At 51.2% G+C, this 144179-nt stretch overlaps 2 protein-coding genes across 2 annotated transcripts; both read left to right on the plus strand.

Annotated features, from left to right (window-relative positions):
* Window positions 1–2177: 2177 nt before the first annotated feature.
* Window positions 2178–55690, plus strand: LOC144944049 (prospero homeobox protein 1-like). Its single transcript, XM_078872080.1, is given in 6 exon segments — window positions 2178–2408; window positions 13658–14192; window positions 14194–16019; window positions 28697–28805; window positions 35832–36026; window positions 54653–55690. Coding segments are annotated over 5 exon segments (2766 nt in total). The 5' UTR covers window positions 2178–2408; window positions 13658–13742; the 3' UTR covers window positions 54839–55690.
* A 23663-nt stretch (window positions 55691–79353) lies between these two features.
* On the plus strand, window positions 79354–121453 carry LOC144944047 (ATP-dependent translocase ABCB1-like). Its single transcript, XM_078872079.1, has 22 exons — window positions 79354–79532; window positions 81837–82008; window positions 88966–89090; window positions 90116–90296; window positions 90974–91198; window positions 93928–94053; window positions 95404–95607; window positions 96966–97136; window positions 99958–100119; window positions 101637–101855; window positions 103212–103364; window positions 103763–103867; window positions 104005–104082; window positions 106686–106769; window positions 107624–107827; window positions 108555–108655; window positions 111624–111764; window positions 113339–113495; window positions 114075–114272; window positions 117969–118175; window positions 118909–119055; window positions 120468–121453. Exons 1-22 carry the CDS (start codon window positions 79357–79359, stop codon window positions 120660–120662), a joined length of 3531 nt encoding a protein of 1176 aa, XP_078728205.1. The 5' UTR covers window positions 79354–79356; the 3' UTR covers window positions 120663–121453.
* The last annotated feature ends 22726 nt before the right edge of the window (window positions 121454–144179 follow it).

The raw sequence follows: 144179 nt of genomic DNA on the forward strand, positions 1-144179 counted from the left end.
CGGGGAGGGAACTTTGCTCTTCGCGTCTCTCGCGAGGCGTTTTGTTTGCGACTTCTTGCGAACCCCATTCGTCGTCACAGGCAGCGGCAGGGCCAACCGTAACGATGATCGCGATCGTTTATCCTTTAACCGTCTGTGTTTTTCTGCCTCTCGATGTGAATCCAAGAGCGGCGAACGATATATAAAATGCGCGCTATCGATTCATTTATTTGCATTTGAACTTTGCACAGTCGCTCTCGGGTTATGGCCTCCTTTATGGGACGACGTCGCGCCGTTGATATTTTAATAATATTTCTACTTCAAAATAATTATATTACTGTGTTTTCCCCCCCCGCCCGCCCCCCAGCATCGAGTTACGCAGCCATCCAAAGCGCCGCGACGCACGGGGAGAGCGCGGCTCGGCACGCGGTTAGCTCTGCGAGACGGGAAGTTGAGGTGGGTGCACGGGTGGCACGGGGAGGTGGGAGCCAGGGTGGGGCTCGGGGGATGGTGGCACGACCTTGGAGCGCAGTGGGAGCCAGGCGAGTGCGAGATGCGTGAGTTAAGTGTTCGCAGAGCGTGCGAGGGAGGGTGGGGTCGCGGGTGGGAAGGATGAGGGACCAAGGTGGGATCAGGTGGGAGCGAGTGGGAGGTGAAGCAGAGTGGGAGTGATGTGGGAGCAGGGTGGGAGTAGAAGGGAGGTGGGAGTTAGTGGGAGGTGGGATCAGGTGAAAGTGAGAGGGAGGTGGGATCAGGTAGGCGTGAGTGGGAGGGAGGTGGAAGCAGGGTGGGTGTGGGAGATATGTGGAATCAGGTGGGAGTGAGTCGGATCCAGCTGAAAGCGAGTGAAGTGGAGTGGGTTAAAGTGTGGGTGTTCGGTGGGAGGGAGTTGGGTTCAACAAAGGTGCAGGTGGGATTGTCGGAAGGAGATGGGTGCAAGGGCGGGAGGCCGAGTGAGCTCCAGGTGGAAGCAACGCGGGTGCGAGTAAGGCGTGAGATGACAGCTGCTGCCCACGATGATGGTGCCGATGATGACCGTTGTCTTGACACTGCGCACATTCGCAACACCGCGTATCGACGCAGAACCGCACGAACACGTTTGCAGATGTCACGTTACAACCCCAAAGACAGTGGCGATGGGGACGACAGTGGTGGTGGTGGTGGAAACGCACGGATCTGTATTGTGACGCGTCGTACGGCGAAAACATTCGGACGACGGCGGCGGTGATGATGATGATAGAGACACGATTGTGGTTGACGCTATCCATAATCTCTGCGGCCACAACAAAGTTGCTGCAAAGACAGCGCGCACGCTGCGCGTAATGCGCGCCGCCTTTAGGATCGGAGAGCGCCGAGCGCATTCATCACGCACGCTGCATAATGTGGTTATCGGCTGCCCGATTTATTGAGTTGTAAAACAAGCTCCTCTCTCTCCCCCCTCTCTCTCTCCCCACTCTCTCGCTCCCCTCTCCCCTGCTCCCCCTCTCGCTGTCGCAACGCGCCACTGTACACGGGAGCTTTGTGGGCCCGACCTAATCCGACCCACAAACTTCTTGGTTTGAGTCTGGGTCCCCACTCCCTCCCCGCCAACTCCTGAACCCGTTCCGTCCCGTTCCGCTGCTCCATCTCCTCCCGGTACACGTCTGCTCGAGTTTCGGGTCTCCGTGCTGGTTCCCCCTCCCCTACATCTCCAACCCCCGCCCCACGCACTCCCCACCCCATCCATCCACCCCCATCCTCCACCCTCGCCGCCACCACCACCACCACCCTGACCTCCTCTCCTCTTCCTCCCGGTCGTCCCTGGCCCCTGGGGGCCACGGCGCTCGGGGTCCGCCTCGCCGCTCCCATTGGCTCGGGGAAGCGACGCCCCGTGACGCCTCCTCCCTCCTCCTCCATCCCTCCAGCGCACCCCCCCCCCTGCTCCCCCATGTCCCTTCATCCCGACGTCTGCGGGGAGGAGATCTCTGCTGCTCGCCTGTCTGGGTAGGGCGGAGCTGGGGCGGAGAGCAGAGAGGAGGAGGTTGGGTGGATGTGTGGGACGGGTGCGTGGTGGTGGCGGTGGCATCAGCAGTAGTAGTGGTGGGAGGAGCGCAAGGGGGGGGGGGGTGTTGGATAAGGGGGACTCGGGGTGGGAGTAGGGGGGTGGGAGTAGGGGGGAGGGAGGGAAGGTGGGGTTGGGTGGGAGGTAAGGGGGAGCTAAGAGGGAGGGAGGGAGGATCCTTTATTTTTTGTCTTGCTTGAAGAGCCGTGAGCTGGGTCGCGTCTCCCTGAGCGCTGCGGAGAGCGGACGGCACGGATAGTGAGAGCGCGAATCGCACTTCACAAGCGGCCGTTCGGAGACTCTTCTTCTTCCTCCTCCTCCTGCTCCTCCGCTTCATCCTTCTCCTCCTCCTCCACTCTCACTTCTTGTTTGGCGGCGGGCTGAGAAGGTAAGGGGGAGGAGTCACTCGCCGGGACTCGCCAACTCCATGGCGGGCCGCGCGCGATGTCTCACGCATGGTTCTGATGCTGTTGTTGTGTTTCCCTTTAAACAAAACAAGGGGGAACAAAAAACAAAACGAACGGCTGTTGTTGTTGTTGTGGTGTCGGTGACAGTGGTGTTGTTAAAGGTCGCCGCACCGGCGTAGGCGTTTGACGATGATATTTAAAGTCTTGGGGATGTGGACGATGGTGATGGACGGAATGAATGATGAGTGCAATTGAAAGATGGAAGAATTGAATGATGAAGTGGGGGGGGGGGCACATCGGAGCGAATGAATTATGGAGGTGATGGATGATAGAAGGAATGGTAGGATGGACGGATTGAGGATGAAGGGATATAAAAAAAAATAATGATGGAGGGAAGGAAGGAATGATTGTGCGGTGGGGGCGGTTGGGGGATGCTGCGGTCAATGAATAATGAATGACGAGGGAGGGATTGTTAAAGATGAACGATGGATGGAAATCAATGAAGAACGGCGGAGGGGAACGAACGAGGGCTGCTTGCACCTGCCATCGGCTTCCTCTCCCAGCATACCCCCCCTTACCCCCCCCCCCCTTCGCACGCGGTGGAGTTTCCACCAAGGGCGCCGCTTGTCTTTGAGTTTATGGCGCAATTTGTGCTCCGCGCGCACCAATTATTACCATAGTGCTCTCGGACATAAACTGGTGACTCATAAATGAGAGGCGGCTTTTTGTTGTTGTTGTTGTTGCGGTGAGCTTCGGATACGGCGACATCAACAGCTGTAAATTACACGCCGCGCCGTTAATGCGCTCCGCGTGTACCCCAGGTATACTTTGCGTGCAGCTTTCTACACGTGTCTGTGTGTGAGTGTCTCTGTGTGTGAGTGTGTCTGAGTGTGTGTGAGTGTCTCTGTGTGTGAGTGTGCGTGTGTCTCTGTGTGTGAGTGTGTCTGAGTGTGTGTGAGTGTCTCTGTGTGTGAGTGTGCGTGTGTCTCTGTGTGTGAGTGTGTGTCTGTGTGCGAGTGTCTCTGTGTGTGAGTGTCTCTGTGTGCGAGTGTCTCTGTGTGTGAGTGTGCGTGTGTCTCTGTGTGTGAGTGTCTGTCTGTGTGTGAGTGTCTCTGTGTGTGAGTGTCTCTGTGTGCGAGTGTCTCTGTGTGTGAGTGTCTCTGTGTGTGAGTGTCTCTGTGTGCGAGTGTCTCTGTGTGTGAGTGTGCGTGTGTCTCTGTGTGTGAGTGTCTGTCTGTGTGTGAGTGTCTCTGTGTGTGAGTGTGCGTGTGTCTCTGTGTGTGAGTGTCTCTGTGTGCGAGTGTCTCTGTGTGTGAGTGTCTCTGTGTGCGAGTGTCTGTGTGTGTGAGTGTCTCTGTGTGTGAGTGTGTGAGTGTCTCTGTGTGTGAGTGTCTGTCTGTGTGTGAGTGTCTCTGTGTGTGAGTGTGCGTGTGTCTCTGTGTGTGAGTGTGTGTCTGTGTGCGAGTGTCTCTGTGTGCGAGTGTCTCTGTGTGCGAGTGTCTCTGTGTGTGAGTGTCTCTGTGTGTGAGTGTGTGTCTGTGTGCGAGTGTCTCTGTGTGTGAGTGTCTCTGTGTGTGAGTGTCTCTGTGTGTGCGTGTGTCTCTGTGTGTGAGTGTGTCTGTGTTTGTGTCTCTGTGTGTCTCTGTGTGTGAATGTGTCTGTGTGTGAGTGTGTGTCTGTGCCTTCATAGGTGCTCGCTAACAGCACTTGCCCGACAGTCTGTTAAGGCTATACGGGGGATCTTTGTCTTTGTCTGTGTGTGAGTGTGTGTCTGTGTGTGAGTGTGTGTCCTGTGTCTCTGTGTGTGAGTGTGTCTGTGTGTATGTGTGTGTGAGAGTGTGTCTGTGTGTCTGTGTGTGTGAGTGTGTGTGTCTGTGTGTGAGTGTGTGTCTGTGTGTGAGTGTGTGTCTGTGTGTGAGTGTCTCTGTGTGTGAGTGTGTCTGTGTGTGTGAGTGTGTGTCTGTGTGAGTGTGTCTGTGTGTGTAAGAGTGTGAGTGTGTGTCTGTGTTTGAGTGTCTGTGTGTGTGAGAGTGTGAGTGTGTGTCTGTGTGTGTGAGAGTGTGTCTGTGTGTGTGAGTGTGTGTCTGTGTGTGTGAGTGTGTGTCTGTGTGTGAGAGTGTGTCTGTGTGTGTGAGAGTGTGTGTGTGTGAGTGTGTCTGTGTGTGTGAGTGTGTCTGTGTGTCTGTGTGTGTGAGTATGTGTGTGTGAGTGTGTCTGTGTGTGTGTGTCTGTGTGTGTGAGTGTGTGTCTGTGTGTGAGTGTCTCTGTGTGTATGTGGGGAGCGGTAGTGGAGCGGTTAGCGCCGCTGCGCTACGAACCCGGCGACGCGGGGTTCGATTCCCGCTCACGACCAACACCCGGTGACGATTATCTGAACCGGTCCTGGGCCTCCCCTAGGTCGACTCGGCGTCAAATGAGTACCTGGTGCGGTGCGTCAACTTCGCCACTGGGGAGACAAAAGCGGTCGGGCGTGGTGCAGGCCACCCGACCCCTCGTGCGCCGTTACCGCCGTCATAGGTGCTACTCGCTACGAGAACTTGCCCCAACAATAGTCCGTTAAAGGCTACACGGGGGATCGCTGCCTTGTGTTTGTGTGAGGAGCGGTGGTGCAGCGATTAGCGCGCTGACCGCTCCGAACCCCGGCGACCCGAGTTCGATTCCCGCTACTCGTCATGCGCCTCCCCTGGTCGACTCAAGCCTCAAATGAGTACCTGGTGCGGTGTGTGAAAAACACATCGCCACTGGGGAGACAAAGGCGGCCGGGTGTGGTGTTGGCCACCCATCCCCCACCCCGTGTGCCGTTCCGACCTTCATAGGTGCTCCTCGCTAACAGCACTTGCCCCAACAGTCTGTCAAAGCTACGCGGGGGATCTTTGTCTTGTGTGCATTGAGCATTTTGTGCGATGTGTAAACATCGATACTGGGGAGACAAAGGCGGCCGGGCGTGGCGTTGGCCACCCACTCGGTGTGTCCTTGCCGGCCTTCATATCGGTGCCGGCCTTCATATCGGTGCTGGCGAACAGCAACTTGCGACCAACCCTGTCTAGGCTACACGCGTGTGGGGGGGGGGGGTGTTTGTCGTTATGCACGTGTCTTTGTATGTCGTTATGCATGTGTCTTTGTATGTCACTGTGCGGTGTTTTGTGTGCGTTGTGTATTTGTGATCGCTCACAGAACTACCAGAACCTGCTTCGTGTCTAATATTTAGTGGAGCGGGTGTGTCGGAAGCCCATCGCGCTGCAAACCCGGCGACCCCGAGTTTAATTCCCGCTCGTGCCAATTCGTGTGGGGCGGATATTTGAACCGGTCGTGGGCCCTCGCCTAGGTCGACTCAGCCTTAAACGAGCAGTAGCTCACGTGACGTGCCGGCCTTTATCGGGTGCTGCAACTCGCGAACAGCACTTACCCCAACACTCTGTTCAAGACTATATGGGGGATCTTTGTCTTTTGCGCGCTAGCTTGCACGGACAGCCCGTGTCGGCTGTACGGGGGATCTTTGTCTTTGTTGTGTACGTGTCTTTGTGTTTGTGCGCCTGTGTGTGTATTATGTATGTGTGCCCGTGTGCATAATGGGGAGTGTATCTGTGCGGTTATATGCCAGTGTTTGTGTAAACGCGTGCATGAGCACGTGTTCATGCGAGTGTGCATGTGGGGGAGAGGTCGTGGAGCGGTAAGCGCGCAACGCAACGAACTTGGTGACACGAGTTCGATGCTCGCTTACGGCACAACAGCAGTGGCGATTATCTGAACCTGTCCTGGGCCTCCCATAGGTCGACTCGGCCTCAACATGAGTAGCTGGTGCGGTGGGGAGACAAAGGCGGTCGGGCGCGGGGCTCGCCACCCACCACCTCGTGTATCGTTCCAGCCTTCATAGGTGCTCGCTAACGGCACTTGCCCAAACAGTCTGTGCAGGCTATAGTGGGATATTTATCTTAGACTTGTGTCTGTGTATAATGTATCGTTGTATGTATCTGGAAATGCAATGGGTGGGGGGAGGTACAAAGATCCCCCCGATAGCCTTCATCGTGCTGTTGGGGCAAGTGTCTATGGTGGGGAGCGCTAGTGTCCATGCGAGTTGGAGTTGCGATCACGGGCAACATCGTTGGCGAGTGATCACCTGAACCCGTTCCTGCCAGCCCCACCCCCTGCCGAGGTCGACTCAACCTTTTAATGAGCACCCAGGCGCGGTGCGAACATCATCAGTACTGGGAAGACAAAGGTGACCGGGTTGTGGCTATTACCCACCACCACCAACCACCCTTTTTTGGTTGGTGCGCTTTTGTCCCCCAACAGTCTAGAAAGTCTTTGTGTGCACGGGGGGGGGGAGGGGGGGTAGCGTTGGGGTCTGCGCGCCGCGCTACGAACCGCGGGGACCTGATCTCGATCCCCGGTCACGGCTGACATCGATGGCGAGTGCTGGGGTGGGCCTACCCGCTTCCAAGTCGACTTCACCTTGTGATGAGAGTGTCTGGAACTGGGGAGACAGCGGTGGCCGGGCGTGGTGTTTGCCACAACACCCATTCGTAGTGGCTGTGTCAGCCTTGATAGGTGCTCGCTGGCGAGCACTCGTTCCCAAAATTCTGTTGAGGGATCGTTGTGGTTGTATATGTGGTGATGAGGAGGAGGGTGATCATTGTGTAAACAGACGACGCAGTGTGTAAAAGTACGAGGTTAAGATATTGTCGTAAACGAGGGACTTGCTTTATTGACTTAATATGTGCTCGCTAGCAACACTTGCAAGAACAGTTTAACACGTCGGCTTTCGCGACCAATGTCATCCATAAGAGGTTTTTGGGGGGGTTAAAACAACCCCTTATGGACTTGCAAGAACTGTCTATGTAGGCTAAGCAGCGGATGCGTGTGGTGTGTGTATGTGTGCGCGTGGCTATAGTGAACGCGTGCAATTGGGAACGTGTAAAATCGGCAGCGCGCAAAATGCGACGTAAGATATCGTCGTAAAAAAAAACAACGGGCTCCACTGGCTTTGATGAAATTATCGACAAGTCGGATCGATTCTCGCCTTTCAAAACCACGCCGCAGCTGCGTCACACGGGCAGGCCAATGTCAAACGAAGAAGTGTAACGCCACCGTGGAGGGAGAGTGGCCGTGTTTTTATTTTACATCCCCATTGTCGGAATGAGTGGCGGCAAAACCCCCCCCCCCCAAAAAAAAATCGCGCACGAAAATTCTTTCTAATCGGCGCTAAAAATGACCTCTTTAGGAGGCGGCGGTGGGGCTAAGTTGAAGGCGGTTCCTCTTATTATTATTATGTGTCAGAGGCATTTACGTTTTCAAAAAAAAGACAGGAATTGAAGGCTTAGACTAAATTATAAAACGCACGCACACACACACGCGCGCGCACGTACGTACACAGCACGACGCACCGGCTGCATGACACTGGGGCCACACAACACCGCATTCGTTTGCTAATGCGTTAATCCGGTAGCTGTCTGAAATATCCCCAAATGTTGTAGCTTCCACCCCACCTCGCCACCACCCCCCACTCACCACCACGCCCTGTCATGCAAGATGATGAGGGAATGGATCTGGTAATAACCGGGTGTGTTTTCTCTCTCTACCCCCACCCACCACCAACTCACGCGGTGGGTGATGGCTTTAACGAGGCCAGATGAGTGACGTGGGTGATTACGCGCAATTTTCCAGCATCAGCGCTCTGGATGCCCCGTGCGTAGGCCGAGCCCGCCGGGTGAAGCGACGCGTCGACTCACCACACACACACACAAAAAGCGGTCGCCTCCGTCCATTGATTTAATTACGGGGCTGCCGTGCGGGCGTGGAGGAGAGTTAAGTCTCGTAACGAGCCGCGTAACACCCGGGGCTCTATCGTTGTGTGGCTCTGAATCCCCCCCCATCTACCACCAACCCCTCTCACGCGCACCCCCCCCCCCGCCCCCCACCACCTAAACTAGCACCCTCTTTGTGTTTCCCCTTCCGTTTGCATGAAGCAGAAAGTGCGGCAGATTAGCAGACGGCTGCGCAGGCACAATCGCCTGTCAAAGCACCTTAACGCCATCGCCACCAACCACCACCACCACTGCGCTCCCCCCTCCTCCTCGACCCCCCCCCACCCCGTTCCGCCCCGCCCGTGTGAACGGCATCGTAGCGATGTGTGTGTGTCTGTCTGTGTGTCTGTGGGAGCGGTGGTGTAGCGGTTAGTGCGCTGCGCTATTAACCTGGCCACCCGAGTTCGATTCCCGCTCACGGCCAACACCAATGGCCGGTCCTGGGCATCCCCTAGGTCGACTCGGCCTCAAATGATTACCTGGTGCGATGTGTAAACATCGCCACTAGGGAGACAAAAGCGGCTGGGCGTGGTGTTGGCCACCCACCCCCTCGTGTGCCGTGCTGGCCTTTATAGGTGCTCGCTAACAACACTTGCCCCTACAGTCTGTTATGGCTATACAGGGGATCTTTGTCTTGTCGGTGTGATATACAGGGGATTGGTATCTTCTTGGTTCTGTCGGTAAAGTCGCGTAGAATGGAAATAATAAAATAATAAAAATAAAACATAATAAAATAATTATCACGACGTTTCGGCCACAACGCAAGCAGCCGTCCTCAGGTGAAGAACAGGTCTGTCGGGGAGACAGAGTCTGAATGAAACACTCCAGGCTTGGAGTGTCTATTTAATCTGGGTTGGATTGGTAGTTGTAGCGGATAGCAAGTTCGATTCCCGCTCATGGCCAACGCCGTTGACGATTATTTGAACCGGCTGTGGGCCATAGATCGACTCGGCACTTTAAAAATAAATCTACGCTAGTGCGATTGGTAAACGTCAGTAATGGAGAGATGAAGACGGTCGGGTGTGTTGCTGGCCATACCATCCCCATCGTGCTCGTGAATGGCACGAACAGCCTCTTGAAGTCTACACGGGGAATATATTCATGGGAGTCCTAGAGGGTTTAGGGGAACCCCTCGATAGATTCCCCAAACAGGTCGACAATAAGGTCGACTCAGCGGGTCGTGGGAGTCTTTTGACCACGCTTCACCACGCTGGTCAAATCACTATGATGGTGGTGGTGGTGGTTAACCGTTTTTCTTTACCGGGGAAAGCCTCGCAAAGTTTCGGATCTCTTTTTCAGGAGGGTCCTTGCTTCATTTGAGTCGATAGGATTCGCTCTGGATAGATTTAAGGGTCCATTGCTTGTACTGCCATGTGTCGGGCACTTTATAGCGCAAGCCTCTTACGACAGCACTTGGTACAACACCCGGCGTTCCCCAGTACTCGTCGCCAGCTCGGCTTCCCAGTGTCGCGCGGACTCGGGTGTGATCTAGACGCAGGCTGATAGGTTGACCCCATTCGTCCCAATGCAATCTCAACACCTTCGTCAACAGCATTGCTCTGAAAGGAAACATTATATTTTAGCAGGTGACTTTCCGGCCATTGCGAGGGGAGCAGAGATTGAGTGAATCATTTGTCCGTCAGAGTAAACCTGATTGTAAGTTCGTTATATTGGTTAGAATGGTCAGTGGGCGTTGTTCGGAGGCAGCAGAGAGCGTTCAATAGGGCTGAACGATTTGGGGAAAATATCTAATTGCGATTTTTCTGACATTGCGATTTGATTTGCGATAACATTTTTAAGTCAAGCTTCAGTTCAATATTCACTGTGTCATAGATTTAAAACATGTGATGGAGCTTAACTTAAAGCTTTCGTGACTGCAGGAATTCATATTATTCGGTCTTTCGGTAAAGTCACGTAGATAGGTTCAAAGAAAATAAAAAAAATATTTTTTTGTAATTTTTTTGTTATTTCCTTTGAACCTATCTACGTGAATCTTGATTTGAAGCTTTCGTGACTGCAGTAATCCATACTCTTTGGTTCTTTCGGTAAAGTCACGTAGATGGAAAATTGATAGATGATGACGTTTCGATCGCAACACAAACAACCGTCATCGGGTGAAACAAACACAGCAGGAGTCAGCTGATGTCAGCTGACGTCAGCAGTTTTCCTGCTGTGTTTGTGTCACCTGATGGCGGTTGCTTGTGTTGCGATCGAAACGTCGTGATCTATTCATTTTCTATCTTTCTACGTGACTTTACCGAAGGACCCAAAAATATGCGATGGAGCATTACCACATGATACCATCAAAATATAAACTGCTCTATATATTCTAATGTAAGGATGCGAACTTAAAAGGTATAAATTGCTTCCAACATGTATTTATTAAAATGTTTGAATTGAAATAGAACAATCAAACATAAAACAATTGTTAAGTTAAATAAATAAAGTTATAATAATAAAAATAAACAATTACAATAAGAAAGTAATATAACTTTTCAAATCGAAAAAAATCGCAGCCTTTGCGATTTCCTAATCGCATTGTTTTAAATTGCGATTTCGATTTGAAATCGATTAATCGTTAAACTCCCGGCCATCCCGAAGTAAGGAACTCTCCGATCCGGCTGTAGGATGAAGAGAGTCGCTGTCTCTGATGATCCAGTGACAAATAAATCCTCGCAACCAGTTCTCAAGCCACTGTTACAAATGCAAAATACAAAGTTCTCCCGTATAGCCTTGGATACTGTTGGGACAAGTGCTGTTAACGAGAACCAATTAAGGCCTGCGCGCGTTGGCGTGCGGGTGACTTGTGCCACGCCCGCCTGCTGCACGTGTCTCTCCAATGCTGGTGTTTGCACATCGCAACAGATATGCATTTAGGGCCGAGTCGACCCAGGCGAGGCCCGGGAATGGTTCAGATTATATATAATTGCCTCTGATGGTATAAGTGGCTGGCAGTCGATCTCATTTGTGAAGGGTTTGTGGCGAAGGGGGCTAACTGTTGCGCCACCGCTCCCTACTCTATAACGCTAATAGACCAAATTAAATCCGGTTTATAGTGAATCATACGCACAGTATAAACTGACGGCATAACACACGTCTTAAAGATGTGCGTAAAAGAGGAATGAATAAGTTTCAGACCATTACCAATTCACTGCTGAGTGCATGCTCCATCCATCTCGCTCCGTCGGCCATGGTGACTCGTTTGACCATACTTCACCGCGCAGGTCAGTGCGGCTCAGATACCACTCGTCACTGATGTCAGCCGTGACTGAGAATCGAACTCTCAGCTCGCCGGTTTCGTCGTGCAACGCGCTACCCGTTACGTCTCCGCTCGATCGCACAACAATAATCCCGCAGAGCAAATCAAATCGGGGGGGGGGGGGGTCTGTCGTTAATAGCATGGACACACATGGCACGAGTACAACAGCGTATAGGTGTAAATAGACTTCGGGATGACAGGAGGGGAGAGTGGGGGGCCAGGCTTCGGATGGTCTGTGTCTGACATCCGAATCGCCCCCCCCCCCCATAACCCAGCAATCCCCCCCCCCACTGGCTTCCTCCATCCATCACCTCCTTCCTGTCACCTCGTGTCCTCAGCGCTATGTCCGAGTGTGTGATGGTATCATCATCATCATCGCACACTGAAATGATTACCCACTCACGCACGCGTGTGTTATTTGGGCAATAGTGGTAGCGGTTCGTGCGTTGCGCTACCAACCACGGCTAACACCAGGTGACGATTATCTGAACCGGTCCTGGGCCTCCCCTAGGTCGACTCGGACTCAACATGACTACCTCGTGCGGTGCGTAAAAATCGCCACTAGGGTAACAAAGGCGGCCGGGCGTGGTGCTGGCCACCCACTCACTTCGTGTGCCATGCCGGCCTTCATAGGTGCTCGCTAACAGCACTTGCCCCAACAGTCTGTTAAGGCTACACGGGGGATCTTTGTCTCTGTGTGTTATTTGGGCCTGGTTTATGAATACATTGTTTTCATTTCCTAAGCGTAATGACAATTGACCCCCCCCACCCCATCCAGCTATTGTTGTTCAACTTTCTCATTGTTAGTACCGTAATGCAGGCGACTGCCGAGTATAAGTATTTAGCCCTTGGTCAATCCACTGCTGGATGAGTGATTTGATGCCCGTGTGGGGTACGGGGGGGGGGGTTGTATAACATGAGTGGCTGCAAGTTTAATGTAAAAAAATTTTTTATTATAAAACAAACAATAGTTTGTCATTTGCAACTTTAATGGCATAAACCACGAAGCGATCATGTCTTCAATTCGCACGTAGAGAGTGTGCCCGTTAATTCGAAAATGGATTTGAAAGTTCGGCTCTGGAGCATCGTTATGGGACTCCAGTGACGTCGTCCCAGTGTTCCTCGGCACGGGGTTTAAAAGCCGACTTTGTGAGCGCCACGGTGGCTAGGAGATGTTAACTACCTCGCCTGGTATACAGGAGGTCGTCGGTTCGATCCGGACCCTGACAATGCCTGCTGTATATTTCAAGTTTGCAGTGTCTCTCAACCCCGTGGTCGCGTGGATTTTTTTTTCCTTCCACATTCAGAATCAGAATGCGTTTAGAGTATTTGGCAGTTCTATATTTCCTCTTCACGTTGAGCCATCATTTGTGGCCAGGTCGCTTCTGAAAAAGAGCCAGCTATATAGCTCAGTGGGCTTTACCTGGTAAAATAAAAAAATAAAAAGTTGCGTTTATTTTATGTACCCCCACGGTCGTGCTCCTAACCACCATGATTTTAAAGCCTTTTATTGTTTTAATGAACGACGCTTTAAAACTCGTGGGTAAACACTGGCCTCTTAACCTATATAATCCGAGCTGTTTGTTTTTTATTGTCGCGTGTCCCTTTAAGTCCTCCACATGTACGTGTCCCTTTAAGAGGGGTGCACGTGTACACTCATTAATGTACAAGTTACATTCATCGGTGGCGGTGCCACCTTGTAGCCCGACAAAGGTATCGCGACAGAACAGAGTTACAATAATGGCAACAATGATGCTGTTATTGTTTTGATGAACAAGAGTAGTGGCGTGAATAATACGATAATGATAACGGCGGCGACGATGGTAATGATGATAATACGCTGCCTATGATTACGACGATTCTTCAGAACTTAATTTCACACGGGATACTTTTTGGGTCCCCAAATCCCCTGAACCCCCGAACCCCACCACCCCTCTTCACTCCCCCCCACCTCCCCTCCCAGGGGAGGGGCATGGAAATATTTTCTGGAGCTCAGCCCCTGATATCTTTTGCTGCAACGAAACCCTGATGATGCCAATGACACAGCTGGTAGCACCTTCGATATGCTCCCTGCCAACTCACATTATCTCTAACCATGTCCTCTCTCTCTCCCCACTCGTCTTTTCTTCCCCATTCGGATCCCCCCCCCCCGCCCTCACCCCTGCAGGTCGCTTCATCTCCGCGGTGCCGGGTAATGCTCGCTGGCTCCAGCGCCGCGCCGGAGCGGCTGAGCGCGGCTCGGCGCGCGTGAGATGCGCGGCCCGGCGCGCGCGCTCCCGCACGCCAGGAGGACCAAGCGGCGGCGCCTGCAGCTCGCGGCGGCCGCCACCGCCACCGCCATGATGATGATGAACGCGGCGGTCGGCGACACCGCCGGGGCCTCCGCGCCGGCGCCCCCTGCCGCGGTGCCGCTCCCGCCCGGGGCGGCCGAGAGGGACGTCGACGCGGAGAGCTCGGCCGTGCTGCGCACGCTTCTGCGCGGGGACGGCCGCGGAGGGCGGCACTTCCACGACGACTGCTCGGCGTACGGGGCCCACCTGGCGCACCTGAAGGCGGCGGCAGCCGCTCGCCGGGCCGTCGGGGTCGAGAACGGCGACGGCGGCAACGGCGACGGAGGAGGAGGAGGGGCGGCCGAGAGGAGGGCGGACGCGGCGTTCGCCGGGGCCGACGATTTTGCGCGACGGCCGGTCCCGTCGTCGTCCCCCCCCCCCACCTTGCACGTCGCCCTCGGACAGAGACCGCTCCCCACCGGCCCACGGGGCCCAGCCGCCGGGGGCCTTCGCGGAGCCGGGCTTCCGCACGTACGACGAGAGGCTGCACCAGGTGAAGAGGGCGCGCGTGGAGAACATCATCCGCGGCATCAGCGTGTCGCCCGGCGCCGCGCTCAGGGACAGGGACGTGGCGGGGGCCCCACGGCAGCCCCCCCAAGAGTGGGAGGTCGGGGCGGGCGACGCGGCCGGGGGTGGCGTCTCGTCGATGGAGCAGGATGAGGAGGAGGCCTCGGGGCAGCTGAGCCCGCACGATGGACAGCAGCGGGAGAATAAGCGCAAGCAGAGGCTGCCTCAGCAGCAGCAGGTTCAGCAGCAGCAGCTTGAGCAGGCCCAACAGCAGCAAAAGCTGGAAGAGCGCCGGCGGCTGAAACAACAGCTGGAGCAGCTTCAGAAGCAGCTGCGGCACCTGCAGGAGCGCTTCCTGCAGGTGTACAACCACAGCAGCGAGTCGGACAACGAGGGGGAGGAGGACAACGGCGACGTGGACACGTCCGACGAGGGCGTGTCGTCGGACGTGTGCGAGTCGGCGCGCCGCTTCTCGGTGGACACCACGTGCCACGCCGGCGGGCAGCTCAACCGCACTCGCACGCTGGTGCCCGTACAGGGCGTCGTGCGCGAGAGCGACCGCAAGGGGCCCGGCGAGGCCGGCAAGGCGCACGTGCCCGAGGGCGGCGGCGGCGGCGGCGGCGGCCGGGGCTGGCAGCTGGAGGACGGCAAGGAGTTCGCCGAGACGCTGAAGAAGAAGCTCACCAACTCGGTGTCGCAGGTCGTGGACACGGTGGTGCACATGTTCGCGCCCAAGCAGCCCGCCGCCGGCACCGGCGCCGGCGGCGGAGAGCTCGCCGGCCCGCAGAGCTGCGCGCCGCTCAAAACGCCGGTCGAGACCTCCGCCGGCCCCGGAGCCGTCGCCGCCAACGGCAACGAGCCCCCCGGCTTCCTCGAGCGCCGTGGCCTGCTGCAGCGGCTGAGCGACGCCAACACGGTGGCCGGCGCCCGCCCGGGGCTCCCGCCGCCCGCCCGCGCCGGCTCCCAGCGGCGAGCCGACGACGACGGGGACGACGACGACGACGGGGACGTGGACCAGACGGAGGCCCTATCGCTGGTGGTGCGCAAGCTGTCGCCGGAGCGTCCCTCGACCGTCGTCGCGTACCACCACCACCAGCACCACCAGCACCAGCAGCAGCAGCACCAGCAGCACCAGCAGCACCGCGGCGAGCGGCTGCCATCCCCGGCGATCCACCACGGCGGGCACGGCTACCCGGGAGCGTCGCCGCTGCACCACCTGCCGCCGGGCTTCCCCCTGCACCACCACCACCACCACCCGGGGCTGAGCCTGCCCATCCTGGCCTACACGCTGGCCGGCGGGCTGGACCGCGTCGGGCCGGGAGGCGCGCCGCCGCCTCCGCCGCAGCCTCCGCCGCCGTCGTTTGCGACGTCCAAGCTCGACTCGCCGCCCCTGGAGCTGGTGGAGGGGCTGGGGCGGGAGAGCCACCTGGGGGGCGGGCGGCTACGCGGCTACCATCATCATCACCAGCAGCACCATCATCATCATCAGCAGCAGCTGCAGCAGCATCATCAGCAGCAGCAGCATCATCATCATCATCACCAGCAGCAGCTGCTGATATCGCACGGGCAGAATAACGCGCCGTCGCCGGCGCTGACCACCGCGTCGGGAGACGCGCTGTCGCTCGCCATGGTCAAGTCGGAGTGCGGCGAGCAGTCGGACTCGGCAGACGTGTCGCCCTACTCGGCCACCACCATATCCTTGGATTTGGCGATGCTTGCTGACGATGCCTAGAGCGTCGAGGCTTACCGGTCTGTTTGTGTTGATGATGTGCACGTGTGTGTGTGTGTTGGTGGCGTGTGTGTGTGTGTTGCTGATGTGCACGTGTGTGTGTGTGTTGGTGGCGTGTGTGTGTGTGTGTTGCGGATGTGCACGTGTGTGTGTGTGTTGATGAAGATGAAGCACAGGTGTGTGTGTGTGTGATATTTTGTGATTGGCTGTGTATAGCCTCTTGGCGTGCAAAGTGCTGGACATTCTGTGTGTGTGTGTGCATGTATGTGTATGCGACTTGATTCTGTGTGTGTGTGTGCGTGTATGTGTATGCGACTTGATTCTGTGTGTGTGTGTGCATGTATGTCTATGCGACTTGATTCTGTGCTTCAGTTGCGTGTACATGTAATGGGTTTGTGTGTGCGGATATGGCATGCATATGTGTGTATCGTCGCAGGCTCTGTGTGTACATGACACGTATGTGTTTTCATGTTGACAGTGTCATGTGTGTGTACACAATGGGTTTGCGCGTCTGTATGTGACGTGTAAGTGGTTCTGTGGATGCTGTGGTTGTGGGGAGCGGGAGTGCAGCGGTTAGCGCTCCTGCACGAACCCGGCGACCCGAGTTCGATTCCCGCGCACGGCCAAAACCAGTGACGATTATCTGAACTGGTTCTGGGCCTCCCCTAGGTCGACTCGGCCTCAAATGTGGCCGGGCGTGTTGCTGGCCACCCACCGACTGCGTTTGTTATGCCGGCCTTTACAGGTGCTCGCTAACGGAACCTGCCCCAATAGTCTGTTACAAGCTATACGAGGGATCTTTGTCTTTGCCGCGATTGTCTAAAATATCGCGTCTTCAATTGTGAGTTGGTGAGTGCTTTATGAAGGAAGGCCGGCGTCGGTTTTCCTCGTAAGGTGGCAGTGTTGTTGACGAGCGCGTGTGTGTGGGGTTTTTAGTTAGTTGCATTTGTGCACCGCTGCCAATATAGCAGCAGCAGCATCATCACCAAATAATTTGTTTAATTCTAAAGCAAGGCTGTGTGAGTTATACGCAAAGTAGGGTGATGTCACGTGCAGGGCAAAGCCATGATGGTGAGGACTGATCCTCTGGTCAGAGTCGTGTTCATTAATCCCCCATCGTGTGTATTACAACTCTTACTTTCTGCTGTTCGTATACATGACACCCGTGTCGAGTCTTGGTGCATACAAGAATATGTTTTACCCTTTCCAGCAATAAAAAAGGTGTCAACATGTTAAAACACCAAACTGAAAACTTTTTTTAAGGAATCATGTCGGCATTAACCACATATACTTGTGGTGATCGTGCAAATAGAAAACATGTTCTGGTGGTATATGATGTATTGTCTTTGAAACTGATTTGTCCACACCAGATGTATATACTACCAGAGCATGGTTTTGTTTGCATGTTCACCACAAGTATATGTGGTTAATGCAGACATGGTTCCTTGCAAAAGGGTTCAGTTGTGTGTCCTAACATCTTAACACAAACTGTTTTATTGCCAGAAAGGGTAAGACTTATTATTATATGTTGATCCTGGCGAGGGAGGTCCCATGAGGTCTCCGTGCACATTGCACGTGTGTTGAGTTTTAACTCTCGTAGCTTTCTGTTGTTTAAACCAGGAGAGCACTCGAGAGGCCAGGATGAGTCTCCTTTGCAAGAGTGACCCATGGAATTAGTTTGCTGCTCTCTGTGTGTGCAATCCCAATAATAATTAGCATAATTATTTTTTTCCCGTTTCAATTTTATAATTTGCCAAATACGGAATCCAGTGCCGCCGGGAAGCGGACGAGACGCGTGGAAATTCTGGCTGTAGCCTGATGAGGCTTGTTGTAATTAACGGAAAAAACGTTGTACTCGAATGGTAATTGTTGTGGGTTTACTCTCCAACACACCGGTGTGCTGAACTAGTTACTGATTGGCACGTTCTGCTTACGTGACACATTCATATTTACGCGATATAACCCCAAAAAAACACCTGTTGTGGATAATATTGGTTGCCAAAGCTCTACTATGTATTAAAACTAATACCGCACCATCGCAGTATTAACCAGGGCGGCTGCGGGAATTGAACCGAGTCGATTCTGTGTTGGTAGCTGTGAAGCGAGCGGTTAGCGGCGCTGTGCCAGGAACGCCGATGCTCCGTGTTCACGATTCCCGCTCACGGCCAACACCAGTGTCGATTATCTGAACCGGTCCCGGGCCTCCCCGAGGTTGACTCGGCCTCAAATGAGTACCTGGTACGATGTGTAAACATCGCCACAGGGGAGACAAAGGCGGCCGAGCGTGGTGTTGGCCACCTACCCCCTCGTGTGCCGTGCTGGTCTTCATAGGTGCTACTCGCTAACAGCACTTGCCCCAAGAGTCTGTTGAGGCTATGTGGGGGGGAACTTTGTCTTCATAATCTATGTAGTATTTGAGCTGTGATTCTGTTTGTGCGGTTTCTTGTGCATACGACACTTTGTGTTTTTGTGCTTTTGTGTATACAGAGTGTGTACTTTATGTGTGTCTGTTTTCGTGATCTTTGTTCATGATTTTCAGTTATTGCTTTGTGTTGGATACGACGTTGTATCGCCATATGTGTAGCCTGGGTGTGTACATAACATGTGTTGTGTATCTGTTGTATGTGTGTGTGTGCATGATGTGTGAAATCTGCTACAAGCCGTGTATTTTATATAGCCTGCCTGTGTATGTTTGTGTTAATTACATGTGGTTTTTCGATGTGTATTATCTGTCTGTATGCATGATATGTTTTTGTTTGTATAAATGCCGTATATCAGTGTGTCTGTGTAGCTTGTGTGTGTGTTTACACGATATTCGGTATTCTTATTTCACTCTTAATGCTCATGACATAGAGAGTTTGTCAACATTTTTTTATTTTGACCATGATCTATTTACCACAATGCACTTCTTCAGGAAATGCCGATGAATTCTTTGCATCGTGCACAAACGCTGTGTGCTTTTTACGCATTTATGTGCCCCATTTAAACCCTATGTCTCTATTGTACGCATGCGTGTGTACACGTGTACGAAAGCAGTACGTATCATCTCTGTGTCTGTGTGTGTGTGTACGTATGCGCATCTGTAGCATACTGCGTTAGGATATCGGTGGCCTGTCTTTGAGCAATCAAATCGGGTGATTGTTATCTGCCGCCTGGGTGTGCCCTCGGGTGACTCAGCCTAAAATTAGTATCTGATATAATTTAAATTAATCAGCAATGGGGTGGGGGGGGGGGCTATGAAGAGGGCTGCGTATGCGAGGTACGGTGTTCCTCTTAAGCCGGCCTCAATAGGCGCTCGCTAACAACCCATGTGTGGTTACACTAGGATACAATCCAAACATCATCGCTGGTTGTCGCACTGCGCTTGGAACCTGCACGCTCTCGAGTTTGATTGCCGCTCGTGACCAATTACGCGCCTCCGATTACCACGGTTGTCAACATACGGTGCGACACTAGTTCAACATACGTGCGTATATACAACACCAGTGGGACATACTTGACCTGGTCCAGGCTGTCCCCGAGATCGACTCTGTCTCAAATGAGCCACCTGCTGTGGTGTTGTAAACATCATCGGCGCTGAGGAGACAAAGGCGGCCGGGCGTGGTGCTGACCCACACTTTGGTAGGCGCTCGCGAACGGCACTCGACCCACCAGTCTGTTCGAGGCTATGTGGGGGGGGTTCTTTGCTTTCCGTTCACATTCTATCTGCCCACATAGCTGCGGCGCAGTTTATTAATCATTCACGTTGTTGTGTAAATCCGACGGGGATGACAAAGAGTTGCGCGCAACGGCACAAGTGCGTCGGCCAACGGCGTGCGGCACGGTCTGGCATCGACCCCGCCGAGGGGGGGGGGGGTGCCGCTGGCACGAGGTACACGCGGCACGAGATCCACGCGCGGTCTTTTGCTCGCCGCCGCTTGGCGCGATCGGGAGTGGATCTCGCGAGCTTGATGGGTCGGGGGGTGCGACTTCAACTTCTGTCAAATTGTAGAAAAAAATAAGCCGGTTGCGGTGTTTTGCCAGTGTCATTAATCCCAAGATAATATCGCGGGGGGCGGGGTTGGGGGAGTTTCCCTTTTTCGTCTGGAGTTTAAATTGCGGGGGTGACTCACGAGAAAGTTTGCGATCAGAAATAAAAAAGACGCGTCTCCCCTTTGCGAGCATTACTAGCCGCCGGGAAGTCCTTTTGCGTGTGGTTTATGGGTGTAATATAAGATTAATTGTGCCGCGGGAATTAGGTCACCCACCGCTTTCGGGCAGCTAAAGGGCAAGTGATGGGAGCGGAGAGTGGCGGCATTGAGAGAGAGAGTTGCCCTGTCGAGATCCGGCAGGATTTAATTCGGTTAAAATCTCCGTCGTAAAATTCTCGCTCTGCCGAACCCACGCGCTTGTGTGCGAGAGAGAAAACAATGCCCGTTGGCCAACGGCCGGGCGATATCGCTCTGGTAACCTGTACATCTTAGTTGGATTCGCTTGAGCGACGTAAATACAGACGGCAGGCAAAGGCGCGGCCCCTGATATTGCCCGACCACGCCACTACCCCTGGGCGGAAGATCTCTTTGGGAGCCTTACGCTGGAGGGCGTTTGGCCTGCTGCTCTTCCCTGACGTATCAGAAGAGGTGGGAGTCCACCCACACTTTGCCCCACTGCCAGTCGACTCACTGCGGCGGTTACCCATTTATGCCGCTCGGCGGTGGACGGAAACTTTCACCGTCGTCTTGACTGCCGCGCTGCGCCCAGTGATCTCTCGAAATTCTTGCATTTTTCCAAAAACCTGGAGCGTTAATTTTCTCTGGCATCTCGGAAGCACGGTGATGTAATTGTCTTTGCCGCGCTCGCGTTCAGGAGACCGTATCTTGTGCACCTTGAGGATCCCGCGCGCTGCTATTGTTTTTCCCAAAGAAAGAGACATCTGAAAAAAAAAAGCAGATGGTTGGCATTTGCGGTTTCCTCCATATTCTTCTGGGGACCCCTTTGATGTTTTGATCTTTAAAGGAAATATATTGCCATGGGCATAGTCTGAAGCATCAGAATAGTGCGGGAGACAGATTTCTAAAAGTGTGGTGGGGGGGGGGGGGACGTGGGAGGGGGGGCTGGTGGAGAGAAAGAAATAATTTTCAATAGATCTTAGAGGGAAACCGTAGCTATTTGAAGGTCTGGTTTGTTCTGTTTTGTCAGTTTAAAAGAAACCGATTCCGGGGCGGCTATCAAATTGCCAGGAGCTCCGCGTCACTTTTGCGGCTTTGGAGGAGACGGAGGTGCGTGACACGGCGATGTGTATCACGGGGCCCAAGGTAGTTTTAATCGCTTGAGAAGGCGGGGGGGGGGTAAAGACAGGAAAGGGATTCTTGTCGCTTAGTCGGCCGAAGCGACCTGTCGACGGCAATGATTGGGCTTTGTCAATGTTGTGCGCGGCGGTTGAGCGGCGTGAAAAACACATTTTAATTCAGGTCAAGTGCGCGTGTTCGCCTCGGCGGATCCGCGTTTGCGCGTCTCGCCCCCCGGTGCCTTTGATCCCCGTAAAAAGGTTTGAAGAGAGTTTTTGAAAAAAAAAAACAACCGTTTGTGCGTGTTTTTTTTGCTAATGATGGCGCCGACTGTCGGGAAAGGTAGCGAGCACACCTTTCATCTATCAGTTATAAATCCACCGCCTCTGAGTAAGTCTGTTGGCTTGTTAGGATGAAAGAGCCGCATGCACACACACACACACATGCGCGCACCGTGCGTGCGTGCACGCACGCAGGAAAACGAGTGATTATAAACCCACCGCCGAAATGCTTCTGTTGATTTGCGCTTCGGTATGTTGGCGGAGTCGCAAATTAAATTTCATTTACATCATTAACTCCGCCATTTATTTATTAATATATTTCGCTGCCGCTACGGCGGCGCAGGTTCCATTACCCCGCGCGTCAATGCCATTACTTCGCGAACGATTAAAAGCAAATAATATAATATATTAGTTTCCGATTTGTGTATCTGTGAAAAAAAAACACGCAATAATTTCCGCGCCGCTGAACTAGCGTGCGGCGGCGGTGGCGCCGTCGCTTGTTCAGCTACCTGGGAAATGAATTGAGGATAAGGACCTCTTCATCTCCTTAGCGGTACCCCGCCGCCCGCTGCCGACGGCAGACGTGGAGATCCGCTTGGTTGGCGGCGAAGTCTTCTGGTGCCGTATTCTGTGCCGCTCTTTCAATTTCATTTATGCTTCTTAAGCGTTTGGGTATATTTCCACACCCCCTCCACCCCCTCCGCCAAAGTTGATCTTGATTGAGCCGTCGGTGTTCATGAGGCGGAGGACTCAATCAGAACTCTCGCGTAGCAGTGTCATTGCACCCACGGTAGAGAGAGACGTTAGAAATTGGTGCCAGAACGATGTGGCGCTACTTGAACACATTGGCACACGGTGGAGGAAAGGTGGAAACAAATGACGAAATCTGCAGTGGACACCTCATGGGCTATCTGCCCTTGGATCGTGATGATGATGATGAGAATGGCACCGTGTAAGTGGATATCCCAGAGCTACCTCTGAGATCACTTCACGCGACCTCGGGTTCACACAGTAAGGGGCCGGACCTTCCCATCTGCTCATTTATTCCGCTGGATGGAAAGAGGCGGCGGGGGGGGGGGGGTCACTTCAACTCGAGAAGCCGGTTTCGATCACTGCTGAAGCCTGGATTTGAACCCTGGCTTCTCAGCGGTGCCGGCTCGGGCGTCTTTTGCTCTCGGGAGCCGACGCGGCCATCTCTCTTACCGACCCTCGGTGCTTCTTGCGCCGGCGGCTTCGAAACGTGTGCAGTCCGCTCGCTGGGCGCAACCGTTGTCGTGCTCTCGTGGTCAATGTCGTGCTCTCGTGGTCGTTGTCACGGCCACTGTCGTGTTCTCGTGGTCGTTGTCGTGCTGCCACGGTCACTGTCGTGCTCTCACGGCCATTGTCATGGTCTCACGACCGTTGTCGTGCTCTCATGGTCACTGTCGTGTTCTCGTGGTCACTGTCGTGGTCTCACGACTGTCGTGCTCTCGTGGCCACTGTCGTGCTCTCGTGGTCACTGTCGTGCTGTCACGGTCATTGTCGTGCTGTCACGGCCACTGTCGTGCTCTCGTGGTCGCTGTCGTGCTGTCACGACGCTGGCGAGGACTGTGACTTGGGAGGCGGCGCTCTCATCGGCGGCGGCTTTGCTATTTTGCGACGCGTCTAAAAAAGGGAGGAGTGCGCGCAAGCAAGAAAGGGCACTTTCCCCCGTGAAGTTTTGGCTAGCCTTAGATTACCGTGCTTTCTCGAGCAAATGGCCACCATTCAGCTCTCTCCGGCTTTTGTGCGCCTGCGATGGGCCCTTTTCTCCCTTTGTCTGAACTGCACCTGCTTGGCCATCTCATGTTTCAGGGGGTTGGGGGGGGGGGTGCATTGTTTGCTTTATCAGTGCCTCGGAGAGTGCTGCGACCACTGCTTCCGCGCGCGCACCGGCTCCAGGGCAAAAACAAGCGGGGGAAAAGGTGAAGCCTTCACGGTCGGCGAAAATTGACATATTTCCTCCTTTATGTTCCCATTTTTCATCAGTGCAAATTCACTTCTCTTGGCCTTGAAAGCTCAACAGCGATAGTTTTTTTTTCCACCACCCCCACCCAACCTGCTGCCTGCCCCCCCCCCACACATGTCTGTCTCTCTCTCTCTCCGCGTTCGCTCTCTCCTCTCGTCGTGCCGTCTTTGCCGCTGCTCAACAATGACGCGATGGGCGAACGAGCGAGTGAACGAGCGAGCGAGCGCGGCCGTGAGTTCTTTTTGGCGAGCGTGAGAGTCGCCCATTTATTTCGCACCCGGACCCCCTACAACCCATGGTGGCGCGCGACGCGTTGCAATAATTCTTCCCACCTGGTTCGAAAGGCGATCTCAGTTACCGCCGCCAGATATTAAATTATGGCCGACCATTCTTACGGTTTCCAAAGGGCGGAGGGAAAAATTACTACAGTGATTAATACAATTTAATAACGTTTAAAATGTAAAAAAAACCGAATTCGTGTTGGTTGAACACAACGGCCACACTGACCCATCTCAGCAGTCAAGGACACATACAGTATATATTGCTGTCAAAACATATATTTATTTGAAATACAATTTTATTCCACGAATGGATAATAAGGAATTTAAATAACATTCATAAAAATGTGCCAGTTGTTACACGAGTGAGATGGATAGTTGCTACTTATGTGCAAAATAGTTTGTATGAAATATTTAATGCTTCATTATAGTCGACGCCAGTTCTCGCGCGCAGGTTCCATACGGATTGTAGCATCGCAGGATCTCTCACGGCTTGGGGAAACCTTCATCCAGCAGTGGATTGATCGTGCCTATTGACGATGACGATGTTACCTATAAAGACGCGAGCAGAGGTTTCCGCATCGCCGCGCATCGAACTGCCTAACGGCGCAGAATCAGAATCAGAATAGTTGAACTAGAAGTATCCGATGAGCTATGAAGCTCTTTCACAGATGTCCAGTTGGGGTGGGTTAGAAAGTTTCTACTGCTACAACAACAACAAATAATACCAAAACGGCAAAGTGTAGGAACGCTAAGCAAGTCACGAAATATAAGTATCTAATATATTAAAGTACAACATTCATAAGTACATCAACAATAAGTGGCAGAGAAGACAAATGTGTGATCACAAATCTCAAGAACACATTTCATATGCAAGTCCCACTGAGTGTGCAGTGCCTGAATCTTCAAGGCTGGCTGCAATTGATGTTTAAAATCAGTGTTTAAGCACAACATTTACCTACTGTGGCACACTCCCCTGTCAAACTTGATCACATTTGCGTTTTTCATTAATTTCCCGCCACCAGAGGCAGACGGACTTGCCCCTGCCATGGGATTACGGAATTTCCATCTCTGGCTCAGAGCTGCTATCGGGAAATACATCACCACCTCAAATTCCATGGAGCTGGGAACCCACTTCGGCTTGCGGATTCTTTCTGCATTTTGTGCCACTTTTGAATTCCCTCCCAACGTCTCTCTCTCTCCCCCCAAGTTTTTTGCAGCCCTTGCTCAAATCGATAAACGTCTTGACACCTTCAATAGTGCCGTTTGTTGCTGACCTCTTGGAATTTTGAACCGTTGGGCTAGTGGCTAAGAAGAGAGGGCAAAAAACACATTCGGTTTAATTGTGACATCAAAATTTGAGGTGCGTTTCGCAATGGCGTCAATTCGCCAGTCGGGCCATCTCGTGTCGTCACTCTGGCTCTGATCGTCCTTTCTCACGGACTGCTCAACTCCTCCGCACTACCGTTGGCATCGTCCTCTACCAGCCCTGTAAATGGGGGGAGGGGGGTGGTGTGGGGGGGGGACGATGACGATGCAACCAGCATTAAAAATACTTCAAACATATTTAACGCTAAACGGAATGAGTAATGCCAAGAACCGCTTTTGTCCCGTCGTGCACTCTGCTCTACAGCTCTCACGGCCTGTGTGTGTGTACGAGGAGGACAGGCTGATTAAACATGACCGACGGTGTTAAATTCTTAAGTAAGACGACTTTAAAAGGGGGGGTCGCACCTTCACCGGGTGGGGGGGGGGGGGGTGAGGGGGGCTGAATCCCTCTTCAGCCCCCTTTCAGCCCTGTCTTCGCTTCACGGGACTCTCCTCCACCCACGCCCACCATCGTCTTCTCTCCCACACTTCAGATGTCCTCCGTCCACGCCCAATCCTTCTGAAATCCCCGCGACAAGTCCGTGCACATCGGCAATTACTCTCCCCGGGGAGCACCGCGCCCGCCAATGTGGCTGTTTGGTGGCAGATAAAAGTCACCGTGGTGGCGTTTTCGCGGTGGCGCGGCGGTTTGCGCGGCATGCCGTGACCGCGGTGGGCCTGAGTTCGGTTCCCGGTCACGTCGAGCGTCTGTGACGTGTACAGCTTCCCTGGCTTGTGTGGATTTTTTTTAGTTTTAGGGTGGTTCTGTTTGTTGGCTCTGCACGATGTCTGACGTTTCCGCTGCACGTTCTGGGAGCTTCTTCAGGAACCCCTTCCGGAAGAGGCTCCCCAGCACAACGGAGCGAAAGCTATCGTCGGGCCGTGAGTGTCAAAAACAAAAAACCCCGCGCGGTGTGGCGAGCGCGAGATATCCGAACCGCTCCCACTAACCAGCACTGACCGGCGTGGTGAAGTACGGTCAACCGTGCCCCACATGACCACCTCGGCGTGGAGAGGAGTGAGCTTCGCCGCAAAAACGTTGTTTACTCGCACGGGCGAAGGTTGCAGTTGCAACGCGCGTTAAAATACATCGGTGGTGGACTATTTACAACCGAACAATAATAACGGCAATGGCCTTAAACTTTCAAACTGTTAATTTTTTTTCTCATCTTCGCGCTCTATTTTCGTTCGCGCCAGAGTTCGCAAGAATTACACTTTCAGAGGTGGCATTATAGAATGCTAAAAGCATTTGAAAGCAAATAACTGGGATTGCGAGTGCATTGTCCTTCAATGGCATTTTCCGAAATGTAACGTTGTCTCCGACCCAAGGCGATGCAAAGTCTGCATGAGAGCGCGTCCTTGAAAATTACCCATGTTGCCGTGCGCATCTTGTGTGTGTGTGTGCGCGCGCGTGCACGTGTGCACGTGTGTGCGCGCGTGTGCACGTGTGCACGCGCGCGCACACACGTTTTTACCTTAACAGATGCAGGCAGAGAAATGTAAATGGGTCACCAGCTGGGCAGGCCGAGAGCACGAGACATTTAATCATAGCCTGTTGGAGAGCCACCTGTCCGTCCACCGGCCGTCGTCTTGGCGTTGCGATTCCCCGTTCGAGCGCTGGGGGCCGGTTCGTTCCGCCGCGTCCCCCCCCCCCAGCCCACGTGCGCCGTGGTATAATGCAGTTAGGGGCCGGGGGTCTGCGCCTTAATCCCTGGGGCCTGCGCGTGGAGTGGAGTCGTTCGGTGAGGTCGGGAGTTTTGCAGGTGACTTGAACGGGGGTGGGGGGGTTTGTCTTCGAGCGTTGATCTCTGCGACCTCTGTGACCTCTGTGACCTCTGCGACCTCTGTGACCTCTGCGACCTCTGTGACCTCTGCGACCTCTGTGACCTCTGCGTGCTCGTGTCCCGTACTCCCTGCTGCCTCCAGCTCCTGCGCCTCGTCCTTATCAGCATTGTCCTCATCATTCATGAACGGTGGTGAGATGTTAACTACCTTGCCTGGTATGCAGGAGGTCGTGGGTTCAATCCTAGACCTGACGCCTGCTGTATGTTCTCCCCGTGGTCGCGTGGATTCTTCTCCAGGTCCTCCGGTTTTTCCCTCCACATTTAGAAACATGCGTTTAAAATATTTGGCTGCTACACAGCTTGCTTCTGAAAAAGAACAATATTACTCCGTGGGCTTTACCTGGTAAAATAAAAGTTTTTTTAAAGTTTCGGCTTTAATCATCGGCCATCGTCAAGCTGCTGCTGGATGAAGTGCCGCCACCATCGCGTCTCGCGACCCCGCGCTGTAATAATTCACCCTGCACACGTCACACTTCTGTTTTTATTGCATATCTGGTTGCGCAATCATTTTTTTTGTTATAGTCGTAGAGAGTCAGCTTTGTAGCCCTTCCGGAACATGTACATGAGTCACTCACGGATGGAGTGTGTCTTCATGTATATTTGTATGCTGTAAAATCGCCACTGTGCAATGAGTGTACGTCATCATAAATGCATGCATATGTAATGTACACATGCACATTCTGGATGCACGAAATGTATTGGCCACAACTGCCACAAGGCAACACTTGGCATTCACGATGTTGGTGCTGATCCCGTGAGCGTGAGTGTGTGTGCACTGGGGAGCGGTAGTGTAGCGGTTAGCGTGCTGCGCTACGAACCCAGAGACCCGAGTTCAATTCCCGCTCACAGCCAACACCAGTGATGATTATCTGAACCGAGTATGGGCCTCTCCTAGGTCGACTCAGCCTCAAATGAGTACCTGGTGTGGTGTGTAAAAATCGCCACCAGGGAGACAGTCGGCCGGGCGTGGTGTTGCCACCCACCCCCTTGTGTGCCGTGCCGGCCTTCATAGGTGCTCGCTAACAGCACTTGCTCCAACAGTCTGTTTAGGCTATACAGGGGATCTTTTTCTTTGTTTGCAGGTTATAGCTTAATAGGGTAGCAGTTAGCGCATTGTGCTTTCAACCCACAAACCCGAATTCAATTCCTGTTAATGGCCAACATCAATGAAGAATATCTGAACCGGTCTTGGACCTCTGCTAGGTCAACTCAGCCTAAAAGGGGATCCTGGTGTTTAAATGAGTACCGGCTCGGTGCGGTGACGGCAACCAACACCCACCCTCTCGTGCGTCGCGCGAGAACTTCGTAAGCGCTCGCTAACAGCACTTGCCCTGACATTCTGCGCAGCCTACAAGGGGGACGTTTGTCTGCGTGGGTGCGTGCGTGCGAGGCGAGCGAGCGCGAGTGAGGTGCAGTGAATCGACAGTGTTGACCTTCGCCGCCGACCTTGTAGCCACGCGCACGCACCGTGGGTTAATGTCGTCGTCGCCCCCCCCCGCCCCCACCCCACCGCCCCCCACCCCCTTATCCGAGACAAAAGGGGCTCAATCGCATTTCGTGAGCTCTCGCGGTCTGCTGTCGTTTTGAGATCTTTGTCCTTGACTCTGGGGGACCACCTCCAGGAGGGCCTCACTCCGAGCCACCTCAAGAAGGCCAAGCTCATGTTCTTCTACTCGCGCTACCCCAGCTCCAACATGCTCAAGATCTACTTCTCCGACGTCAAGGTGAGGGCTCGCGGTGACACGCGTGGGTGGTGGGTGGGGAGGGTGGGTGGGCGGGCACGGGGCACGGGCTGGGGGGCACCCCCTCAAGATGGACCCACTCCGGTGGCATTCATCTCATTAGGACGCTCACAAAAGGACCTCTCCATAGTTGAGAACATTTTAATTTATGGAGATCAAACAGTTTTTTTTAGTTGACTACATTTTGGCGTAGCTGAGAATTAGGTGAATCATCAGCTTTAAGTGGACAGAGAGAGAGAGAGAGAAAAAAATCTGGCGCTTCATGTTGCTCTGCTGGGCGAACGCAACTCTAATTTGATGGCGCTCTCACGGGACCCTTCCAGAATGTGTTTGTTTGGATAAAATGTTATCGCTTAAAGAATGTTATTACCACTCCGCGACTCTGCAGGGACGATCGCTTGTGCGGGTGGCCCCCCTTGCTCGCTGCGGAGACGCACACTCAGCCGTATTGTGCGGGTCTGCAAATTCAAAAAACGTGCTGCCGTAATTGGCCAATTTGTTTTATAGGGTTTTTTTTTTTTGCCAGAGCGAGAGCTTTCATTTTGCAATACTTAACATCTTTGCAAGATTTGGCACCGGTGGGGGGGGGGGGGGGTGGGGGGATGGTGTTCACGACGGTTTTTGGCAGGACACCACGCTGCCCAAACGTTGTGGCGACTTTCGTTTCTCCGACTTTTCTCACACGGACTCTTTGTTGAGGGCACTTTGTCGCACGCGCATGCACGCGGCATTGCGACGTGCGTCGTCGTTACGAAAACAAAACAGAAAGCAACTTCCACCTTCGAATTCGTGCAACTTTGCAGATCACCCAGCGAGCGTGCAGCCCGCGATCGGGACGCTGCGAGTTCAAATCCCTGGTTCGGGCACATCTTCGTCTCCAGGGTCGGCAAAAAATTTGCATCACTTTGTTTGGAAGGTCACCAGGTGGGGAGTTGCCCAGTGGAGAGAAAATCTCGCCATGGGATTGTGGAATTCCCACCACTGGCTCAGGTGTGTAAATGGGATGTTGAGCACCAATGCCTCCCATGCTCATGATGTCACTTGGACTTTTTAAAATCATTCTGCGATTTAAACTATTTTACAAAAAGCGTGCATAGCATTACTTGGTGGCTGCTGCTGCTGGTGCGTTGGCAGTGGTGCACAAGCACAGCTGAACAACAACAACAACAAACTCGGCAACACTCGTCGATCTCGCCGTGTTGGCCTTAAACGTACAGTGGCCGACGACGGCTCTTCTTCATTAGCACGAGTGATTATGTTTACGCTTTTGTTTTTGTTCGGGCCATGGTTGGCGGTATTTTCCTGCGCGGCCGTTTCGTAGCCGTGGCCACCGCACTTGGCCGGTGTCGCGCGGTGCGCTGGAACTCCGGCAGGAGTGGGATGTTGTTGACGCGCTGTCGCACTGGCCGTCTTTATGCGCAAATAGCAGAATCTGAGCGCGCGAGCCCGTGCCCTCGGAAAAAAAAAATATCTGGCTGAGTGCAGCAATTTTGCGCAATAAAGATGCAAGTGATTTGAGAAGGCAGCTGCCTTGACGGTGGCTGGGTTGTCCCACCCTCTCCGACCCCCAACCCCCCTCCCCCTCCCTTGCCATGCCCCCCCCTCACCCCCCGCCCCCTCCCCCTCCCTTGCCATGCCCCCCCCCTCACCCCCCACCACCATGCCCCTCTCACCCCTCTCGCCGCACCCTTCTCAAACACTCGATCCCTTTCAATTAGAGCCGCGAATAAAACCAGACTCATTTCTCACCACGGCCAAAAGCGACAGCGTGATCTGTAATTATTTACAGATTTCGCCCCCCCGCCCTCCCCCCCCCCATTTCACCCTCTAACGCTGTTAAAACAGAAGGACCCTGTGAAATGAAATGGATTATTTTTCATGTTTAAAGCAACTGAAAAAAGCCAGTAAGTTCACCAGCAAACTGGCTGGTTAGTAGGAATAAGTTTAGGATTAAAACATCTCGGGAGTTTGCATTTCGAAGGGCGGCCTCAGATCTCTGTTTGGTTTTCGTATGTCCGGATCATCTTCACGATGTAATAACATACTGCCATGTGCCCTCGTCCTCATGAATGTCACATCATCTGATGCCATGTGACATCACTTGTGGCAGGCACAGCAGTGCTTGAGTGACCTGTACGTATGTACGTTGAACTTTTTTCGCACCATACGCAAACGACCATGCTGATTGGAGGTGCGGGGGGGGGACAACGAGCAACGTCACTTCCCGTGATGTCGCGTTTTTGGAGACAGCCGGTCGTAAATAACTAAAAATCTTTTGGCTTACCCGAAATTTCCTAGCTATGCCGAATCTTTGGATTTTTTTCCCGAATCATCCGAAATTCAGGAACGCATCCCGAGCATTTGAGTGAGCGAGCGGGCGAGCGAAGGGGGGAGGGGAGGGGGGGAGCAAGAGAGCAAAGAGACAGAACGACTCGAGTCCTCGCTGTCGTATCGCCCACGGCTGACAGGCAGCACGCAGTGACACAGCGAGAGACGCCCGGCCATCGGTCTGTGGAATTAAGATGTCAGTGTGATTGTTTAGTGTGCTCTTTCGATAGGCCCGCGCTGAATATGTATCTTCGGGAAGGTATAGAAAAAAAATGAAAATGAGGGAGGCGAGAGAATGGGAGACGGGGAGAGAGAGAGAGATGGGGCAGTCGCGCAGGAGAGGTGGATTACGGAGGTGGGGGCGGTGGTGGTGGTGGTGGTAGAGGCGGGAGGGGGTCCCTAGGGGGGGACCCACCGCTTCTGTTCGGCTCAACAAAAGCGGGCTGCTTGAAAGAGTGCTCGTTTTGCTGTCATATCAGTGCCAGGCACGCATCTTTAAAAAAAAAACCACGGGCACCAGATTTGTTTGGAGTGCTTAACAAGGGCATCGCTATTAAGGCATTTTACCAGGATGTGCGTTGCCTTTTGAAAAGGAGAATGATGAATACACAAAAGGCTTAGTGCAGCACATTCTACTGCGCCTGTTCGTTTAGATCACAGAATTACGCCGGTTTTCAGGGGGAGCGGAAAAAAAGCCCCTTTGATTGACAACACACTGGCAGGATTTCATTTTGAAGCAGAGTCGAGTTTTCTCTTTTTTCAAATTAGGCCACACTGAATGAACCGTGTATATAAATGCCAATTTCATCCAAGGGATGATTTGGAATATAATGATTTACTTTTGACAAACATTTGAAACTTTTAATTTTTTTTCGCCCGACACACGCGCACGCGTGTTTTAGCGAAAGTGGTGGATCTACACGACGGCACTGTACACGGAACCCAGGCCGTTTCACTCGTACCCCCCCCCACTTGCTCCCTCGCCCTCCTTCTCCTCACCCCACCACCTCCCTCTTACGAAAATCAAGGGGGGGGGGGGGGTGGGGGCGCGGCGTCGAAACAGTGAACAGACGGAGCAAATGCAGACAAGTTGGAATGAAACTGGATACACGTGCTCGGTCAAAGCCACTCTCAGTCCCCGCTCTTAATCAGATCCGTGCGGGCATCTGGCGGTGGCGAAATCGGACAAACAAGACGCGAGCGCGCTGGGTTAAGTGCATGTTTGAACCCCCATGCGCAGTCGAAGCAATTTCTGGTGACGGCCGTCCACTTCTCCTTTTAATTAGCCGCGGCAGAAGCCCACGCGCGGCACAACAAAACAGCAATTACAACGCAGATGCGGAGTTTGGGCCAAGCCGCTGCTGCCCCCCCCCCCCCCCTTTGATTGCACTTCTTGCCACTGCCATTTCCATCCATTACCCTCTGGCCAATGCATTTTGACGCATTAAAACTCCTTAGAATGCCCGCACAAAGGGACTCAAGTACCGGCTCTGTCATTACGCCCCATTAGGTTGCGTTGGCCTCAGCTGGCAGCGGCGATGACACTCAGCTGTGAATAATTTTTCATAACATGGACGTTTTCCTGGAGATAAGTGATAAGCGGGGGGGGGGGGGGTGAAGGAGCATGGTAATAGCACAGACAATGCAAATCGCCTCCGAGATGGCGTGTTTAGAGTTCTCTGCGAGGGGCCAGAGGGAGGGATGGGGGGCGGGGGGGCGGTGAGTGGGGAAGGGAATACGTAAATGAAAAGCACAACAAAAAACTTTATTTCGCAAATGTGGTCATTGGCAGGGTTCCATGCGGTAATGAATGCTTTAAAATCAGGCACTATGAAATTGCTGCGTTTTAAATCAAAGTAAAAAACAAAAACAGACCCGGAGCAAAACAAACCAATATATTATGTAAATATTGCTTATCCGGAGGAAAGTATTCATCAAGATGCGCTTTGGCTCCAGAGTCCTTCAAACACCTTACGTCACCGCACCCTCCAGTCGTCGTCATCATCGTCGTCGCGGTCGCGTCGCTCGCGGCTCGCGTGCCACACACGGCGCCGTCGCCCTGTGGTTGCCCCGCCTCGTGGCGCACCGAGCACAGCCAGCTGGTGGCGCACGGCAACGCCGAGCCTCCGGCTCTTCCACCGCCAATCCTGCTGCCGCCAATGTCACCGCTGTCTCCGCCGCCGTCGCCACCAACACCACCATCACTGCTGCCAACAACACCACCATCACTGCTGATACCACCAACACCACCATCACTGCTGCCACCACCAAGACCACCACGACTACCGCCAACACCAAATGCCACAATCACTGCTGCCCCGATCAGCGCCACCGCCCCAACAACACCATCGCTGCTGCCACCACCGCCAACACCAACAATGCCACCTCCATTATTACCACCACCACTTCAACCATCACCGCCGCTGCCACCACGATGATCACCAGCACTGCCAACAAGCAAGAGCCAACACCACGGTCACCAACACCAGCACCGCTACCACCTGCCGAAAACAGCCCCAACCACCACCGCCGCTGCGGTGACCCCCTGAGCCTCCTCTCTCTCTCTCTCCGCGCACCGTGCCGAGGGACGCCGGGGGTCCTCCGGTGCTCCACGCCGGGAGGTCCTCGCCATTAGTGTCTGAGCCCACCTCGGGCGACCGCCAGCGCCGGTGTTAAGCCTCAAATACACCGGGCCTCCCGGGAGCCGTTCTGCGCAGATAAAATAGGAGACTCATTTATAGCCGCGCAGATTAGATAAATGGAAAGCGGTTATAAATCGGGCGCGGAGGCACAGCTGGCGCATGTAGCGCCGGCGTGCGTGCGCGAGGAAGACCCGGTGGTGGTGTACGGGGGGGGGGGGTGTCTTGCGAGTCGCGGCTCGGAGTGCGTAAAATACGAGCGACGTGAAAGATGCGCCGCTAACTCGGTGACGGGCCTGGCGTAATAACCGTTTTCGAGGGGTGTCACTCCTTGTTCGTTCGTTCGTCCGTCCGTCTGATCGTATTTCCAGGTAGCCGGGCGCCGCGCGCGTCGTGTGAAAGTGGCGCGATTGTTGTCGCGAGATGATACGGTCCACAATAAATGTTTCGCGGTGTGAAAGAAATACTATTTTGCGCGTGCGTGCATAAATGTATGTGCGCGTATATAAAACTGTGCATCGTTTTTTTTTGCCCCATTTTTGTCTGGGCGCAATTAAATTACGCATCGTTTTGGTTCCTGTCTGGGAATAGTTGGGTGCTTATCTGGTGACATCAGCCAGCTGATGCTGCTGATGATGCCGATTTTAACTGGGCCTGTACCAATTCACGTCCTCCGCCGCACGATGAACTGTCGTGGGTCAGGGGGTAACTGCTCCATTTCCGAATCGACTCTTTGTAGCGTTTGACCCAAGTAACCGATGTGGTGAGACCAGTGGCGTTAAACTGTAGCAGAATCTGAAATCGCAATCGTTGCGTGATCTTGCTTGATGCAGACCTTGCACGGGCGCGACCATTGTTTGATTTATTTTGGCCGATACTTTGTAAAAAAAGAATTGTCTCAGTCAATGAACCTATGAATCACTTCTGTCCCTTCGACTCCGACTCTCCAACCAACCCAAGCTTCAACACCGGTCCCGAGCCTGCTTGTATTGAACCGATGCTGCCGCCGATGACATTCACTCCCAGAAGGCTGTGCAGCGCGAAGGGTTGCGCGTACGCATTTTTTTTTAAACTTAATTTTGTTCCATTCTGTGGCCGCACAAATACGTAAAAGAGGAGGCGTCGTTTTACACCACTACGGCAAACAAAAATCTTCCACAACGACGCGCGACAATGAATCGGCGTCGAGCGTCGTTGGAAGAAGAGGAGCGTGGGGAAGAGCGTTGGCGAGAGCGGAACAATGGTGGCTCGGCCGCTCGCGCTCAGCCGCGCTCCGTGCGCCGGGCAGCGCTGGCGGGGAGGGGACGTGGAGGACGGGGGCGAGCGTTCCCTGCCCACGCCCGGGCCCTGCGCTGTCTGGTGGGCATTTACCAGATGCCAGATGGGATGGCCCCTGGGGATTAGGGCTGGCAGGAATTAGTGCCGGCCTGGGTGGCACAAAGGCAAACCGTCGCCCTCCTACACCTGACCTCAATCCGCTCTCCCGCACGGCATGCCCACATCACACAGACAATGGCACGACGACGACGACGACAACTGATTGGGGGCAAAGGGGGGGAAAAAGAATGTAATGCGTAAACAAAGCTACCGCGCATACGACGTGTTTTAGTCCTCATCGTACTGTTGTTGGTTTATTTTGAAAGAAATGTATATTATGGTGGTTGCGGTGATGATAGCAGCGGCCTTGTCGTGTTGTGACAGGTTGCGTTATTAATTGATGCCGCGCGACAAATGCGTGTCGTATTTTTCTCTTTCCGCTGCCTTTGAGGGCTTCACGCGAGAGAACACACCATCATAATAATAACAGCGATACACCGAAGCGTCTGCAGTTGTATTCTATTACTGCTCGCGGTCTTTTGCCAAACGTCCGCGTTAATGAACATGTAATTATCTTTGTGTTCTTTTTTTTTTACAAACGAACACGTCCAATATAGCGCGCGTCCCGGGAGCTGAAGGTTTTTTTTTTTTCACGATAAAAAAATTTTTTTTGCTGTCGTTGACGCCGCCTTGCATCCCCCCTCTCTCTCCTCCGCGCCCGCAGTTCAACAGGTGTATCACGTCGCAGCTCATCAAGTGGTTCAGCAACTTCCGCGAGTTCTACTACATCCAGGTGGAGAAGTTCGCGCGGCAGGCGATCACGGAGGGCGTGACCAACGTCGACGAGCTGAGGGTGACGCGTGACTGCGAGCTCTTCCGGGCGCTCAACGTCCACTACAACAAGGCCAACGACTTCGAGGTGCGTGCGTGCGTGCGGTGGCGCACCTCCAGCGGCCAACCCGCGGGCCTGCCTCCCCCCAACCCCCTCTCGGCTTGCTCCGGTCTCTCTCCCACTCTCTGTCACACTCCCACTGCTGCCCTCCTTAAATAAAGGTCGCACATTTCTCTCTATCTGTTACCTTTTATATTCCTCATCGTTCCCACCCCCCGGTTCTCTCCCGGCACCGCGTCACGAGACTAGACGATCTGTTTGGAACTCTCGCAGAGCAGTGCAAGTCATTCGTGTTGAGAGAATGGTCCGTGGAAGCAGACACCACAGAGCTACTGCTGTGAGAGTTTCCTGCAAGTGACCTGAGCCCCCCTGCTGAAGGCTCGGCCTCGTATTTAGATTTTTATCACCTAAGGTTTTTCTTGGGTTGGCTGCGTCTTGCCCCCCTTCAGTTTGTGTACCCGCCCCCCTTTTAAACAAGGCTCTGCTATTGGGTTGCCTTTGTGCCATACAGTAGGAGCCAGAACCATCCCACCCGCGTGTGCCACTGCGGTTCACGTTCATCACGTGACACTAAACGGTCAAACTTATAACATTTTAATTCTCAGATACGGATATTTTTGTAAGCCTACATGTTTGCTGAACGTCATCTCACTTCCACTTGAGAACCCAGTTTAATCGCGGGCAGCAGCTGTAGCCTGACTTCGAAAGCCAGGATCTGAGCGACGCCAGTTCAGCGCTCCGGCCGTCTCTCTTCCGGTTTCTATCGGACCCCTTGAGCCGGCTCGTCTATTCATTCATTCATACGCTTCGTTTTGTTTCGCTCACGTGCACGTATGCGCGCACGCTCGCTCGCCTTGCAGCCGTTTGAATACAGCGGAAGGCCACTTGGCTCTGTGGCGAGGCAACTCGGCCTGTTCACGGCATCCAAATAATGATTTTAATCTAAAAGTATGCGGCTGTAGCATCACCTTTTTTATGGGTGCCAAGGGGTTGAGACACCCCTACCCTGGCTGATTGTTGTTCATTGATGGAGGAGGGTGGGTGGTGTGGGGGTGGGTGGCTTGGCTTTAGGAATGGATTTAAAAGCAATGTCGCTTTAAAAAAAAAAAATGGGGGTGGGGGGAAAAAACATAAGCCAAGGAGAATCGAATTATTAGAGAAGCGTTCCGCGCGCCGGAAAGCAAGGGCGCGCGTACGTGCGCCTGCGGCTCCCGCACGAGCCCTCGGTCGCTCTCTCACCGGCGGTGTTGCGAAAGATGCCTCGCTTGGCGGCGCGATCCCCCGCGGGGAAGCGCGACGCCGAGAAGGGTGTCTTCTTCCGATCGGCACCGAATTATTCCGACCAGAGGTCGCAAACGGGTTTTGATTCCTTACCCGTACCTGTACCCGACCGCACCAGGGTCGCAAAAGGGTACCCGTACCCGTACCCGGCCGTACCCGTACTCTACCCGTACCCGGCCGGGTACGGGTAGGGTACGGGTACCTGATTGCGACCTCTGGGATGAAGCCATGTTGCAGGCGCGGGTGGGTTGATTCTAGGAACTTGAATTGTGAGAAGAGACAAGACGTTGGGAAATGAGTGACAAACAGTTACTCACCAGTGACTCACGGCCTACCCGTACCTGGCCGCACCAGGGTCGCAAACGGGTACCCGTACCCGGCCGGGTACGGGTAGCCGGGTATCGGGTAGGGTACGGGCATCGTGTACCCGGTTGCGACCTCTGATTCCGACCGGCACAGAGTACTCCCGCAGAAGAAAGCAGCGGATGAGGGACGCGTGACCGCCCTCTGTGTGTGTGCGCGCGTTTGCAGCCACGCGTCCGTGGCTTCTGCGGTTCGTGCGACGATGCAGAGTGCGTGCCCGCTAAAATCAATGCTACTGGTGGGCGGTGTGTTTTCAGAGGCCCACAGAGGTTGACGGCCCAACAACAGCAAAACTATTTCGTACGTTTGTGAGGACGGACGGACGGCCGTTGACGAATTATTTAACGGTCGTGCCGTGCTGCTCGAGTTTGGTTTATGCTTTTCTGTTAAGCGCAAGTTTCTGTTTATACATGACCTTGTGTGGTATTGAAGGTTTTGCAGCGTGGGAAGGGGGGGAGGGTTAAAGGGCAATTCATAAAATTGCCTATTGAGGTCCTGAGACGTGGAAACCGTTAAGTGACATTTGCGTGCGTGCGTGCGTGCACGACTGTGCGTGTGTGCGTGCGTGCACGCGTGTGCGTGTGCATTTAGACCGTGTGCATGCCCCGCGCTTGGTGCTGCCAGAGTTTGATCGTCTGGAACGTCAAAACCCCCTCTTACTGTATTCTCTCCTCCGTAATCCTTAACGGAACGTCCTGTAAATTTAACTTTGTACGGCATAATCCGTACCAGCATAAAATCCATAAGTCAACTTTCTAGCTGTTGTATTTATTTATATATTTAGTCCCACCCCCCCCCCCAGCAGATATTCCATGGATTATAATGCAGAAGCTAAATCATGGAAGATTCCCCCCCCCCCCCCCCCCCCCATGGCATCGCCGCTAGGGTCTGCTTGGTTGGATTCACAGCCCCGCGGAGTGCACCCAGTTCCAGCTGATGACCTGGAGGATTTTCTCTCCCTCTTCTCCCCCCCCCTCCATCTCTCGCTGCCCTACCCTCCTGCCTTTAGCCCAAAGCACACAACTAGCACATCAAATCACATCTAATCCCTTCCCATCCTAATTCCCTTTCTTAATCAGTAGTGAGTGTCCTTAATTTCACCACAGACGCGCGTGACTGGGATGTTATGGCATGCAGCGGGACGACCCGTGCGCGATTCTAAGCTCGGTGGAGTTGGAGCCGTGTGTGTGTGTCCGTGTGTCCATCCGTGCGTCCCTGTCTGTCCTTCCGTGAGCGCGTGTGTATGTATTTCCGTTGCTCGATGGAGTGCCGGGCGGTCCTAGTGGCGTAGCATGACGTGGTGTAGCGCGGTTGGCATGTGCCAACCCGATAACTACGCCACTGCACTACCCACCACCATCGAAGTGGCGTCGGGTGGTTGGCATGGGCCCTGAGAGCAAGGGATTAAATATGGGTGGCCCCTTTCCCATTCCATCTAATCTCCTGCCCTTTTAGTAGCCCGGTGCCAAGGCCCCCACCGACCCAGTGTCCCCCAGTTGCAGTTGCACCGCCTGCACACTCGATTGGTGCACCACTGGGCAGCGCACACCTCCGTTGGCAGTCCACGGCCAGCGGTGGAAATTCCACATTCTGGCTGCAGGAGCCAGTTGTTTACTCATCGGACATAATCCTGGTTTACTGCCCACAAAGTGGAACTCATTTTAATCGACCACAAAAGAGATCGTGTTGGTGGTGAGCTAATTCGACCCGTGACCGGGATTAGAACTTGCGACCTTTCCGAATGCGACAGGCAGGAGCTCGGGGCACGCTACCGCCACCCCGTATGAACACAACGGCGCGACCACAATAAAATAATAGCGAACCACAGAGAAACCGAAATCAAGAAACCGCGCGGCACCTGAAGTGGTCCTCGCATGCAAGCACTTTAATCTTCGTACATCGCGCGCGCGTGACAAATATACGTCCGCGAGCCGCTCAAAAGCCCCGGGAACGGCCACTTCGTTCGGAGAGACCCGCGCGGACCCCCCCGCTTTTAGCCGTCCCATGACGCTTGGCACGAAGGCTTTCGTCGGCACCCTCCCTGCAAAAAGGGACCCATTTCATCCGAGTGACACTTTGGAGCCCAAGCCGGTTCTTTGAAGATGCGGATGTTTTTTTTTAGCCCTTTGAAGGCAAAAGGACTCTGCTATCGTTGCCTGCGCGGTGTCTCTCGCCGGTGTGACCTTGGTGTTTGTGGCAAATTGTTCGCGACAGTGAAGCGAACTGCCTTTTTCCTATTCTCACTGTCATATCTCCTTCCCCTTAAATAGCCTTGATAATAGAACGAGGGGGTGGAGGAGGAGCGAAAAAAAAATATTTTTTTGAATGTTTTTTTTACATTCACTCATGCAGACCAGCCTTCTGCCACTGGTGTCCTTCAATCCTGACTCACCCGCATGTGCTGGTCAATAATTACCTTGGAGCTTGGAGAGGGGGCGGGGGGTCGGGGGGAGGGGTGCAGGATGGGGGGGCGGGCAGGCGGGGGGGGACAAAAAACAACAACACGGAAAAAGTTTTGACAAACGGCAAGGAATAAAGCCAGGACCCATATCAAACGGAGAGGGCCCTTGCCTGTAAACATCTGGCAGCGCACCAGGATTGGTTCCAGCAAGCTTGACTCTGTCGACGAGACGCTGAATGTCGAAACTGGTCCACAGTTTTGGCTGTACGTGAAATCCAATGCTGTTGAAGTGATACGCACTCCCATAAGGCTGTGCGCCCGAAGGGAGGCAGTAAATAAATAGTTTAACGTGCAGCGAAGGAGGCGAATGATCCACTTATTTATCGCCATCAGCCATTTTCCATCCACTGTTGGATGGACGTCTCCCGCCACGCCGTCGCTATCCCTCCACGGTCCTGCGTCGCCAGCGTCCACCTCTCACCCTGCACGCGAAACCAAATGTCACCACCACCCCGCCTCTCGCAACGCGCTCTCCCGCACGCGCCTGCCACTCCGTCACCGGCCTCGTCCGTCGGGCCATCAATCCCGTGTCTTGAGCCAAACCAAGCACCCCCCCCCGTCCGCCCGCTCAACTGTTACATTTCTCTATGGCTCCATCCGTGCGATTTGTTTGAAAAAACACGTTCCAAACGTTCGTCGCGTTCTGTGCCCATCAAACGTGCCTCCCCAACCCCCGTCGTCAGACCCAACGCGGCCGGTGGGATCCGTCCGTCGCATCCCCTTGATCTCCTCTCCAAGTGCCGTTTTTTTCTCATGGGCCAGCTCCCCCCAACGGCTGCGTAATTAGTCACTGCTCAGATTATAGTGAGAGCGTTTCGAAGCCCCCCCCCCCCCCCCCACTTTGCATTCGAGCTATTGTTTGTTATTCCCCTCTCTCAGCTCCCGGCGCTCCCACCGCAGAGCTGCCCGCGATGGTGCTTGTGTACAACAACAACAAAAGAACCCAAACTACGAATAATAACCGGAAGCGTCGTTACGCTTTTTAACGCAGTGGCAGTAATTCCGTCAGCAAACCGCTGTCCCCCCCCGCCGCCCCCACCTCTGTCTGTCTACAAAAGAACCACACGGAAGATACGGAGGCGACGCTAGTGGCCCTTCTTATTTTGGCCACGTGCGTTTCTTGTGTTGTTATTTTTTCTTTGAACCATCAAACCCCTCTGAATCACGAGAACCCCCCCCCACCACCGAGTAAAGCCCATTGAGCTAAGAAGCACTTTTTATTTTCAAGGGCGACTCAGAACGTGTCAATTTGCCAATACAGCAGTCCCTCGCTTAACGTTTTTAATCCGTTCCACGAAAGCGACCGTTTCGCCGAAATAACTGTTACTAAAATTCACTCACAAGTTGAAAAAAAAAATCACTGAGTCTGCGAAAAACAGCAATGTTTCTACTGCCAAACAGAAAAGGCAATGTAAACAAAGCCAGTCGAGCTGTAAACGCTCATAAATGAGCGTCGCTGATTGGCTGAGGGCATGGCTCAGCCCCACTTACGAGCCCTCTGATTGGCCGATAATTGGCACCTGCGTGCATGACGTTAACATACCGTTAACCAACATTTTAACATTAATCGAAACAATGGGGTTCGATGGGAGCTGAAACGTTAACCGAAAAACCATTAATCGATGTCAAAGCAACATTTTAGCGTTCGTCAAAACCATGGGGTCCTATGGGAGGCAAAACGTTCACCGAAAAACCGATTGCCAATGTCACTGTTAACCGAGGGACTTCTTTACAGTAATCTCTCGTAATTCACGAACTTGTTATCCGCCAATCGCATCTGGAACTACGTCTGTGTAGGAGCAGTAACGACATCGCATCATCATCAGCATCATCATTCGCTGCATCCTTCGATTGTGCCGCATTATCATCGTAATTTAAGGTTAGTTCGTATCCACGGCAAATTTCCCAATCGGCTATTTTGTTTCTGCCAAATCCCGCACCGGCGTTCGTTGCGCCTCTGATTAGCCATCGTTGGCTATGCACGGTGCCAAATACGTTTAACATAAACTATTATTTTATACTTTAATAATATTTTTATTTATTTACTTCATGTTTAGTATAACCATTTTTTGTGTCATGATCCATTTTTGTGTTATGATCATGTTTTCGTATTTAACAGCTTTCGTAGGCCAAAATCATTATCCGCAAAATTTGCTATGCATGAGCATTTCCGGAAGATATCCCTCGCGAATAATGAGGGAATCCTGTAACAGGAATGATAATGAAAATACAGCGTTGGCTCGCTGTATTTTCCCTCTGCTTCTGACCTCCAATATGTAGGGTAGGGGCGTAATGGCGCTTCAATTAATTTGATCAATGATTTGCAATAGATTCTCGGGTTAGGCCATGTAACAATAGAGGCAAGCATTGTTGTGGTAACCCTCCACCACCCAACGTAGCCCGAGAAACGCGAGATTGTCACGCGTGCAAGCGTTTAACGTGCCAATTAACGATTGCCAGTTGTACGTGTGATTTGTGATGACTTGGGATGTGGGCGGCGAGCCGCGTCTGTACGAATCGATGCTTCTCGATGTGTTTACTCCGAATGGTTACAGCCCAGAACCGTGAGTGATGGCGACGACTTGGGGAAACCTTCATCCAGCAGTGGATTGACAATTGCTTATAACGATGCTACTTGAATGCAGTGAGTCGCGCGATTCCTCCAGCAACTTGAGGCCGCTGTTTTCACCACAGTGTTACAAAAGGAATTGATCATTGCATTGGCTCTTAAAATACATTGTGAACTTGTATAGAATCGTCTTCATGTGACCGCATCTGAAGCGGCTGTGCAGAGGCAGAGGAGGAAAGTTCTGAGCCTCGACTTGAACAGGGACAGGGAGTTGACAGCACGGATGGCAGGGTGGGAGGGCGTTCCAGGCCATGGGGGGCAGTGGAGGAGAATGAGTAAGTCTTGATTTGAAGCTTTCGTGATTGCAGGAATCCATACTCTCTGATTCTTTCGATAAAGTCACGTGGATAGAAAAAAAAATAAACACGACGTTTCGGTCGCAACACAAGCGTCCGTCATCATGGGTGATGACGGACTTCCCACTGAGCGAAGGTTGAGTGGGGGGCTTTGATGGGATGCCTTGGTTACGGGAGCGGGGAGTCGAGTGAGAAGAGAGAGAGAGAGGTGGGAGAGTGAGTGGAGGGGAATAGAGTGAGAGATGGGGGGGGGGGGGAGGTCGTAGGCCCGGTGCAAGTCGATGGATGATCTTGGAGGCGGTGAGTGTGCGATCTTCAAAGCGATCAAGGGGGCTGGATTGGGAGCCGGTGGAGCGTCCGAGGTAACGTCGTCACGTGGTCTCGTTCACGGGTGCCGCGTGAGAAGTCGTGACCGTGAATCGCGACACTTCATCAACTCGCTGGGACGGAGGGGTCAGGGGGAGAGGGTTGAGAATCATTCCACCCTGGGATGTTTCGGGAGACGGGGGAGGGGGGTGGGAGACCACCACAGTCCCCGCACGAGTTGTCCTTTGTTGTTGACACCGCTTGACCGTGGCAGCATTGCGCGGCGCAAATTATGTCGCCGTTTTACCCACAATGCTCCCTGCAGCAACAGCATCTGTTAAGCCTCTGAACCCGTGGTTATTCTCAGCCTTGTTTTGGCTCAAGGTGTACCCCCTTGTTGAATTTGGTTGCAACCCAGTGTAGTGCCCCCCCCCCTTTGCCCCTGAGCCAAACGTGGTTCTGATAAATAAACGCATGAATGAATGAACATCAGCATTTTAACCAATTGTCCATTTCGCGAGGTATCCTAACTAGTTAAGTGACTGCAAGCGAATAAATATATATTTTATTTTTTCTGATAGAATATAGTATTGTCATTGGTATGACATAAGTATACCAAGTTTGCAGTCGATACCACATTGGGAAGTGGGTTAAAATTGAGTTACAAGATTTGAGGATACAACGACAACAACAACAGACAGAGTGAGTTAAATGAAAGCGTGTAAATAAAACAAAGTCAACGGACGCTCTTGGCGCGTGACGTCATTTGTTTGTGCTCGCCGGTTACCCTTGGAAACCGCGTTGTTTACGTTGTTTACCATCAATGGGTTTGTAAAGGTATATTTTTTTTATCGTTCTCGGTTACCGTATTGATAAACAAAAAAATTCCGTACTTATTTTATATTGGCAGATTCGTACGTGATCATTCACCAATGGCTCTCACGTATGATGTAATTTCACACGTGTAAAATCACCTGACGTACCCCCAGGGGTTATTCCCCCCCCCCACCCGATTTGATAACCGCTGCTGTAAACTAAATAATTAAGCAGACAAGACACATCCTTCACATATCCGTCCCGCAACATAAAAAAATAAGAGAGTCTTGTTTACACGAGCCGATTGGTCACACGGCCTTCTGGGATTGCATAGTTTCGATTCAACACAAACCTACCCCCGTATCAGTGTCGGCATTCGGTTTCTCGTCAGCAGTGTCAGGCTTGCGCGAACCAACGCTGGTGATCTGCCAGATGTTTGTATTTGGCTGCTATAAATTTCCACGTGATTAGCCACTTCGTTGGGCTTTCCACTTGTGGCCATGTCGCTTCTGAAAAAGAGCTATACAGCTCAATGGGTCTTACCTGGTAAAATAAACAAAATAGTTTATAGTTTTACGGTTTTATATGTGTGTTTAATTTTTTTTCGAACGTCGCCAACCGTGCTAATCGGAGGTGCGGGGGAAGGACAACAAGCAAATCACAAAAAGCAGGTCTAAAGAAATGAGTTTTCAATCTCGATTTAAAAGTGCATAGCTCCTGTGGCTTCCGAATATCGGCATGAAGAGCGTTCCAGACGTTCGCAAAAGGGTATGTGAATGCACGCGATGCCGTGACCGTCTCTATTTGATGGTTACCGGCAAGGGCGCTTACCCGTCGTAAGGCACCAGTGCTAATTCACACTCTTAGTTTTTTCGGTAAAGTCACGTAGGTAAAAAATGAAATTAAAATTAATAAAAATAAAACAATAAAAAAATCACGACGTTTCGGAGGCAACACAAGTCTCCGTCATCAGGTGGGACCGTCACAGCCTGAAACGTCGTTATTTTATTTTTATTTTTATTAATTTTAATTTCATTTTTTACCTACGTGACTTTACCGAAAGAACTAAGAGTATGCACCAGTGCTAGTTTGACGCAAAACCGTGCAATCGATAACACACGATATTCCTGTAAACAAGTCTCTCTCCGTTTAACACGTAGGCTTTCGCGACCAATATCATCCATAATAGAGGTTTTTTTTGGGTTAGATCGTGTAAATATATCAATGTGTCGTTAAACCCGCCACCACCCGACACAGCCAATTCGTAAGGTTCGTCACGTGAACAGAATATGCCAATTCGTTACTAGTACAGCACACTAGTACACTCGTACAGAGCGTGTGGCTCTCCAACACACACCGGTGTGCTGTACGAGTTAAGAATGTGCACGTTCTGTTTACGTGACAACCCTTACGAATTGGCTGTGTCGGGTGGTGGCGGGTTTAACGACACATTTTTATATTTCCGCGATATAACCCAAAAAAAATCCTGTAAGTCTCTTTCCTTTCTTCAACGTCTCCCTCTGCCTCCTGCACGCCCCAGCAGCGCAGTCCAACCTCCCCACCAACCTCTGCCATGTTCCCCTCTCTCCATGGAGCTCCTCTCTCTCTCCCTTTTCCACACCCGGGGTGGAATCACCCCAGGTCACACGTCAACCCCGCCACACTGGCCAGAATTCGTCGTAAGACGGTCATTTTTTCTCGTTGAACTTTTTTTTCATTTCACCAGGTAAAGTTATGTAGCTCTTTCTCAGAGGCGAGCTGGCTATCACGAATGATAGCTCAACGAAGTGGCTTATCGTCGCGTGGGAATTTACAGCAGCCAAATTAATCTGAACGCGTGATGCTGATTGTAAATGTGGAGGGCGAAGTGGAGGCGGCGATAAAATCCACGCGACCACGGGGAGAGAGACATGCAAAGGGCTTCGTCAGGATCGGGATCGAACTCGCGACCTCCTGCATACCAGGCTAGGGAGTTAACATCTCGCCACCGCCGCACCCACTTGTTGATCGAGCGCTCGCCGATTCACTCCTGTGGTGACTCGCTCGCACGGCGGTCCATCAGCTGCTTGTTACTCTTCTAGCGCTACTAACGCGGTTACTCTTCCTGTGAACTTCACTCCTTGATTCCGAAACCCACGTGGAGGACTTGGTCTACCCGGACACTGACTGACTTTTTTTGTATCATCTATAGGGAACTAGAGGTCAGACAGTCCTGTAAACGGGGTCACGTGACACTCGAGTGACACTCGCCTACATGTATGTTCAACTTCTTTCGCACCATACGTAGCCAACCGTGCTAATCAGTCGTCACTTAACCTTAATGTAGACGTTTACCGCTTGCATAGTGCTCACCACTAACCTGTCGTCAACTGGTTAGTGGTGAGCATTGACTTATAGTGAATATGCGTGTCACAGTTAACATGCGTGTCACAGTGAACACATCTATAGTGAACACACGTGTTCCACAGTGAACACACACGTGTTCCACAGTGAACACACACGTGTTCCACAGTGGACACACACGTGTTCCACAGTGGACACACACGTGTTCCACAGTGAAAACACACGTGTCCCACAGTGAAAACACACGTGTTCCACAGTGGACACACACGTGTTCCACAGTGGACACACGTGTTCCACAGTGAAAACACACGTGTTCCTCAGTGAAAACACACGTGTTCCTCAGTGAAAACACACGTGTTCCACAGTGGACACACACGTGTTCCACAGTGGACACACACGTGTTCCTCAGTGAAAACACGTGTTCCACAGTGGACACACACGTGTTCCACAGTGGACACACACGTGTTCCACAGTGAAAACACACGTGTCCCACAGTGAAAACACACGTGTTCCACAGTGGACACACACGTGTTCCACAGTGGACACACACGTGTTCCACAGTGGACACACGTGTTCCACAGTGAAAACACACGTGTTCCTCAGTGAAAACACACGTGTTCCTCAGTGAAAACACACGTGTTCCACAGTGGACACACACGTGTTCCACAGTGGACACACACGTGTTCCTCAGTGAAAACACGTGTTCCACAGTGGACACACACGTGTTCCACAGTGGACACACGTGTTCCACAGTGAAAACACACGTGTTCCTCAGTGAAAACACACGTGTTCCTCAGTGAAAACACACGTGTTTCACAGTGGACACACACGTGTTTCACAGTGGACACACACGTGTTTCACAGTGGACACACACGTGTTCCACCGTGAATTAATATGTATTCCACCGTGTATAACACGTCGTCTGTATTGAACACATGCTCCACAGTGTATAACACGTGTTCTACATTCAACACATTTGTCCCCACGAGCCACCCCCCTCAGAGCTGCTTCCCTCTCCCCACCCCATTCCCACCCACACCAAAGGCGTCTGCACGCGTGATATTACATATGGGCACACACATACATGCGCGCGTGCCCTCCTGTGCCTCGCACGCATTAGGTGCGCACACACGCACACACGTGCGCACGTGGGGAGCGCTAGAGCAACGGGCTAACGCGCTGCGCAAGGAATCTGGCGAACCGAGTTCGACTTTCGCCCGCGGCCAACATAGGTGACGATTATCTGAACCGGTCCTGAGCCTCCCCTAGGTCGACTCGGCCTCAAACGAGTACGCGTAAAAAAAAAACATTGCTAATGGGGAGACAAAGGTGGCCGGGCAAGGTGTTGCCCACCCCCTTCGTGTGCCGTTCCGCCCCTCTTCGTCGGCGCTACTCGCGAACAGCGCTTGTCCCCTCCCCCCAAATAGTCCGTTCACGCTGTACGGGGGTGAGGAGGGAGGGGAGACGGGAGGGGAGGGAGGGGAGAGGGGAGGGGAGGGAGGGGGGAGAGGGGAGGGGAGGGAGGGGAGAGGGGAGGGAGGGGAGAGGGGAGGGTGGGGGGAGGGGAGGGGAGAGGGGAGGGGAGGGTGAGGGGAGGGGAGACGGGAGGGGAGATGGGAGGGGAGATGGGAGGGGAGAGGGGAGGGGAGGGTGAGGGGAGGGGAGAGGGGAGGGAGGGGAGAGGGGAGGGTGAGGGGAGGGGAGAGGGGAGGGTGGGGGGAGGGGAGAGGGGAGGGAGGGGAGATGGGAGGGGAGGGTGGGGGGAGACGGGAGGGGAGAGGGGAGGGGAGGGTGGGGGGAGGGGAGACGGGAGGGTGGGGAGGGTGGGGGGAGGAGAGGGGAGGGAGGGGAGATGGGAGGGAGTCTTTGCCTTTGTGCGCGCGGCGTGATCTCGGCGAGAGTGCCAGCTGTGCCTTCCCTTTTCACCCCGGCGAGCGAGGAGCCGAGCGAGGAGCGAGCGAGCGATTATTGTGGGGCGAAGTCGCTCGTGCCCCTCTGCCGCCTTTTCCAGACAACCCTCCTCCTCCTCCTCGGCTCTTGAGCAAGGGCGGAAAACCTGTTCTGTCGGAAACGCGCACGCGGGCTCGGCAAGGCGGCGGCGGGAGGGGGGGGGTCTCATTTGCGCCGTTTAATTATTCATCCGGGCGAGCTAAAGTTTAGCAGGCAAAGGCCACATTTTATCAAGCAAACATCAGCAGACAACTGTTTGCTTTTCTGCGGTTGGTTAGTTGACGGGGGCCTCTGGAATAAAAAAAAAAGTCCCCCCCCCCCCTTCTTCAAGCAGGTCACTGCAGCCTGTTTGAATATTAGCAAGAGGGCGAACGCAATTTCTTTTGAAGCCCTCTATTTTTTGACCTATTTTTAGAAACGGTGAATAGTTTTAGCTGTTTACACCGCGCTCAGATAGCTGTCCCTTCCCCTGGTTTGTGCCGAGCTAAGGAGGTAATAAATCATCTGGTGGCAGCTTGTCACTTTCCAATACTCTCGCCCACGACTTTGCTTTACGATGTGCTGCGTGAAACCTCTAAATGGGCCATTTCCAAGGTTCTGACATCTGCTTCCCCACTCTAATAGATTTGTGTGTTTGTGAAATGAGGTTATATGCAAATACACCTGTTTTCCCAATGCTGACATTTTCGTCTAGGATTTAATGAAGCGCTGTCCGAACCTATAAGGGGCGATGTCACTTTTGGTAAAAATAATAATAATATGATAATGAACTTTTTTCTCCGTCAACATTTTTTTTCTATGGAGGAAACAAAGTGTCATCATCATTTGTAAAGCGTCAATTTGTGGTTTGGAGCAATTAACGTCGAGGGGCGCGTTTTGAATAAACCCTTTAGAACCTATTCTGAACATTTGACGCAAAATTGCGTAATTTTTTTTTTTTACATTTCGAACCCAAGGACACCTTCAGTTTGCGTGAAAAGTGTGGCCTTAATTAATTTGAATTTGCCCATTTTCAAATAACTCCTATCCATTGAGGCCATGGTAATTTCCCCCACAATTATCGGCTATGGAGGCAAAAATTCCAAGGGCTTCTCCCACCCCCTTAAGGGGCGTGATGATGGAGTGTTATTGTTTGCCATTTTCAGAAGCCGAATAGACTCATAAATACTGAAGGAGTTGTGCGCCCCGAAAAACTTACGATGAACAATGCTACACACAGACTGCAAACTGCGTGTAAACAAGGGCCCGCTTTGTTCTATTGGATGACCAGGGCCAAGGCGGTCTTTTATTGCACGGATAGAGCCTGGAATGTTTTGAATTGCAAAACAATCGCCTGGACTGAGTGGCGAAAGAAAAAAAATGTGCTATTAAAAATTACACGTTTTTCTTTGGCTTGCGCGTGGCTGCCCGTTTGCCCTTCCTGTCCCGTTTCTCCTTGTGGATCTTTCTTAGCTCACAGTAACGGCCTTATATATATCACGCCTCCGGGCTGTGTTCGCTCTGTCGGCACAAGCGGCAGACACCAATCACTGGCGTCGGGACGCATCAAGGTTGCCGTGCGCCGCGTTGCCATCTGCTCCGCTCTGGCAGCTTTTAACCCTTCTCCTTGCGCTGGCCACCACCGCCGCCACCACCACTCCCAACTCCGTGAGCCGCGCAAGGGACAGGGTGGCAGGGGCGGAGCCGTCCGTGGACGGGGAAATGAGCTGCTGCCTCACCCCCCCCCCCCAAATCTCCCCCAGCCACCTCTCCTCCAACCCCAATCACCCCTGCCCCCCCCCCTCACGTCCCCTTTCCACCCAGTTTTTTGCAGCTGCATCGAAGCCCCTTGTGTCTGACCACCACCGTTAATTCCGCCGCTGTGCGATAACCACTTGGGGTTTTTATTTCGATTTAAAGCTTTCGTGACTGCAGGGATTCATCTTCTTGGTTCTTTCGGTAAAGTCACGTAGAAGGGACGGCTGCTTGCGTTGTAGCCGAAACGTCGTGAGAATTATTTTATTTTATTGTTTTATTTTTATTATTTTATTACTTCCCTTCTACGTGACTTTACCGAAAGAACCAATAAGATGAACACTTGGGGTTTTCTCCTTCGGCTGCAACTTTGTCAGAGCCTCCGACGCGACTGTTGCAGTGTCGAGTCGGGAGGTTTTGCGACGATTTGCGACGAGTGGCGGCGGTGGCGGCGGTGGTGATAGCTGTGACGGCGTTTATTTGTGAGCCGTCATTAGCCGTTGGGCACGTGAACAAAAGCAATTCCGCGGCATAACGTGCGGTGCCTACTCGTCTGGAGTGGCATCTGCAGATTAATGAAATGGCAGAAAGGTTAACATATGCCCGTTTGAAACAAAAAGGAAGGGAGGAGGAGGAGGTTGGTGAGTTAATGGTTAAGCTGCATGGCAATGCCTCCTGGCTGGCGTGCGGACAATGCCTGGAGTCAATGCCACTGGTCGAGGGTGACCAGGGCAGTGGGTTTTGGGGCGTATCATTTCTGACCCCTTTCTGCCTCTCTCTGTCTCTCTCTCTCCCCCCTTTTGGTGCCATCTGCCCCGTTTCGCAATGCCCAGAGCACTATTGATCACTCTGTCTAAATCAGATTACTGCGCCGGCGAGCGCATGGCGGGCCAACAGCGAGCGAGGGGGAGTGCGGCGTGCGCTGGAGACGCGCGATGTCGTTCCTAATTCTCGCCAGCGCCCCCAACACCATTTTTTTTTGCCGCTCACTTCAATGCGAGTCGCCTTTAGTTTTGTTTTTTTCCCGTTCCGCACGCACCCCTCCCCCTGTTTTTTTCTCTTCTTCCCTGCCCCCACCCCCACTCCTCTGCTCCCCGTTCTTTATTTGGTACAGCATTTTTGTATTTTTACCCCAGGACAGGGCCTTGATCTCTGCTTGCTTGTTGCATGAATATTACATTGGGCACTTTGAACATGCTTTGACTGCGCTCATTGATGTGAAGGTCAGGAGTGCAAGGGCACTCTATCTGATACACTGCATTAATTATAAGCCCCGTCCATCCTTCCCCCATTCAGACGCGCCAAAGTTATTTAAAAGTTAAGATTCGAGGATGGTAGTAGTAGTGGTAGTCGTAGTAAAAAAGAAATGCACTAACCCTTGAGCTGCCTGACGGCGTCTCCGCCACGTGGGGTGGAGTTGTCCGGTGTGCCTCGGCAAACCTGCGGCAACCCTGCGCGCTACTTGTAGAGATTTGCTCCCCCCCCCCTCCCCCCGTTATAGATGGCGCACCGCGACCCCTTGTTTGCGGCGCTGCCGTCGTCAAAAACCCCGCAAATCAAATTGCAACCGTCTGGGTTTGGCCATCGCGCTGCCCCCCCTCCTCCCTCCCTCCCTCCCCCGAAGTGCCATACCCGTGCATTCCGCGATATTGAGTATCGGCGGGCGGGGCGTTCGTGCGGGCGTGCGGATCGCGTGTTATTGCCACTTTGAACACGTGTTGTCGAACGGCGTTGGCAGAGCGCGGGGAGGAGAGCAAACGCGTGAACAGGGCGGGGGGGGGGGCACGGGGCGTTGCTCAACCGCCTCTGGGCTGGGGGGGGGGCAAAGGGCGCCGTCGGAATTCGCGGAGTCTGTGACGACGTCGAGGAAGAGTCTCGCGACCCCGCAAGAAGGGGGGGAGGAGTCCTGCCCTTGGGGTGTTTGGCCGATTTCCGTTTTCGTTGTGGAAACCTGGCGGGGGGGGGGGGGTGCAGGGATATATATTTTATTGGAAATTACGATGGGGCAGGAATGTGCAGATGGATTCACAAACCCGCTCTCTGTACCGCCATCTCGTGGCCGTTCTGGGTTTCGTTGTTTAAACCAAGCGACCGTGTGCCGCTGCCAAGAGCAACCTTGCCACTGAGGCGTGAGCCGCGTGTTACCCAGTCACGACGTGTCGCTGTGCACGTGGATATGCATTGGCTGATGTTGACAGCATTGCAACTGGGTCAACGCTTTTCTGGAAGCTTTGGTTTTGCTGCGTGGCTTTTCGGTTTGCATGCGTGTACCGCCCTTAATCAATCCAATGCTGGATGAAGATATTCCCATCCCGTTTTGCTCATCGGGGTTGTTTGACCACACTTCACCCCACACTGGTGAACGTGCGTTGGTTAAGGGACGGTGGCTCGTACCCAGCTGCGATTTCATCCGCCACTGACGCCGCACCTCCGATCAGCACGGTTGGCTACGTACGGTGCGGAAGAAGGTCAACATACATACTGACATAGTCGTGACCGGGAATTGAACTCTGGCTCGCTGGGTTCGTAGCGGAGTACCCCTGCGTGTCACCCGCTGCGCCCGGTTTGTAAGTGCGGTACAGCAAGTAAACCCTCGTGGCTGGTAACAGCTGATGGTTGTTGTTGTTCATCATTCGGGCGACGAATATCGTCTGTCGAAGCCCTCGGTGCGTATGTGCGCGCGTCGCCCACACAGACATCGATGCGTTTTGATTCGTGCGTGTTTTCATTGTAACAGATTCACCCTGCAGCCACTGGAGGCCGCTCACATTCGTCACAATCTAAAGTAAAAAAATTATGTTTTTAAGAAAGATCATTGAAACTGGTATCGTAAATAAAAAGTATCGAATCACCAGGGTAAGGGGTTGGTGGCGTGGGTAGGGAGGTGGGTGCATCATGATACCTTGAGTGTTCATGTGAAAGCATTGCTATGAAAGCACGGTAAAGGTGCGGCCTTACAATTGCTTTCTCATTGCTGGCGGAAGGGCCTCCACTCGAGCGAACTCTGGGGAGGGTTACTTGGCCTACTCTTCCACGTTGGCCAGACGTGAGCGAAAAAGCCACACTTCAGCCCACCGCACGCGGCCAGCCATAGTTGTTTTGCCGTGCCGGGATGGACAGAGGTTGCCTGGAGGGATTTGAGAAACTTTGCCCCACATCGTTTCAACAGCCGTGGCCGGAGATGGAATCCAACTGCGGCGACACTATTTGGCCCAGTTTTGTTGTTGTTGTTGTTGTACTGTACTGCGTGTCGAGATGCGGTCACATTCCGCCGCAACGTAAATCGAAGTTGTATTTATTTATTTCGGCGCTTTATGTGGTCGTGAGTCATAATAAGTTACACATTATCAGCCGGCGGAGACGCGTGGAATGCCTCCGATTTAATTCCATTGTTGCTTTTATTTTTGGCACAGTGGCTTGTGAACACGTTATGAACCCAGCGACCCAAGTTCGATTACCGGCCCAAATTAACAACCAACTGGCACCGACTTGGCTTGTAGAAATATGGCCAAACAAACCCCAATGACTGACATGGCACGGGGAGGGCTGTGTCCGTCGAGCAGTAGATTGACCATGACAGCTATACGTTATGTTTATTCCCTCTTTAATTTAAGACCTATCTCGCCCCTTTATTACGTGAGGATTTAGGATTTCCATGTACAGTGCTCTTGCTTATGTATGTTGAACTTCTTTCGCACCGTACCTAGCCAACCATGCTAATGGAAGGTGTGGGGGTAGGACAACAAACACAAACACAAAAAGCAGTTCTAAAGAAATTATTTTTCAATTGAGATTTAAAAGTGCGTTCCAGACGGCCACAGAAGCACATCTAAAAGCGCTTGATGCGGTGACCGTCTTTGTTCGATGGCTATCCAAAAGCCGCTGTGACGATGCCCGGAGTTTGCTTAAATGCGTGAGCAACTCAAAGCGCTTTGCGTCGCATCTCATCTCAACCATCGCAATGCCCTGCTGCGGGGGACTGCCAGCGGCAGCTGTCTCTGTGTGGAACAAGGCATTCACAGTGTCGGCCTTGCAAATTGGCTTTCGTTTGCCAGTCGGGGGTGGGCGTTATTGATATGTATGGACACCTCGCCTGGTATTACAGGAGGTCGTGGGTTCGATCCTGACCCCGATTCCTGTATATTTGGAGTTTACATGTTCTCCCCTTGGTTACGTGAATTGTTTTTTCTCCAGGCCCTCCGGTTTTTCCCTCCACATTTAGAATCAACATGCGTTCAGATTATTTGGCTTGCTATAAATTTCTACTCGATAAGCCACTTCATTGGTCTTTTGTTTGTGGCCAGGTAGCTTCAGAAGAAGAGCTATATAACTCAGTGGACCTTACCTGGTAACGTAAAAATCGTTGATAGTTTTTATACTTTATAATTTCTTAAAAAAATATATATGGACATAATGTTCTTCCCAAGCGAGTAACGTATCGACTGCATCGATCTGCGTGCCGGTGCGTGCCCAGGTGCCGGTGCGCTTCCTGGAGGTGTCCGAGATCACGCTGCGGGAGTTTTTCACGGCCATCACCGCCGGGAAGGACGCCGACCCGTCGTGGAAGAAGGCGATCTACAAGGTGATCTGCAAGATGGACTCGGAGGTCCCTGACGGTTTCCGTCTCTCCGGCTGCTCGCAGGACAGCCTCCTGCAGTGACCTCCGGCGGTGACGCGCCCCCCCCCCCACCAATGCCCCCCCCCCCCAACACCACCGCCTCCCCCCGCAAGGCTGGGGCAGGAGGGGAAACTCTGTGACGGCCGTGAGTGCAAGCTGCCTGGCTGGCCACGTGCTCTCGAGAGAGGGAGAACAAAACAAGCCCCCCCCCCCCCGCCGGCTTTGTTCAGCCTCGTCACAGAAACCCCGAAACGAACCACGAGAAGTTACTCGGTAAAACACAACAGCGTCGGCGGTGACGGTCGTGTTCAAACGACCGCGGCGGCGAAAATACATTTTGTGTTCTTCTTGCAGCAATTAAAACTGCGGGGCGAGTTTAGAACGGAAACAAACGACAACTATTTAGGGTTCTGCATAGGACGCAAGGGGGGTGTGTGCGTCACCCTGCGAAAGATTGGACTCGTGTTTGGAAAAATGGAAGAGAGAGAGAGCCGTCTGTGGGTCGAGCCGGTGGCCCCGGTCGGTCACGACGTTGTCGGTACATTGACGGCACGTTGGCGGTACTTTTGCCGGCAAGTTGGCGGCAACTTGGAGGTACGTTAGCCGGCACGCTGCCAGCACGTTGGCGGCACGTTTGCCGGTACATTTTCCGGCACGCTGCCGCACGTTTGCCGAAATGTTGCCGCCAACGTTGGCGGTGCGCACACGACCCCAACCCCCTCCCACCCCGAGAGGTAAACGTGGCGGCGGCCTATTGCGCGCGGTGCCACCGTTGCCAGGCGGGACTTCCGACAAGCGCGACGCTCCGCGGGAATGCCGTCGGGCGGCGAGAGGCCATCGGTGGCTGTGGCCGTGGCGCGAATGGACTGTTTTTATTTATGTGGAATGACTCAAGTGGGGGGGGGGGGGGGGCTGGTGAGGGGGAGTTGGGGGGAGGGGGTTGGGAGGTTGGGGGGGTAAAAGGCACTGCAAGAGTTTGATTTCTGAAGCTGCAATTGGGGGGATGTGCGAGTTGTTGTTGAAAATATTTTTGTTTCGGGGGGAGAGAGGGAGGGGAAAGTGTCCCCCCCCCGCCCCCCGCCGTCGTGTGAAGATGAGTCTGCGCAAAGAGGCCTTACCGCAAGTGTGCTCCGCGTGCACTCCCAATTTAATTGAATTCGCACGAATTTTTTTTCCTTTTTTCGCGTACGGTGAAAAATATCAACGATGATATTAACATGCGCACAACATGCGTCGCAAATTATTACTTGCGACCCTTTAAGCAAATTGAGGGTGCTGCCTGTTTATTATTTACTGAGCAGAATGATAAAAGGTATGACCAAGCGGTTAGCCGCGTTCAATTTCAGAAGCCGCACAACTTGAGTGTTCCCCACCACGCGCACAAAGGATTATTCTTTGGGTCTTTCGGTAAAGTCACGCAGATAGAACAATAAAATAATTATTGTTCTATCTCCTGCAGTCACGGAAGCTTTAAGTCAAGTGTGAACAGGCTGTTGGGGCTGTCAGCGAGCTCCTTTGAAGGACCGGCACGGCCAGCATCACGCCCGACCACCCGTTTTGTCCTCGGTGACAAAGTTTACACACCGCACCAGGTACCCGTTTGAGGCCGAGTCGACCTCGGGCAAGCCCAGGACCGGTTCAAATAATCGTCGCTCGTGTTGACTCCCTGAGTGATTCCTGCTCGCGGCCAACACGAGGTTCTCGGTGCAGCCCGCTAACCGCTGTGCGTCCACGCGTTCGCACGCTCACGCACACCAGCGTGAGCATGTGAGCGCGTGCGCAGCGCCGTGGACGCGACGAGGATTTAGCGCCGCGCCAACGCGCTTTGTTGCGAGTGCGTCTTCGTCTGAGTCATGAGGCCCCCCCCCCCCCCGTCTGCGCCTGAGTCGGTGGCCTCAACTTGCCCCCTCCCCCGCAACCCCCCCCCCCGTCCCCTCTGCCCCCCACCACCGCGTCACGACCACCGACGCCTCCACGGATCAGGAGGCACTCGCCCGCGTCGTCTCTCTTTTGTTGGCGATGATCCACGTCCCTAAAGTCCGCCCCCCACCCCGCCCGCAACGCAAAACGCGCGCCGCCACTCCCTCCACTCACTTTTGTCTCGGACCCTTCTGTGGGGGGGGGGGGCTGCGAGGAGAAATAATGGCAGGGGGAGGGGGAGTTGGATGGTGGGAGGGGGTTGATGGAGGAGACATAGAACTGCCCCCCACACTGCTGCCCCCTCAATCTTCCCTCTCATCCCTCCTGCATCTCCCTCGTTCCCCTCCCTCCACCCCAATCAGGCCACTGCTGCTGCGTCTGTGCGCGTAACGAGCCCGAAAATTAAATTGGAGGCCCTGTTGGTGAAACACGCGGCCGCGTCCCCGCACCGGGGCGCAAGTCCGCACCGTGGCCCGCCGCAAGCAGCAGCGACAGCCGCTCGCGCCTTGCCACGTTGGTGTTTTGCGGTTGGCGATGGTAAACATTGGCCGTGCGGCTCTCCGATCGACCGGGGTGTACGCCCGCCTGTTGTTCGACACGATGTTCGACGTTTCGACTCCGCGTTCTGAGAGCCGAAGAAGCTGACCAGCCCATGGCGCGGAACGTCGGACTTGGTGCCAAACGCCGCGCGGAGCTATTAGGGGAGCCGGGGCAGCACAACCTCGTTAACCCACGCCGTGGAATTGGCTGTGTTGAATTCTAACAAAGGAATCGCCAAGCAGGGCAGCCGCCCTTCTTGGGGCGTCCTCAGGTTACTCTTCCCGATCGTCGCTGTGGTTGTGCGCTGTGCGGCACCGTAAATGAATTCCGAGCAACGACAAAAAATAAATGTAAGCCAATTTCGAACGGGAGCTAATGTTTCTCCATTAAGTGAAGAAGAAAAAAAATTTCGCCTATTTATCAGAGTGCATTGTGCAGCGCGAGTGTGGCCAGTCGCCTAATTGTTGGTGTTGATGTCAAAATCTAAATCACTTGCGGCCGATTATCTTGCCGCCGTCGCGTCCTGCACACAATGCCCTCCCTGGGGTGGTGGGCTCTGTCCATCCCCTCACCCCCCCAACACCCCCCCCCCCTTTCTCCTCGGCCCCCCCCCAGCCCTTCCCTCCCATCACCACCACCACTCTCCCAATTCTCCAGGCCCCCACCCCATGGGTACGATTTAGCGCGGCGGCGGTGGTGGTGGCAGCCTTGTCTGGCCAGGTGAGGGGTCTGGCCCCTTGCCAGTGGGAGGGGGTGGGGGTGCCCCGGGAGAGAGACGTGAACGCGTGTGGACTTACATTGGATGGGGGTGGGTGGGTGGGTTGGAGGGGGTGCAGTTGGGGGAATTTGGGTGGCGGCGGTGGTGGCGGTGGTGGCAGGGGGGTGGTGGTGGGCGTTGGGGACGCGGGGACAGATGGGCGAGAGACGTGTAGGGACGGCGTTCCTCCCGAGCATATGCGAAGGATCTCTCGCGCCGCGAGAAAAACCGTTGGACGCCGTGGACGCCCCACCGACTCCCAGGGTCCTTGTCGCTGACTCCAACGACAATCCGTCTCCCCCACAAGCGCCGTTATCATCTTTGTCGTCGTCGTCATCAGCGGCGGTGACCATGATCAATCCACTGCTGGATGAAGGCCTCCCCATCAGCCATCTTTTGTGGTCCCGCAGCGTAGCTTGGCAGATTTGTAGACGCCGCACTGGTTTTCAGTTCTCTCACGTTTTGTCCTTGCAATCGAGACGCTATGGATGTTACCGGCTTGGCAGGTGCTGGGTTCTCATCACAAAACAATGAACACGAAGCCAGAAGTCATGAGCATCTCTCTTACGCATCTTCCCATCCCCTCCATCGTCCTCGCATAGAGATCCGTAGACCTACACAGCGACCCACGCACGTACATAAAGACCCATGCACCTACATAGACTTACAGAGAGACCCATACACTTGCGTAGACTTACAGAGAGATCCATACACTTACGTAGACTTACAGAGAGATCCATACACTTATGTAGACTTACAGAGAGATCCTTAGACTTAAGAGCTTCTTCTAAGCCCGAGGTCCCAATGCTGCATGGAGTCAGCTGGTCAGAATGTCTCCCTCCTTGAGCTTCTATTCTGCACCTCTTCTCCAGTCACACACCGACTTGCCCTCGCATCCTCGTTTCCTTGCGTCCTCCCATCTCACCCCCCGGGTCTCTGACTCGTTCTGCTGCCCCGTCCCAGTGGTACCTCTTGCTCCGTCTCGTTTGCAACACTCCTTTGTCCCTTCTGAAACGCGCAATTTTGATCCGTGTCACATCTAAATACAAGCGAGTCTCAAGACGCCGTACAGAATAGTGTCGAAAGGGTTTGACAAGCTCTCGTTGCGTTTGTGTGTGCGTGTGGTGACTTGTGGGGAGCGGTGGTGCAGTGGTTAGCGCACCGCTCAACGAAACGGGTGATCCGAGTTCGATTCCCGCTCACAGCCATACGTCGGTGATGTATATCTGAACCGGTCCTGGGCCTCCCCGGAGGTCAACTCGGCCCTAAAAGAAGAGGTACCTTGCACGGAGTGTGCGCGTGTAAACATCAGCATTGGGGAGACAACGACAGGGCGTGGTGCTGGCCATCCAATCCCCACGTCGGCAATAATCGGTGCTCGCTCGCAGAACTTGCCCTAACAGCCCGTTGGAGGCTATATGGGGGATCAATGTCTCTGTTATGTGGCCGTGGGTCGTACTCTACACACATTCACTATGAGGTGGCTTAAGATCGCCAATTTCCGTTTTTAGAAGCCCCTAATTAGGCTCTCGGAAGACAGAGGTTGCCTTTCGACTGCACTGCAAATCTATCAACCGCTGACGGTCTCCGCTCCCATTATCTCTTCATCAACGGAAAAGTGTTTCGCAAAATTACTTTCAATGACTCAATTTTTTTTTATTCCGAAAATATTTTTTAACACCACCAACCCACGAGGCCGACATTCCATGTTTACGCCATACTCGTAAGCGGGGTGGGGGGGCATTCGTGTCGGTATGCGGTATACAAAACGACGGCGACGATAATAAAACGGTGAACGGAAAATATCCCGCGCACTATATAAATAAATTAAAATATAACATTTTCGAGCAATTACATGACCATCTTTGTGATGGAGCGATGAAATTGACCCGTGTGCTGTTACTAACTACGTGGATGGTTAACATCACGGGGATTGTGAGATGGAGATGGCTTTGGGGAAAGAGAAGATCCTTCATCCAGCAGCGGATAGGTCACGACTGCTAATGATGACGATGAAATCCTATTTTTATTTCTCATGACGGCATTAACCCTGTGACACGTTACTCACGTGTGCTACCTAAACATTGTTACGATAATTTATTACGTCCCAAAAAAAATCCACATCTCAACCCCTTCTCCCCCTCCCTCACAAAAAACAATTGGGAGACATGTGGACACATCATGCGGTGTTGGCCTGGAGTGCGCGTGCGTCTCTGCGCGTGCGTGCGTGCGCGCGCGCGCGCGAGGTTGTCTGTGTGTCTGCGCGCGCGGGCGTGGGCTGATGGTGCTTGTCAGATTTATTGCTCGTTAAGATGCAGTCTGCCTCTGCGGCAGCTGGGATTGTCGGCTGAGGCTCGAAACCAGCAGCAATACAAGGTCAGGGAAAAGGAAGGACCCCCTTTGGTGAACACGTGGCCCATTTAACGGGACGCCAAAAGCCTTTTCGTTGCTTGTTTCTGACGATAAGCTTAAATAAAAGTTGACGTAGTTGATTGCTTTGGATTTGTTTTACAATACACTGGTCATTCGGTGGGGGGGGGGGGGGGGTTGGTGGGGGGGGTTTGGCATTTGTTTATCGGTCGCAAACACCGCTGTTGTTTTCGTGTGCAATTTAAATCGTAGCAAAGTGTGGCAACAACAAAAAAAAGCCCTCATCTTTGCGTACTTTAATTCTTTTGGGTTTTTTTGGTTTCTCCTTGTTGCTATGGTCGCAAATGTAAAAATAGAAAAAAAAATCCTCTTTGGTATTTATTAATAATATATTGTAGTTACGGTCGCGCAGATTTGCGTCCGTGGTGTAAACCGGCCTCACGCAAAAAAGGGTGACTCGTGTGATGTTTTTTTTCCGTACAGCCCCCCCCCCCCTCTCTCTCTCGTCTGCTCCTGATATTTTGACCTAAGTGGTTTTGGTGCCTTCTTCATAGAAATTATTTTAATGGAAATGCTCTAAAGGCATATTACCGTGAACGCCCGGGTGTGGTTAGCTATGCATCACAACAGTATTTTACACGGTTTGGGGGTAGTTGGGTGGGTGGGCTGTGTGGGTCCGGCCAGACGATATTTCTCTTGCCAATCTTTTACGAACCATTTTTACTTCGCGCGAAGGGAAACTCACGGGGCGGGAAATGTTTTGTAGAGCGACTGATAATATTTTGGGGGGGGGGGGGGGGTGGTGGGCTGGTGCGTGATAATGAACGTTTTGTACGCGCACGGATTATTACTATTCTCTTTGTACATCCCTAAAGTAGTGGGGGGGGGACACTTTGTATTGTTGCGATATGGGGGAGAGGGGGGGGTTACAACACCCAGCGGCGTGTATCTCGAAGAGTCGCTAAAGAAATTAACTTGAAGGTAAAAGCACCCCCCCATACACAGACACACACAGACAACGGCTGTCGTTGGAGTTGTTTCCTCGATCCGGTTTCTTTTACTGCAGAGAAAAAAAAACACGATGCTATCGTATTTTTGTTGTTGTTTGTTGTTATTGTAGCTCGAGTGTGTCGTCATTCCGCGCCGGGACGGAAGGAGTTAGTACAAAATATATTCCCAAGTCAACCGGTAACAACGCGAATACAGGCACAGCACTAAAGCCACAGCATCGCCGATCGCCGTTACGTCGCGGCAAAGCGTGGGCGGGCTCTCCCACGCCTTCCAAGACGTCCGGCCATCATGGAAGAGTAGGCCAACTACCCCTCTGGGGTAGTCGAGCGGCGCTGGGGAATCCCTCTCGTTAGCCGAGGCCCCTTCTGCCAGTAGCGACGTGAGCAAGCGAAACGCAGGGCTGTGCCGTGACCTTGTCTTCTAAGGTGCAAGTCTGAAAACGGAACCGTGCCGACGCGACGGAAGAAAACAGAACGACAGCTCTGTGGCTTGTTTTTCTTTCCTGTGAGGCCACTGCGATGTTCACGTTTCTTGTTTTCGTGCTCCTCCCGAGCGACGCGTTTTCGCTTTGCCCTCGCAGTATTGTGCCAATGTGATTGTCGCGCGTGCTGGCACCCGGGGTTGTTAGCGCGCGGGTCAATTCTTTTCGTCTCTACCACCGCCGCGCGCTCTGTTGGAGTTGAAAAATCGCGGGGGGGGGGGGGGCGTGGGGGTTTCGACGCGAGCCCACGCAGCAATATGCAAGGCGGTCGGAGCGAGCGAGCGAGTGAGCGAGCGAGCGTGAGGACGAGACGAGTTCGTCCACACCCCCCCCCCTCTCTCCCTACTGCCGTGTTTTCTGGGTTCGCTACTGTGCAGTGCTCTCGCTGTTGGGTTAATTGGCACGGGTTTTTATTTTATTTTTTACCGAGGCACTATCCCTCGTCTTTGTTTATTCGCAAAGGGCCCAAGGCTGTCGAAGGCGTTCCCGGAGTCTCCGCACCGCTGCTTTCATTCACACATTGCTCCCCGGATTTTCGTGCATCATCCCCCGTTTTTTTGTAAGGATCACCGCAACCTCGTTGTCCGTCTTTGCTCGATCTTTGAATTTTTAGCGGGTGATTATATATGTATTAAAAAAAATGTTTGATTTAAGTTAATGCCGTCGCAGCTAATTTAACGCTTATGAATTCTAGTGGGTAGTAGTTCTAGAGGCGTAGAGAATGCAAAGGACCGATTTATTTTATTTTGAAATGTAACCCTCCAAGCGGTAATTTATTTTCCTAATTTATTGTAATTTATTTTGAAGAAAAAAAAGAAATCTTCTTAGATCGAACAGAAATTGATTTTATATATAAATATATACGATAATATAAGAGATAAGAAAACACGTAGACATGATTGTAGGTTGCCTCTCCCCCTTTGTTGGTATGGTGCTTTTCTCGTGTACAGACGTGTGCTGTCCTTCAACGTCGTGTAGAGTGTGTCAGACTTAGTCCAATACACTCTGTGCCTTTTCATCTTCGCTCACCGAATGTACCTGTGGTACCGTATAATATGCAAAGTGTCGCTTAATAAAAAAAAAATCACTCTTCTAATACACAGCGGTCCGTGGTCGTGGTGGTGGTGGTGTTGGCGGTGGTGCCTGTTGGAGTTCTGCCAACATTTCTGGGGGCCCCAGGGATTCGAGGGGCAAAGTTAAGTAGGAGCAAAGTTCACTGCTGTGACCTTGTTGACGGCGGAACTGAATACAAATTTAAAGAGAACATCACCCACTTCTGCCGTATCCAGAGAGACAGCGCGATCTCTTGATCGGTGGGATGGATTAACTTCTGCACGGCTCAACAGAGAGCGAGTGGCTCAACAGAGGCCGGGTGGCTCAACCGAGACCACATCGCTTAACTGTCACCGAGTGGCTCAGCCGAGATCGGCTGGCTCACCGGATCGCGGGAGACTCAATGGAGACCGGGGTGCCTCAACCGAGACCAAGGGCAAAGACTCTGTCCATGCATTGTCGTGAGTGGTTGAATTAGTATGGTGATTATGTTTTTGAATTATTACGTAACGGACTTTTGACGTCCCTGGGACGGCTTAGCAGATTGTTCCCAGGGCATGCGCATGAAAGTGTGCATCTGATTTGCGAGATGCAGTGTGGAAGCCCAGATGGGCTCACACACACACACGCACGCGTTTGCAGTCTGTCATTTTTAAATGTGAAAAGGATTGGCTTTCATCGAAGACCCAAAGAGTTTTGTCGGTACCACCTGCAGTGCCAAATACTACCAGTGTCCACCATGAGCAGTGTTCACCATGGGCAGTGTTCACCACGGTCTGTGTCCACTGGGCAAACATCTTAGCGTATTTACCGTCTGGTCCAAAGACACTTCCTACTTTCATATTCTGAGGATGATTTAGATCACGTTAGTTTTTCCCTCCAAATTATATATATACCTCGGTACCCGTATTTAATGGCATTTTTTTCTCTCGTAAAGATCTACCACTGCGACCTTGCTATCATACGGAGCTGTGATCTGAAGATAAAAGGTTTCGAGAAAATCATTGTTAGCATTTGTCACCCTGGGTGTTACCGATAAGCCGAGTGTGTCCAATGAATGGTTCAAGGACCAACGTGTAAGGTATGCGGCTAGAATTGAGTCACCGTGGAATTATAGAATGTTTTGGTGCATGGTGGGGGGAGGCAGACCTTCAATAGCGATTGGAGGAAGGGTGGGGGGGCTACTTGATCCACTTTCTCCTTCCCTCCGCCCCCCTCTATCCTGCCCCCCCCGCCTGCTCCCTCCTCTGCGCTGCCCTCTACACTGACCTGTGGGGCCCGAGTCTTCGCGTTTCTCTCCCATAGCATGGAGAGGCTGCCACCTACTGCCTACCCCATGTAAAACATTCTTTATTATTATGACATTTTGGGAGTAAAGCCGTGAGAGAGAATTCATGATGGACGTGCCCTGAAGAAGGTCCGATTGCCCAAACGTCGCCACACACATATATATGTATACCCTTTATAAGGCCACGGTGTTATTTACGAATTTGTTGAATGTCGGTATGTCGCTTTTTTTTATACTTTGCCGAGAGTCAAATCTTTTACTGGTAGGAACCTCCTGGTTACACCAGCCCACAGGGGATTATTGTGTCCGTCCGTCCGTCGTGCATCCAAAAATGGGAGGGGTGGGGCTGGGTGGAGAGGGGAGGGTGGGGATGGGCTGGGTGGGGAGGGGAGGGTGGGGAGGCGCTGGGTGGGGAGGGTGGGGCTGGGTGGGGGGTGGGAGGGATGGGGCTTGGTGGGGGAGGTGCTGGTCACCCCGTGGTGCCCTTATAAAACTCAACGTTTAACCTACTCACGCCGGCTTGTGCCCGCCCTCACAGTCGGTCATATTTGCAGCATGCACCACGCCGCCGTTGACCCTGGCCATTGACCGAGCAACCCAACGTTCCTACCAGCTCCCTCCGCAGGAATGTGTTATTGAAAGTGCAACTCCTGCGCTGGTAACTATGGCCGCGTGCCAGCGACTGGCGGCGTCGCGCAAATTTCACTTTCCCATGCCTGTACCCGCCAAGTGAGCTGGATATGAGCTCGTTGGGAGGTCACGGAGGGGGGAGGGGCAAGGGGGGGGGGCTGAAGGTTGCGTGTTATCCATAACAGAGGTGTTTTTTTGGGTTAGATCGCGTAAGTATATAAATGTGTCGTCAAACCCGCCACCGCCCTACGCAGCCACTTCAGTAAGGCGGTTGTCACGTCAACAAAACGCGCCAATTCGTTACGAGCACAGCACGCCGGTGTGTTGGAGAGTGTTCGCATGTTTTGTTTTCAGTGACAAACCTTACTTATTGGCTGTGTCGGGTGGCGGCGGCGGGTTTGACGACACATTTATATTTACACGATCTCACCAAAAAACTCTAGATTTGAAGCTTTCGTGACTGCAAGGATTCATATTCTTAGGTTTTTTTCCGGTAAAGTGACGTAGGTAAAAAATTAAAATTAATAAAAGTAAAAGTAAAAAAAAAATCACGACGTTTCGGAGGCAACACAAGCTTCCGTCTTCAGGTGGAACCGTGACAACACGATAGCTGTATCAAGTGAGAGAAATACCAAGAAAACAGTCCTTGTATATATACTGGTTGAGGGTGGGAGGAGCCAAGGTAGGCCCTGAATATTTTTTTTTGTGAGGTTCGGTGTGGCTGAAGCACGCCTCTATTATGGGTAACATTGGTCGCGAAGGCCCACGTGTTGCGCGTTATAGTGGGTGCTTTGGAAGCTGCAACTTGAACCCCCTCCGTCCTACTCTCATCGTGTAACCGTGCACACACGCGCGACGCTTTGGTCGCTCCACTGCTGGATGAGGGCCCACCCCACAACCGTGGGGTTGGCGAAAGAGGCGTGGGGGGGGGGCACATAATTGATCTTGCTGCACTGCACTCGTTTGACAACGGAGCCCTGCAGAAGTCCACACTAACACCTGTGCCCATGCACGGCGGTGGCCCATCCAAGCCCTAATCCAGTCTCGAGCCTGCGTCGCGCTCCGATTAGCACGGCGGGCCACGTGCGCAGCCACATAAGCTCAACGCATCGTCGCACGTACGATGATGTTGGGCGCGTTCCAGGTGATTTCGAGTCTTAGGTTTTGACTATGCAGGCTTGTGCAGCTATCGAGCTGTTGTTTCACGGCTTTATGAATTGTTCAATAGAACGTGTATTACACTGGTCAACATAAAAAAAAAATTCTGGCCTGGACTTTTGCAGCTGTTTTAGACTAATTTCAGGGTGCTGATCCCAAATCTGATCTCAGATTTGCTCTATCACATCTCATTTTTATGCTATCGGCATACCCCATTTTCATTGATTTTACCCGAAATTAACTCTGTCACTTATGATTGCAAGTTGTTGCGAGTCAGTGACTGCTTTAGTGTTAAAATATGGTGCTGTATTTTTCGGAAAGTGTCTTTATAATATAATTTTATGTAGATATACACATTATTTAATATTTTTCTTCTGCAGTTTTTATTGAAAATGCTATATTTGATATCTCAAAAACCTGATGTGATAGACAAAAACTGATGCCAGATTTGGAATCAGCACCCCAAAATTACATTAAAACCGTTGGAATACCTTATGCCAGAAAAAGTGTGTTGACCAGTGCTATCACAGAATAATAGTGTGCGCGGTGTGTGGGCGTGGCAGTTTGCGCACTGCACTAGGGAAGCTGGCCACCTTGGTTCAATTCCTGGCCACGCAAAAACAACAACAACAAGCCATCTTCTTGGTTCTTTCGGTAAAGTCACGTAGAATGGAAATCATAAAATAATACAAATAAAACATAATAAAATAATTCTCACGACGTTTCGTCTTCTCGACAGACCTGTTCTACACCTAAGGACGGCTGCTTGCGTTGTGGCCGAAACGTCGTGAGAATTATTTTCTTATGTTAAATGTTTATTATTTAATTATTTCCATTCTACGTGACTTTACCGAAAGAACCAAGAAGATGAATCCCTGCACTCACGAAAGCTTTAAATCGAAACAACAAGCCAAGTAAGCCTATCTGAACCTATCCTGGACCCGCAGGAGGTCGACTCAGCCTTAAATTAATTCCTGCTGCGAGACTGGGGAGACAAAGGTGGCCGGCCGTGGACCTGGCCACACCAACACTTCGTACGATGTGCCAATCTTCAAATAAAGTGTTTCCCTCTTTTTGTGTGTTGTGTCACGTCATGTCGGATCTCTCACAGAGCCTTGCAACCAATGGTGTTAGAGAACGCCCCGTGGAAGTGGGTACCACAAGCTGCCTCTGAGATCATTCCAAGTGATTTCTCGTCCACATAGATTGGGATCGGGGGGGGGGCAGCATTTTAAACATCAGCCTTGGGAGGAGGCAAAGGCAGCTGGAACGTGTCGCTGACCTCACCATTATTAAAACTAAACTATTTAACTATCTTTATTTTTACAGGGAAGGCCCACTGAGCTATATAGCTCCCTTTTCAGAAGCCACCTGGCCACAAATGATAGCTCAAATACTCTAAATTATAAATGCACGTCGATTCTAAATGTGGAGGGAAAACTCGAGGACCCGGGGAAAAATCCACGCGACCACAGGGAGAGAGAAACGCACACTCGAAATACACAGCAGGTGTCAGGGTCGGGATCGTACTCACGACCTCCTGTATGCTGGGAGAGAGAGTTAACATCTCGCAACCGCGGCACTCCCTCTCCTCCCACGTCTTCTGAAATCTCTCCTCACCTCCGCCCAAGTTCCCTCTTTCACCAATCCCCTTTTCACCTCTTTCCCCACCCCTGACCGTTTCTCTCTCCCGTCAAATCCTCTTCCTTTTCAAATTCCCTGGTATAAACAACGGGGAGAGAGAGAGAGAAAGACATACGAACCCGAAATATATACAGTAGACGTCAGGGTCGGGATCGAACCTCCACCCCCGATCTCCGACCTCCTGTATACCAGGCGAGGTAGTTAACATCTCGCCACCGTGTCAAATAGGTGCTCGCCCAGGGCACACTCATCCCCTACGGTTTGCAGGGCCAAAGGTGAGGGATCTTTGCCATGGGCGTGAGAGCGAGCGCGCGTGTGTGTGTGTGGTGCGTAACCGCGCGCCTTCGTCACACCAACACACAAAACAACGCGCGCGATAAGTCCATCTTCTCATTGCTGACGCCGTTTTATCTCCCCGCCGATCCGAAGCGGATTGGGGGGGGGGGGCCTTGATCAACTTCGCACCGCGTAGACCACGTGCCCTGACCCAGACGTGGGCCCCCCATGGGGGGCGTCTGCCAAGGGAGAGGGGAAAAGAAGAGGATAGTGACTAACAGTGGTGCGGCGATAGCGATCTTCGGCGCTCCTTTGTTTGCCTTGCCCTTGCTCGGCGTGCCGAGGCTGGGGGGGGGGGCTCAAGGTCTGTCTGGCAAGCAAGGACCCGGCGGCTGATATAAATAACGGATGGATCGCGTCGGAGTTATCAAGGTGCTGCATCGGTGTGAGCTTATGCACGGAATGAGAGTATTAATTGAGAATAAAAAGCAGTTGTTCTTGTTGTTTCTACCGTCGCCGAGAGCATGGGAAGATGACGACGTTTCGGCTGGCATTCTACACAAAATGTTGAGCATTACATCCGAGAGTGATTCTTTAAAAAAAGAAAAGTGAGTGAGTGGCGTGGTAGTTTGCACACCGCACGACGATTCATGGGCCACCTGGGTTCAAATCCTGGACATGCAACAACAACAACAACACGCCAATCATCACCTAGACAGTGAACTGAAACACGTACACCAAGCTCTCAAGATGAATGTATGTTCGGACCACACAATCCGTAAAGCTATCACCCCAACCGTTGGGAAAGAACCATCTGAGGACCCGATCAAAACCATCACCTTGCCATACATAGCAGGGGTCACCAAAAATATTTCCAAAATCTTGAGCAAACACAAGATCCAGGCTCAATTTATCACAGTACATAAAATTCGTGATCTGATCCCATCTGTGAAGGATAGTATCCCTTATATACAATACCCTGGCGTCTACAAACTAAGCTGTGTCTGCAGCAGTAGATACATTGGGGAAACTAAGCGACATGTCTCGGACCGTGTTCGTGAACACAAGGCAGATTTTAAACACGGTAGGACCAACAATTCAGCCGTGGCTGATCATTTTTTTACGAGGTTGGCTCACACGATATTGATTTCTCTAAGACGAAGGTACTTTGCAAGCCCACTGTCTATCAACAAAGATTCGTTCATGAAGCCATCCACATATACATACACAGACACAATTTCAACAGAGAGGATGGGTACACACTCAGCAACCATTGGAAGGACATCATCAACCAGTCATAACTGACTGTGATGTTCCCATCCTACCACCTTCCGATGTTAGTTGTTATTTTCCCCGTGGCTTCGGCTCTCCGATTTTACATTAACATGCCAATCTCTCACATTAACATGCTAATCTCTCACATTAACACGCTAATCTCTCACATTAACATGCTAATCTCTCACATTAACATGCTAATCTCTCACATTAACACGCTAATCTCTCACATTAACATGCTAATATCTCACATTAACACGATAATCTCTCACATTAACATGCTAATCTCTCACATTAACACGCTAATCTCTCACATTAACACGCTAATCTCTCACATTAACATGCTCATCTCTCACATTAACACGCTAATCTCTCACATTAACATGCTAATCTCTCACATTAACATGCTACTCTCTCACATTAACATGCTAATCTCTCACATTAACATGCTTATCTCTCACATTAACACGCTAATCTCTCACATTAACATGCTAATCTCTCACATTAACATGCTAATCTCTCACATTAACATGCTACTCTCTCACATTAACATGATAATCTCTCACATTAACACGCTTATCTCTCACATTAACATGCTAATCTCTCACATTAACATGCGAATCTCTCATATTAACATGCTAATCTCTCACATTAACATGCTAATCTCTCACATTAACATGCTAATCTCTCACATTAACATGCGAATCTCTCATATTAACATGCTAATCTCTCACATTAACATGCTAATCTCTCACATTAACACGCTAATCTCTCACATTAACATGCTAATCTCTCACATTAACATGCGAATCTCTCATATTAACATGCTAATCTCTCACAATAACACGCTAATCTCTCACATTAACACGCTAATCTCTCACATTAACATGCTAATCTCTCACATTAACATGCGAATCTCTCATATTAACATGCTAATCTCTCACATTAACATGCTAATCTCTCACATTAACATGCTAATCTCCCACATTAACATGCTAATATCTCATTAATATGCTAATCTCTCACATTAACATGCTAATCTCTCACAATAACACGATAATCTCTCACATTCACATGCTAATCTCTCACATTAACATGCTAATCTCTCACATTAACATGCTAATCTCTCACATTAACATGCTAATCTCTCTCATTAACATGCTAATATCTCACATTAACATGGTCATGTCTCACATTAACATGCTAATCTCTCACATTAACATGATAATCTCTCGCATTAACATGCTAATCTCTCACATTAACATGCTAATCTCTCACATTAACATGATAATCTCTCACATTAACATGATAATCTCTCGCATTGACATGCTAATCTCTCACATTAACATGCTAATCTCTCACATTAACATGATAATCTCTCACATTAACATGCTAATATCTCACATTAACATCAGTAGCCCCGCCCACGTTATGGCTACACCCATTTTAAACCTTTAGAACAGTCGGCCTCAGCAGCTTCACTCTTTTTTTCCCTCCTGATGACGACCGCTTGTGTTGTGATCGAAACGTCGTGTTAGTTTATTTGAACCTATCTACGTGACTTTTACCGAAAGACCCAAAGGATATTAATTCCTGCAGTCGCGAAAGCTTCAAGTCAAGATCTCTCCGAGCCTATATTCTGGACTCGCAGTTGGTAGACCCTTAAATGAATCTCTGCTGCGACGCTGGGGGGAGACGAGGAAGGGTACCGAAATAGGCGAGGACTTTGGTGTTTTTTTTGCCCGCTGTCAGTTAACCAGGGAGTCGCGAGAGCGAGGGTGTGGCAGGGGGAGGGTTCGACAAAAATCCTTGGTTTCTGGAGTAGGGATTGTGTGGGGAGAATAGAGTGAGATGAGAGGAAGGAGAGTGCGTGCAGAGGCAGTGCAGTGATGGTTGTCTGAACCGGTCCTGCGGTGTGTTAACGTCGCTACGAGGAAGACAAAGGCCGCCGGGCGTGGTGCTGGCCACCCACCCCCTCATGTGCTCGCTAACAGCACTTGCCCCAACAGTCTGTTATAGGCTACAGGAGGGTGTCGTTGTCTTTGTTATAGTTACGAAACGTGGACAACCTTTACAGCAACATCTGCGCCGGCTTGAAATATTAAGTATTGGGCTTCAACTACGACCCATCCCTGGGTTTAACCACACGAATACTGGATTGTGCGCAGAGCTCAAATATCTTAAAACGTATTGCACTTGCCCATGCATACCCCTCCCCTCTCATCTCACTCTACTCTCTGCACATTCCCATCTCACTCCACGCGATCTCCTTAGCGCAGCAGCGCTAAAGCACTGCGCCACTGCTCCGCGCACACTACAAAGATCCCCCGTATAGCCTTCACATACTGTAGGGGCAAGTGCTGTTAGCGAGCACCTATGAAGGCCGGAACATTACACGAAGGGGTTGGTGGCCAGCACCACGCCCGACCGCCTTTGTCTCTCCAGTGGCGATGTTTATACACCGCACCAGGTTATCAATTGAGGCTGAGTCGACCTAGGGAAGGCCCAGGACCGGTTCAGATCATCGTCACCGATGTTGGCCGTGAGCGGTAATCGAACCCGGTGTGCCGGGTTCGTACTACACCACCGCCACACAGACACAACAACAACAACAACCGCCATTCGCCACTAAGTGGCGGTGATGTCACCACGACGCTTGTGCCAGGTCATGTGCACCTTGAGGCCACGTGATGTGTAGAAGACACGTACACACAGACACACACGGACACACAGACACACACACGTACACACAGACACACACGGACACACGCGCGCGCAAGGAATCGCGACCCCTTCTGACTCGTACACCCGCGGCGGGGCCCACCTTCTATGTCGACTTGGGGGATCAGCACAGGTCAAGTCCGCTCTTTGCTCCCAAGTAACCGTGCAATTATGACTGTGCGTGCTGTGGCTGCCGCTGCTGATTCTGCCCACGTGGAGGATCGTGGTAAATAATGGGGGCGCTGATAACGGCGCCCGGCCCGGGTGGCGATGGTTCGGACTTTGTCCGCGCGGCTGCCACCAAGTGTCGTCGCCTGTAAAGGTGAGGTTGGGACACACACCCCGGGGCAGTCAGTTCACGCGGGCGATCGGAGGCACCTCCACCACCGCCACCAACCATGAAGGTAGGACTCACGGCCCCCATTGGCGTGTCATCGTAACGCAGAGAAGAAGCCGGCGAAGGTCGGCCAACATACGGACTTCATCTTTAGTGCCTTGGCCTTTGGGGCCGTTGGGGCTTGTCCATTACGGTCACCGGTATCTCAGTGGTCTCCCCCGTTTCTCTCCGTCCATCGCTGCGTCTAGCAGCTTCTTGTTCTTCTTCTGCTGCTTTTGATTGGCAAGGTGATGTTGGTAACGTAACACGTGTAGATATGTTTGTATTTTACCAGGTAAGACCCCCCCACTGCGATTTCTATACAGCCCTTTTTCAGAAGCGCCCTGGCCACAAATGATATCTCAACAAAAACGGCTTGTGATTTTGGACATTTATAGCAGCAAAATAATCAAAATTATCGACATGCATGTTCAGATCGATTTTAAGAGTTCGATGAATGTTCCAACACGCTGTGTGAAACGGCATTAAGACAGACGCGCATCAAAGGAAACTGTGCGCACGTCAAGCTACGGTTACCACATCCAAGGTACAAATAACCGGGACGTATCGTGGGAAGAAGAAGTCTACAATGGCAGGGCTGGAAATGGGCTGAAATTACCGGGGGGAACTCATGGTTTAGTTGTATTTCTTCGTGTTTGGGTTATTTGTTTACCTTCTCCTTTGCACGACGAGCATGTCTTTGGCATTGTCTGATGTAGTAACGTTTTTACCCGCTCCTACTGGTCATCTGTGAAAAATCTGTATAGCTCATCGGATTCCTCCAGCACAAACAAATACAGTAAAACCTTGGATTGCGAGTAACTTGGTCTGCGAGTGTTTTGCAAGACGAGCAAAATTTTTTAATAAATATTAATTTGATAAACGAGCGAGGTCTTGCAATACGAGCAGTACGTGTATACGCTGTCTGCCGAGCGTCACGTGATCACAACTGATATACGAGTGCTTTGATATACGAGTGCTTTGGATTACAAACACGTTTCTGGAACGAATTATGCTCGCAATCCAAGGTTTTACTGTATTCTGATTGTGAACTCGCCGTATTCTTCTTCATCTGTGATTCGTTGCTGTCTTCGGCACCTGAGTGGGAGCAGCGGGTTCGCTGTTTCTTGTTGTTGTGGAGGTTCGCGGTTCGACTCCGGCAGCCGCCCTGGTTAATACCGCAGTGTGTCTTTGTATGTATGTTGTGCTTCTTTCGCACCGTACGTATCCAACCGTGCTAATCGGAGGTACGGGGGAAGGACAACAAGCAACGTCATTTCCCGTGATGTCACGTGTTTTGGAGAGAGCCGGTCGGATAACAAACTAAACACAAAAAGCACTTCTAAAGTAGATGCGTTTTCGATATGGATTTAAAAGTGCATAGCTCAAAGTTGCTTCCCAATATCGGAAGGAAGAGTGTTCCAGACCGTAGTAATAATAACACTGGTCAACACACTTTTTCTGGCATAAGGTATTCCAACGGGTTTAAGGTAATTTTGGGGTGCTGATTGCAAATCTGGCATCAGTTTTTGTCTATCACATCAGGTTTTTGAGATATCAAATATTGCATTTTCAATAAAAACTTCGGAAAAAAAATATTAAATAAATGTGGATATCTACATAAAATTATATTATAAACACACTATCCTAAAAATACAGCACCATATTTTAACACTAAAGCAGTCACTGACTCGCAACAACTTGCAATCATAAGTGACAGAGTTAATTTCGGGTAAAATCAATGAAAATGGGGTATGCCGATAGCATAAAAATGAGATGTGATAGAGCAAATCTGAGATCAGATTTGGAATCAACACCCTGAAATTAGTCTAAAACAGCTGCAAAAGTCCAGGCCAGAAAAACATGTTTTTTTTATGTTGACCAGTGTAATACACGCCATTAGATATGCGTTGTACTTTTCAGGAACGCATCTCCGACGTAAACCGGGGTATTACTGCACTACAAAGTATTTGGTGATACTGGCAGTAGTGCACAACGAACAACAACCAACTCCAACACCCACGTCAACAATACCGTGGCCGTAAAACGAATAATCCAAATATATCATCGACAACGTTTCGGACAAGAAGGCGTGAGGTGCCATTGCCCGAGACGTCGCGGATTGCATGTGTAGTATATTTAGACACGTAGGTAAAAAATGTCATAAAAATACATTTATTTTTATTTTATTTTCTTTCTTTCTTTTTTACCTACGTGACTTTACCGAAAAAACCAAAGAGTATGGACCCTTGCAGTCATGTGAGTGTGTGTGAGTGTGTGAGTGTGTGTGAGTGTGTGTGTGAGTGTGTGTGAGTGTGTGTGAGTGCGTGAGTGAGTGCGTGAGTGTGTGTGTGTGAGTGTGTGTGAGTGCGTGTGAGTGTGTGAGAGTGTGTGTGAGTGTGTGAGTGTGTGTGAGTGTGTGTGTGAGTGTGTGAGTGTGTGTGAGTGTGTGTGTGAGTGTGTGAGTGTGTGAGTGAGTGTGTGAGTGTGTGTGTGTGTGAGTGTGTGTGTGAGTGTGTGTGTGAGTGTGTGAGTGTGTGTGTGAGTGTGTGTGAATGTGTGAGTGCGTGTGTGAGTGCGTGTGAGAGTGTGTGTGTGAGTGTGTGAGAGTGTGTGAGTGTGTGTGTGAGTGTGTGTGTGAGTGTGTGTGAGTGTGTGTGTGAGTGTGTGAGTGTGTGTGAGTGTGTGAGTGTGTGTGAGTGTGTGTGTGAGTGTGTGTGTGTGTGAGAGTGTGTGTGAGTGTGTGAGTGTGTGTGTGAGTGTGAGTGTGTGAGTTTGAGTGTGTGAGTGTGTGTGTGAGTGTGTGAGTGTGTGTGTGAGTGAGTGTGTGTGTGAGTGTGTGAGTGTGTGTGTGTGTGAGTGTGTGAGTGCGTGTGTGAGTGCGTGTGTGAGTGTATGAGAGTGTGTGAGTGTGTGTGAGTGTGTGAGTGAGTGTGTGTGTGTGAGTGTGTGAGAGTGTGTGTGTGTGAGAGTGTGTGAGTGTGTGTGAGTGTGTGTGTGAGTGAGTGTGTGTGAGTGTGTGTGAGTGTGTGTGTGTACGCGCGCACAGTGGGGGGAGCGGTAGTGTGGTGGTCAGCGTGCTGCGCTACGAACCCGGCGACCCGAGTTCGATTCCCGCTCACGGCCAATAACCAGTGACGATTTTCTGAACCAGTCCTGGGCCTCCCCTAGGTCGACTCAGCCTCAAATGAGTACTTGGCACGTTGTGTGAACATCGCCACTGAGGAGACAAAGACGGCCGGGCGTGGTGCTGGCTACCCACAAACTCGCGTATCGAGCCGGCTTTCATAGGCGCTTGCGAACAGCACTTGCCCCAACACTCTGTTAAGGCTATACGGGGATCTTTGCCTTGCACATTGGCCAACCTTATGTTGGTGTGTTCACCACGGTTAATTGGTAAGGTAGATGAAGGTGGAAGCGGTTACACGTGGCACCTGGGTCTCTTCTGTCATCTGTCAGCCATCCTTCACCACGTGGCCTCAGAATGCACCGAGCGCCTTTGAGGGCTCAATCGCCGTGGTGACGTCCCCGCCACTTAGTGGCTGTTGTTGTTTTTGTTGTTGACGTTGCCCATTGGCCACAGCGGCTGCTTGCTGCTGTTGCAACGTTGGCCAGGTGATGGTGACTCACACCTGTGCTGGGTCTCTCGCACGACCGTTGATGGCTTGCCGCCACGTGGCCAAGCTGTTGCCAGGACGCATAGGGCGCTCTGCCTCTTGCACGGCGGCCTGTGTACAGCAGGCCTCTTGTCAAATCCACTGCTGGATGATGATCTCAGATTGAGCGCGCTGCGCAGGTCCCTCCTGGGTGTCTTCTGAGCAAGTTGTACATTGCACCACGCTGAGTCCATGCGGGTTCATGACGAAGGTGGAATGCGTTGGCGCGGGAGCATAGAAGTATAGTACAGCAATATATGGTTGCTGCATTGCCCTCTGTCGCACCGCACACTAGTCCCGCAGCAGCCTATAACACCTGCTATGCACAGCGGCCACCCCATGCAATTACTATTCTGGCTCCCAACCCGTGTTTAGCTTCGGAGATCCGTAGAGACCATGGGTGGAAAAAACCCGATTTTACCAGCGGCAGGCATCTGGTTTATTCTTTAATAAAATTAAACCCGATTTCGGGGAATTACAACCTGGTTTAATGAATACGAAACTCTGATCCAAGGCTTAGGCTGCTTCCTCGTCAGTGCTGCTATCATCGTACTCGGGGGGGCCGTCGGGCACGGGGTAGTCGTAGAATGCGGCGGGCAGGTTGGTCGTGATGCACACGAGCTTCTCCTCCACAATCGTGGGCGCCAGTGAGTTCCTTCGCTTGGAATGGATGAAGCCCATCGTTGAGAAGTGCGGTTCTGCAATTAAAACCAATTAAACCGGATTTATCCTAATCTCAGATGATCGGGTTTAATATAAAAAGACAATTAAACCCGATTGTAAAAAACCCAACTGTGCCACCCTTGGTAGAGACCCGGGGCACATTCCGGGTGATTCGGTCATCAGCTCTTCACCGGGTGTCGTGCACCACGGTATATTCATCATCAGTCACCGTCATCATCTGCCATGGTTAATCCACTGCTGGATTGAAGGCCTCTCAGAAAGCCGCCACGCACAACGGGCACACAACGTTGTTACAACGCTCACGTGCGCGTTGTCGTGCGCGTTGTCGGTGTGCGTCGTATCACTTACAGGACGAGAAGAAAAAGTATCCCTCTAAGAAGACATCGCAGCCAGTAAGACCGCTAGACCTGGTGAGTGTGCGCGCGTGCGAGTACAATTATGGCGAATCGCCTGACGAAGCTGGTTGTAATCACCAGCGAATGGTAAATGCTGCGGGTTTACTCTCCAACACACCGGTGTGCTGAAGTAGCCCTTTTTGTTTACGTGACAAACCTTGCTAATTGACTGTGTCGGGTGGTGGCGGGTTTAACGACACATTTAGATATTTACGCGTTCTAACCCCCCCACCTCCATTGTTATGAACCAATACAAACCACACAGAGCCGTTGGGTCAGAAACTCAGAAATGCTTTAACGAAACCACCACAACAGAACGGGGTGAATTGGTGTCGGTGCGAGACGCTGCCGCGGTGTAAATGGTCAGCACATTGGACTCGCATACTCCACAGAGGTCACCCGCTCGACTTGACCTCCAGGACGCGGCAGTTGAAACAATGGGGCCAGCGGCTTTCCCAGGCCTCTACCCCCCCCCCGCCTCCCTCGGCCTCTGTCCACCCAGCACTGTAAATGAGTACAACCGCAGTGAGTCCGTGATCGGCAGGGTGGGTGGGACAGTGCAGCTCTCGACTGCGTAGACCAGAGGGATCACAGAGGTAGCTCTCCGATATTCGCCTCCGCGGGACCGCTCTCGAGTACGAATGGTCGCACTGCTCTGGAGGAGGTCCGAATGGACGCTTCATCAGTGTGTGTACGTATGTATGTTGAACTTCTTTCGCACCGTACGTAGCCAGCGGCGCGAATCGAAGGTTGCGATGTCGATAGCGCAATCGTAATAACATTTTGGGTGGTTACAAAAGAGCACACCGAACATGCGTAAGCGTGAAAGGAAAATGCGGGGACTGTGAACGAGGTTACTCGGTGTCACTTCAGAGTTTACTTCAGGTTACGCCTCGGGGGTTAATTTCAGTCAATTCCCCGGCCAATAAAACGAAAGCAATGTCGCAAACTCCACACGCGTCTGCGCTTGGGCCCAGTTCCGCTTTGCAGACCGGTGGGACATCTTCCTCATGGTGGTGGGGACGCTGTCGGCCGTGGGCCACGGGGTCACCTACCCCATCCTCTTCATGGTGTTTGGCGACATGACCTCGTCCTTCGTGGACTTCGGCAAAGTGGACCAGTGCCAAGGGAACTTCTCCTGCATCGGCAACATCCTCGCAAACGTCACCTTCGAGTGAGAGAGAGCAAAATCTCCACGCACGGACAGATCGATTCGTTTTATTGATGACAATTTTAATTACTTTGACAACAATAACAACCGCGCAGCCTTTGCGCGTAATAAGAGGCTTTAAACGATCACACCTTAAGCTATTTCTATAAACATCGTCACGGTCTGGGGTTCACCATTGAAATGAAGAATCGGATCCTTTTTCTCTCGTTTCTGTTCTCTCATTTGCATCGTTTCCGATTCTCTTTCGGTATTGTTTGAAGTCACGTTCATTCTTCGGGTATAAATGTGGCATCAGCACATCGTTTTGGGGGGGGGTTATGCCGTGGCTAGCCAGAGTAGCCACATCAACGTGTGTAGTTGTATGCTCCCGTTCTCGACAGCCACCAACCCGCACTGACTAGCGTGGTGAAGTATGGTCAAAACAAGGCCGTGACCATGGAGTCAACATTGGGGGTGACAAATCTTCCAGGGGGTCTGGGCGTCCCCCCCCCCCCCCCCAGCAAAAAAAAATCAAAATTTGAAAACGAATTTCCTGCCTAAAAGAAAAAAAAAAGCACTAACACATGGGATGGGCTTTTATTTATTTATTTTATTACAATAATGTCTAGGAGTGTATTGTATTACATTGCTCTGCTTTTTTTTTTACCTTTTCTTGTTTCATTGTATGTAATGGCAGAGATTCGGGATTAATAAAGTACAACCATAACCACAATCATATAAACAGAAATCAATTTTATCGCAATATATTAGGGGGGGACATTTTGAGCATATTTTAATATTGGGGGGGGGGGGATGTGTCCCCCCCCCCCCCCCAATATATATGATAATTACGGCCTTGGGTCAGAATAACCGGCGCGGCGTGGGGAGGCCCTCATCCAGCAGCGATTTGACATAGGGGCTGTCCACGGTACTCCCTGTCACTGTGTTTATCAAGGTATTCAACTCCGCGCAGTTTTTTGATTTGGACTTTCACACACTGAATTCGCCGCGTGTCAATCGCACGCTCTTCACGATCAACACTGACCCACGTTAAATCAGCGTCAATCTCCATTTCGTATTCATCGACACTGACGCTGATCGACGCGTCGGCACCCACCCACCCACCCGCTCGTTGCAGCATCGAGGACAAGATGACGGAGTACGCCTACTCCTTCATGGGCGGCGGCGCGGCCGTGATGGTGCTGGGCACGGTGCAGGTGGCGTGCTGGGCGGCGGCGGGTGCGCGCCAGGCCCAACGCGTGCGCCGGCTCCTCTTCCGCTCCATCCTGCGGCAGGACGCCGCCTGGTTCGACTCGAGCCAAGCCGGCGAGCTCGGCAACTGCCTCACCGAGTGAGTGGACCGGCGCTCACCGCCGCCGCCGCCGCTCCCCCTTCCTCGGGCAGCCGCGGTTACCACCCGCCCGTGGCGTTCCCTGTGAGGTGGCAGCCCGTCCTGGGGAAGTCTTCCGAGTGTTCCCAGGAGGTTAAAGAACCCCGGTTTTTGTCAGTTGTGGAGTAGTAGTAGCAGGAGCGGTGGTAATAATCACAATGATGACAACACCACCGCTCAAGACAATGCATTTTGCGTGAAGGTATCCCTTCTTCTGATAATGCGAGACATGTTCTTCTTCTCCTACTTCTTCTTCCCATGATGTATAATTGCGGTGTTTTGTAGCTCGGAGGTGGTAACCCTGTCAGCACCGCGCGGTGCTTTCAGGAGGGTTTGGCAAACTCTGGTACCGGATGCAGGCGGTTGGGACGCTTCAAGGTAGTTGAAATAGATTCGTGTTTTCACGTCCATGTCAGTGCCCACGACGTAGCCCTCGTCCTGATTAACCAAAGTTAGAAAATCATCTCGGAAATTCCTGCGATTTGTAGAGTAGTTTGTGACCAACAAATCAGGTGCACAGATTAAAGTGGCAGGGGGGGGGGGTGTGTCAGGTGGAGCAGTTTGCCTTGAGCCTCAGATCTGAAGAGGTCTCAGAACGAGCAGCGGGAGCCGCATAGGGGGCACCACAAAAAAAGGCCGAAAGGGCCTCATCTGGAATTTTGCCCCAGGCCTCCAAAAACCTTTTGGTGGCCCTGTCAGACATTGAGCCTTCTCCTCAGACCACCGTAACGTGCACACTCCAAGGATCCTCATCCTAATCGGTCGCTGTGGACGGGCTCTTTAGCACCTGACAGGATCACAAACATGATAATAGTTTTTTTTAAATAATGTGCATACATTATCAGAGTTATGTTTTTTGTTTGCATTACGACTGCAGGTATTGTGGTCTATGCAAACATGACTCCTTGTAAAAAAGGTGTCAGTTTTGTTGCCAGATAAAAGGGTACAAAACCAATTATCATATTTTTTCTTCTGGCAAATGAAGTTCCAATGGAGGATCACAAACGTTTTGCTGCAAAATGTGTTTTTTTTTATATATATAAAAAATAGCCTGATTCGTGCCAGTGGCTCTCATCAGCAACGTTAAGTGTTGGGCCACTTTGTTAAGGTGACGTGAATATGGTTTAGGGGTTATTAGTGGGATTACAAAAATAAAATAAAAATCCCATGGTTGTGATTTCCATCTCCCAGGTTTTTAAAATTCCATATTATCTGATGGGAAAGATTCTTTAAAATTTATAGAATCAAGCCACGTGTTTTAAACAGTTCCTATACGGGCCACATACCAGAGGTGTCACCTGTCGGTACCGCCGATGGCGGCGAAATGTTAACTATCCCACTTTATTTACACCACGAGTAAAAGTGAAAACGTGGTAAGCTTTTAAATTCGTAGATTATCACATAATTCACTTTTATTGACCGCGTAAATAAAACATTTTGCCACCTCAGGCCGTACTGATTTCTGGCCTGTGTCCTAATTCTCAAATGCTCCTTTCTCAGAATCAATAATAATCATAATAATTTGATTTAATGTAGCTTTTAATCTCAATGCACTGCACAGGGCAAGCATGTAAACACAATGAGCACGATCAGACAAAATATATTATCAGGAAGAGCAGATTGTGCAGCGGCTGGTCACATCTATGGCGAAAAATAGACTGAATGTGGTGTGCCGGAAGTGGAAATATTTTCCGGACAACTGCCTGCGATTAAATCTCAATTCACACGAGTTGATGGTTTCAGCAAAGTCACTAATGATTGCGCAATAAAAATCTATCCCTTTAAATTGAGCTAAATTCCAACTTTAAGAATTCAGATATCGGTTTGACTGTCACGTGATGGACCTCACTCGCATATGCAGAGCGAGTGGACAAGTGGTGTCTGTCATTGTGTGTGCTCCAGATTTCACTTGAAGAAGTTTGAAGAAGGGAAGTCGGAATTAGCTCTGTGATATCCACTTGCTTCCATCGGCAGTCCTCGAACACAGAGCTCCCCCACGGCAATTCTCCATCCCATGACGTGACGCCAATAGCACAACCGGGATACCATTGGGAGAGCAAAAATAAACGGACGTATGTGTGTTGAACTTCTTTCGCACCGTACGTAGCCTAACCGTGCTAATCGGAGGTGCGGGGGGAAGGACAACAAACGAAACAAAATATTAAATCCTGGGTTAACACCGCGGCCACACGGCTCCCTGCCGTGAAGCCGGAGGGTCTGATTGCGATGCACCTCTGTCCGTTGCCACGCCTGTCCCCGGCGCAGCAACGTGATGAAGATGCAGGACGGCATGAGCGACCAGGTCAGCGTCATGCTGCAGCTCGTCGCGAGGTTTGCGGCCGGCCTGGGCGTCGGCTTCTCGCAGGGGTGGAAGCTCTCGCTCGTCATCATGGCCGTCAGCCCGCTCATCGCCGGCACCGCCGGCGCCGTCTACCTGGTGGGTGGAAATGACATAGACACGATATAGACACGACGTAGACACGACACAGACACGACGTAGACACGATATAGACACGTCATAGACACGACATAGACACGACATAGACATGACATAGACACGACATAGACATGACATAGACACGACATAGACACGACATAGACATGACATAGACACGACATAGACACGACATAGACATGACATAGACACGACATAGACATGACATAGACATGCCATAGACACGACATAGACACGACATAGACACGACATAGACATGACATAGACACGACATAGACATGACATAGACATGCCATAGACACGACATAGACACGACATAGACATGACATAGACACGACACAGACACGACATAGACATGACATAGACACGTCATAGACATGACATAGACACGACATAGACACGACATAGACACGACATAGACATGACATAGACACGACACAGACACGACACAGACACGACATAGACACGACATAGACAGGACATAGACATGACACAGACACGACATACACACGACATAGACACGACACAAGCTGGCCCAGCTGGAAAATGATTTCAGAACTAACATCTCAAACACATTGCACGTCAATAACGCTGTGGACTTAAGGAATATATATGTGAATTAGAGACAACTTTTAGGTAAGGGTCCTTCTTCATAGCACATAGAAAGGCCAGAGATATGATATAGAGTTGCAGACTGCACTTGTTTACACCATGGGGCCTGATGAAGATTTAAGTAAAAAAAAGTATTTCTGATGACCAGTTATAAAATTGGAATATTAATAGTTATACTAATAGTAGCTATTGAGAAACAGACAACCCCTTCAATCATCAAAACGTATTCCTACGAAATAAACTCAATTATATTCAAACTACAATACTTAAAATGCTGCTGGCACATCGGAATGTGCGAAGATTTGTTCTTGCGAGTGCAAGACACAACCCACTTCGCAATGCATTCCTGGGCACCAATTAGCAAAAAACACCTAGTTCTGTGATATCCACTTCCGTGGGATCTTCTGTATCACAAAGCATTGCACCGCCCTGCAAGAGACCGAACGTATTCCTCATCACGTGACACCGATACCACATTGGGGATATATTGTTGGGGGGAGGGGGGGTAGAAAGATAAAAACATACAAATATGAAAAGAACGTGGAGTGATGATGAACGGGGGTTGCTGTGTGCCACTTTTAAGTTTACTTCGGTTCACGCAGTAGGTTCGTGTCGGTCATTCACCTGCTTGCCGCGTTGCACCTTAACGCATGAACCCGATCGGCCAGGTAAGTCACCAAACACGGTGCTTCCTGCAGGTCGCGCTTCATATCGCCCGAAAAGGAGTTGTCAGGGCAATTCGTGAGCAAAGGGTCTCGTCTCGCGGTGATTCTCTCACTCCCGAGGGGTGACTGTCGGTGACTCCGGAGGGTTACTCTGGGTCTGTCTGCAGATCAACATGGGAGCCCGCCCCCTGTGCGAGTGCTGTGCTCGAGCGTGCAAAGGTTAAGAGTGGCAAAAGTGCGAGCGGCTTACCAGTTGCATTGTCACAGAAAGCCGTGTGCAGGAATAAATGCTGCCGAAAGCACGCAACTATTACGCAAGCGCACGCGTGTGAGCGGCAGCGTGGCGGTTAGCGCGCTGCGCTACGAACTCGGCGACCCGCTCATGGCCAACACCAGTGACGATTGTCTGAATCGTTCCTGGGCCTTCCCTAGGTCGACTCAGCCTCAAATGAGTACCTGGTGCGGTGTGTAAACATCGCCACTAGGGAGGCAAAGGCGGCCGAGCGTGGTTGCTGGCCACCCACCACCTCGTGTGCCGTGCCGGCCTTCGTAGGTGCTCACTAAGAGCACTTGCTTCTACAGCCTGTTAAGGCTAGACGGGGGATCTTTGTCTTTGTGCGTGCGCTGAAGTTCTGTGAAGTTTAACGCGCAAATGTTTTATTTTGTCAACAATGCGGTAATAGCTTTCGGTTGGGGGGGAAGCTGAGGGATAATGCGTGACCGAATTAATCCATCCTGGGGAGGATCGTTGCAGAGGCTGCATAAGAAGCTTTAAAATAAAGTAATTGTCTGCGCAAAGATGCTTAAGGGGCCCTGCAGGGCTTTTGCGATACATTCTGAGCACGAGGGACAAGAGAGCGAGTGCCGGTCCCACAACGATAGACAACAATACAAACGAGATGGTGCAAAAGGAGGCAGAGAAAAACAAATCGATCCTTGAATTGCGATGCCGAGTTTGTGACAATTTATTCCAACAACGTTTGCTTTTTCGAACCCCTGTCGTGATTCGAGGTTGTGATTCTACTTTTTTAAAAATAGATATATTTTGAGAGGTACATTGTAACGTTCTAGATTTGAAGCTTTCGTGACTGCAAGGATTCATACTCTTAGGTTTTTTTGGTAAAGTCACGTAAGTAAAAAATAAAAATAATGATAAAAGAAAATAATAATACATGAAAATAACTAAATTAAATCACGACGTTTCGGAGGCAACACAAGTCTCCGTCTTCAGGTGGGACCGTCACAGTCACTTTATACAGTAAATCTGGCTGTGACGGTCCCACCTGAAGACGGAGACTTGTGTTGCCTCCGAAACGTCGTGATTTAATTTAGTTATTTTCATTTTTTTATATTTTATTTTATTATTATTATTTTTTACCGACGTGACTTTACCGAAAAAACCTAAGAGTACATTCTAACGTCTCGAGTACCCACAAGGGGTTCGTGTGATGACATCAAGCAGTAATGAGAAAGTCTAGATTTGAAGCTTTCGTGACTGCAAGGAATCATATTCTTAGGTTTTTTCCGGTAAAGTCACGTAGGTAAAACATCAAAATTAATGAAAATAAAATAAAAGCAAAAATCACGACGTTTCGGAGGCAACACAAGTCTCCGTCATCAGGTGGGACCGTCACAGCCGAATTAGCTGCATCAAGTGATTCGGCTGTGAAGGTCCCACCTGATGACGGAGACTTGTGTTGCCTCCGAAACGTCGTGATTTTTCTTTTTATTTTATTTTCATTAATTTTAATGTTTTACCTACGTGACTTTACCGAAAAAAACCTAAGAATAGTAATGAGAAAATCGGCTGTTACTTCCCACAATGCAAGGCGCCAACAACATTTTATAATTTTACTTTGAAATCAAATAAGTTTGTTTCGGAGTATTACTTCTTCGTTCCTGAAGGGATCGTATGTCACTCAATGGCTAATATTAGCAACTAGTCATATGCCTATTTAAATTCTGGTCATCAAAATGTAATTCTCATCATGGTGTAACTTGCGGTGTCCAACCATTATTAATTATTTCTCTCTCCCCTCTCTGTTCGATGAAGGCCATCGCCTGAAATCGCCTGAAATGTCACTTTTTATATCATGGTACCTTTTTTTGCCAGCATCAAAGCATGATACTGCCAAAAATGTTGCATTATATTGCTGCTCACTCCGAGCTACAAATGCTCTGATACGTGCATTGTCTTTGTACTTTGACGTTCTCTGGTTTGACACTGGTAATGGGACGAGGCCATCAAGAAGGCTGATGTCTCTTGTGTAGGCCAATCAGTTTCAAAGACAATGCCATCTATTATCAGAGCATGTTTGTTTGCATGTTCATCGCAAGTACGTGTGGTTAATGCGAACTTGATTCCCTGCCAAAGGTATCTAGTTGGTGTTTGAACGTATTAACACCTCCTGTTTTATTGTCAGAAAGGGGTAAAACCTATTCTTACCACTTATTATATCAAATTTTTTTTTCTTTTAAGGCCACAGGGATTTTTTTGGGCGAATGCGTTGAGTTTTATTTTTTTTATTAATTGTCCTTGTGCACTACTGCCAAATGCAAGATCATAAAATAATCTCTACTTGAGAGGTACATACTTAAAACGTAATTTTAGAAATCAAATTGCAAAGGGGCAGAGATTACCGATTTGCAAGTAGTGACACGGCGTGTGGGTGCCACCCGGTTATCTTCGTTGGCCCTGGCACGGTGAGGGCAAAAAAATATACAAAGATCCCCCGTATAGCCTTAGCAGACTGTTGGGGCAAGTGCTGTTAGCGAGCGCCTATGAAGGCCAACACGGCACACGAGGGGGTGGGTGGCCAGCACCACGCCCGGCCGCCTTTGTCTCCCCATCATCATTTGAGGCTGAGTCGACCTAGGGGAGGCCAAGGACCGGTTCAGATAATCTTCACGGGTGTTGGCCGTGAGCGGGAATTGAATTTGGGTCTCCGGGTTCGCAGCGTAGCGTGCGAACGGCTACACGACACGAGCTCTCCCCCCCCCCCCCCCCGGTGGAAGCGCACACACACAGGGCGGATCTGGGCGCTGTGCCGGCGCCCGATTAATAATGATATTTTATTATAATGGCAACAAGGGTTGGGTTTGTGGGCATCTGGGCACACGGGGGCAACATTCCAAAACAAGTTAGTCATTTATACCTTCGCTCAGCCGATGCCTTGACCTTCGCCGGCAACGTGTTTGGGCAATGTCGCAAGACTCCAGCGCACGAATCGAGCCGAGCGATTGCAACACGCGCTGGCGAAGGCAGAGCATCTGCTGCAGAGGCATAGATACTGTAGGCGTCGCGGGTGTCGGGACATCACAGCACGGTTAGCTGTGGCTAAGAGACACCACGGCACGGTTAGCTGTGGCTAAGAGACACTCACAGCACGGTTAGCTGTGGCTAAGAGACACCACGGCACGGTTAGCTGTGGCTAAGAGACACTTACGGCACGGTTAGCTGTGGCTAAGATACACTCACGGCACGGTTAGCTGTGGCTAAGAGACACTCACGGCACGGTTAGCTGTGGCTAACAGACACTCACAGCACGATTAGCTGTGGCTAAGAGACACCACGGCACGGTTAGCTGTGGCCAATTCTCACCCACAATGTCGCAGTCCTGGTCAAAGTTAAATAGGGTTTGTTAATCCTACGTATAGCATAACAACAGTAATGCTCTCATAGCGGCTCACTAATCTATTTTTATTTTAGCAGGTAAGGCTCACTGAGCTATATAGGTCTATTTCAGAAGCGATCTGGCCACACATGATAAATCAACGAAGTGGCTTATCATATATGTATATTGAGCTTCTTTCACACCGTACATTGCCAACCGCGCCAATCGGAGGTGCGGGGGAAGGACCACAAACTAAACAAAAAAAAGCAGATCTTAGCAAATTAGTTTTCAATCGAGATTTAAAAGTGCATAGCTCCAGTGGCTTCCTAAGATCGGATGGAGGAGCGTTCCAGACGGCCGCAGAAGTGCATCTGAAAGCGCGCGATGCAGCGACCGTCTTCGCTCGATAGCTAGGCTATCGAACAGACATTCCAGCAATATGGAGATGATGTGGGAATTTATAGCAGCCAAATACTAGAAAAAACATGTTTATAAATGCGGAGGGAAAACCCGGAGGACTCAGAGGAAAATCCACACGACCATGGGGATAGAGAAATGCAAACTCCAAATATACAGCAGCAGGCGTCAGGGTCGGGATCGATCCCACGACCTCTTGTATATCAGGCGAGGGAGTCAACATCTCGCCACTGCGGCGTCAACAACCACTGGGAATCATTCGCGGGTCGGACTCTACCCCCCCCCCCGCTCCTCTCCTCACCACCCCCCACCACCACCCCCCACCACCCCCCCCACCCTCCATGTCCTAACTTCCACAGTGCCTGGCCCATGGCGCCACGACTCGCAGATGTAGCTGTGACAGTGATGTAGACATTCCGGGCGATACGGTCACGACAATGATGCAGTGGGCCACCCGGTTGTCCAAGGGCAGACCTCAGGCTCCTCAAGGCTCCACGTCAGTCGGGGTGACATTGGAGAAATCGCTTTCTCAAAACACCGTATCTACCGCCCGGCGTTTATCAAAGTTTACGCGATCCTCGGTCGCCGTGGCGTTTGCGCGAGAGTTCGCGCTCTCACCAGATTTATTAGGGCACCCGTCTTGGGTGATTGTGGGTAAATGTAACACCAAAATAAACACTCAAGGGTGCGCTTTACCCAGCCAAATATAAAGAACTAAAAAAAAATCGTCAAATAACGTAGATATTCCAAAGGCAAATGGCCTTCTGAAGCAGCGTTATTTATTTATTTTGGTTTGTGAGGGCAAAGCCCGTTGTCTCGTTTCATTTATTTTATAATCCACCATCCACTGAGGGGTGTGGAGCAGTTGGCGCAGCGGTGAGCGTGCTGCGCTATGAATCCGGCGACCCCTGCTTTGAGTTCCGACCACGGCTACCATGAGTGGCGGGTGATAGCCCCAACTTGTCCTGGACTCCTTAGACTACACCGGCTAACACCGACGAGCGCGGGGAAGTATGGTCAAGCAATGCTTATGATTGACACGGAATGCGGAGGCCTTCATCTTCCAGTGAATCGGAAAACAGTTGAGCATTATTTTATTCTATTGCACTACATCAGTGTTCTTCGTTGAAAGGCACGTGGGCCACTGGCGGCCCCCGGTGGGCTTTAGTGCGGACCCTGACATGGGGCCGCCGACAATACACAAATGTGAAAACACCCCCATCACGCTGTCAAAACCCCAACCGTTTCAAATGTTTGGCGGCCCTCATCCCATCCCGTCCATTCTCATCCCCTCTCATCCCATCTCATCCCCTCTCATCCCATCCCGTCCAATCCCATTTCATCCCATCTGATCCTATTCCATCTCATCCCATCTCATCCTGTCCTATCCCATTTCATATCATCTGGTCCTATTCCATCTCATCCCGTCCAATCCCATGTAATCTCATCCCGTCCCATCCTTTCCCATCCCGTGTCACCCCATCTCATCCCATCCCATCCCGTCCAATCCCATCTGATCCTATTCCATCTCATCCCATCTCATCCCGTCCAATCCCATTTAATCTCATCCCGTCCCATCCTTTCCTATCCCGTTTCATCCCGTCCCATCCCGTCTCAACGGCGCGCTGCAGGCGTCGACGGCGTTGAGCAGGAAGGAGCTGGCGGCGTACGGGCAGGCGGGAGCCATCGCAAGCGAGGTTCTCTCCAACATCCGCACCGTCGTGGCGTTCGGAGGGGAGGCGCGGGAGGTGGAGCGGTGAGAGATGCATCGTTGGTGTTGTCAAATTACGGCGAACGTCTCTACACAATATCTGACTGCATTCGTTATCAGTACTGTGCTATCTTTTTCGCAGAACGTTTCCCTCAATTTTATCGCGATTGTGTTATCGGTGTCTTGTCATGAGGTGAATCCATTGGGGTATCTTGCACAGGAAGTGAAACCCTTCGCGTTTGAGGCCCACAGAAGCGGATATCACGAAGCTATCTCTGAGATCCCTTCAATTGATCCCTGGTCCACAGAGTAAAGGGCAGCAGATTTTCTCGCACCCTGCCACCTTGAGTCACGTTCGCCATGAAGACGCATTTTAAGTCTCAGAGCTGCAGTTTATCCCATTTGAGAGCATCGCCAAATTTAATTTGATGTTTTTTTGCGTGCAGTCATCGGTAACTGGGCTGAGACACTCACCTCACTCGACATTGAGACCCAGTTTAATCACAGGCAGCTGAAAAAACATATTTCTGCTTCAGTCAATCTCCACTCCTAACCTGAACCTCAACACCTATCCGTCCCTTTCTTTCCATGCACCGTCGTCACACCGATTAACATGATCACCCCCCCCCCTACGCACCAAAACCAATCCTGATTGGTGGCCGCATTATTTGTGAATTCATCAGCTACAGCTTTTTAAAAATCTTTTCTATTAAGTTCGCTTGCTTGCTTACAACCCTGCAAATCTTTCGGTCGTTTTTTAACCCACTTCCCGTGATCCAATCGAGCTGACATTTTCCACATAGACTCGTTGTGCGTGACAATTAATGTTCGTGAAAATTTTTTTCAAACATTTTACACTTTTTAGGAAAAAAATATTATATTTAATTACCAATTGCTTAATGGTGCAATGCAATCATCTGACCCATAGGCGGCAGCCATCTCAAGCCAGAGGACGAGATGACGTCTAGCCGCCACGCATATAAAGGATTTATAGTGAAAAACTTTGTTTTTACGGGTTATACTTGTTCCCAACTAAAGCGTCGCTCCCACCCCCACCCATCCCACCACAGGTACAGCCGGAGCCTGGCGCCGGCGAGCAAGATGGGGCTGCGCAAGAGCCTCATCAACGGCTTCGGCATCGGGATGACGATGCTGGTCGTGTATGGAACGTACGGCCTGGCGTTCTGGTACGGCACCACGCTGGTGCTGGACCCAAACAGCGACGACTACACGGTTGGCACGCTCATCACGGTGAGCCGAGCCGATCGACCCCCAACTGCCGTCGTGGCTGTCGAGCGTGCAGGGCCGGGAGAGTGCGCAGTCGCTGGGCCACGTAGATGGCGAAATTGGACAGCGGGGGGGGGGCCCATTTCATCTCCGGCATCGGGGGGCCCGTGCAAGCCACGCTATGCCGCTGTACTCGCCCCGTGTGCGCGCAACGCTCTTGTGCCTAGTTTCACTGGGGCACACACACAGATGTGAAATAACACTTTGTCTGGGTTTCACGAGAATGAGTGTACTCTCCCCGAAAAAACACGCCGCAGTTTTTAAGAGGTGAAGGATTTTTTTATTTGCTTGGTTTTTGTCAAGTTGGTGAGCCCAAGTCCCTCTCGCCAACGAGACTCTGTATCCTGCTTGCTCGAGTTCCCACTTGCCTAAACAAAATAAACTCGAACCGTAACCCTGAGCCCGAACCAGGGTTGCGCCTTTCCACGCACGCTGCTATTCAAGCCGAGTTGGACCGTGAAATCGGCGCTGCAGGTCAGGATTTTCCACGCCGATCCGGCCTCACAATCCACTCGAGAAACGCCAATGCGCCACCAAAAGCGTCAACCACGGGCGTTCGTAGCGGCGAGTGCCGATCGTCACCAGCGGTTGTTTTTTTTACTCCTTTCCCGGCCGCCCGTCCCCGCTGTGTGTCGACTCAGGTGTTCTTCTCGGTGCTGATCGGCGCGTCCTCGCTGGGGGAGGCCGCCAGCCAGATGGAGTACATCTCGACGGCGCGCGCCGCCGCCACTCCCGTGCTGGCTATAATCAAGCGCACGCCGGCCATCGACAGCGCCGCCGACTCGGGGCGCCGGCCCTCGTCCACCCAGGGGCACATCCGCTTCAGGGCCCTCAAGTTCAGCTACCCGACTCGCCCCGACGTGCAGGTGCGACGGCCGGGGTGGCTTGGGGTGGGTGGGGTGGCTTGGGGTGGGTGAATGTATTCATGTTGAACTTCTTTAGCACCATACGTAGCCAACCGTGCTCATCGGAGGTGAGGAGGAAGGACAACAAGGTGCGGGGGCATGGTGCGTGGGGTAGTTTGGGGTGGAGTGAGTGGTTTGGGGTGGAGTGAGTGGTTTGGGGTGGAGTGAGTGGTTTGGGGTGGAGTGAGTGGTTTGGGGTGGAGTGAGTGGTTTGAGGTGGTGTGGGTGGCTTGGGGTGGAGTGAGTGGTTTGGGGTGGAGTGAGTGGTTTGGGGTGGAGTGAGTGGTTTGGGGTGGAGTGAGTGGTTTGGGGAGGAGTGAGTGGTTTGGGGTGGAGTGAGTGGTTTGAGGTGGTGTGGGTGGCTTGGGGTGGAGTGAGTGGTTTGGGGTGGAGTGAGTGGTTTGGGGTGGAGTGAGTGGTTTGGGGTGGAGTGAGTGGTTTGGGGTGGAGTGAGTAGTTTGGGGTGGAGTGAGTGGTTTGGGGTGGAGTGGGTGGTTTGGGGTGGAGTGAGTGGTTTGGGGTGGAGTGAGTGGTTTGAGATGGAGTGGGTGGTTTGGGGTGGAGTGAGTGGTTTTGGGTGGAGTGAGTGGTTTTGGGTGGAGTGAGTGGAGTGCGGTGGAGTGAGTGGTTTGGGGTGGAGTGAGTGGTTTGGGGTGGAGTGGGTGGTTTGGGGTGGAGTGAGTGGTTTGGGGTGGAGTGGGTGGCTTGGGGTAGAGTGAGTGGTTTGGGGTGGAGTGAGTGGTTTGGGGTGGAGTGGGTGGCTTGGGGTGGAGTGAGTGGTTTGGGGTGGAGTGAGTGGTTTGGGGTGGAGTGGGTGGTTTGGGGTGGAGTGGGTGGTTTGGGGTGGAGTGAGTGGTTTGAGGTGGAGTGGGTGGTTTGGGGTGGAGTGAGTGGTTTGGGGTGGAGTGAGTGGTTTGGGATGGAGTGAGTGTTTTGGGGTGGAGTGAGTGGTTTGGGATGGAGTGAGTGGTTTGGGATGGAGTGAGTGGTTTGGGGTGGAGTGAGTGGTTTGGGGTGGAGTGAGTGGTTTGGGGTGGAGTGAGTGGTTTGGGGTGGGGTGGGTGGTTTGGGGTGGAGTGGTTTGAGGTGGAGTGGGTGGTTTGAGGTGGAGTGAGTGGTTTGGGGTGGGGTGGGTGGTTTGGGGTGGAGTGAGTGGTTTGGGGTGGGGTGGGTGGTTTGGGGTGGAGTGAGTGGTTTGGGGTGGAGTGGGTGGTTTGGGGTGGAGTGGGTGGTTTGGAGTGGGTGGGTGGGTGTTTTGGGGTGGAGTGGTTTGAGGTGGAGTGGGTGGTTTGAGGTGGAGTGAGTGGTTTGGGGTGGGGTGGGTGGTTTGGGGTGGAGTGAGTGGTTTGGGGTGGGGTGGGTGGTTTGGGGTGGAGTGAGTGGTTTGGGGTGGAGTGGGTGGTTTGGGGTGGAGTGGGTGGTTTGGAGTGGGTGGGTGGGTGTTTTGGGGTGGAGTGGGTGGTTTGAGGTAGAGTGAGTGTTTTGGGGTGGAGTGGGTGGTTTGGGGTGGAGTGAGTGGTTTGGGGTGGAGTGGGTGGTTTAGACCACGTGTTCCTCTTCCTGTCTCTCGTGTCATTCCAATCGTACATCCTCTCCACTCTTCATAGTACATTTACGCGTATTCGTTCCATTTTCTTTGTCAGTGTCCATGTTTCTCATCCATATGACAGCAGGTAAGATAGACGGATTCAACGACGATGATAAAACACTACATCAACCAAATAATACAATCGGCATTTGTGGCACTGCGGTAAGAGCATGGGGCCCTTAATCATAAAGCCACAAGTTCGAACTCCGGTCAGGGGTCAATTCCACAGTTCATTGACTCCTCCAGAGACACTGAAATGCGTACCACTGAGTGAGTCACAGTGAACTCTGTGACCCGAACTCACTTGCCGATCATGGCTACGATTACTTCTCCAAACCCCCGCCCCACCGTGCCCCCCACCCCCACGCTCCCCAATCACTAACCCTCATCGACCAGAGTGGTGAAGCATGATGGATGATAACAATAGGGTTCGCCCTTTCTGGAGATAACACTGGTGTTAAGATGCGTATATTATCAGAGCGTCTTAGTTTTGCATGTTTTGCCGCAAGTATGTGTGGTTGATGCAGACACAATGCCTTGAAATAGGTATATCGATTTTGTCTTTGAACACCTGTTTTATTTCCAGAAAAGGGTAAACGCCTATTCTTATTCTTTGGTTATTTCGGTAAAATCACGTAGATAGAAAAAGAATAATAAAGTGAATACAAATAAAAAAAATTTAAAATAAAAATAAAATAAAAACCACGACGTTTCGATCGCAACACAATCGATCGAAACGTAATTTTTTATTTTTTTTATATTAAAAAAAATATTTCTATTAACTTTATTATTATTCTTGGTTCTTTCGGTAAAGTCAGGTCGAAGGGAAATAATAACGTAATACAAATTTAACATAATAAAATCTATTTTATTGTTGTTTTATTTGATGTTTTAGTTGTTATTATGTTATTATTTCCCTTCTACGTGACTTTACCGAAAGAACCAACGAATATGAATCCCTGCAGTCACGAAAATTTCAAGTGAAAATTTAACGCCTATTCTTGTTTCTTCATCACTTTTTATACTGGCAAAAGGGTCCCACATGGTGAAGTATGGTCAAACGAGTCTGAGGTTTCTCTAAGACGACTGCGGCTGGTGTCAGGTTCTGAATGGGCTGGATTTGGAGGTGCGGCCGGGGCAGACGGTGGCGCTGGTGGGGCCCAGCGGCTGTGGGAAGAGCACCTGCGTGCAGCTGCTGCAGAGACTCTACGATCCCCAGGATGGGCAGGTGAGAGCTGCCCCCACCACGGCCACCACCTCCACCGCTATCACCACCGACATGACCATCGCCACCACAATCTCCATCACCACCACCATCACCGCCACCACTGCCACCACTATCACCACCACAATCACCATCACCACCATCACCGCCACCGCCGCCACCACCATCACCACCGCCATCACCACCACCATCACGACTGCCACCACTATCACCACCACAATCACCATCACCACCATCACCCCCACCGCCGCCACCACCATCACCACCGCCATCACCACCATCACCACTGCCGCCACTATCACCACCACAATCACCATCACCACCATCACCCCCACCGCCACCACCATCACCACCGCCATCATCACCACCATCACCACCATCACCACTGCCACCACTATCACCACCACAATCACCATCACCACCATCACCCCCACCGCCACCACCATCACCACCGCCATCACCACCACCATCACCACTGCCACCACTATCACCACCACAATCACCATCACCACCGTCACCCCCACCGCCACCGCCGCCACCACCATCACCACCGCCATCACCACCATCACCACTGCCGCCACTATCACTCTTCGTGCATGTGGCAATATGTTCAGGAGCTAAATGCCATTATTGAACTCTGCTTGCCATGATGAGAGGGCTTCAGGGGACAAGGAGTTTGTGTAGTTTTGCTGTTTCTCCGTTGAGGGAGTGCACCACCACCAATTACATTAAACAAGCTGGCAAAGCCATTCTATTAAGGGAGCCATAAAGGGACAGGTTTGTAATGCTGTAGGCACGTGTGCTAACACATGTGCACATGTGTTCTAAGTCGTGTGCAGTGATTGCTTGGGTATGCAGCATAGAGAAAACTATTATGTTTTGAGAGTATTCATTTTACAATTTCGCTCAAAATTCTTTAAAGATCTGGGTATTGATTTTCATATTGCTAAGCCATGTGAATGATTTCCTAGTGATTGGTTAGGGAGTTTTTTTGCGTGAAAATGAGCTTTAGACAAAACCAGTGGCCATGAAAAGCATTTTGGAGGCCAGGGACCATATGCTGGATGAGGCCCCGTCTGGTGCCCCTTGAGCTCTTATTGAGGCCCCCACAGATCTGAGGGCCGTGACAAACTTGTCCATCACTTCACTGCAGGTCAAAACATTTCACCTTTGTTCCCTCACACTGCTTGACATATCTCTGAATAAATACACACTTAAGCTGTTGCAGACTTTCCATGCCTGGCAAATTGCTCAACATGTCCTTGGTAAAAAAAAAAAACTGCCCTGGCCCACACGTGGTCCGAGCGTCGCTGCGTCCGCCGCCGCTTCACTCGCCGTTTGCGCGACCCCCAGGTCCTGCTGGACGGCGAGGACGTGCGGGAGCTGAACGTGCACTGGCTGCGGGAGCGAGTGGCGGTCGTGTCGCAGGAGCCGGTGCTCTTCGGCTGCTCCATCGCCGAGAACATCGCGTATGGGCGCGAGGGCGTGAGCCGCGGCGACGTGGAGCGAGCGGCGCGCGAGGCCTACGCCTACGACTTCATCGCGGCGCTGCCGGAGGTGATGCCGCCGCTGCCGCCACCGCTCGGACTCCGGCGGGGAATCGTGACAATCGAGAATAGCTATCAAAAAAAGTGTCACGTTGACAAAAGACAAAGAGTTCACTACTTTAGCCCACCGGTGTGTTGTAGAGTGAAACCACAACATTTACAAAAAAAATTGTGTTGGGCTAAAGTAGTGAACTATTTGTCTTTTGTCAACGTGACACTTTTTTTTGCTTATTGGCCGTGTCGGGTGGTGGAGGGTTACGAGAATAGCTATCGATGCAGTTTGTAACGCGGTGGTAGTTTGCGTTCCCAAAGAACACCGCATTATGGAAAAATTGCGTTGTAATAATGAATATGTAATGGAAAGCACAGTCCGTGATAACACGTGAGATGCGTACGCAGGCCGAACAAAGACCAAGGCGTGTGGGTAGCATCTCGAAGAATCCAGCAGTATCCCACTGCCTTGTGTGATGCTGCGCCAAGGCAGCCGTACGGCCGCTTATTCCTACACACGCGCCGTAGTTACGTTCGCTCGATCGCGTTATATTCAATTCGCATCCGTGTTATAGAAAAAATGTGTTCCCTCATACATTCATTGCGTCGAATCCAATTCGCGTGATGAAATCCACACACGCCACAGGAGAACAAACTGTAGTAGTGGCGGATCTGCGAGGCGTTTTGACGATGATGCTGGATGTCATTACCAGCGAAACGTCGTACTCAAAATTGTAAATGTTGTGAATTCACTCTTCAACACACCGGTGGGCTAAAGTAGTGAACTATTTTTTACTGATTGGCCGTGTCGGGTGGTGGAGGGTTGCGACACATTTATAAATAACGTGATCTAACCCAAAAACCTTTATTATGAGCAATAATAATGAGAAGCAATGATGTAAAATGCCACTGGTTAGAGAGATCTCACATTGACTGTTCATGAAAGTAGTCAAGATAAACGACGGAGTGGCAGACAAAGCCTGGAACAATCGCGTGCAGGTGCTTGGCATAGGGACTGCCAACGTCGCGTAGCCGTGGGAGACCGTAGCACTTTATCTCGTCACTTTCTTCAGCTCTTTGTCTCTCTCTCGATGTAGTCTGTGCAGAGTTTCAGATGCGATTTGAGAGTAGCTAAAATTGCGGATAGCACGTTAGTGAAGAACGAGGGAATACCGTACTCGTTGATGATGATGATGACGATGGAGATGATGATGTTGACGATTTTGATGATGACGATGATGACGATGTCGATGATGGCGATGACGATAATGACGATGTCGATGATTACGATGATGGCGATGACGATAGCGATGACGACGATGACAATATTAATGACGATGATTGCGATGGCTTTGACATGCTCGTTTTGCTGTTCAGGGGTTCGAGACTCCGGTGGGGGAGCGCGGGACGCAGCTGAGCGGCGGGCAGAAGCAGCGCATCGCCATCGCGCGAGCGCTCGTGCGGGACCCGCGCGTGCTCGTACTGGACGAGGCTACGTCGGCGCTCGACACGGCCAGTGAGGGCATTGTGCAGGCCGCCCTCGACCGGGTACAACACCTGCCTTGCCCTCGACCTCCTTGCCCTCGACCTCCTTGCCCTCGACCTCCTTGCCCTCGACCCCCTTGCCCTTGACCCCCTTGACCTCGACCTCCTTGACCTCGACCCCCTTGCCCTCGACCTCCTTGACCTCGACCCCCTTTCCCTCGACCCCCTTGACCTCGACCTCCTTGACCTCGACCCCCTTGCCCTCGACCTCCTTGACCTCGACCCCCTTGCCCTCGACCCCCTTGACCTCGACCTCCTTGACCTCGACCCCCTTGCCCTCGACCTCCTTGACCTCGACCCCCTTGCCCTCGACCTCCTTGCCCTCGACCTCCTTGACCTCGACCCCCTTGCCCTCGACCTCCTTGCCCTCGACCCCCTTGCCCTCGACCCCCTTGACCTCGACCCACTTGCCCTCGACCTCCTTGCCCTCGACCTCCTTGACCTCGACCCCCATGCCCTCGACCTCCTTGCCCTCGACCCCCTTGCCCTAGACCCCCTTGACCTCGACCCCATTGCCCTCGACCTCCTTGCCCTCGACCCCCTTGCCCTCGACCCCCTTGCCCTCGACCCCCTTGCCCTCGACCTCCTTGCCCTCGACCTCCTAGCCCTCGACCCCCTTGCCCTCGACCCCCTTGCCCTCGACCCCCTTGCCCTCGACCTCCTTGCCCTCGACCTCCTTGACCTCGACCCCCTTGCCCTCGACCTCCTTGCCCTCGACCCCCTTGCCCTCGACCTCCTTGCCCTCGACCTCCTTGACCTCGACCCCCTTTCCCTCGACCCCCTTGCTCTCGACCCCCTTGCCCTCGACCCCCTTGCCCTCGACCTCCTTGCCCTCGACCTCCTTGACCTCGACCCCCTTGCCCTCGACCTCCTTGCCCTCGACCTCCTTGACCTCGACCCCCTTGCCCTCGACCTCCTTGCCCTCGACCCCCTTGCCCTCGACCCCCTTGACCTCGACCTCCTTGCCCTCGACCTCCTTGCCCTCGACCTCCTTGACCTCGACCCCCTTGCCCTCGACCTCCTTGCCCTCGACCCCCTTGCCCTCGACCCCCTTGCCCTCGACCTCCTTGCCCTCGACCCCCTTGCCCTCGACCTCCTTGCCCTCGACCTCCTTGACCTCGACCCCCTTGCCCTCGACCCCCTTGCCCTCGACCCCCTTGCCCTCGACCCCCTTGCCCTCGACCTCCTTGCCCTCGACCTCCTTGACCTCGACCCCCTTGCCCTCGACCTCCCTGCCCTCGACCTCCTTGACCTCGACCCCCTTGCCCTCGACCTCCTTGCCCTCGACCCCCTTGCCCTCGACCCCCTTGACCTCGACCTCCTTGCCCTCGACCTCCTTGCCCTCGACCTCCTTGACCTCGACCCCCTTGCCCTCGACCTCCTTGCCCTCGACCCCCTTGCCCTCGACCCCCTTGCCCTCGACCTCCTTGCCCTCGACCTCCTTGACCTCGACCCCCTTGCCCTCGACCCCCTTGCCCTCGACCCCCTTGCCCTCGACCCCCTTGCCCTCGACCCCCTTGCCCTCGACCACTTTGCCCTCGACCTCCTTGCCCTCGACCTCCTATCCCTCGACCCCCTTGCCCTCGACCCCCTTGCCCTCGACCTCCTAGCCCTCGACCCCCTTGCCCTCGACCCCCTTGCCCTCGACCTCCTAGCCCTCGACCCCCTAGCCCTCGACCACCTTGCCCTCGACCTCCTAGCCCTCGACCCTCTTGCCCTCGACCTCCTAGCCCTCGACCCCCTTGCCCTCGACCCCCTTGCCCTCGACCCCCTTGCCCTCGACCTCCTTGCCCTCGACCCCCTTGCCCTCGACCTCCTTGCCCTCGACCTCCTTGACCTCGACCCCCTTGCCCTCGACCCCCTTGCCCTCGACCCCCTTGCCCTCGACCCCCTTGCCCTCGACCTCCTTGCCCTCGACCTCCTTGACCTCGACCCCCTTGCCCTCGACCTCCCTGCCCTCGACCTCCTTGACCTCGACCCCCTTGCCCTCGACCTCCTTGCCCTCGACCCCCTTGCCCTCGACCCCCTTGACCTCGACCTCCTTGCCCTCGACCTCCTTGCCCTCGACCTCCTTGACCTCGACCCCCTTGCCCTCGACCTCCTTGCCCTCGACCCCCTTGCCCTCGACCCCCTTGCCCTCGACCTCCTTGCCCTCGACCTCCTTGACCTCGACCCCCTTGCCCTCGACCCCCTTGCCCTCGACCCCCTTGCCCTCGACCCCCTTGCCCTCGACCCCCTTGCCCTCGACCACTTTGCCCTCGACCTCCTTGCCCTCGACCTCCTATCCCTCGACCCCCTTGCCCTCGACCCCCTTGCCCTCGACCTCCTAGCCCTCGACCCCCTTGCCCTCGACCCCCTTGCCCTCGACCTCCTAGCCCTCGACCCCCTAGCCCTCGACCACCTTGCCCTCGACCTCCTAGCCCTCGACCCTCTTGCCCTCGACCTCCTAGCCCTCGACCCCCTTGCCCTCGACCCCCTTGCCCTCGACCCCCTTGCCCTCGACCTCCTAACCCTCGACCCCCTTGCCCTCGACCCCCTTGCCCTCGACCCCCTTGCCCTCGACCACCTTGCCCTCGACCTCCTTGACCTCGACCCCCTTGCCCTCGACCTCCTTGCCCTCGACCCCCTTGCCCTCGACCCCCTTGCCCTCGACCCCCTTGCCCTCGACCTCCTAGCCCTCGACCCCCTTATCTCCCTTCCACGTGACTTTACCGAAAGAACCAAGAAGATGGATCCCTGCGGTCACGCAAAGCTTTACATCGAAAGTTCAAATCTTCTATGGGACGGCCGACGCTGACCGACCGCCCGTCGTGCGTGCCTACAGGCTCGTCGCGGCCGCACCACGCTGGTGATCGCTCACCGCCTCTCCACGGTGCAGAGCGCCGACACCATCGCCGTGCTGGAGGGCGGCGCCGTGGCCGAGATGGGCAGCCACGAGGAGCTGCTGCAGCGCCGGGGGATCTACTTCAACCTCACCCAGGCACAGGTGTGCCCCCCCCTCCCCCACTCCCTCTCCCTCTAAAACAGTGGTTCTTAACCTGGGTTCGATCGAACCCCAGGGGTTCGGTGAGTCAGTCTCAGGGGTTCGGCGGAGGTTAAGACACACACCCGACTCGTATGATTGTGCACCAGTAAAACATATACCTATGTTTTGAATTTCAAAAAATCATATTTTATTTTGCCAATTAAGAAGGGTTCAGTGAATGCGCATATGAAACTGGTGGGGTTCAGTACCACTGCTCTAAATACATGAGGTTAAGAACCACTGCTCTAAATACATGATTTACTTATAGACGAACCCAACAAGGCCTTGACACAGTAGCATCGTTTCTCTGTGTGCCTATGTGTTTGTCTCTCTCTGTGTGTCTCTGTGTTATATGGGGAGCGGTAGTGTAGCGGTTAGCGCGCTGCGCTATGAACCTGGCGACCCGGGTTCGATTCCCGCTCACGGCTAACACCAGTGACGATTATCTGAACCGGTCCTGGGCCTCTCCTAGGTCGACTCAGCCTTAAATGAGTACCCGGTGCGGTGTGTAAACATCGCCATTGGGGAGACAAAGGCGGTCGGGCGTGGTGCTGGCCACCCACCCCCTCGTTTGTGTACCGTTCCGGCCTACAATCTATTAAGGCTATACGGGGGATCTTTGTCTCTGTGTTATCTCTCTCTGCTTACGTGTCTGTCTATGTCTCCTGTTCTGTGTTTAATCTCTCTCTTAAATTTAGCAATCTTTGGAAGAGCGTAAGCAACACAGATAGGGTGTTGACTGTTATGTTAGCCGACTATTGGTGTTGTATTGCATTGTATTTCTAAGTTTACTAGGTTTTGTTTTCTCTTTCATTTGTACCTGATGATGATTGCTTGTGTTGCAATCGAAACGTCGTATGCTATTATTTATAATTTTCTCTTTCTACGTGACTTTACCGAAAGAACCAAAGAGTAATTCCTGCAGTCACGAAAGCGCCAAATCAAGTTTGAACCCAACAACTTCACAGCTCAGATAAGCCGATGAGTTGGTCCTTCCGCTCGCTCCCCCCCTCTCCCTCCATTGTTTCCCTTCCTCTCTCCCCCCTCCCTGGCTCCCTCTCCCTCCCTATAACGTATACACGAAGCCAACAACTTCACAGCTTGGTTAAATCGACGAGTTGGTCCTTTCCGCGACCTCCCCTCCCTAAACCCACACTCACCAGCACGGTGAGACGTGGTAACAAAAAATAAAAAACTCCCATGTCCAGTGATTGGCAGGGCACATCACCGGCTGAGATAGAACCCTGATGCCGGAATGGCGATCAAGGGGAGGGGACTCTCCCGAGAGGACTTCCACTGCGGAGATGGAGCGGTGAATCCAATTCGCGAGCTGCGGCTCGAAGCATTGCTGCATCGCAGGACCGTGGTGGATGGTGACGTCTCGCAGAGACCTTAGTCCGGCAGTGGACACATCGAACCCGATGACGACGACGACGACGACGCTGACGATGATCTGTGCTTACCATTGACGTTCGTAGTCGAGCGGGAAGGACGCGGTCGGAGTCGCTGAGCCGCCGCGTGAGGATCGCGATGCGGGCGCGGAAGAGGGTCCCGGCGACCGCCTGGCGCTCACGTACATCCCCGTGCCCGTCGCTCGCACGGACAAGGGGGCTTCACCGGACGATGGCGAGGGGATTGAGGAGCTCACGGTGGCGGCTCGAGATGGCAACGGCGAGGAGGAGCAGAAGGAGGATGAGGTTGGTGACTCAGCCGAGCTGTTGATGCGCCGAGGGACGGGACGCAGAACTCTGTTCTGTTGTCTCCCAGTCGTACTACGATTGCAAATCGCACGGTCGGCTACGTACGGTGCGAAAGAAGTTCAACATGCATCCATACGTACAAATAATGTATGCCTCGAGTTTCCTGGCTGGCTGCTGGCTGGGCTCCTCCCCACCACAGCAACAGTAGTTCTATTGTTAGTGGCTGCCGTGGGCTCTTGCCACCGAAACTTGCTGGGTTACTGGCCACACGGGATTATTTTTCATGTAATGAAATGGACATTGAATTTATTTAAAATGGCAGAAGAGGTCGGGAAGACGTAGTAGAAATAATAATAGATGGCGACACAGAAGAGGTGAGAGTTACGAATACAGACGACTGTCCACGGTTAATTGAAAATTGCTCTCACTTTTCAATTTGTCCTGCTATGAATGTTATTCTTTCGTCAAAATATTCCCGTAAATCTTAGGGAATATAAGAAAAATCTCACGTGAGTTTACGGGGGAAGAGAGAGGGGGGGTGCCAGCTCACCATGTTGTCCTGGTTGAAAAAAATAAGGAAGAGGGCTTCACCCTTTCTGGCAATAAAACAGGAGCTGTGTTCAGATGTTCAAACACCAAGTAGAGACACTTATTGCAAGGCATCAAGTCTGCATTAACCACACATACCTGTGACAAAACACGCAAAAAAAACATGCTCTGAAAACATATTCGCATTGTCTTAAAAACTGATGGGCCTGCACCAGAGACAACCTACTGTATGGCCTTGTTTCACCACCAGTGGGAGACCACAGAACGCCAAAAGGCAAAATATTCATCGCTTGGGTTGAGCAGTTGAGCCTCCCAGAAATTGTGTAGGCTCACCTTAATGGAGACCACGCCGATAATGTACGTAGTACGTATGTTGAACTGCTTTCACACCGTACGTAGCCAGCCGCGCTAATCGGAGGTGCGACGAACAATGCCGGCGAGCGTGATGGCGGTGATATCGATGACGACGGCGATGATGACTGTGATGACGACGGCGATGATGACTGTGATGACGACTGTGATGATGTCAGTGATGACGACTGTGATGACGTCAGTGATGACGACTGTGATGACGACTGTGATGACGTCAGTGATGACGACTGTGATGACGACTGTGATGACGTCAGTGATGACGACTGTGATGACGTCAGTGATGACGACTGTGATGACGACTGCGATGACGACTGCGATGACGTCAGTGATGACGTCAGTGATGACGTCAGTGATGACGACTGCGATGACTGCGATGACGACTGTGATGATGTCAGTGATGACGGCTGTGATGACGGCGGTTTTTCTTGACAGGACGAGAAGAAGGCGGCGCGAGGGATCTCGTTCTTGCAGATGCTGAGGCTCAACGCCCCCGAGTGGCCATACATCCTGCTGGGCATCATGGTGGCCGCGGTGAACGGCGCCATCCAGCCGGTCTTCGCCATCATCTTCGCCGAGCTGATCGGGGTGAGGTTACAGCGCACGCCTCGGTAATCACACCGTTGAGATCATCATCAGCAGCGGCAGAAGCAGCAGCAGCAGCCATTATCAATCCACTGCTGGATGCATTTAGAGTATTTGGCTGCCAAATACTCTAAATGCATGTTTCTAAATGTGGAGGGAAAGAAAAATCCACACGATCATGGGGAGAGAGATACCACAAACTCCTCATATGCAGCAGGCGTCAGGGTCGGGATCAAACCCACGACCTCCTGTACACCAGGTGAGGTAGTCAACATCTCGGAAGATTCCAAATTGCGAGCCGCTCGCTCGACCGCCGCTGTGCCACCAGCGGGCCGGATGGACACTTTGTTGACCAGGTGATGAGTGAGCCGCGTTCTCATGTTGTCCGCCTGCGCCCCCAGACGTTCACGCTGCCCACAGAAGAGGAGCAGAGGGAGACGTCGGTCTTCTGGTGCCTCATGTTCATCGCCATCGGAGGGTCAGCCTTAGTGGTGAACACCATACAGGTAGGAAGCATGCGTTCGCGCATTGTACATGTGCTGACGGAGCGGGAGATTTTATATTATCGCTCACCGCCGGCAATATGCCGTGGCCAGGAATCGAATCATAACGGCCGTGCGGTTTGGTGTGCTGCGCCCCGCAGGGCTACACGTTTGGGAAGTCCGGCGAGGTGCTGACGCGGAGGCTCCGTGAGCGGAGCTTCAAAGCGATGGTCAGACAGGTGCGACCCCACAACCACAGAGCGCACGGTTCATCATCGTCGTCGTCGTCATCTGCATCATCCCACACACACACAGAGTGATCTGTGAACACGCCCCTGAGCTCTGCTGCAAAAGGCAGAGTGGTTTCCTACTAACTTGAGGATTGCGTTGGTACTCATCTCCTCCCGTATGTTGAATTTCTTTCGCACCATACGTAGTCAACCATCTGCCGAGCTCATCCTGTTACTGCTACTCCCTGTCCCCGCCCCCCAGCTACGACCAGGCCTAACCCAAACACTATCACTACCCCTATCACTATCCCATCACTACCCCATCACTACCCCTACCCAACCCCTATCACTACCCCAACCCCTATCACTACCCCTATCATTAACCCTATCACTAACCCTACCCAACCCCTATCACTACCCCTATTATTACCCCTATCACTAACCATACCCAACCCCTATCACTACCCCAACCCCTATCACTACCCCAACCCCTATCACTACCCCTATCACTATCCCATCACTACCCTATCACTACCCCTATCACTACCCCAACCCATATCACTATCCCATCACTACCCTATCACTACCCTATCACTACCCCAACCCCTCCTTAACCACTCCCGCCTGTTCTCCTGTCACAACGACTCCTCCACCACCACCCCACTCTTTATCACAACCACTAACATCTTATGTACAATTGTAAAATTGTCGTAAAATGCCTCCGAAAAAGGTGCTATATAAATCTATATGAGATCAGAAATCTTGCTTATAACTTCGAGACAGGGGCAGAAAATTCCACATTCTTATGATGGGGGTGAGTCTCTCCATTGGAGAACCACTGTTGACTTCTCCACAAAGTGGTAAGGTACTCACTTTATCGACCCGGGAGGGATGATGGGCAGGGCCAACACCCAGACCAGCGTTTGAACTTGCGACATTCCCATCGCGAGCCGCTCGCTCCGCCGATGAGCCACCAAGGCCGGATTGCACATCGCCCTCGCGGAAACCTAAACACTCACGCACGCTGGTGCCCAGCGCTGCCTCGCGACGCCACCTTGACGAGGCAGCGACATCGACGGAGTGCCCGGAGCCGAGATCTCGTGCACGATTACAGTCTTTGAAAGCCGCGATGTCTTCTGGATTGCATCCATTCGTTCGCTCATCGCTGAGCTTCCGGCTACTTAATCGTACCGCGCCTCCCCATTAGCTACGTACGGTGCGAAAGAAGTTCGACGCACGTACGGTCGAGCTCGCGTCCCCCTCGTGCCGACCGTGATGTGGGGCGAGCAATGCCCGGCTGCAGATCCGGACATTGCAGCTACCCCCCCCCCCCCAGAGGTCGCAACCAGGTACCCGATACCCGTACCCTACCCGATACCCGGCTACCCGTACCCAGCCAGGTACGGGTAGCCGTTTGCGACCCTGGTGCGGCCTGGTACGGGTACGGGTAGGCCGTGAGTCACCGGTGAGTAACCGTTTGTCACTCATTTCGGGTAGGGTACGGGTAGGGAACGGGTACCCATTTGCGACCCTGGTGCGGCCGGGTACGGGTACGAGTAAGGAATTAAAACCCGTTTGCGACCTTTGCCCCCCCCCCCCCGCTTTACGAGCCGAGTCCCAACTCGTGGCTACCGGCCTCCGGGCATATTCCTCCGTCGCCAATGCCCCCAAAAAACCGGCGCTGCCGGGGCGTTACCCCCAGGCAACCCACCGCCAGCGCTCCCGGCTCCCCGACCTCTTCGTCGGCCACGTGGGGGAGAGTCCCCTCGGGCAGTTGTGCCGCCTGCGTGCTCGGTAAGGGGCCGTCCATAAAGACGTCACGCACCTGGGGGGGGGGGGGGGGTCAGACATTTGTGACGATGTGTGACGAGAGGGGGGGGGGGTTTGAGAAATGTGACGTCACATCAAAATGCGCAACTTTAAATAATAATAGACAACACGTTCTACTTAATTAAATCGACTTTTTAATAAATGTTTTCTTCTACAACATCAGAGTGCAGCACCACATTAAATGCGCACTACAATGACAATAGTTTAAAGCGATTTAAAGCATGTTTTATTTTGAGGGGGGGGGGGGGCAGAGCTTTGTGACGTCATATTTGAGGGGGGGGTCTGACTTTTTGTGATGCCGTGTGACTAAGGAGGGGGGTCAAAAATCGTCCAAAACCGCGTGACGTCATTTATGGACGGTCCCTAAGCTACGCCGCTCGGCTGGAAGGAATGACGCGGGAGGGGGGTGGTCAGAGGTCGCAACCGGGTACCCGATACCCGTACCCTACCCGTACCCGGCCGGGTACGGGTACCCGTTTGCGACCCTGTTGCGGCCGGGTACGGGTACGGGTAGGCCGTGAGTCACTGGTGAGTAACCGTTTGTCACTCATTTCCCAACGTCTTGTCTCTTCTCACAATTCAAGTTCCTAGAATCAACCCACCCACGCCTGCAACATGGCTTCATCCCAGAGGTCGCAATCAGGTACTCGTACGGGTATCGGGTAGGGTACGGGTACCCGTTTGCGACCCTGCTGCGGCCGGGTACGGGTAAGGAATCAAAACCCGTTTGCGACCTCTGGGCGTGTTTGATGATGGTGCTGGTGCTGGGATGTGCTCTGCAGGAGATCAGCTGGTTCGACAACCACAAGAACAACACCGGCGCGCTCACGGCGCAGCTGTCCACCGACGCGGCGCAGGTCCAGGGGGTGAGTTTCCCTCGTCGCGCTGTCGACGACGACGACGATGTGACGCGTAACTCTTACGATAGCATCTGCTGTTTATTGCAAGGCCGTAATTGTAATATATATTGGGGGGGACACACCCCCCCCAATATTCAAATGTGCTTAAAATGCCCCACCCCCAATATATTGCTATTTTAAAAAAAAAATTGCTATGCTATGTAAATCAAAATAACAATTTGCTAAACCTTGGCCACAATATCTGGACTTGTCTTCATATAAATCAATGCATAGATTTATGTTTATATGATTTTGGTTATGGTTGTACTTTATTAATCCCTAATCTCTGCCATTATATACAATGAAACAAGAAATGGTAAAAAAAAGTAAAAACAGAGCAATGTAATACAATACACTATTAGACTTTGGAAAAAAATAAAAAATAAAGTCCATCCCATGTGTTAGTGATTTTTTTTATTTTAGGCAGGAAATGAGTTTCCAAATGTAGATATTTTTCTGGGTTGGGACCCCCAGACCCACTGGAAGATTTGGTCCCCCCCAATGTTGACTCCATGGCTACGGCCTTGGTTTATTGAACAACAAAACACGCGACGTGCTGCAGGCTTACGAAAGCGATCGTCCCTCGGTGCGGGTGAGACGCTCTCGCCTAGGAGCTGCGTTGTATGCCACCATCTCGGCTACATGCAGTAGAAGCCAATTAGCTCCTAATTAACATCTGCCGCATCACCGCAGCCCCACGCTCCTGTCCTTCCCCCTCTCCCTTCTCCCCCACGACCCCCGCCCACCGCCATCACAACGCTCATTTGGCCCCTCCAATTTATAAAACGGAGGCTTTCGGCTGACTGCGCCGTGCCATACAGGCGACAGGTCGACGGGCCGGCATGCTGGTGCAGAACGTCTCGGGGCTGACCACGGGCCTGCTGATCGCGCTGCTCGTGGGCTGGAAGCTGGCGCTGCTCATGCTCGCCTTCATGCCCTTCATGGTGGGCGCGGGCCTCGTGCAGAGCGTCCTGCAGGGCTCCGAGGCCACCACCATCAAGCGGGCGTACGAGCAGGCCAGCAAGGTGAGCGGTCCGCGCGGCGCGAGGAGGGACACGTGGTGGCGCTGGCGGCGGCGACGGCGGTGGAATCGTGACATTTAAACTGTCGAGACGCCCCCTGGTGAAACGTGGAACATTTGGCCAACGTGAGGCCAAGGGTGTGTGTATGATGATGATTTTAAATGAATGACTGCCACCGAATCCTCGAATGAGCATGAGCTGTTGCTCATTGTATTCTTACAGCCCCAAGTCAGTGGTGGAAATTCCACATTTCTATGGTGGGGCGCTCGAGCGGGATTTAATTAGTGTTCGTACGGCTGTGCGCACGCAACAAAAATCATCACTTGTGTAGCCCTTATTGTAATGAGAAAATTTCACGTGGACAATTATGTATGTTGAACTTCTTTCGTACCGTACGTAGCCAACCATGCTAATCGGGAAGTGTTGGTCCAATGTTGGCCTAACGTCGGGCATGTTTAACGGGGCTTCCGGGAGACTCTTCGGAAAACAGAAACGTCGGACGCGGTGCCGAACAACACGCGGCACAACCTGAAAATGCACCGGGGAGCTGCACTGCAAGACACAACCACGAAGACCTGCGTAGTTTTATCTCGCAACCACAGCAACTGCAACAACAACAATTCGTCCAAATTGTGTGCACGGGCGGAACTCGTGCAAGCGGGTCGCGTTGTCGGGGCGACTTTGTTGTTCTTGAGCGACGATTCGGAGCGACGCCGTGAACTCGCCGCAGATCTCCACTGAGGCCGTGCAGAACATCCGGACGGTGGCGTCCCTGTGCCTGGAGGAGAAGTTCAGCGGGATGTTTGAGCAGTGCCTCCTGGAGCCGTACAGGTGCGGACCGTCGACCCACCGCCGTCCGTTCCAAACTACTAAACTGAGCAATTTATTTTGTTGTGCCAGGTAAGGCCCACTGAGCTATCTGTGTGGCTGTTTTGCAGAAGCGACGTGGCCACAAATGGTAGGTCAACAAAGTGGCTTGTCGCGTGGAAATTGGTAGCAACCGAATACTCTTCGCTCGCACCTATGCACTTTTGAGACTAAATTGAAGACAAATTTCTTTCGCACCTCCGATTAGCATGGTTCGCTACGTACGGTGCGAAAGAAGTTCAACATACGTACAGTACCCCCTCGTTATTCGCGAGGGATACGTTCGTAAATGGCAAATTTCGCGGATATTGATGGTGGTCTTCGAAAAACTTTTATTGAATTACCTTCAATAAATAAACGTTTCAAATACATTAAAAATATAATAACATAACAATTGGTTATCATTAAATAAATGTTAAAGTATTAAATAATACTATTTGCCTCTTTCGATCAAGTCACGTAGATAGGTTCAAATTAATAAAACAATAATAAACAAAAACCACGACATTTCGATCACAACACAAACGATCGTCATCAGGAGGAAAACAGGGGGAGAAAGCTGCTAAAAGCAGATTGTTTTAAAGGTTTAAATTGGGTGTAGCCCAAGGGTAATACACGAAGTGGGCTGGGCTAGTGATGTTAATGTGAGAAATTAGCATGTTAATTGAAGAGATTAGCATGTTAATGTAAGAGATTAGCATGTTAATGTAAGAGATTAGCATGTTAATGTAAGAGATTAGCATGTTAATGTAAGAGATTAGCATGTTAATGTGAGAAATTAGCATGTTAATGGGAGAGATTAGCATGTTAATGTAAGAAATTAGCATGTTAATTGAATATATTAGCATGTTAATGTAAGAGATTAGCATGTTAATGTAAGAAATTAGCATGTTAATGGGAGAGATTAGCATGCTAATGTAAGAAATTAGCATGTTAATTGAAGAGATTAGCATGTTAATGTAAGAGATTAGCATGTTAATGTAAGAGATTAGCATGTTAATGTAAGAGATTAGCATGTTAATGGGAGAGATTAGCATGCTAATGTAAGAAATTAGCATGTTAATTGAAGAGATTAGCATGTTAATGTAAGAGATTAGCATGTTAATGTAAGAGATTAGCATGTTAATGTAAGAGATTAGCATGTTAATGTAAGAGATTAGCATGTTAATGTGAGAAATTAGCATGTTAATTGAATATATTAGCATGTTAATGGGAGAGATTAGCATGTTAATGTAAGAAATTAGCATGTTAATTGAATATATTAGCATGTTAATGTAAGAGATTAGCATGTTAATGTAAGAAATTAGCATGTTAATGGGAGAGATTAGCATGCTAATGTAAGAAATTAGCATGTTAATTGAAGAGATTAGCATGTTAATGTAAGAGATTAGCATGTTAATGTAAGAGATTAGCATGTTAATGTAAGAGATTAGCATGTTAATGGGAGAGATTAGCATGCTAATGTAAGAAATTAGCATGTTAATTGAAGAGATTAGCATGTTAATGTAAGAGATTAGCATGTTAATGTAAGAGATTAGCATGTTAATGTAAGAAATTAGCATGCTAATGGGAGAGATTAGCATGCTAATGTAAGAAATTAGCATGTTAATTGAAGAGATTAGCATGTTAATGTAAGAGATTAGCATGTTAATGTAAGAAATTAGCATGTTAATGTAAGAGATTAGCATGTTAATGGGAGATCGCAGAGCCGTCGCCGCGTCGAGGCTGGCGCGCGGAGGTGGCTGTGTTGGTGTGAGAAACTGAACCTGTTCATGTAAAATCGGAAAATAACAACATTGGAAGGTGGCAGGATGGGAACATCACAGACAGTTATGACTTAAACTGGTTGATAACGTCCTTCCAATGATTGCTAACTTTGTACCCATCTTCTCCGTTGAAATTTTGTCTGTGTCTGTATATGTGGATGGCTTCATGAACGAATCTTTGTTGATAGCCAGTGGGCTTACAATTTCGTGTGAGCCAGCCGCATTAAAACAATGATCAGCCACGGCCGACGTGTCAGTCATACCGTGTTTCAAATCTGCTTTATGCTCACGAACACGGTCCGAGACATGTCGCTTAGTTACATTAACTTGCTAATTTCTCACATTAACATAACTAGCCCCGCCCACTTCATGCCCATTGGGCTACACCCATTTTAAACCTTTAAAACAGTCTGCCTCAGCAGCTTTCCTTCTCTGTTTTCCTCCTGATGACGATTGCTTGTGTTGTGATCGAAACGTCGTAGTTTTTTGTTATTTTCTTTGAACCATCTACGTGACTTTACCAAAAGACCCAAAGAATATGAATTCCTCCAGTCACAAAAGCTTGAAGTCAAGATTGATTAAATAATAGTTTATGAATTAACTTACCTTAAATTATAATGCTCGCATCATCACTTTCTTTCTTTTTTTCTCTCGATGCAGAGTTCCAGATGCGATTCACGGCTAGCCAAAATTGCGGTTAGCAAGTTCGTGAATTAAGAGGGAATATTTCGATTTAAAGCTTTTGTGACTGCAGGGATTCATCTTCTTGGTTCTTTCGGTAAAGTCACGTAGAAGGGAAATAATAAAATAAAGCATAATTAAATAATTCTCACGACGTTTCGGCCACAACGCAAGCAGCCGTCCTCAGGTGAAGAACAGGTATGTCGGAAAGACAGCGTCTGAATGAACACCACCAGCTTAAATATACGCTACCAAGCTTGGTGGTGTTCATTCAGACGCTGTCTTTCCGACAGACCTGTTCTTCACCTGAGGACGGCTGCTTGCGTTGTGGCCGAAACGTCGTGAGAATTATTTAATTATGTTTTATTTTTATTATTTTATTATTTCCATTCTACGTGAATTACGAGGGAATGCTTGCCCCCCCCTCCCCCACCGTTTTGATCGCGAACTTTGCGCGCCCCTCTCCCCCACCGCGCCGCCCGCAGGGTGATGAAGCGCAGGGGCTACCTCTTCAGCGTCACCTTCGGCTTCACCCAGGGCATCCTGTGCTTCGCGTACGCGGCCGTCTTCCGCCTGGGCGGGTTCCTCGTGGCCCAGGGGGAGCTCACCTTCCAGGACGTCTACAAGTGAGTCTGCATCCACGCACGCTCGCACGCACGCACGCTCGCACGCACGCTCGCTCGCACGCACGCACGCGGAGGTTGATCAACGCAGCCGCTCGGCATTTAGGGGCTACTGGCTGGGGGCATCTGATTTTGATGCGCTACGTTCCCGAGATGTTAACTACCTCGCCTGGTATGCAGGAGGTCGTGGGTTCAATCCCGACCCTGATGCCTGCTGTGTATTTGGAGTTTGCATGTTTTTCTCCTTGTGGTTGCGTGCATTTTTCTCCAGGTCCTCTGGTTTTCCTTCCACAATTTAGAATCAACGTGCATTTAAATTATTTGGCTGCTATACATTTCCACGTGATCAGCCACGTCATTGAGCCACATCATTTGTGGCCAGGTCGCTTCAGATAAAAAGATCTATATAGCTCAGCAGGCCTTACCTGGTAAAATAAAAATAGTTTAGTTTAGTTTGATGCCCGGGCCTCAAAATCTTTCCCCCATTCCCGATCTCAATAATTATATTCCACTTTCTAACAGTTGATCCGGCGACACTATAGAGCAGTTGTGCCCAACATGTGGTCTGCAGGCCACTGGTGCTCCGTAAGGCCACACGCGGGAAGTGGTCCACGGAGCTTTTGCGGTGATTTGTTTTTCTTTCACAAAACCGAGTGGTGGTCCATGAAAAGAACGTTTTAGAGGGCTGACAGTGGTCGCACGCGTCCAGTAATCGTTGAGCACCATTGCTCTCGGTAATTTAACACGGCACCACCGTGTGTATGACTGCCAACCTTTTGTGCCAAAATTAACCAATTTAGCTGTATGGCAATTCGTATACATCGCAGTTAAAAAAACTGAAACTGAAATCAGCGGGGAGAATACCAAAGGGGTGTTTGGCACGGGGCGCGGGAATGGTAAAACAGTCGAAGGAACTGAATAAATAAAGAAGGGACTCCCAAACCATAACAACCCTGAGCTTTCATCAAACTTAATCTGGCCCTGTCCACACGTCTCACCGGAACGACCCCCCACCTGGTTATCCACTGCCTCAGCTCTGTGCCTGCCTGGTGATCTTCTGTCGCAAATCGCCGTCTTCTGGACCGCATCAACATTTTCTGGAGTGACGGCGTCTATTGGGGGCAGCATCACCCTGACTCATCCTCAGCGCTGGTCCTCTCTCGCTTTTATTCGAGCCCAGTTTTTTTTCGTTTCACCCTGGCACAAAAAGGGGGCGACTTTTTCCAGTGTTGCCACGGAGTCCCCATGGATTTTTTTCTGGGGGGGGGGCGGGGGGTGGGTCATCGAGCCTTCTTAACGCACATACTTTATCACCCCCTTTGATTGAATTATTACATATTCATCAAATTAGTGTTGATTGAACTCGCTGTGACGCGGCGTCCTCGTCCGATCTCGTCAGAGACTTCGGAAAAAAACCCTTGACGAGGAAGCAACGGTGTAACATCAGCGTATTCGATCTAAGCGATTGGCTTCAGGGGGCCCTGGCAAATCGTTGAATCGGGGCTCGGACTGGAAACCTAGCGGACGTCGCCCGCAGCGAGGGGACTCGCTGATGGAGACGCGCACTGTCCCCTCAGGGTGTTCGGTGCCATCATTTTCGGCGCCATGGCGGTGGGCCAGGCCATGGCGATGGCGCCCAACTACGGCCGAGCCAAGGTGTCGGCAGCTCGAATCCTGGCCCTGCTGCGGCGCGAGATGGCCATTGACAGCTACAGCGAGGGCGGCATCCAGCCGGTGAGGCTCGCTGGCCCTCACCGCCACTTGTCATGCTTCCCTGGTCCCTGGGACCGAACATTGCCTCTACCTATGTCATCCGTTCTGCGTCCTATATCACGTTATTACACGTCTCATGTTCCTGTGTTACGTGTCCCGTGTCACCACATCTTCTGTCCTGTCTTCAATGTTCTTTGGCTGATTTCCCACGTCACGTGTCACATTCTCTGTCCTGTATCTCATGTTCTTTTCTCACGTGTCACAATCTGCCTCAGGTTCAATGTCCCATATACATCCTCCGTCCCACGTCCCATGCCTCATGTTTAATGTCTTTGTTCCCTCTAGTATGTCCTGTGTCCCGTGTCCCATTTTATATATTGTCTTTCAAAGTCCAAAATACAGTGGGAATATCAAAAGGACGGAGGAACAACATGCAGCAGGCCGGAATTATTGCACCCTCAAAATGAGTGAACGAACGAGGGCCCGACCAAGCTCGGGGAAACAATCGTGAGCAGTGCATTTGAGGGACCCCCACCCCCGTATCACACGTCCCATATCTAAGATCCCCTTGCTGCGTGCCCGGCCCCCGCCGTTCCGCAGGACGCCTTCGATGGGGAGCTGCAGCTGAGCGGCGTGCACTTCCGCTACCCGACGCGGCCGCACGCCGAGGTGCTGCGTGGCGTGAGCCTGCGCGTGTCCCCGGGCCAGACCCTGGCTCTGGTGGGTCCCAGCGGCAGCGGCAAGAGCACCATCATGCAGCTGCTCCTGCGCTTCTACGACTCCAGCGCCGGCCAGCTGGTGAGGGCAGCGTGGGCCGCGTCCTGCTCGGTGGCGCAATACTTGCCGTTCGTCACCAACACACCTCCCGCCCCCACCTGGATCTTAGGAGAGAGGCAGCTTGGGAGGGCAGTGGGGAGGAGGTGACCCAGAACACCCAGTGTTTTGTGGCTTTTTTTTGATGTTACAACAAAACGTGAGTCCGGCATGCCACGCCGAAAAGTTTCAGTAACGGTACAAAAACTAAATCGGCGGTCATCCATTCCGGCGTAACGGAACCGCGCTAAAGGGAGAGAAAATAAGGGAAAGGAGGGGGGGGCTGCTGCCCTGCCCCATTGACGACCGTGCACTAGCGGGAAGATGAAGATTTAAAAGGGTAGGGGAAGAATAACAACCAGCATGCTACGGAATTTCCGGGGATAGCGGTGGCGGGGGGAGGTCGAGGTGGGGGGAAAAGGGGTTTCTAAATTGGGGGGGGAGCGGGGATGATTGGGGAGGAGGAGGTGGTACAACGAACTTACAGACAGAGATCCTGAGCATGCAGGGGAGAGAGAGGGGCGAAGATAGGAGGGGGGGGGGGAGAGACAGAATACAGGGACTCCTCTACTTACGAACATTCGACTTACGAACTTTCAGAGATACGAACAAACCTGTCCGTGTTTCTAGTTGCAGCTGTTCGGACCCAGAGTAGAAAGTTCAACCGCCGCGCAATAGATGGCGGTGGTGGCATCTACATCTGCAGAACAGGAAGAAGCAGTGGCATCTACATGAGATTATACAACTTTTAAAGCCATTCCTCTTGTTTAGTGTACGTGCCGTACAACACGTTTGGAATCGACATGATTAAAGTTGGACTTACGAACAAATCCACTTACGAGCAGACCTCTGGAACCTAACTCGTTCGCAAGCAGAGGAGTCCCCGTACCCAGTGTTATAAAGCTGCCGAGTTTATGAGGCTCAACCATTGTGAAACGGCATTGTGTGTGAAACGGCATTCCCCTCATTCTCCCTCGGCCCCACCCACTTTCACTTATCCACGCCCACTCGGCCGCTGTCTGCACGGCGATTGGCTGCCTCCCTCTCTCGCCCCGCCCACTGCCCACAGGCCACGCCCATTCGTCTGCCAACCCCGCCCACTAGCACGCACCGACACATACAATGAATGCTGTGCGGCACAAATAGCATTTAGAGAGCATCCGAATACAAGAGGCGGGCCGCAGGGATCTGGCTATCCTGCGGAGAGCAGGATTTCGAGTTGTTAAGATTAATGTATTAATTACCAGTCACAGTTAATTAACTGTAAGGTCACGCGCTTTACACACAAAGTTCTTGCCACAAATGAGCCACAAATTAACCACCAATGCCTCGCTGATCTTGTCAAGGAGCATAAGTCATCACCACAAACTTTGTTCATTCTAGCGGCGGCTTTTGGCTGACCATCGAATAAAGACGGTCACCGCATCGAGAGCTTTCAGATGTGTTTCTGCGTCCATCTGCAACGCTTTTCCTTCCTATATTAGGAAGCCACTGGAGCTATGCACGTTCTTTCTAAATTTAAAATTAATTTCTTGAAAACTTATTTTTGTTTATAGTGTATTGTCCTTGCTCCGCACCTCCGATAAGCACACTTGGCTACGTACGGTGCAAAAGAAGTTCAATGTACATACAAAACACATTCCTGTGGAGGGAGCTGGTAGGAACATTGGGTTGCTTGGTCAATGGCCAGGGTCAACGGCGGCGTGGTGTATTCCGCAAATATGGCCGACTGTGAGGGCGGGCACAAGCCGGCGTGAGTAGGCTAAACGTTGAGTTTTATAAGGGCACCACGGAGTGACTAGCCCCTCCACACCCAGCCCCACCCCTCCCACCCCCTACCCAGCCCCTCCCTCCCCACCCAGCCCCTCCCCACCCTCCCCTCTCCTGCCCACCCAGCCCCTCCCCACCCTGTCTACCCAGCCCCTCCCCACCCTCCCCTCTCCGCCCAGCCCCACCCCTCCCATTTTTGGATGCACGACGGACGGACGTAATAATCCCCTGTGGGCTGGTGTAACCAGGAGGTTCCTACCAGTAAAATTCATTATTAATAGCCCATTGAGAATGGAAGTCTACTTATCTAAGGAGTCATAATAAATAGATCATAGAGAAAAACACTTTGAATTAAGCAAAGAACAAAAGCAAAACAGCTAAAAATAATAACAATACATGTTTAATACATACACATGTATTATTAGTTCCACTTGAGGTTTCCAAATGTAAATAACTCAGCTCACTATCATCAATCATTTCTGCGGTGTTGATAAAACGAGAACCACTTTCTCGGAAGTGAATATCCTCTGGATTGTGTATTCTGGATAGACTCACCACCCACCATAGGAATATGGAATTTCCACCACTAGCTTAGGGCTGTAAGAATAAAATTTGCAACAGCCCATGCTCATTTGAGCATTCGGTGGTGGCATGCATTTAAAATCATCGCAACCCAAACTATGGACCGTATAGTATTTACATAGAGACACATAGAGCTACACAGGGACAAATAAAGACACATAGACACATTGAGATACATAGAAACCCATAGATATACATTAAAGACAAGCTGCTGCAGTAGTGTGATTGTGGCAATGCAAACCAAGCTATGGACCATATGTTAAACCCATAGAGATATATAAAGATACAGGCCACAGTCGTGCGATTATGTCCATGCAACCCAGACTATGGATCGATAGAGTCAACAAATGTGGCCTGCGCTCTTTCAACGGACGAGGAGGAAAAGCAAAGCGACACGAACTTTCCATCCTGAAGCCCTCTCGTCACGGCTAGCAGACAACGACTTTGGCATCCAGGTCCCGAACACATCGCTGCAATACGCAATAATAGAACAATCGTCAGCCATGATCAATCCACTGCTGGATGATGGTCTCCCCACCAAGTCGTAGCCAATTCTCGTGGTGCCGGCTATGCAAGCAGTTCACCCTCAATTGTCACGGCTCCTTCGCTAGAAGTGAAGCTGCGCTTCGAGATGCTACGACATTTGAGCCCTAAATGAAAATCAAATCCTTTCCCCCAGTGGCGAATGGATAATTATTTTACAACTCGCCTTTTACCACCAGGAGAGGCCTAATTAAGTTGACTGTGTGTCGCCCGCTGAGATCAAACATGTCCCACGATCACTCGCGCGTGTGGGACTATTGGACTTCGACGCGATGAGGATGATCGGCCCGCGAACGCGCGCTGATCGAGATGAACTCATCACGATCCATCCCCTCGCCCCCTCACCGTCCCCTTTTCCATGTAGAGATGCCATGATTTGTCAGAATTCCAGGGTCACAATTCAATTCATGAATCCCATTCTCTTTTTTTGCCATTTTGTTTGCTGTGTTTATTTGTTTTTGTCGTGACTAATAGCCACAGCCAAAGTGATAGGAACACTTGATGTGGTGTTCAACACCAAGTGGTGTTCCACACCAAGTTTACCGCGCCTCCGATTAGCACAGTGGGCTACGTACGGCGTGAAAGAACCGATCCTGAGCCTCCCCAAGTACCCGGTGCAGTGTGTGAAACATCGCCACTGGGGAGACAAGGGCGGCCGGGTGCGGTGTTGGCCACCCACCCCCTCGCGTGCCGAGCCGGCCTTCATAGGTGCCCGCTGAACAGCACTTGCCCCGGGCAGTCTTTTAACGCTACACGGTGGATCTTTGTCTGCGCGCGTGCGGGCAGCTTCTGAACGGCGTGGAGGTGAGGCAGCTGAACCTGGGCTGGCTGCGCCGGCAGCTGGGCGTCGTGTCTCAGGAGCCGGTGCTGTTCGGCTGCTCCATCGCCGAAAACATCGCGTACGGCGACGTGAGCCGTGCGGTGTCGCGCGACGAGGTCGTCGCCGCCGCCCGCGCCGCCAACCTCCACGACTTCGTCGAGTCCCTGCCGCAGGTCCGAGCGGCGGGGCGGGTTCGCGTGACGAGGCCTGTGGCCGTCATCAACGTCGTCTTCTTCGTCGTCATCAGCATTGTCGTCGTCGTAAACATCGTCGTTTTTGTCGTCATCAATATCGTCGTCATCAGCGTCGTCTTCATCGCCATCAACATCGTCGTTATCAACATTGTCGTCTTCATCGTCATCAACACCATCTTTATTGTAATCAATATCACCATCATCGTCGTCATCAACGTCGTCTTCGTCGTCGTCATCAGCATTGTCGTCGTCGTAAACATCGTCGTTTTTGTCGTCATCAATATCGTCATCATCAGCGTCGTCTTCATCCTCATCAACATCGTCTTTATTGTCGTGATCAATATCACCGTTATCGTCGTCATCAACATCGTCGTCATCAACATCGTCTTTATTGTCGTCATCAATATCACCGTCATCGTCGTCATCAACATCGTCGTCATCAACATCGTCTTTATTGTCGTCATCAATATCACTGTAATCGTCGTCTTCATTGTCATCAATATCACCGTTATCGTCGTCATCAACATCGTCGTCATCCCCGAGCGAACGTTGGCCGGGCACTTCCACTCAGTTCGCGGTTCACGTCGACGTTCCTTAACGTGCGCGCTCCCCCTCCTGTTCCTCCCCAACTCCCCCTCCTCCACCTCTTCCCCCACCCTCCTCTTCCTCGCCCGCCCTCGCCGTCGCTGCGGTGTCCGCCGTGCTGCCCCAGGCCTACGACACGGTGGTTGGCGAGCGTGGCGCCCAGCTCTCCGGCGGGCAGAAGCAGCGCGTGGCGATCGCACGTGCGCTCCTCCGGGACCCCCGCGTGCTGCTGCTGGACGAGGCCACGTCCGCGCTGGACGCCGAGAGCGAGAAGGTGCGTAACCGTCGCCACCCCCGGATTGTGTTTTCTTCACGATGTCGATACGACTGAAGTGATACATAAAAATAATTCAACTCGAGCGCGGTACATAGCACCGATCGCAGAACAAGAAGCGGGGGGGGGGGCAGAGATTCCACAAGCAAAAGGCTCGGTGGAGGTGGGGTTGATTGGGCACAATTCCCCACCCAGGTGGGGAGCCTTTAGCAGAGAAGTGAAAGTTGATATGGGGGCAGGAAGGTTAGGGGGATGATGACAGCATAAAAGGGGAGAAGGGGAATGGGAAAGAGAGGGGGGGGAGTTTTTGTTCTGATGTTTATTGACAATTATTGCGATATCACTTTGCATGATATGATGCCTTTATTTATTTGTGTGCGTGTGCGGCAGTGGAGACCGGGACTCGTCGCGGAGTTTGAACTCGCACATTTTTCGTCCACCACTAGTCGCTTCGTGAGATTCCCCAGGGGGAGGACGGGGGTGGGGGATACTGACATGAGGCTCAACGTGAACGCCAATTCACTGCCCTCCACGATTACCGTGATGTAATTTGTGTTTATTGTACGATGTAGATTTTCACGAAATGACAATCATTGCTTCATATAGGCCTCGGCAAGGTAAGGTAAAAGTGTAAAAACAACGAGCCTACCATTACCCTACCTTTTACCTTACCACAATACAATCACTCTACCCTACCTTTTACCCTTTAGCAGGTAAGGTAAAAGGTAAAAAGCAACGAGCCTACCTTTTACCCTACCCTTCACCCTTACCCCTTGGCATGTCGACACCTTTACCCTTTACCTTTACCCTTTTACCTGGTAAAAAGTGTATAATTACCTTACCTTGCCGAGGCCTAGCGTCATAGTGATCATCGTCATGTTGAGAACATGACGATGATCACTATGTCACGTTTCACCAATGCAGCCTTTTTCCACTGCCACATCGAAGCCGAGCCAGTTAGGGCCCCTCTCGGTACAGGTGGTCTTCCACTAGCAATCTGCCGTGTGCACAGGCTTGCTCGTACCATGATACGCTGGCCTCACAAGTCATATTACTCTATCTCGGGGGCCAAGCAGGGCCAGGGCCAGCGGCTCAATGACTAATTCGCAGCACGTGATGTCTGTTGGTACGACTTACAAACACGACGTCGTCGTTTCGTCCGCATGCGTCTCGACGCCGTGCGTTGCGCGCGATACCGGCGTCGCGGCTCGCCTTCTGCAGTGGAAAAAAACTAAACCTGGCTCCTCCTGAGCGGTGACGGCCAGACTTGGCATGGCCCCGGCACGGCTCGCATGTGTCAACGGGAAAAGTGGCACAAGCCGCGAGAGCGAAACATCCAAACGATACATAGACACTCATCTTGCTGCTGCCTGCTGCTGCCTGCTGCTTGCTTGCTGCTGGGATGAAACCAGGTGGTGCAGGACGCTCTGGAGAAAGCTCAGCAGGGCCGCACCTGCATCGTCATCGCTCACCGGCTGTCGACGGTGCGCGCGGCGGACGTGATCGCGGTGCTGCAGGACGGCGACATCTGTGAGCTGGGCTCGCATGAGGAGCTGCTGTCTGCCCGGGGCCTCTACTACCGCCTTGTGGAGGCCCAGATCCTGTAGCCGGCCCGGCGACCACAACCCGCTGGGCCCTTTAGTCACGGTGAACCAATATTGCCTTCCCCCGGAAAATGTATTCCCCCAGCAATGGATGTTGGGTGAATGTTTGGTGTGGACGGAAGGTGGAAGGGCGGATAGTTGGGGACGCATTCTTTGTTCCTCCAGTGGAACGAATAAGTTCTCCGACAAGTAAACGTTTACTCTCCGACACCGTGTGCTGAAGTAGCAACTAATTGGCACGTTTTGTTTACGTGACAAACCTTGATAATTGGCTGTGTCGTGTGGTCGCGGGTTAAACGACACATTTATATTTATGCAATCTAACCCAAAAAAAACTCTTTATTATGGAAAGTAAACGTTTGTTCCACTCTTCTTAAACTAAACTATTAAAATATTTTTTTCTTTTACCAGGTAAGGCCCACTAACCTGGCCACAAATGATAGCCCAATTAAGTAGCTTATCACGTGGAAATTTCAAGCAGTCAAATACTCTAAACGCATGTTTCGAAATGTGAAGGGAAAACTGGAGGACCCAGGGAAAATCAAAGCGTCCTCTAGACTAACACCGTTTGAGACGAGGCTCAAAAGAAAGCTGTCTCTGGTGTGGATCAATCAGTTTCAAAGACAATGCATATATTATCAAAGTTTGTTTTTAGTTTGAATTCTTACCACAAGCATTGTGGTTAATGCAGAGATGATTCCTTGTAAAAGGTTTCAGTTTGGTGTTTTAACATCTTCACACCAGTTTTTTTGCCAGAAAAAAGGGGGAAAAACCTATAATCAGAGATTTAGAGTTTAGGCATTAGGGTTTACGGTTGTAGTTTTTGGTTTGAAGCTTCGTGTGAGGAGGTAGGGGTGAGGGTAAGGTGGCTAATTGGTTGAGATAAAGTTACGACCAAACGGATGTTGTGAATAAGTCAAACTCAAACCACATGTCCTCCTGAGTGGTTTTCAGGTTTCATCAATGTATCCGTCGTGGGTTTAACGTTTTACACCTGGGATTAAAACGAATATTTACATGTTTTGGTAGGAAGTATGTTCACGATATACATATGTATAGCATGACGTGTAGAGGCATTTCCGCTGGACGGAACGAGATACTTTATATTTGGGATCGGACATCCTCGGAGAAAGAAAAGTTTTTCAAATTTGTTTACAAGTTTTGGATACTTTTTGCATTTCGAAGCCCAGCTCCCACGCGATGTTTTTAATGGTGCTGAAAGGGGCACTGAGAATTGTTGATTTGGTTTTTTGTTGTTGTTGTTAAAGCTGAATATGTTTATGAAATGTCCAGTCTTTAAAATGCTGGTAATTGTTTTCTTTGAGTGTTGTTATATATATTGCATTCACGGTCGCATAGCATGGGCCCAAAAGGACCCACAACTGCCAAGTGGCCAAACTAAAACGGCACTATCGAGGGTGTCAACAGAACAAAACCCCATTGTTTTTTTTTTGGATTGAGCAAAGGTTTAGAAGGGACGATGAGGAGGGAATTCCAAATGTGGAGCGGTGGCAGGTTAAGAAGCAGGCAATGCAAGCACCTGGATCTGCAGTTGCGGTTGTCCAACAAACAGCGTGGCCGGTGGCCTTTAAAGTGAGCGGCTGCTTCGGTGAGCAAAGATTTGAGTGCCCCTTGATAGCACAGCAAAGCAATGGTATCAAAGCTGATGTATCGTAGCTTGTAATCCGTCATATGACTCGTCCATGTGTGTGTGTGTGGCGCGGTGGTGAGCACACTGCACTACCAGCCCGGCGACACGAGTTCGATTGCAGCTCACAGCCAACACCAGTAACGATCATCCGAACCGGTTCTGGGCCTCTACTAGGTCGACTCAGCTTCGAATGAGTACCTGGCGCGATGTATAAACATGGCCGCTGGATAGAAAATGGCGGCCGGGCGTGGTGTTGGCCACTCACCCGCTCGTGTGCTGTGCCGGCCCTCATAGGTGCTACTCGCTAACAGCACTTGTCCCCAACAGTCTGATAAGGCTCTATAATAACTAAACTATCTTTATTTTACCAGGTAAGGCCCACTGAGCTATATAGCTCTTGTTTCAGAAGCGACCTGGCGACAAATTATAGCTCACCGAAGTGGCTTATGATGTGGAAATGTATATTATCGTATCGTAATTTATATAATGTCCTGACCAAGGTGCTTTACAGAGAATGAACAACAGTACGTACGAATGTAATGGTGGAGATGAGGTGAATACAATATGAGAAGAAGTATTGGGCGAACCTGTGATGTATTCTAGATTTGAAGCTTTCGTGACTGCAAGGATTCATACTATTTTAACCTGTGATGCACATTTGACGAGAGCAAATGATGACGAATGGATTGGATGGATGGGAAATGAGTGGCAAAGCAGCCAAATGCTCTAAACGCATGTTTCTAATTGTGGAGGGAATAAAACGGAGGACCCGGAGAAAAATCCACACGACCACGGGGAGAGAGAGAACATGCAAACTCCTAATATACAGGCATCGTCAGGGTCAGGATCGAATTTGGGACATCCTGTATACCAGGCGAGGTCATTAACATCTCGCCACCATGGCACCTCGACAGAAATACGTATGTATGTATATGGATCTTCTTTCGCACCATACGTAGCCAACCGTGCTAATCGGAGATGCTGGGGAAGGACAACCAACTAAACACGAAAGGCAGTTTAAAAGAAATGGGTTTCAATCTATAATACTGGTAGGAACGAAGTGGACCAGCCTACAATAGATTATATCGTCCGTCCGTCCGACCGACCGTGTAGCAACATCGCCCCCTACTGCAAACACTTGGCATGACCCTACAAAAACCTTTAGACTCAGTGACGCTTTCCTGGCTAAACAAGTGTAACATTCCCTTATAATTCCCTCAGATAGCTTTTAATTAAAACATTTAAATTAATGAGGCTTTCCTGGCTAAACAAGTGTAACATTCCCTTATAATTCCCTGACATAGCTTTTAATTAAAACTTTGAAATAAAAAAATAATATCGTCCGTCCGTCCGATGTCCGATTACGTGTAGCAACATCGCCCCCTACTGAACACACTTGGCATAACCCTACAAAAACCTTTAGACTCAGTGAGGCTTTCCTGGCTAAACAAGTGTAACATTCCCTTATAATTCCCTCAGCTTTTAATTAAAACATTTAAATTAATGAGGCTTTCCTGGCTAAACAAGTGTAACATTCCCTTATAATTCCCTGAGATAGCTTTTAATTAAAACTTTTTAATTCAAATTTTACTCACAGCGCCCTAAAGCCTACAGCTAGGCCTAAAGCCTCGAACTACGCCTATCACTCTCCATTCGTATCGTACCCCCGCGTGTGTGCAAGGGAGTTTATGTTTAACAATGTTACATTCTCTGATACTTTTAAATAGAAACAGTTAAATTTAAAGCTTTTACATAAATAATAAAAACATTTAATTTTAAATTAACTCACGGCGGCCTAAAGCCTACAGCTAGGCCTAAAGCCTAGAACTAGGCCTCAACCTCTCCCTTCGTATCGTACCCCCGCGTGTGTGAAAGGGAGTTAATGTTTTACAATGTTACATTCCCTGATGTTTTTAAATAGAAACATTTACATTTAAAGCGTTTACATACATAATTAAAACATTTAAATTACAAATTAACTCACAGCGGCCTAACGCCTACAGCTAGGCCTAAAGCCTAGAACTAGGCCTCACACTCTCCCTTCGTATCGTCTGATTAGGTGTAGCAACATCGCCCCCTACTGCAAACACTTGGCAGGACCCTACAAAACCTTTAGACTCAGTGGGGCTTTCCTGGCTAAACAAGTGTAATAATACATTATGTTTATATTCTTTGGTTATTCGTTCCTACCAGCCCACCCCGCAGGGACCTGTTTAAAGGTGCATAGCTCCAGTGGCTTCTTCAACATTATCCGAGACACGTCCATGAACCTGTTTAAAACAAATAAACCCACAAAGTTATCTACGCCACGGCTCATCGACACCCTGATACACCCCCCCCCCCCCAGCTTCTAAGGAGCTGGGTCTGGTTGGACCAAAAATACAGCGTGGCAGCGGTTTTACTCCCTGTGTAGTGGGCCCAATTGAGTCACAGACGCACTTCTTAGAGGCAACACATTTATTACACCAACACGAATACACACAGGGGTAGCTGCTGCCCCTTTACCAGATAACAGCCTAGGGTGGTGGACCACCCGGCTAAGCTACACTAACACACTGGGAGTTAGCTACAACGGACCGGACCCCAGCTCGGGTTCCGGACCACATGTTGGAGACTCTTCTGGACGTAGAACGTAGATCTCCAGATGACGGCAGCAACAACCAACCCCGGTCCGTGCGGGGACCCCGCTTATATGCTCCCGGGTCGGGGCTGGCTCTGCCCTTGGCCCCGCCCACCTTCGAGAGAGAGCTCTCTCTCGACTCTTCTTGAGACAACTTTCCCCCGGACACGTGACCCAACCCTTAGTCCCCACCTGGAGGCCCCCCTGTAGACTTTACCGGCCACGTGCCTTCGGGGTCAACCAGAGTGCCATGGCCCAGGGTAACCCTGTCCCTGGGCTGACACTCTCCCGCTCCCTCCGGTGGGAGACGGCACTGCACGCCACGCGTGGTGCAGTTGAGCGCTATCCCAGCGCTCACCAAGCCCTCACTAGGGCTGGTACTACACCCACCGACGGGGTGTCCGCGATGACGGTGCATCGCACGCCGTGCCTTGCTAGAGCCGGCACCATACAGTGACATCCGCGATGTCACTACATCTGCAATAACACATTCCTGCGGAGGGAGCTGGTAGGAACGTTGGGTTGCTCGGTCAATGGCCAGGGTCAAGGGCGGCGTGGTGAGGGCGGGCACAATCCGGCGTGAGTAGGTTAAACGTTGAGTTTTATAAGGGCACCACGGGGTGACCAGCCCCTCCCCACCCAGCCCTCCCACCCCCCACCCAGCCCCACCCTCCCCACCCAGCCCCTCCTCACCCAGCCCCTCCCCACCCTCCCCACCCAGCCCCTCCCCACCCTTCCCTCTCCACCCATCCCCACCCTCCCCACACAGCCCCTCCCCACCCTCCCCTCCCCACCCAGCCCGTCCCTCCCCATTCAGCCCCTCCCTGCACGACGGACGGACGGACACAATAATCCCCTGTGGGCTGGTGTAACCAGGAGGTTCCTACCAGTAGAATCGGCTCGTGTGTAGATGGCTGTGTGGGCGTGTTGCATCGCAGCAACGACAAGGATGGCAACGGAATTTGGGAGGTCTTCATCCAGCAGTGGATTGATCATGGCTGATGCTGCTGCTAACTGCTGCCGCTGATGATAGCGATGATAAAACTCCAGCGTGAATGCAGAACGCTTTGAGCGTCCCCTTTATCTTGCACATTTTCACGAGCAGTCACCGAATGTGGTGGCAATTGAGGGGTCAGTTGGGTCGAGCGACGCTCATTGTGGACAGCTCCCTTGGCTTCCCCTCCTCCACGCGTGTGCTGAGTGGGATTGCCCCCCCCACCACCCCAGCAATAACGCGCCGCCGTGACGAACCGCGGGCGAGTGCGCACGCTCGCAATGAATGCACATTCTATGTTGGTTGTGTTTTAGACATTTGTTGAGAACAGCCTCACTCTCAAGCTGGTCGTTCTCAACATTTTTGGTGTGACCCCGCCACCCACAAATCAAGACCGCTGGTCCCCCCCCCACCATCGCTCCCCCCACCCCACCCACCTCTCCCCAACCCTCACCATCCACCAGCCCCAAAACCACAATTCAGGGTTACCCAGGCCACAGTTGAGAGAGACCACATGTCCCCGCCTCTTGTCAATGTGGCTTTAGTCAGGTACTTGTTCTACCTTGTGCACGAGTGTGTCTCGTGTCGGTAAGGCAACACGCTGCACGATGCGTATGAAGTGTGTCTTGTCGCCGCGACGTGGTGCCGACGTTCCCTGCGCACGTTCGAAATTTATCCTGCACGGTATCCGTGCCACAGCAGCCTGTGCATTCCAGAAAGGCATCCAAGCAACGCCCCCCCCCCCCAACACACCTTTGCCTAGGAGGGCGCGATCCACGGGGGGTTGAAAATCGCCGCTCAAACCCCCCAAGGCTCCGTCTCACCGGGCACGAGGAGTAGCGCGTGGGCCGATCACTTGGAATGCCACCAGAGGGCGACATTTGCTTTGACATGACACTTGGTGGCGTTTGCACGGCGCCAGGCCAGCCCACTTAACAATCGGTGTGAAGTTAGTGAACAGATTATACAGGTAGGAACTTCCTGGTTACACCAGCCCACAGGGGAGTATTGTGTCCGTCCGTCCGTCGTGCAGGGAGGGGCTGGGTGGAGAGGGCAGGTTGGGGAGGGGCTGGGTGGGAAGGGTGGGGAGGGGCTGGGTGGGGAGGGTAGGGCTGGGTGGGGGTGGGAGGGGTGGGGCTGGGTGGAGAGGGGAGGGGCTGGTCACCCCGTGGTTCCCTTATAAAACTCAACGTTGAACCTACTCACGCCGGTTTGTGCCCGCCCTCACAGTCGGGCATATTTGCGGAATACACCACGCCGCCGTTGACCCTGGCCATTCACCGAGCAACCCAACGTTCCTACCAGCTCCCTCCGCAGGAATGTGTTTCTGAGACTTAAACACCGCTTGAGCACGACTACCAGCCCACGTTTGCTGCCAGAGTGAAACATCACATGGGAGAAATGAAAGCATCGTTTGAAAGGTTTTTTTTGCGTTGCAGATTTGGAAGGTCAATCATTCTTGTCTTGCTTTGCCCTATCCCTTCTGGCAAGACAATAAACGCCCAGTCTGTAAACTATCTCCGTTCGACAGATTTACGCATGGCGTTACATGGAATCTATTTAAAAAAAGGTAAGTGCTTTTTTTGCGAGTTACGATGCCTCAAGTGTTTTGGCGAGGTTGCTCATTATCAGACGCAGCATACAAGAGAGAGAGAGAGAGAATTCGCGGGCTGTAACTTTACCCCAGTGCGCCTGCTGGCAAATGTATTTTTTTCTCACTGCGAGAGGTGTAAATTTGTGGGCACGGCGACAAGGCACCCACGATTTGCATTGCAGCGCACACATTAAAATGTGACACGACGCGCCGCATAGATTATTCGGAAATGAGTTCTGAAAAAAAGAATAAAACGCATTTTCAAAGTGACCGAGAATGTCTCTCCCACGGTCAGAATACTAAACAGAGTAGTGGGGTCCAAGCGATCGTCGCGCAAAATGACCCCACAAGCTGCGAGGTATACGCGTGGTGTGGTCTTTGAAAGGAAACAAAAAATATCAACAGAATACCGACATTCATTAAGAGGCTAGAAATTATTTTACATAAGGGATTTTTACATCGCCAAAATTAACGTGTTCGTGCCCGCCGATTAAGCGACCACAGAGGCGGTTAATTTTGGATAACTAGCCGGCGGCAATAGTTGGCACCGGCGCCATTCTCTGGGCTCTCGCCTTGAAATGTAAAATTAAACGCTTGCGATTCCACCAGCAGTGAACGGGTGCGTTATCGGCCACAGCCGATAGAATCACTGGCTCGAGCGAGAATTAATTAAACTGCGCGCGTACGGTTGCGCGCACACGCAGCAAAAGACGTCCCCTTGTGCAGCCCCTTATTTTTATTTATTTTACAACATTTCACCTGGACAACAAACTAAACATAAAAGGAAGTTCGAAGGAAACGAGTTGTCAATATCGGTGACTTTAAACTGCATAGCTCCAGTGGCTCCCGAACATCGGAAGGAAGAGCGTTCCAGACGGCCGCAGAAGCGCATCTGAAAGCGCGCGATGCGGTTGATCGTCTTTGCTCGATGGGTGGCCAAAAGCTGCTGCTGCGAGCATGATTATCTTTTGAGATGGAACATCTCGTCTGAAAGGGGGTGTTCGAGGTTGTCGATAGACGCATGCAGTCGAGCACACGTGTTACAGGCATTTTAATTGAAAAACGTATACACGGTGCGCATTAGTATAATGAATATGGCCTCGTAGACTGCTATTGTTAGGGAGCACGTGGTTTATTTATTGCAGGATTCCCTTCAGTACAGACCTGTTCCATGCCATGCATATGAATAGCGCCGCACATTTGTTCGTATCATATTGCCTGTCACATCATATTGACTTTTACATCATCATATGAACTGTTACATCATCATATTGACTGTCATATCAACATATTGACTGTCACATCGTCACATTCAGATAACAATCAGATCGAAATCATTATACTGGAGGAATCCGATGAGCTATGAAGCTCATTTTAACAGATGTCCAGTAGGGATGGGTCAGAACGTTACAACGACAAACAGTACACAAACACGACAGGAGTGCAAAGTATAGGGACGTTAAGCAAATCACTAACAATATGAACTTTACTAGGCGAAGCTCACTGAGCTATGAGCTTGTTCTTCAGAAGCCACCTAGCCACAAATGATATCGTCACGTTGCCTGCGAAAAAAGGGGGCGATGGCCGTTGGTGGGGTCTAAGGATGGAGGCCCCTGGCTGCCAGGGGAGAAGGAGTGTGCTGGAGACAATCCATCGAGCGCAGTGGTCGGCATCCCGCGGCTCCTGAGCCGCATCCCGCGGCTCTTCAAGGAGTGCCTCGTGATTTACCAAGGATCAGTGCCGGATTATCCGAGTGGCAAAAAGTAGCTGCATATGCTACGGGCCCCGCAATTTCAAGGGCCCCGCGCTAAATGATTTCAAGCTATCAATTCCGTATTCTTTGGGTCTTTCGGTAAAGCCACGTAGATAGAACAAATAATTAAAATAATAACAATTCCGGTTCAGCGATTCTGCACTTGCTCTGTTACTATAGTACTATACCGCCTTCAACTTTTATGAACGACTGGGTGTTTAAGGTTAGCTATTTGTCGTATTATTTGGCTGTCTAGCAAATGAAAATATATAATAACTTTACTATGCAAGTAAAACATTAGTGTTTTAATATGTATGTGTTTTTTTCTTAATTTAAGGCCCCTTTATAACATATGCTATAGGCCCCGCACTAGCTTAATCCGGCACTGCTAAGGACCACCGTCTTTGTATTAAAAAGTAAAGCGGCTCTTTAAATATTGAGTGTTTTATTTTTGTTTTACCGACTTCGAAAAAAAGGGTCGTGTTATTTTGGTTGCCAACCCCTGATCCAGCACCAGCAACACCAGCTGATTTCGTCATTTCAACTCCACGTGTCTGGGCCTAAGGAGAACATTTGTTGAGTTGGACACTTTTTGAGGTCAAGTTCCGGTCATTGTGACCAATTCCATTGACGCCACCAAGCACCTGTCCATCGCTCGATGAACAGATATATTCATATTTCGCTTGGTACCCAGGAAAGTCTCACTGAGTCGAGTGGCTCGTTTTAAGGAGGGTCCTGCCAGGTTTGTTACAGTAGGGAGTCGATGGTGACTGCGCATATTACATTTCAACGTTAACCCGGCTTCCTTCGACGTCCTTTCTCGGAGGATTTCAAGCGCGCGTGAGCCATGAATTTCAGCACACCTCCGGTTGGCTGCGTACGGTACGAAAGAAGTTCAACACACACACACACACGGGAACATGAATCTCAACGCATCTGTGCCTGCATGGGTGCACCGTTTCACGTGCAGCGGCCGTGGTAATCGCGTACCACCACTTCGCGTCCTCATGGTCCATCCTAAACCGCATCCACTGCACAAACCATGGCAGGCAGATGCGGATGCCTGATGCACAAATGGAGAATTGAAAACTATCCAGTTGCAGTGTGCGACTGTGCTCATCCAGAACAGACCGGGCAATGCCCCGATCCATAGATACGAAGGAGACATAGCAGTGATGATACACTACTCCGCTGCTGCTGATGCGGATGTCTGGGCTTGACTAACCTGAATGTGACGTTGCCGTTGTTGCTCTGCGTCTACATCAGCCGTACGGCAAGAAGAAGACACTTCACGTGGAATGCATTTGGTGTTTTAATCACGTAAAATAAAGCATGGCGTGTAAATGCCATCCAAGATATATGCAGCATATCTAAATATGAAAAGTTGCATTCAAGTTGTTGATGGTTTTAATAATGCTTAGGGCATTATTAAAGTTGTGATTGCATTCAGCAAAAGGAGTTATCAATGGGTTTCCCGAATCTCTGATTCCTCCACCAGTTGCCGTTTATGGGCCATACGTTTCAAAACAACACTCACATACGCGTGAAAAGCACGCCGATGCAAAAACATCATTAGGCACTGATAAGAGATTGACAGGTATGTTTTAAAAGTAACTTATTTAAACCAGGGACACATTGCTCAAGAAAATGAAGATGAGGTAACATCGGTGTCAGACTTGTTCTGTGTTTTCCTAACTCTGTGAATATTTCGTACCATTTTGATAATTAAATCTGTTGGGCTGTACATTAATACGAGTGAGTTGGAACAGCATGGGATAAGGTGATACGTAATCGTCTGCAACATTTAGAATGCATACATTTGTATTGCATAGATGTGTTCACTGGGGGATGTTATAACTCACATCATTACATCTTCACACTAATACCTTCCAAATGAATTCAACTTTCGCTTTGCGAACGCTCTATTAGCATTTGTTTTGAGATTTCAGAGTGAAAATTTGATATAATCTCTCATTCATCGGCTTAATTTATTTCATGATTATAACGTGTGCTCATTTTTAGATTGCCTTCATGTATATTTTATCACGCAATAATATTCGTGCTTATTTTAGCATTAATATTGCATGCGATGGAATTATTATTTCAGCAACATAATAACGCCTTAAAAAGAAAGTATGCATTCAGTGAATGTCACCCACTGTGATATATGGATCAAAACATTGGTCCATTAACTGAGAGCATTTAACAAAAGTTAAACAGTGCACAAAAAAGTATTGAGGTTACAAGATTGGAATAAGACAGAGAACGTACACACGTTATAGACATCGTGTTGACTGCTCAGAAGAGTTAAGTGGCCTTGGGTTAGGATTCGTCGCTGTGAGAAATGATGGTATGTGGTCGAGATTGATGACAGAGGAGCAGCCAAAGGAGAAAAACATGCCCGAGATGACGCGTACCATGAAGATGGAGCAGTGAAATCAGCTCATGTGCAGGTGACAGATGTATTTTTGCATCAAGGGCTTTTTTTCTGCCTGGTCTGTTTGGTTCCTCGCCTGGCACACCACATCCCGTGTGCGTATTACTGTGGCTGTGGCTACTATTCAATACCTACTACAGTCTAGCAACATGATCACTTAATCTGTGGATGCATTGCATAACTGTGACAGACAGTGACATACTGGGGAGGCCTTCAACCGTCAGTGGATTGATCACGGCTGTTGATGACGAATATAAACGATTTAAAACTAAACTATATTTTTATTTTAGCAGGCAAGGCCTACTGAGCTATATAACTATTTTTCAGAAGCGGCCTGGCCACAAATGATAGCTCAACACGGTGCCTGTCACGTGGCAATGTAAAGCAGCCAAATACTCCAAATGCATGTCGATTCTAAATGTGGAGGCGGAGAACTAGAAGACCTCGAGAAAAATCCACGCGACCACGGGGAAATCATGCAAACTCCAAATGTACAGCAGGTGTCAGGGTCGGGATCGAACCCACGTCTTCTTGTATACCATATAAGCTGTAGTGCTTCCGTAGTGCTTCCACGACGATAGACTAGTGGCATTTGTTGAACACTGCGACCTCATTCAGCTACTTGCCCCGTCGTTAAAAAACACATTCCTGCGGAGGGAGCTGGTAGGAACGTTGGGTTGCTCGGTCAATGGCCAGGGTCAACGGCGGCGTGGTGTATTCCGCAAATATGCCCGACTGTGAGGGCGAGCACAAGCCGGCGTGAGTAGGTTAAACGTTGAGTTTTATAATGGCACCACGGGGTGACCAGCCCCTCCCCTCTCCACCCAGCTACCACCCCTCACCCCCCATCCCAGCCAAACCCTCCCCACCCAGCCCCTCCCCACCAAGCCCTTCCCCACCCTCCCTTTCCCACCTTACCCCACCCTCCCCACCCAGCCCCTCCCCAACCTCCCCTCCCCACCCAGCCCCTCCCTCCCCACCCATCCCCTCCCTGCACGACGGACGGACGGACACAATAATCCCCTGTGGGCTGGTGGAACCAGTGGGTTCCTACCAGTATAAACGGAACTGAGAGCACTCATTCTCGATGGCCAGCCCAGAGTGAAACCCCTGCTCCTTGCGAGCTGCTCAAGGAGCCACCCAAACTCAAAGCTTGGCCCGAGTCCCGAAAGATTTTCGCCGAAGCCTTAATCAGAGAGGGCTTTCAGTTGCTCTCCAGGTGAGCTTAGTGCGTCAGCACAGGGCTGGCGAGCAAAGATCCCGGAAAGCAAACACAGCCGCCGTCAGTTTTGCCAGTGGCTCCACCGATTCCGAGAACCCCATCTCAGGAGCAATGTATCTTCAAAATTGGACTTCACAGGAAGAAAACAATAACAAATAGAATGGCTTCATCTTGTAGACTGAGTGCCCTGCCTCCATTTGATGTGGCAGATAAGCGCACAGTGCCACTATAAGCGATTGTGTTCGCTTACTCGTTTCTGCGAATATTTCTGTTTTTTTTTTGCCGTACACCCGGGCATAATTAAATTACGTTTGCCTGTACGCGCAGTGGGAAATACATACAGTATATGTTTTTTTTTTACAACAAGCTTAAACGTATTTATTATTCATTACACAGTGCACGTAGCATTGGAAAATAATGTTCGGTCGTGGCGAAATTGCGAAGGGATCGATACAGATGACCTACGAGCGAAAATCTATCGCACGACATAAACATTACAAAGAGACAACGTTAAAGAGACCGCGTCGAATAATTTGCAATGACTAATGCAGCCGATGAACAGCAGCATATTGTGTGCCTGTGTGCTGCCCCTGTTGGAACACGACTCTTAATCGTTCGTCACACAGCCGAGCGGAGTTGCAGTATTACCCCTTCTGTGCCACCGTGCAGCGACGTGCGTGCGTGCGTTGACAAAAACGTTCATCTCAAAGAGATCAGTGGTGTCCTGTCGCTGGAACTGGGTGGAACCCTCTTCCATCCGGTTTGAGTTGACGGGAGGGCCTGAATGGAAAAAAAGAGTATGAGGATATTCTTTGGGTCTTTCGGTAAAGTCACGTAGATAAAATAAATAATAACAATAAAAAAAATAAAGTGAATACAAAATAATAAAAACATGATATTTTTATTATTCTGCATTCACTTTATTTTCATTTTTATTTATTTTTATAATTTTATTGTTATTATTTCTTCTATCTACGTGACTTTACCGACAGATAAAAAATTGAAATTCAAATTAATAAAAGTAAAATAAAATAAAAATAAAAAATCACGACGTTTCGGAGGCAACACAAGCTTCCGTCTTCAGGTGGAACCGTCACAGCCACCTGAAGACGGAAGCTTGTGTTGCCTCCGAAACGTCGTGATTTTGTATTTTTATTGATTTTACTTTTATTAATTTTTATTTACATTTTTTACCTACGTGACTTTACCGAAAAAACCTAAGAATATGAATCCTTGCAGTCACGAAAGCTTCAAATCTAGAATTTACCGACAGACCCAAAGAATATGAATTCCTGCAGTCACGAAAACTTTAAGTCAAGATTTAATTAATGAGGAGTTCAGAGGTGAATCGGGTCGCTGAGAGGTCAGAGCGTTAATTAAGCCGTCATTATAAGTATTACCAGGGGCGGTTTCTTCATTAGGGCGATTGGGCGACGCACCACCAATGTCATTCAACCACAGAGTCACGCTAGCCGTCACTGTGCCTCTGGATATAGTCCAATCAGCATCATGCTACGTTCTGTGGAGTACCGCCTCTTTTTGGGCGATTTCCCTCCAGCTGAGAATCGCCCCGAGTGGCCGCATAGACTTACATTCAAAGATGTTTTTTTTCGAACGGGGGCGCTGCAATGCATTCTCTATGGCTTCCGGGAGGGCTCGCCCTAACGTGCTTACGTCATCATACGTGTTTACGTCATCATACGTAAGCACGTTTCATCCAACAATATAATTTGTCGCCACCTAGTGGAATCTTTAATAAAATAAACTTGAGTGGTTTGTTTTAATAGTGAGTATAGAAACAAACAAGATGTATTGTAAGAGTCACTTTATTTTTCATTAATATTAAAGAAGTGAAGTTGCCTTTACATGCTTAAGCGGTTAATTTATCCATTGCATGGGTGGACCTTATCCTTATCAATCATCCAGACATTTGCCCCCCCTGAGAGATTTTGCAGGAGCCGCCACTGAGTATTACTCTAAGTGGCAGAGCGGGCATGGAAGTTCTGCCAAAAACAACGTGCACCAGGTATTTCAGAGGTAGCTCTGTGATATGCGCTTCCGTGGGCCCTTCCCGAACAATAATAGTTGCGCTGCTGTTTGAGAAGTTATTAACAACATCTCATAATATGAGACCGAAAGCACAATTGGGACAAAACTGGCGGAGAGAAACAATATGTTTAATAGAATCGGCGTTCTGCCAGGAATAGTGGAGTCGTACCCATATAATCGAGTACTTTTAAGGGAAATGTAGATTTTTTTCTGGGCTCTTATGGTGCTCCTTGGCTGCAAGGTGGCTAGGAGATGGCAGTACAGCAATTGATTATTTGACCTTTCATCCCATTCTATGCATGGATTTGTATTGCTTAAATAAGCACTCCAGTTTCCCACCATATGCAAAACACTTTTTTTGTTACAACGAATGTCAAATGTTGCATTGCGGGTCCCATTGAAAATGAATCTTGATAATTATTGAGGCTTTTCTGTGTAAATAGAGGGCATTATCATTGCTAGTATTAGTTGGCCGCCAAGTTTTGGGTTCCAGGGTGGGTACGTGCCTCGTTCCCTAATTGGTAACCTTTACAAGTCTCAGCGTCTCGCCAATAATTACTTTGCGTTTACAATATAATTGTCCATGGTTACATTAAAGCATTTGTTAATTATTACGTGTAACGATTCTCATGAATAACGTGTCCAACGAGGTTTTCACAACTAACGATCAGAGGGAGTTCAGCTGTAATGGGAACCCTGCAGTAGAGAATTTGTGTTGGAGCCAAAGCCATTAACGGCAGTCAGAGTGACGTCCGTTTTTTTCCTTCTTCAAGTGAACAAGTTACTTAATTTCATCAAGCTTCCTAGAACGACTTGGCAAAATAGATTATGGCAAAGGCATTTCCGAAGTCGAGCAGTGATGGGGGGGGGAGAAGATGGGAAGTGTTGTGACCTGCTGTGACCTGAAGACTACTGGACATCTGTGAAAAAGAGCTTCATAGCTCATCGGATTCCTCCAGCAGTCTAAATAAATAGTCTGATTCTGAATCAGTGTTGTGGTTTGAGACATCGTCAATCGGTTAGAGACTGACTCCTCGACATGAATGCATTTACAATGTTATTCAGCTGCTATTAAACAAGCATGTTAGGCGACTTCCATGATTAAACAAAAACCGACTTCTAAGCTGTGTGCGCCCTTTAAAACGTTTGATATGGCAGTCGCTCCGCTTTTAAGTGACGGAGAGCCGAGAGAATAATTGCGATGAAACGCCGCCTCTCCGTGGAGAGCGTCACAAACAGCACAACGGGGTGAGGTGGGGCTCTTGCTACTGCTGCTGCTGCTTCCACTCGTTCACGGAGCCGCCACAGCAACGCTGACACTTGATGAAAGGGGTCTCAACTTTAGAGCCGCTTCCACGGCACGAACAGACGGGCCATGCACGGTACTCGACTCGTACAACGGACGGGCCATGCACGGCACTCGACTCTTCGAGGCGATGAAGTGATGTGTGTGTGTGCTGTAAAGCCACCGTCTCTGGGTGGAGTGCAACACAGCCCAGAAGAGTCGCCACGACCTTTCAGCCGCTCCGACACGGACGCGACTAATGATGTGTGCGGGGCGGAAATTAATTATAAATCTGATCGAATTACTAAATCGTGAATTTCAAATTGGGATTGTAATTTTTTTTTCACGGTTCAAATTAAAAATAAATGAATGCACCTTGACTTGAAGCTTTCGTGACTGCAGGAATTCATATTATTAGGGTATCTCGGTAAAGTCACGTAGATAGGTTTAAAAGTAAGCGGCCGTCATCACCTAATGACGGTCGCTTGTGTTGCGATCGAAACGTCGTCGTTTTTGGTTAATTGTTGCATTTTTTTAACCTATCCACGTGACCGAAAGACCCACAGAATATTAATGAATGCACCTCAATCTAAAATCAAAATGTTTCTATTGAGACCCCGTGAGCGGCCGATGCAATGTGTACGCGACGCCCAGAGGTGCTCTCTCCCCGCGAATTACAAATAAACCGACCGGAGGGGCCGAAGGGGGAGGAATCTGTCATCAGCGCTCGAGACGCGAGGCGGATTCAGGCGGCCTGGGCCCGCGGCATAGAAGGCCGCGAGCCGTGAATTTGCGCGCTCTGACAGCGCGGGCATGAGTCGAGGGCCAGGGGATTGTGCCGGTGAAATTGAAAGGGAAAAGGAAGGACGGGAGAGAGAGAGAGAGAGGGGGAAAGGGAGACGATCAGGGGTGGAGAAAGAGGTGAAGAGGGGTGAAAGAGGGAACTTGGGCGGAGGTGAGGAGAGGTTACCGAAGGTGTGGGGAGGAGAGGGGGTGCTGCAGTGGCGATATGTTAGCTACCTTGCCTGGTATACAGGAGGTCGTAGGTTCGATATCTACCCTCACGCCTGTATATTCGGGGTTTGCATGTTCTCCCGGTAGTCGTGTGGTTTATACTCTGGGTCCACCGGTTTTCCCCCCACATTTAGAATCGACACGCGTTTAGAGTATTTGTCTGCTGTACATTTTCACGTGATAAGGGGCGGTCCATAATGACGTCACGAGATTTTGGACGATTTTTGACCACCCTCCATCGTCACACGCGTCACAAATTTAATTAAGTAGAACGTGTTGTCTGTATTTATTTAAAGTTGCGCATTTTGATGTGACGTCACATTTCTCACCCCCCCCCCCCTCGTCACACTATCATTTGTGGCCAGGTCGCTCCCGAAAAAGAGCAATAACAGCTCAGCCGGCCTTAGCTGGTAAATTAAAAAAATAGTTTTGTTTTAGTTTAAGGGCGCGTGACGTGTGAACGGGGCTCTTGCGGGGATTGCAAAATGAGAGACTTGCAGTGGAACGGAGTGGAAGAAGACTGTTGGACAACGATAAAAACGACCTCTCAAGGACAAGACGTGTGGACCTCATTGACACGTCGTGGAAGCGGTGGGACCCTTGTCGAAGAGATGCCCAAAAGAAGGAGTCCACGGGCGAGAGTGAACATGCAGGAAGCCACCCCCTCACACACTCCAGGCCCCACCACTGTGGCCAGGGTCCAATTCATTGTAAGGTGCTGGACAAATGCTTTGCCTGTAGGGGTTGAATTCTGCTCCCGCTGGCTGATGGTGTGGCCCCTCCCGGACCAGACAGCTCAATCCATCGCTGATACTTTCATTAATGTCTATGTGCTAGATGGGGGTCCTCCAGAGCGTTTGTTAATTGACCAAGGCAGACATGTATCGTCCAAACCGCTCACAGATGTCTGCGATATTATAGAAAGTGTGTACCATCCTTGTATCCACCCTCATTCGGACTGATGGCATGGTGGAGCGTCTGATACGGACAACTGCGAACATGTTGTGCCATGTGATGGACGCGGAAACACCGACTGGGACCTCCACATTCCACGCGGTTTTTGTCGGCTTTACAGGCTCGTACCACACGCTTTCCCACGGGGGATTTCCCCCTCTCTACACATTCCCCCCACCAGGGCTGATGCCTGGCCAGAGTCGCTTTAAAAACAAATAATAAATATCGATTTAAAGCTTTCGTGACTGCAGGGATTCATCTTCTTGGTTCTTTCGGCAAAGTCACGTAGAAGGGAAATAATAACATAATAAAAATATAACATAATAAAATACAATTCTCACGACGTTTCGGCCACAACGCAAGGACGGCTGCTTGCGTTGTGGCCAAAACGTCGTGAGAATCGTATTTTATTATGTTTTATTTTTATTATTTTATTATTTCCCTTCTACGTGACTTTACCGAAAGAATCAATAAGAAAACAAATAATAAACCCCATCAATGACCGACTTACGGGGAGGCTCGCCAAGTGGCTCAAGAGATGTCCAGCAGATTCACAGGCAGCCAACGAACGGACGCGGGCGACGCACCTGTCAACCCATACGGGTTACCCCGTGTTGAGTTTTCAGGTCCATACGGCGTACAGCCGTTTCAATACGGGCAAAAACATGTTTTTGTATATTCGTGTTTTTCCTTTGTGATGGGACTTTGCAAGATGAACGTTAATATTTATAAGGGCACGGGGATGACCAATAAAGGCTGAATTGGTCTGTAATAAGGCAGGGCACTGATGAGGAAGGGGTTGACAGGCATGGGGCGAGGTCGGCAAAAATAATCTCCCGTTGAGGTCCGGTGGCTTGGAGTGGCCGCACCGCCTGGCCCCCCCAGGTCCCCCCAGAATTGGCGCATCAGCCCAAGAGCCGCTGAACCCTGGCGAGGTTCCCGTCACCGGGTCGTTAAGGCGCTCGCCGGCAGTGGGTCCAGATCCAGTGGGGCCGCAGACGTTGGACCACGGACACCCCGCCCGCCTGAAAGCCTTACGTCCGTGCCTCTTCCCCGTCTCCTCCGTCACCATCATCACCATCATCATCACCGGAAATTTGTGAATGTGGCTGTTCGAAATGTTTAGCATACTTCCCGACATGCAACAAACTTGAAATTTGGCATGTGGGTAGCTTCTAGACTGTACACAATGCAAAAAGTATAAAACAAATACTTTAGTATTTGGTGGGAGGGCACAATAATGCACTTAATATATTGCATGGCAAGTGAGCGGTGACATCACATCTGTGATGTCACCCGCATGCGGCAGCGTTACACAGTGTGCCTGCTGACATCACGCATTCCACCCCCCCCCACCCTCTGCGTAGGCCGCGTATTAATCCAAGACAAGAATCCAAGTCCCGGGCGAAGCCGGGTAGTAAAGCTAGTTGTGTATAAACCAGCCGAAGGGGGAATTACTGGCACTGGAGACGCCAAGGAGGATCAGGCAACCCGGGGCCGCCAGCACGTAAGGCCGGGAGCACTGATTGGCCGGGAGCACTGATTGGCCGGGAGCACTGATTGGCCGGGAGCACTGATTGGCCGCTCCAACAGCCAGGGGATTGGCCAGGGAATTCGAAGGGGGAAAGGGAGTAAGGAACAACTAGGGGTGGAGAAGGAGGCGAAGAGAGGATCGGTGAAAGTTGGAATTTGGGCGGCGGTTAGCATATATTTCTAGAAGGTTCGCGAGAAGAGGAAACACCCGGGGCATGTGACGTTAGCACGGGGCTCTTGCGATGACAACGAAAGGAGATACTTGCGGCGGAACGGAGTGGCAAGTTGAGAGCGCACGTGTGGCGTTAAGGACTGCAGGACAATCAAGTACCTCTCAAGGACCTCCTGTACACACGTGTGGCTGACAGAGGGCCACGCATGTGGATTGTGTTCAGTGCAATACATACAACAGTTGATTGTTTTGCCAGTGTTCGCGCACGTTGATGGCAACATCTTAAAAACACGTTTTATTGACACGCCTGCTCATTTCTCTGAGGCCTTTCAGCAGTTATTTTAAACCCCAAAATGAACCAAATGCAACCTTCCGATTTAAAGCTTTCGTGACTGCAGGGATTCATCTTCTTGGTTCTTTCGGTAAAGTCACGTAGAAGGGAAACAATAAAAGGATAAAAATAAAACATAACAAAATACAATTCTCACGACGTTTCGGCCAGCGTCTGAATTCAGACGCTGTCTTTCTGACAGACCTGTTCTTCACCTGAGGACGGCTGCTTGCGTTGTGGCCGAAACGTCGTGAGAATTGTATTTTATTATGTTTTATTTTTATTATTTTATTATTTCCCTTCTACGTGACTTTACCGAAATAACCAAGAAGAAAAATACAACCTTTCTAACAAAGTCGCCAATACGTTTTTTTTTCAAAGAAAGATATTTAAAAAATTAACCCGTAAAAACAAAGTTTTTCACTATAAATCCTTTATATGCGTGGCATCGCTTTTCGGGCGGCTAGAGTCGTCTCGTTCTCTGGCTCGAGATGGCTGCCACCTATGGGTCAGATGATTGCCTGCCACCATTAAGCAATTGGTAATTAAATATAATATTTTTTTTCCAAAAATGTTGAAAATTTGGGAAAAATTTTTTTACGAAAATAAATTGTCACGCACAACGAGTCTGTGTGCAAAATGTCAGCTCGATTGGATCACGGGAAGTGGGTTAAAAAACGACCGAAGGATTTGCACGGTCATAAGCGCGCAAGCAAGCAAGCAAGTGAACTTAAAATAAAGGATTTAAAAAATAGTGGACTACATTGTTTTCACGTTTACTGCTCAGATGTTATGCCGAACATTCACATTTGCTGTGCAGGGAACCCAGTAATATTTTGTGGTGATTAAAATCGTCACCATTATTATCAGCCAAGGTCAAACAATTCCTGGATGAATGCCAGATAGGAAGGCAGCATTTTGATAGTCTAGTTGATGGAAATACACAAAACATAAATGGGCTGAGACGTTGGTTGAAAAAAACAAATCCATTACAAGATGGCATAAAATGTTATATAGGTCTTCCAGACATCCGATATTTCATCACGCACATGCAAACACATACACACAAAGCTACTTCATGTATCCATTCCTTAATCAACGGGGATCTAAGTGGGCTTGAATGAGCTCAATAATTTGCCCAGCAGGCACTGTAATAATCATTGATTTCAGCGTAGAGGATGCATACATCATTTAAATAGAGTTTGCTGACGGTTTACTGGCAGAACCCGTAAATACATGGACCCATGGTCCACACCACTCTTTTGTATTTCCACCCTCCCCTCCCTCTACATTACACGGAAGTGAACCATTACCACTTGACGATCATGGGGTGGTAAGTGAGGTTGGCGAGCGCCTATTAAAGCTGGCGCGGCGTGCGAGTGTTGAGATTTGGCCAGGGCTATGACCGACTGGCCGCTTTTATCCCAAGCAGCGCTGACGTTTTGCACACCGCGTCAGATGCGGCGCTTACATAACGCCGAGTCAGCCAAGGTGTAAATGTTTACTCGCCACAGATGTTGGCCACGGCTGGGAATCAACCTCACGTCGCCAGGTCCACAGCGCGGTACGTACGTACATGGAGCTTCTTTCACACCGTACGTAGGCAACCGTGTTCATCGGAGGTGCGGGGGAAGGACAACACACTAAGCGCAAAAAGCATTTATAAAGAAATTGGTTTCATATCCAGATGATTTAAAAGTGCATGGCTCCAGTGGCTTCTTAATATCGGAGGGAAGAGCATTCCAGATGGCCGCAGACGCGCATTTGGAAACACGCGATGCAGTTGATCGGCTTTGTTCGATGGTTTGCAAAAGCCGTTGGGAGGATGAGCGGAGTTCGCGTGATGGTTTATGCTCCTTTCCGAGATCAGCCAAGGCATTGTGGTTCATTTGTGGCAGGCGATTTGTGTGCAACGAGTGCGACCTTGCAACGTATTCGTTCGGCAAACCGGGAGCCAATGCAGCTCAGCGAGCACTACTGGACGGACATGTGGTCAGATCTTGCAGTAATGACACTAGCCAATACAGTTGCAGTGGAAACGTTATAACCTTTTTTTTTCAAATGAGCGGTGCCGGTGCGGCTCTGAAATTTGTTGCTGACGCCAACGCTGGCAGCAGAGGCGAGTGGTACGCCTCAGTCCGTCAAAGCGGCGTGTTCGCGTGTGGTGGGGCTAAAGTGTGGTGGGTAAATCCCGCCTCATCGCAGGACGCGAGGCCGACCTTTGAGGAATGGGACAAACGCCTCTCTCGTGAACTGCCTCGACTCGGGGGTGGGTGGGCCCTTTCGCGCCAGCACTTGCACGAGCAAGCACTTGCAGGGCTGCGCCTGTGCAATTTGTGGACCATATTTCGGCTCCGTTACTCGGGCCAATAACGACCGCACCGTGGGGGGTGGGGGGGGTGCCACGGCTCCGTAATGAAGGTCGCGGATAAACGGCCACGCTCAGCAACAGCCCACGGGGGGCTGGGCAATTACCCGCCGCTCGTTGGGCGAATTAATATTAATGCACGGGGCGTATGCTGTCCAATCTAACGCTGCGTGCTAGCGAGAATATAGAGAAACAAAGGGAATAAAAATGAGCCAAAGCCTCCCCCTCTCCCCATTTCTCCCATCCCTTCCCTTCCATACATTTGTTTTTTTTTTATTCCACCAGGTAAGGCCGCACTGAGCTGTGAAGCTTTGTTTCAGAAGCGACCTGGCTACAAACGATAGCTCAACGAAGTGGCTTATCACGTGGAGATGTAGAGCAGTCAAATACTATTAAACGCGTGTCGATTCTAAATGTGGAGGGGGAAACCGGAGGACCCAGAGAAAAATCCGCGCCGCTACGGGGAGAGAGAGAGACACGCAAACTCCAAATACACAGCAGACGCCAGGGTCAGGATCAAACCCACGACCTCCTTAATTCTAGATTCGAAGTTTTCGTGACTGCAAGGATTCATACTCTTTGTTTTTTTGGGTAAAGTCACGTAGGTAAATTTTTTAAAATAAATTAAATCACGACGTTTCGGGCACAACACAAGCGTCCTTCTTCAGGTGGAGACAACTTAGTGAAAGCACGTCGCTTAAGTGTGCATACAAGGCAAGTGCGATAACATCTCGCCACCGGGGCGAAATGTTATTTTAGTTCCTCTTCCCCACTCTTGCCCTCCCCTCATCACATCATCACATCACATATATATAAACATCTACGCACCCGCTCGCCGCCCTCACACAATTGGGGCAGAGAACACATTGATTCCCTTCTCCCCCTCGTTGTGATTTGGGTCTCCATTGTATCGGGCTCATGTTGAGCTATCATCAGAAAGCCAACCTGCGTCTTTGCTCAGAGCAAGTGCCCGGGCATCCACCACCTCCGAGAGAATGTCCCACGTGTGTGCCGAACGTGGGCTGTGTTTGGCACGAGAGCGAGCGTGCGAGTGAGCGTGGTGTTGCTACTGCTGCTGCTGCGGTGGGGAGTGCACAGAGATAGATCGAGAGGCTGTGGGGGGGGGAGTCTGCGCCCGGTGCTGTGTAGTTTAGGTTGAGTGGAATGGAAAGCCCAATTCCCCTGCCCGTCTTGCTCTCAATGAGGCAGATGGTCGAGCTAATGAGCTGCAACTTTGCGATGAAAAAAAATATGGTATTTTTTTATGGGGGCTTTCAAAATGCAACCCAAGTGTGTGTGTGGCATGTGCGCGATATGCGTTTTAAATGCATTCTTTGATATCGTTTTGCGCCTGTGTTTAATTTCAGCCGAATCTGTCTAGCTCAGCAGCCCCAGGACATATTTCCGCGTTGGCGAGATGTGAACTCCCTCGCCTGGTATACAGGAGGTCGTGGGTTCGATCCTGATCCCGACCCTGACGCGTGTGTACTTGGAGTTTGCATGTTTCTCTCCCCGTGGTCGTGTGGATTTTTTCGCGGTCCTC

The sequence above is a fragment of the Lampetra fluviatilis genome, chromosome 33, assembly GCF_964198595.1.
Source record: "Lampetra fluviatilis chromosome 33, kcLamFluv1.1, whole genome shotgun sequence".
Taxonomy (NCBI): domain Eukaryota; kingdom Metazoa; phylum Chordata; class Hyperoartia; order Petromyzontiformes; family Petromyzontidae; genus Lampetra; species Lampetra fluviatilis.

Bases quoted from the DNA above. Each gene is read 5' to 3' on its own strand.
- LOC144944047 (XM_078872079.1), top strand. From the start codon at position 79,357: ATGGGCGGCGGCGCGGCCGTGATGGTGCTGGGCACGGTGCAGGTGGCG. The intron at 101,856-103,211 runs GTTGGTGACTCA...TTTTCTTGACAG, and splicing joins AGGAGCAGAAGGAGGATGAG to GACGAGAAGAAGGCGGCGCG. The intron at 108,656-111,623 runs GTGCGGACCGTC...CGCCGCCCGCAG, and splicing joins TGCCTCCTGGAGCCGTACAG to GGTGATGAAGCGCAGGGGCT.